Raw genomic sequence first — 144,179 nt, 5'->3', positions numbered from 1 at the left:
CCCTCCCTGCAGGTGCACCAGTTGTAGATTTAGAGAGGGAGCTGACCAAGGGGATCTTCAAATCTCAGTGGAAAAGTGTGACATATCCACCTGAAAGTATATGCCTGCAAACACCACTCTGCTTTCCAGATTGCCCAGACTATGGATAAGCCACACAAAAGCATTTTTTAGGATCAGCTGCTGACTTCAGTTCCACACACTTGTGATGCTACTGTGCAGAGTTTCTGCGGATCAGCTCTCCCAGGGGATTGCTCCGCAGCAGCTCTGAGCAGCCTGGAGCCTGCAACAGAGGGACCATACAGCTCTTCAGCTCTGTCTCCAGCTGATCTAGGCTCTAGTGCCTATCTCAGCCCCATCAATCATTCTACTGCATTTACTGAACCGTCCTGAACTTGTGAGACAAAACACTGTAGAAATCCTGCTTCAGGAAAAGTGCTTCAGCAAGGACTGAGAACTTTCCCACTGATCAGTCTGCAGAGACTGTAAAAGACCCAGCTAGATTTCAGAATCAAAGATGCCAGAGAAGTTATTTTGTAGTTAGTAAATCACATGTTAGCATCTGGTCCCTGACAGCACTTAAATTATCTTCAGGAATGGGTTTATATCTGTGAGGTAGATACTTTCCCCTCTTTTCTTAGGTCAGAAAGGTCCCCTCTTTTCTTGTTCCTTATATTTCCCATGAGCTACTTCCAAGGATACCTTATGGTGGCTGATGAGAAATAGGGATGAATACTCAATTACCACTTTTGCATCCAGCTGAGAATGTTTCACCTCTACACCCTGTCCATTGGCTCTTTGGTGCCACTGCCTCTGATTTCCTTTAGTTATTTAGAGTTATTTAGGTGCAGTTGCATAAATGAAGTTGTTACATCTAAGGAGCTTAGTTCAGTGAGCAACTATTCTCCAGGGGTTCCCCTGCCTCTCTCCTGGTATTGAGAATGCCTCCAACTGCACTGGGGCTGGTCTTTCCAGACTCAGTTGTGATGGTTTCCAGGGCCTGATTGAACCAGCCTTACCAGGATTAGTCCTGCAGCAGGAGATAACTCTTATCATTCAGAGCTTGCTCCTCTGCTCCAACTCTGAACAGGGATTCTGCTCAAGCAGCTACAGTACATCTTCTGTGCAAGTCCTGCAGCTGTGGGAGAATTCCCATTGATACCACAAAAACCAGGAGTTGCACCTGAGTGGTTCAGATAGGTCTTTGCAGGTCATCTCTGGTAACAAGAGATGAAGCAGGACATCAGGATGTGACACCTCAAGTGCACACAAGCACAGAGAAGAGCCCAATATACAGCAGGGAAGGCCTCAGGCAATGTCAGACAGGTTTGGTGCAGTGCCAAGGAGCTCACACACTTCATGTCATGTGAAGGGTTATCCTTCTGTGCCCTGTGCTTTGAAACTGTGGGATTGAAGAACCAATAGAGACAGACAACAAGCTGGTTCTTGTGTTGGCTCCTGTGGCTGGAACCGGTTTGGCTCAGCTACCCTGTGATTCTCCTTAAAGCCCAGATCAGCAGTGATAAATAGTGCAAAAAGGGGAGCTCCTCTGTCTAATGCTCTGAGATCAGCTGGCCCTTACAAGTGGCCACACAACTCTTCAAAAAAAAAGTTCATTTTTGAGTATGTGGAGTAAAGAGAATTTTTAGTCTCAAAGTTATAACACCACAGCCATCTAGGAAATTAATTAGTTTTTTTTGTGTGGTAGGACAAGTGTTGACTTGTTGTCTGCGAAAGCATTTTCTGTTTGCAGGGGTAAAAGAGGAGGTTTGGAGTCAAGTCTGGTGGCTCAGCTTGGATGAACAATTTCCAGGAGTGTATATTGGTTAATGAGGTGGCTCATCAGAGCCTGGAGTGTTTCAACCCTGAGTTATAATGTTAGGGAAAAAACTCTGTAACCTCTAAGTCATTGGTGTGATTCTTCTGTGGTGATAGAGAGCTTTCCTGCTACCCAGAGAAGGATGGCTGAGTCAAAACCAGAGAAATGCCTTCTTGCTTTGCTTGGCAAGAAATCATGTATAAAGTGAACAGTACAAGGTGCTGACCAGCAGCCTGAGTTCTTGATCCTACAGTCCCACACAGAGAGACTGCTCACAGAAGAGCCCTGCTGCCCTCTCCAGTATCCATACTTCTGTGAGAGGGAACCAATTCACCAGTTTAAAAGCACAATTTGCAGCAATTGACCAGTTTAAAAGCACAATTTTCATCACCTCCAATATAAGTTATAACTGCACTGGTGGGACAGCAGCTCTGCCCAGAGTACATGGCAAATTCCAGTGGTGTTGGCAGCATCTCCCAAGTCAGACTGGTGTACACTTGAGTATCCTCAGTGACCTGAAGTTGTGTGTTGGAGTAGCTCATTGTTTATTTTTAAATGGTCTCCTGATACTTGAGTCCATTTCTTGTATCTCTGACTCTCCAGAGGACGGAGGGGGTGATGAGCTTTGGACCACTGAGTTGCTTTAGCAATCCAAATAAAAACAAAGGTTGGGACCTCATTCGTATGAAGCGGATCCAGCTCTAGTTACCATGACACCATGACAATCAACTTGTTTACTGCTTCAAGGTACAGTCTAAACATTCTTGGCATGTCATTTGCATAGCAATATCCAGAATGCTTTGTGTCACTCTACTGTATTAGGGCTCTGCAAATGCATTGAAAGGTTTCTTTACATGTATGCTTAACTAAAGAGAAAGAAAGGAAGAGAAAGGAGAAGGGAGCTTTACTTTTGGTAGCATGTTTCATACAAAGTGTAATCTAAACTGTGTGCAAAATTAAACATAAGAGCTGGACACATGACCCCCATATGTTCTGGGGAAAGGCGGAGGGGGAAATTATTCAGCAGAGGGTGGAAAACAACTGAGACTATCTAGGACTTATTTTGGCAGACTATTTAAGCATGTGCTTAACTTTAAACAGGTGATTGACTGAAATGCAGGAAGGAAAAATAAAAAGACACAGGGAAGTGAGAAAACTTAGATTAGTAGAAGAAAAGGGAATAATGTCAGGGAGCCAGCTCGGCTGTGTGAGCTGGCAGCACTGCAGAAGGGCCAGGGTGTGTGTGTTGGCTGGGAATAGCTGGTGGGTTGGAAGGATGCATGGAGAGCTGTGCCAGGACACCATGCCCAGGGAAGCCTGTGTGGTGGTGAATGGGGCATCCAGGTATCACCTGGCATAAACTGATGTGGCTCCTCTTCTTGCTCACCACTGCTGACAACCTGAGTGCTGGCTTCAACAGTTGTGCAAGCAGGGCTGGGAGTGAAACAGAGCCCCAAAATGTCTCTGAAAGGATGAGGCCTGGGAACAAGACAGAAACTGGGGCAAGAATTGTGATCAATGGTAGTGAAAGGCCAAAAGTATGCAGAGCTGGAGCTGGAATCAGCCAGGGAGATGGGAATCTTACCAGTTAGTGCAGCCAGGAGTACGAGGGGGTAGTGGTGGGGAGGCTGAAAGCCTGGGAGGTGATGCAACAGCAGAACAGGTTTTTGATGTGCTGGAGCAACTTGCATCTGGGTTGTGACAGGGTAAGTCAGCTCTGCAAGGGGCCAGGGTAGGACTCAGAACTGTTTTACTGCAGTCACAGGCATCTAGGTAGAAGCCATGAGGTCCAGCAGGTTTGACAATGGCAATACTCCAGCTGTCTTGTCCTCCCTCTGTGCCCATAGCACATCTAGGCTCGGGACTGGTCATGCTCAAAAGAGCACCTTGATGGCCAGGAGCTAAGGACAGGGGTTTCCCACACCACCAGCTTTCATTTATCTTCCCCCTAGCACAGTGTGGTGTCCTCCCAGTTCAGGCACCAAAGAAAACTCAGAGGTGACACAGTGGCATCAAAGATAAGTATCTCTGTTGGATTCAGTGAATCTCTCAGACTCTGGTCAACTCAGACATCAAAGCTGGTTTTCTCTAGAGCAAAGAATTAATGGAGAGTCATGTTACCATTTCTGTGTCTGCTGTAATGAATGATTTGCAATCCTGTACAGTGTTCCTAGCTGAGACTATGGGGATAGACTCAGGAGGCAGCCCACACCAGATGTGGACAGCTTGCTCAGCAGAATAGCCTTTACAGATCAGGTATCTCCCTGCTGCCTCCAGCAGAACACCAGCAAAGAGACAACTCTGCTCTGAAGGAGCCCTGCCTAGTGTGAAGGTCTGAGTAAGACAGCTCCTAGGAGTGTATTTGTGTCACTCCTCAGGTAGCAGCCTCTGCCTCATTCAGTCCATGTATCTCCTTTGCATCACCTGCCTTGTGGAGGCCTCTTCTTCCCAGAGTTACTGATCCCCATGAACTTCCTCTGGGTTTATATCACCAAGTGCAAAAAGACTGTGATTTTAAAGAAAACTTAACATATGTACATGTGTTTTACCATTCTATGCTTCGTGTTTTACCACATTATGCTGAATCCTTCTGCTTTGCCTTGCACACTACAAGCCACCCAAACACCTGCACATTTTTCACGTCTGTATGGATTATCTAGTATTATTTGGTACTTAGCTGAGGCTTGCTTGAAAAGGGGGTTCTTCAAAAAAAAAAAAAAAAGAAAAGAAAAGAAAAGGTGTAATCCAAGGCACTGTACACTTTTGTAGTCCACCCTGACCAGGATTAGTCAAGTACAGGCAGTTAACCACCCACACGGGATATTTAAATATTTTTAAATAAAACTGAATCCAGATGTATTTGCAGGCACAGCCACCATGTATTCTCTCCAATAATCTGTCTGTATCTGTCTTCTGTGTTCATGCTTTTAGGTGAAAATTGACTTGTGGAGAACCATTTGAGGTGACTGGATGTGTGCCTAGTGCTATTTCAGATGTACCAGGGTACCTGACATCCTCATCAGACTGGCAGAAGGGACCTTTCAGCTGCAGACCCCTCTGGAGCAGTGACTGAAGCCATCCAGACCAGATACTCCCATCCAGGATCTAACATACTGGCACACATCTGTGCTCAAGCATGGGAGCCACTGCCCATCCAGCTGCAAAGTGCATAAAATAATGTATTTGTAGTCTGTGGCTGATGCTAACAGCTTTCATAGTTAGAAACCTGAGGCTGAGGAAAAGAATAGATGCAGGTCTGACAGGAGTTGTTGTCTCCAAGGCACATTTTGGGTTCATGTTAACATCCTATTGATGTGCTTTCTCCAATTTGGTCTATATAGACTGATAGCAAATATGTGACAAAAATGTATTCTTTTCCTGGTGTTCTTTGGTGGGAACAAGCCCAACAGAAAATGCCAAGGAGGAAAGGGCAAGTTGTAGCAGAATAAGAAAGGGGATATAGCAAACTTAGCAATGAAGACTTTTTCCTGGTTATGATAATTGCTGCTTCCTTTTTTAATTAGCTATTTAGTTTGGTTTTATTTATATATGCTGGGTACATATGGGTTATACAAAATAGAGTATATAGAGTAGTTCCAGAGCAATCAGCTGTCCAGCACCAGGCAGCCATTCCTGTAGAGCTACAGCCATATTAAGCATCGGGCCCAGCCATTTGCTGTCATCATCAGTGTCAGTATCCTAGGAGATGTCCTGATCTTGCATAATTACATCCTGATAAATGAGTACTTTGTGCTCATAGCAAAAACACTTTCAAAATTAATGTAATTGAGAGAGAGCTACTGTTGATGTACCTGTCTCCAAATCATTTGGAATATCATGCAAAACTGTTTTATTTAGGATCTTTTTTTAACACCCACCTGTATTTTAAAGTAATCACATTCATAGACCAAATTATATCGTCCTTAGAGAATCAAATTTCAGAGCTGCCCTCAGGAACCTAAGGATTAAAAATTAATCCTTGTTATCCCAGTAAATTAATAGGTAAGGTTCTTTCTAAGTAAACAAGAGTGATAGAAAAACACACAGTTACCCACAGTGTAATGCAATTCCAAAGCAGCAAGTCCATTTACCCCAAACACTATTCCAAACCCATGGGGCCAGCTCAGAGCTGGCATTGTGTAAATACATCAACTGCAGATAAACCAAATTATGGAATTCCTGTGTTAATAATACTGGTTTTGTGGTTAAGAGTAACAACATTTAAAGTACCAATGCATGTTTTCAACTGTAAACCTATTTGATGCAGCCTTTATGTGGAACCAAATGAGGTCAAGAGATAAAAATAAAAATCACAATAATGTAAGACCAAAAAAAGCAAAATTAATATTAAGTAGATGTAAGTACACAGGTAATAATGTTGAAAAGGTTCTTCATTCCAAACCTTTGGTTTTTTCCCAGGTATCCATATCATGTTCACACTTTGTGCCTGTGAAAAGAGAGTGGTTGCGTATGTGATGGGAAGGGGTGTAGGACACCAAAATTCAGCAATGCCAGAGTGTGGAAAAGAGAGCCTAGCATAATCTTTTGTCCTCCTTCCCCTGCCAGGACAGCCACTTTTGCTCTGGGATACAGTCTTTACAGCCTTCATAGCATCCAAAGAGTGTCCTCTCTGCATGCTAGGGCAGAAGTAATTCAATTTTAAGACAGAAATATGATCAAAAAAGTATATGCTAAAAAATATTCAAACCCACTTTGTGCATTTATAAATCTGATTCCCGTTGGAATCAGGTGAGACTGGGCATTTTAGATGCTAAAATGTTTAAGTAACTTTCAGAAACCTGCTGCCAAAATGGCTAGAGATAGAAAGTTGAAAATTGGCATGTTATGACATTCGCTTTAGCAGAGGTGCCCACACTCTTCCCACAGCAAAATGACTTTAATTTGCCCAACCTCAGAGTCCTTGAAAATGACACTCTGAGCATTTGCTGTAATGATTTCTCACTAAATTAGAAAAATGCCCAACTAAGGAGGGATTATCTCTGCATGTGGATGTGGCATAATGACTGTCAAGTGCACTGAGAGCCCCACTGGGCTTTGCAAGGTACACAGGGTCTGCAGCAGAGGCCAGCGTGCATCGGGGAATATTAATACTGTCTTGTTGGGGCCATCCATTGTGACACTCCACTGCTGTTCAGACAAAATTATACTATATGAGGGAATTCTCTTTGCTACTTTACATATATGAGGTACATTTTAGAGCTGAGGATTGTTCCAAATTGTCTGGCTGACAAACTCAGTCCATAAAGGATGCAGTCACATGTGTGCCTACACTCTCTGTAATGTGTGCACTGGCTGGGGCAGCATCACTAAAAAATTCTTCCTTGCAGCCCACATCTGCTGCGCCTGCAGTGAGGATGTGATAGTGACCTTGATTCTGCACACCCATAAAGTTTTCCAGCTGCTCTCACCAGCTCTGGATCCTAAGGATAAAATGTGCTTGTGCACAAGGTAGTGTTTGTCTGCCAGGCATGCTGGTGCCCAGGTTTCACAGTGAGCAAGGAGCAAGCTGTGTGGGCAGTGCCACTGCCTAATCATCCCTGCCACAGAGGTGAGAAACTCTCCCTGTCTGCCTCAAAACAGGGGTGTGAGGAGGCACAGAGCTTGTGCCATGGTGGAGCAGAGACATGGTGGGAAGGTGCTGGCAGACAAGGATGGTGAGAGCTTCAGCAGTGCTACCACAGCACCACTCCAGCAGCAACACTCACACACTCAGTGCTGGTGTTCCTTGCATGTCCCTGCCAGCCAGCTGGCTCAATCCCCTGCTGCTGAACAGCCACGAGAGACACACACACACGCCCCTACGGGTGCCACTGACTTCAGTGCCAGTGCTCTGGAAGAGGATGCCAGACCCCTTGCTAAACCTACATTAGGCTGTTTCTGCCTCTATTTTGCAATGACTTTTCAAAACAAGCCTGATAAACATGAGCAGGATGGGAGGTGAGTGCTGGAAAATCTACAGGGCCCTGCTGTGCAAAATAAGGTCCTCTGAGGGGTCTTTTCTGTTGAAACTGGTCCACTGGGGAAGAACGGGCAGGCAGGGAACATTATGGGGCCAAGCACCAGGCAAGACTGACTGACTCTTGTATCAAGGCCAGATTTTAGTCTCAAACCTGCCAAATTCACCCCCAACAGTCAAGGGAAAAGGAGCCAGGAAGATGCTGCCCATGGGTTGTTGTAACTACAAGCTTGCCCTGCTATCCCATCTCAGCTGGGTAATGTGGGAAGCCAGCAGAGGAGGAAGCCAAGATGGAGAGGTAAGAGGTCTAAGGGTCCCAGGAGTAAGTAGATGAAGGAAGGCCAACAAGGAGCCTGAACATTTTGTCCATTTGCCTCAATCTTGATAATGCAGCTACCCAGTGTCACCAAATCATTGCAGCTTCCAGACAGCGGAACACAAATCAGCCCAGACCAGCAGGGTGAGAGTACTGCCATGTGCCTGTCCTGCACTGTCATGTCTAATCGTTCCCCCCACTTCCCATTATCCTGAGTGTCCTGAGAGGTCCACTCCAGTGTGCCATGGGCTGCAGGGTCACACTTTCCACTCATCTGTGGGGTGGGGCTGCAGGAACCATAGATCTCCCAGACCCACAGGGTGTCGTGGGAAGGATGGAGGGTGACAGGTTTGTTTCATGGACAGGTCTTGATGTTGTCCCGGCAGTGGGACTTTTACCTGCTCTGCCTTTACCCTGATGCCCAGAGATGCCAAACCCACAGCTTCCCACATCGACTTCAGCCTGTGTGTGGAGTAGAATTGACCTTCTCCACAGGGATTTCCCATGAGGGAAAACATCCCCCTGCCTCTGTCCGGTGCATGTTTTGTACATGCTCTGGGATGAAAACTGGGTGTCATCCCGGTACGGGCAGGAACCTACGGTAGCCTAGGGACCCAAGCATATTCCGCGGAAGGCAGGGCACGAATCCCGCTGTGCCAGGCGGTGCAGCTCTGCAGCCTCGCGGGGAGAGTCGAGGCATAGGCTGTGGGTGCAGGGACGGCCGCTGCACCCGCTGAACACGGTCCCCGTGAGCCCGAAGGGAGCGGGAGTCTCTGCACAAGGGGCTTTTCCCTGCACGGCCGGAGCGGCGGCCGGGGCGCCGGGCTCTGGGGGTCCCGCACCCGAGGAGCTTGATGCCAGTCCGGCTTGTGGCAACCCCGGGGCCGCGGGACCTCTCGGCTGCTTCCGACGGGGCTCCCCGCTAGCCGGCGGGACGAGTCTCGGCGCAACGGGAAACAGCGGCAGAGCGCTCCGGGAGCGGGGCTGGCGGGACCCGGCAGCCGTGATGGAGGGAGCCCCGGCAGGGCCGGTCCCGGCCCGGCCCCAACCCCGGAGGGTTAGCGGGAGGCTGGGACAGCCCTTCTTGTCCGGCGGCCGCGGACACCGGGACAGAGGGGCCGAGTCGCGGCGGCAGCCAGGCGTTCATGCGGCCCTACAGCCGCGGGCAGGCTGGCGGCTGAGATGGCAATGGAAGGTGCTCAGCCCAGCCTCTCCCCGGCCCGGTCCTTAGCATCGCGGGGGAGGACCGAAGAGAGCCCCCGGGGTTCTCTCAGAAGGCGGGGGTCCCAAGCACCCCGTACCTTCAGCTCGACACGGAGAAAGGAGGGCTCCCCGTCATGTGCGCTCGCCGGAGCGGGCGGGTCCCGGTGCCGAGCCGCGGCGGAGAGGGTTGGAAAGCGATGGTGCTCCCAGCCGCGGACGCCGAGCGGCTGCTTTCTACGCGGAGAGAAGGAAATAAACCACCAACGAGCTTTTATTGTTATCACAATCATTATTTTCATCGCTATCATCGTTTCTCTGGACATAAATAAATAAATAAATATCTCCCGCGGGGAGGGAGTGGGACGGAACGGTACAAGCACAGTTGTGCGCCCGGCAGCGACGAAGTCAAAACAAAAACCGTTTTGTAAAGCAAACAAAAAAAAAAAAAAAAAAAAAAAAAAAAAAAAAAAAAAGGGGAAAAAAAAAAGGGGGAGAAACATAGTAACCCAAACAGCCTTCAACCCTCCCCGTCCGTTCGCCCGCTTTTGGGCACCGCCGAGTTACGGGAGGGAGCCCGGGACAGCATCCCTCCAGGCGGGCGCAGCGGCCGTGCCGCGCAGCATCCGCGCACTCCGCGCCCGTCTCGGTGCGCGGGGAGGTCTGCGAGGAACTTCCCGGGCCCGGGGCTGCGCCTGCGGGGAGACAAGTGAGAGAGCACTATGGGGGGACGCCTGGGGTCCTAGGGAGGAGTTTATTTACACCAGGGTGCCAGGACACCCGTCCCCGTGGGCCGGGGGTCTAGAAAGGCGAGAAAGTCCTTCGTAAATTACACAAATTATACAAAACAGTATAAAATCCTTCGGCTGCGTGTCAGCACCGGGGCAGGCAGGACTCCCTCCCCTGCTTTCGCCACAGTTCCTGCGGAGCCGGGGTGGGTGTGCGGGTGGTTAGGGGGTGACTGCGAGACCTCTGTCGTCCTTCCCCGAGGAGGACGGAGACATGCGCAAGTCCTCGTCGTCCTCCGAGCACTTAGTGGTGGAAAGGGACGAGCATTTGCAGCTGTGGCCGCCCCCCCCGCCCCGGTGGGAGCTACTTTTGCCTTCTTTCTTGTGCTTGACCCGTCGGTTCTGGAACCAGATCTTCACCTGCTTCTCGGAGAGGTTCAGGTAGGTGGCGATCTCGATTCGCCGCAGTCGGGAGAGGTACATGTTGGAGGCGAACTCCCTCTCCAGCTCCAGGAGCTGCGTGCTGGTGAATGCGGTGCGCATCCGCTTGCTGCTGGGCAGCTGGCTGGACGTGCTGTCTGGGAATGGAGAGGAGCGCACCGTCAGACCGGCCGGACGCTCCGCCGCCCGCCCCGCCGCTCCGGGCACTCGCCCGTCCCCGCTGAGCCCTGCTTGCCGCCCACCCTGCGGGGCCGCAGCCCTTCCTCGTCCCCGGGGGTCCTGAGACCCAGCAAGCGCTGACAGGCTGGAGTCCGAGCCCTCAAGGGTTCCGCGGCCGCCTCTCCCTCCCCGTCCGCACAGCCTGGCTCGGAGGCTCGGCGGGCAGCAGGGGGAATTCCCCAGCGCATCGTCCGCGGCACCGGCGGAGAGAGGCGCCGGCACTCCCGTGCAGCCCCGTGCGCTGGGCAGGCACCCCCCTCGGCAGGGTCCCCCAGGGTCCCCATCGCCTCCCCGCAGTGCCCATCGCTGCCATGCAGGCATGCACCCCCGCTGGCCGCCCCTGCCCGCCTTACCCACGGAGATGCAGTGGAACTGCCGCGGGTCGGGCAGCGGGTAGGCGCCCTGGTAGAGCGCCGGTGCGTGCCCGACGCTGACGGCGGAGACGGAGTGCTGCTGGCGGGCCAGGGGCGAGTGGCAGTACTGGGAGCCGAAGGGAGGGAAGGAAGCCTTGATGAGGGGGATGGCGGGCGGCGGCGGGTGCAGCTGGGAGGCGGTGACACAGAGCGGGCAGACGCAGAGCAGCCCGGCCTTGCGAGCGTGGCAGGCTCCGGCCGGCAGCCCGGGCAGCGGGTGCGAGGGGTGCACGGCGTAAGGGAAGAGCGGCGGCGGAGGACTGCCCTCCCCCTTCTTCTCGCCCGCCTCCCGCAGCACCAGCGAGTCCACCAGGAAGGAGCGCGGCATTGCCCCGCGCAGCCCCGCGCAGCGCCCCGCGCAGCGCCCGCCCGGCGCCGCTGGCCAGCCCGAGTGGTGCTGAACGGCGCCCGCCGCCCGCTTTAAATAGCGCCCGCGCCATGTGATGGCGGCGCCGGGCGCTCAATGGGCTTTCTGTGGCTCTTCTCTTGGCATTCACGCCGCACGCTCCCTCATTATTTCCCTTGTTAACTAAATGAACTGCATAATGTACTCTATTCTTGTCGACCCCACCCACGCCGTAGCAGGCGGCCTCTCCCCTCCTCTCCCTTTGGCGGGGTTATTTTCTCATTCTCTCGCGATTTAATATTCTTTTCTTTCTCTTTATCGCTCTCCTTCGCTTTCAGCCCAGCTTTCAGCCCGCTCCCACTTGTTTATTTTGCCGGCTGCAGCCGCGGTCTCCGCCGGCGCAGCTTCCCTGCCAGCCCCCCGGTGCCTTTCCCACCTGTGGCACCAGGTCTGCCCCCCGGTGCCGACGGCCTCTCTCTCTCCCCTCGCCTCCGGGATGTCTCGTCCCCACTGCCTCGCCCGCCGCCTTCTCCAGCCCCGCGTCTTTGTTCCCAGCCTGGGTCCGGGACCTGCCCCTCATCGCTGTGGCCGCCGTCGGGCGAAGCCCCCGGCCGCAGAGATGCGCCAGCCGGCGCTCCACCGGCGAGGACATCCGCCGTGCCTCTGCGTGGGCGCCCGGGCACAGCTCAGGGGTGCGGAGAGCCACACGCATCCCGGCCGCGCTGCTGCGGGTACACAAAACCCGACACGCAGACCCCGCTCCGTGCCGGCGGCACCCGCGGAGGGCAAAGAGGCGCTCGGCACATTCCGCGTGTCTTTACCCCGTTCCCCGCGCCCGGTCCCAGCGGTGACACCTGCCATCGCTCCGTGGCACCGTGGCACCCACGTGCGGCGGCCCCGAGCCCGGCCAAGCAGCAAACCGCGCCAGCCCGAGCCCGCATCGCCGCGCACAACGCGCCGGGGATGCCCGGGGCTGCGGGGCCACAGGGAACGGCTTGTTTTCCCCGAACGATGAGATTTGACTTAAACACCGCAGCGGTGGCTGGATGCGGCAGCACGGGGACCTGCTGAGCTCACAGCGGTGCCCAAACGGAGCGCGCGTCCCTCGGAGCTCCGGCGCACCGGCGCTGCCCCTGCAGCCGCTCCCGAGCCGCGCTCCTCGGAGCTCCTTGGTTCAGTAGAGGAATAAGGAATGCCAACAAATAGGAAAAAGAAATAATTCGTGGGGATACGTATTCTACCCCGATTTTCTCGTTTAATATACGGGCAATAAAAAGACAAACGCACCCTCCGACCCCTGTCAAAACGTGGGGATGTTGGTCCCTACAGTAACCTCCCCACCTCGAAACCAAACGGACTTTTTGAAAAGGAGGGGAAAAAAAGGGGGAAAGGAAGAAAAAGCCTTGAAAGTGGTGCACTCCGTGTCTCAGGGCTGTGCAGAGGTTGTTTTGCCTGTGGTCACAATTCTTACAGCAATCCACGGGAGTTTTGCCGAGAGATTGTTGATGCCCGAGCCAAAAAATGTACTGATGTGCACAAATGAACGGCGGAAATTACAGAGCGAACAAAAACGAATGTTAATAAAAACTCAGCCCTGCGATGATATAGAGAGGATTCCCAAGTGTCCTTTCCCTGAAAGTGTTAATAGGGTTTGGATTTTTCTTTTTGATTTTTAAGGAAAAGGTATTTTAAAACATTTTCCACCGGACCCGGGTCCCGGGAAGGGGCATTTTTCCCCGCTGAGAAGTTGCTCGCCACCGGGGGTGGTGGATTCAGCCTTATTCCGAGGGATTCCCGCAGCCCAGGGGCTGAACCCCGGGGCTCCGAGCCGCAGGGAGGCAAAGGGTTAACAGCTTCTGAATGCACACCAAGCCCAAAGCTACTGTGAAAGAATATCCAAAAAAATAACCAGTTTTTTTTTCCAGCCGCTGGACCTTATTGAATGTCATTGAAGAAAGTTTTGAATGCCAGATAAAGAGAGGCGAATTAAAGTGTGTGACAGCAGAGGATAAGCAAACACAAAGAGAACTCTGTCACACTTTGGGCAAAATCCGTGGGCTTTTTACCAAGCCTCTTCGCTATGATTGAATTAAGTAATAGGAAAACATTTTCTTTCAGTTTAGAGCCATTAGACAAAAACTTCAAAGCGAATAACACTTTTTAATGTGCAGCTCAACAATGGAATCTGTTTTGTGCTGAAATGTTTAAATGGTTTGTTGTGCAACTGTGGGCTGAAATAACCTAGACTGCAGCAAAATAGCATCCTTCAGGCCGTTTTATGAGCGCTTGAAACTAGCACAGACCTTTAATCCCAGCACTTTAAACTAGCTCCCTTCCCCGTCTTTTTGCGCCCCCCTCTTTTTTGGGGTTTTGTTTTGTTTTTTTAATAGAGGAAATTCTCCTCATATGTTTGCTATCTCGGAACGATGGCCGCGGAACGAAAAGGGCTCCGAGAGAGGGGGAAGGAGATCCGCGGGCTGGGTCGGCGCTGCAGGCGGCTCGGGGGGCGCGGGGGGAGCCCCTCCCGGAGCTGCCGCTGCTCCTGGGGCGGGGGCCGGGCCCGGGGGGTCGTGCCGGGATGGGCTCCTGCCGGGATGGGGTCCTGCCGGGATGGGGTCCTGCCGGGATCGGCTCCTGCAGGGATGGGGTCCTGCAGGGATGGGGTCCTGCCGGGATGGGCTCCTGCCGGGATGGGGTCCTGCCGGGATGGGCTCCTGCCGGGATGGGGTCCTGCAGGGATCGGGTCCTGCAGGGATGGGCTCCTGCCGGGATGGGGTCCTGCAGGGATGGGGTCCTGCCGGGATGGGCTCCTGCCGGGATGGGGTCCTGCCGGGATGGGCTCCTGCCGGGATGGGGTCCTGCAGGGATCGGGTCCTGCAGGGATGGGCTCCTGCCGGGATGGGGTCCTGCAGGGATCGGGTCCTGCAGGGATGGGGTCCTGCAGGGATCGGGTCCTGCCGGGAGGGGGTCCTGCCGGGATCGGGTCCTGCCGGGATGGGGTCCTGCTGGGATCGGGTCCTGCAGGGATGGGGTCCTGCCAGGATGGGCTCCTGCTGGGATGGGGTCCTGCAGGGATGGGGTCCTGCAGTGATGGGGTCCTGCTGGGATGGGGTCCTGCAGGGATGGGGTCCTGCAGGGATGGGGTCCCCGGCGGCAGCGGGAGGTGCCGGCGCTTGGGCTCCGCACGGAGAGAACCGCCGGGGATAGCTGCTCCCCCCGCACTGTCACACCCCCGGGACGGGGACGGGGACAGGGAAGCACCAGGGTGAGCATCAGCTGGGGGACCCTTAGAGAGGGGAACGTCAGGGATCGCTGCGGGGGATGCAGGAGAGAGAGGGCAACAGCGCTGGCACTGCCTGAGCCGTGCTGCCCCCCTGGCCATGGGTGACCTGCGACACGGCTGCCGGCGAGGGCACAGGGTGTCACACCGCCGCTGCTGCCTGGGGCGGCTGTGCCCGTCGGCTGGAAGGAGCTCCCCCTTCGTTTTGAGGGACCGGCCATCGTCACCTTTTGCGGTGAGGCCCTCACTGTCCGCGGTGCTCGCCGCTTCTCTCCCAGGGTAGGAGGTGCCACGCACCATCAGTCCCTAAGGACGGCATGGAGAGGTGCATTAGTTTGGGAGTAGTGGGGATGGGAGGATGAAATCCTGCTGGAATGGGAAGGAATCGCTATTTCCAAGGAGACCACGTCCTTGATAACTGAGCAGGGCTGACGATTTGTGAGTGACTGTAATATTCCCCAGCCTATCCCGAGTAATTATTTTCCAATGTAATTATTTTCCAATTTTCCAATATTTACCAAAATGTAAATCAAAGCCAACACTGAGCCGCAAGGCACGCGCCATGGGAAGGATTGTCCAAGGAATGTGCTTATACACTGGACAAACACACCCAGGAGCAAGCCTGTGAGATACCTGTGAATCCCTTCCATTAACCTGATCACTGAATGATTCTGAGTTTGAGTAACCTGTAACAGTTTTTGGTCTGTTTGGTTTACTTCTGGCCTCCAGTGATCCACAATATCAGGGATTCCAGAAACATAAGCTGGGTTTGTGTTTCATTTCAGTTTTTCCAAAATAAAGGCTAAACCACAGGGGGCTTTGTTGTGTGAGTTCTTCTTTATCTGTTGTCTGTTCAATCAACTCCTCTCAAATTTATAATTGTATAATTTTTGTAGCCTATCAGCAATGGTTTTAAAAGGGGCTTTAAAAAAGGAGAGACTATTTACAAGGACAAACATTGATAGCACAAAGGGGAATGGGTTTAAAATGGAAGTGGAGAGGTTTAGATTATTTGTTAGGAAGAAATTCAGAGGGTAGTGAGACACTGGAACAGGTTGTCCAGAGAAGTTGTGGATGTCCCATCCCTGGAAGTGTTTAAGGCCAGGCTGGACGCCACTCTGAGAACCTGCCCATGGTGAGGAGGTTTAGAATATAGGTGATCTTTAAGGTCCCTTCAACCCCAAGTCATTCCATGTTTCTATGACCCAGCCTTGCCACATTTCTATGTGTTTCAACCAGTTTCATCTGTTTTCCATAACAGTTTATCAAGATAATAGCTTATCTTGCCAGTAAAACCTGTGCCACAGGACCAAATCAAAGCTGCTTGTTTCTGTAACCTTTATTTTCTCTTTCCACAGCAGATACCTAGGGTAGAGATTTGCCATTTAGATCTTCAGTCCCATTGGTTCCTAACAGGATTGGCTTATTAGGAAATCTTGTACTCATCTCCTAAGAAGACAATTTGTGGATTTGACCTTTCACTGAGGAGGCCATTCCAAAGACGTAGCTGGACATAAATAATAACAAAGTAACAAGAAAAGTGGGAACATGGAAAACCAAACAATTTAAAATAACCTTTTGTTTTTATAGTGAGACCACAGTTTAAATTGCTGGTGACCTTGTAGGACAAAAGTACTCAAAGGATGGAGAAGTGCTTGAGTAATGAAGACAAGGAATTGTAAAAGAGGAGCTGGGATGTTCTGCAGATGTTGTTAAAATACAGAATTGTTAGAAATACCATCCTTCAACCTCAGAATCCATCCTATTTCCCAGCCTTTTTTTATTGCCATCTTCTCCTTTCTCCAAACTTCTCACCTTTATGTATTTCAAGTCCTCTACAAACTGAAAGCTTTAGAGGTTGTCAGACTGCTCTTTGAGAACAGCCAAATTCTGTCATCTTGTACGTTAAGAAGCTGTATCCCATCTGTTGTTTATATGAAGCATTTGAACAGCTCCCTGTAGCTCAGGTACTTCTTTTTAATCACATTAACATGGATGGCACCATCAAACCATGCTTATCTGCAGCATGGGTGCCTGAAGTTGTGGGTACACTGCTTCAGTGGTTGTGAGTACACTGGTTTCAGTGGTTGTGGGAACACTGGTTTCAATGCTGGCTTCTTGTCCCCTTCCTGGCAGATTTGGAGGGTCTTGCAGTGGATTTAGTTATTGCTGAATGAGACGTGGTTAGTGCATTCTGTGATGGAAGAGAGAGAATTAAATGTCTGTTAGATTCACTGATAAAGACCTTCCTTCGATTTCCAAGTGAAGTTCTACAGGAAGCCAACAGAAAACAAGCAGGTTTCCCCTATCATTTAAAAGAGGATATCAGAGAGCTGAAGACACTAGAGCCAATAAAGCCACTGAAGAACAAGCTCCCAGGTGGAGTTCCCCAAGACACAGAAGGGCATTTCCTGGATGCTTTTGCAATGCTGCTGCACAGCCATGTGCAGAAATGCATCACCCGTGCTGCCAAAGGAGGAGTATGGAAAATGGGACAAGGTGTCTGCTCTGGATCAGGTGCTGGGAGGTTGCAGCTGCTGAGTGGCAAGGGCTGTTGAGCAAAGAGGGAGGTTTGCTTACCATCCCCAGGGTTTTCTGTGTGCCAATGACATGGTGACAGAGCCTGAAAGCTGCAGAACTGTGTAGCCTGGTTCCTTCTCTGATGCTGACAAATACATGTTCCTCAAGTGTTTATCATGCATGAACATGAAATGATTATCCTAAATGTTTGTTCAACTTGTGTAAAACAGACCTCACCAAGGTATGTTAATTCCTTTAACTTACCAGTCCTGGCAGTAGACTGAGAAAATTAACACTCTACACTGACAAAGTAATTTTCTTATTTTCATTACATTTTGGAGGACTTTAACACCCCTTTTGAACACAGTAGAGTATCCAGAACATATTAGGTTACTTTTGTTTGTGTCTGCATATCTGGACATGAATTGATTAATTATATATCTTTATATTTATATTTACATATATTTATATATAGACATATCAAGTGTGTATGGTGGATGTTTCTAGCCCTACAACCATACTGTGGCAATTGTATGAGAAATAATTTCCTGGAATCAGAGCCATTTGTTAACCTCCTCATATTTGCATGCTAATCTTCTAGTTTACAGCAGAATGTTTTTTACAGACACAAAATAACCAGTGGTTAACAAAAATAGCATCAGGGATATCTAAGCTAGTACATGACAACATATGTGAATCACAAAAAAGGCACTGCCTTTTTTTTTTTTTTATTTCAAATGCAAGTAAAGCCTGTGGTTTCCTTTCTTCTGCTTGTTTGTTTTGGTAAGCATAGTGACCTAACACTTAACAAAGTTTGGATTTGTAGTTGTACAGGCTGTCCTGGATTAGTAACAGACTTGGGAACTTTGCTACTCAAAATGTGAATGCCACAAATCTGACTTCAGGCCCTTTTGCTGTTAGATCTTCATTTCCACATTTGGAGAGTGGTGTCAAAGACTCTCCTGTCCTATGTGCCTGTGTACCCAGTGTGAAGAATCACAGCTGAGCTACTGCTGGGGATGTGCATGAGCAAACAGGCTCAAGTTTTCTCTTGAAAGAGACCAATTTTTATCTTTAGTCCCTCCCACCATGGGCTAAGGTGGTTCCTTCCGCTGTGGTCCAGCAATACTATCCACCACATCATCCCAAGCAGAGCAGTCCTATATTTTGGGAAAATAGCCCAAAGCTGGGTGCTTTGATACGAAAAAGATGATCCCAAAGTATGGGCCTTATGCCAGTGAAGTTCAGTAGGAAGGCAGCATACTCCAAAATACCAGTTGGATTTCTTGGACTTCTGGAATCCCTCAGGCTCATCAGACCCTTGAACTTCAGCTCTGGAAGTTTGTGAGAAATACTTAATTGTGGAAGGATAAATTCATGGCTGGATAAATGCTGATCACAAGCCATTGAAAATATTCTTTCTCCACTACGAGAAACAAAAGAATCTTAGCCAAATTTTGTTCTTTATGTAGTTGTGCTGTGGCACATAAACTCTCCTCAGTGTGCTACCTGCCACTGCACCTCTTACAGACATGCAGGGAATGCACTGTTTTAAGAAGAGGGAGTCCACCTAAGAGCTGGTCATTGTTGGCTCTCTTTGTACTCAGTGGGAAGAAACATGTACCTTCACAGAGGGATTAATTTGACTTGTTGCAGAAACCCTCAGAGTTAAAAAAATACAAATTTCCCATCAGAAATGCTTACCTGGTGCTTTAAGGATCCGAAATGCCTGCCCCAAAAGCATGTGTAAGGGGAGGGTTATGGGTGCTGTGTCTCTGTCCTGCTCTGCCCCAGCTGCTGCCTTCTCTCATGGATGCAGGCTGTGACTCTTTGGAGCGCTGAACTCCCCAGAAGCCACAGAGCAGCACAGCGTGAGCTGTGTGGAGCCCCTCTGCTCCCACTTTTGAATCACTGAATCTGACAATGAATCATTGTTTTTCTGACACCTCTTGCAGCTTGTATAGACGAGGTCAAAGCCTTTTAACTCTACTTCTGTCCCAGAGTATGGAAACTAATTAGAACCCTGTGTGGGTTTGGTGTTCCTGTCCCCAGAGACCAGATTGATCCATTAGATTTTAGGCAGGCATTCTCCTTTACTCTGTATCTTCTAACTTTTCTCTCCAGTTTTTCAACTTCACTCCTTTCTTGGATGCTGTCCTTACTTTTCCTTCTCTTCTTCAGAGTGTCTGTAATTTTTTCCATCACCATCTTCCCATGTTGTCTGTCTTTTCTTCTCTTCAGCCAGATCAGTCTCTCAGTAAATGGAACAAGTCTTCTAATAGCTTTTCATCCACAAGTGCGAGAGAAAAGTTTTGAGTCTGAAGTCTTCCAATTATCTCCTCCAAAAGATAAAACTAGAAGGGTTGATAGAGTGTTCTCCAAATTTTCCACATTGCCCAGATGCAGGGCTAGGAAAACAAACAAACAAACAAACAAAAACAAACCAACAAAACCCCAAACAGATGAGGAGACTCTGCTGTCTTGGTCACAGACACATAAAAAAAGCAGTAGGTTAAGCTTGCCAGAAAGAACAGGCTGGGGGAAAAGGATTGTGGCAATCAGGAAGAGAAGGAGGTAAACTCAGAAATTTCAGTAGATGTCAGGAGACTAATTGTTTTCAGAGGTAAACAAATATTTAGATCCAATCTTCAGTACCAACTGGAAAAGCTCAGCAATTGAACAAATTGTCCATTCTTCTCAAGAGATTTTAATCAAACTTCCCCTTGTTCTCTTTTGACAGATCAGATGTTCTACACCAATAAAAAACAGATTGAGGCGTGCCTGCCATGATTTTCCATCTCACTTGTCCTGTGGACACTTTTATTGCATCAAATCCCTTCCAGCAGTACAACCAACCTCACATCAGGGAAACTTCTTCACCCTTCAGAAGGAAAGTTCTTTTTTATCACTGGTGGTCTCAAAACTACATCTTCCTTTCTGGAGCTGAGGCAGAAAAGGAAGGCTCCTGCTTCTGTATTGCTGCATGCATCAGCAAGGCTTCACTGCTTCTTCATAGAGCAACATGATTTAGATCAATGGTAAAAATCTCCCTTTTGAGGGAGGAGATCTTCAAAGGGAATTACTGCAGTGGTTGTATGAGATAGACAAAAAGAGCACACGAGTTGTACCTGTTTATTCAGGACCTGTCTGTAGCTGAGATGCCCCTTTGAGACAGTGTTTGCAATCCAAGTTAGATGCCAAAAATACTTTGCAGACATGACAAAAAATCCCACATAAAACCTGCCCAGAAATTAAGCTGAACATTCAGTGAAGGGTTCTACTATAGAGTCAAAATCATGACAAATGTTTTCCACTTTCTGAAAACAAAAGAAATAACAATCATGCTAGTAAAACCTTTAAAAAATTATTATCCAAACTACAAATACACACACATAGAAGCAATCCCAAGTCTGAAAATCACCACTGTGGCTTCCATGAAGCCTTCCAGCATGCAGAATTTGATTCAGCTGTTTGTTAGCTCAGGTTATTTGTCAGGGATCAAAACAACACTGTAATGCCCTTCTGAGACCAGCTCATCCTGCAGACCCCTGGTCACTCCAGTGTGAATCATCACAGGTCCTGTCACATCTCTGTCAGAGCTTGGAAATGCTGTGTGAGGGTTAAAGAACACTTTCTTGTATGTTTGGTTCATACTTCACCTAGTTGTATGGGCTTGTTCAACCCAGGCAATGTGAGCAAAGCAGAACAAGTCCAACATTCCTTGTACATGTCCCTTTGGTGGCCCCCTCAGTTATGCTTGGAAGTGAGAAATGGGGAAAGTCATCTCTGCTGCAGCTCCCATGAGACGGGGGGAAGGCAGCCAAGATGTGGAAGTGCACAAGGGGAAGAGCTCTGCTACCTCCAGCTCCAACAAATATTATTTTTACTGTTTAAAATTTTATGGTAAACATGAGGGAATAATCAAGAATTAAATGATAATGTATGAAATGTTATTACAAAAATGCATCTTGACAAACCTCTATTTCCCATTCTGACACCAGGGAGGACAGCCCAGCCACCCTCTCCACATCCCACAAGTGCCAACAGCAGCAGCAGAAGTTGCTGAGCTGTGCTCAGACTTCAGGGGGGCCTTCAAGACTAGATACATTTAATCACATCCTACATGTGATTAAATCCAAGGTAGAGGCTAATGTCAGGCAATACATCTTGATTATTTTTGCGTTTATATTAGCTTTTTATAGGGAGCAACATTCCAATTATTTTGAATAAACACTCTGGCCACCTCCTCATATCATACTCAGGCTTGGTCGACTGAATGGTTTAAGTGCATGTGAGCAGGGTGCCATCTGGAAAAGAACAAAAAGGGTAGCTTTGCCCAAGAGGGACATGAAGTGGGTACAACCTGTTAAATGTGGCCATGAGGACCTGAACCAGCTACTGGGTTCTCAAGAAGCAGCAAAGCAGAGGCACAGTGGATGCACTGGCTCCAAATCCTGTTCAGAAGACAGTCTCTTATCTGAAAACTAACATAGAAGAAGGTGTTGCAGAGACTTCAGGCTACACTCCTGCCCCTGCTGTGCTGCAATGCTGCTGGGGTGGGTGCAGCCCCAGAAGACAAATGTCACCCATCCTTGGGGACAAGCACATTGTCTCCATAGCCACACCTTCCAAATTCACCATGCTGAGCCTGTGGCTGTTTCTAAATTACTGAGTGGATGGAAAGCTGAGCTGCAATGGAAAAACACTACATCTAAAACCTAAGTACTTATTACTAAATACTTATTCTACTCCTAATAACTGTCTACGTTTTGACCACTTTGCTGTAAAGATAACAAGAATCTGGGTCTCTAAACCCATCTTTCTCTGCTAGGACATCACTGAGAGCCATGGATGAGACTTGCACAATGCTCATTTCAGCCCTGGAACAGAGGAAGCCACCATCAGTGTATGGCCTGTCCCCATCTACCTGCACAGTTGTGTTTATCTCCTGGTAGCTCACTTTTATGAAGATCCATGTCCAAAAAAAGAGTGTAAAGCAGAGTACACCTAGCTCACTGCTACATGCTTTGGCTTCTCTGGGAGGACAATTGCCCTGCACAATGCAGCATTTCTGCCAGCACAAGAGGCTGAGCCCCAAAGAGAGAATAATAAGGTGCCGGAGTCGTGTTTGTTAACTCCTCATGCATTAGAGAACTGTGTCCCCAGAAGCAGGAAAGCCCTAAAGAACAAAGGTGTTAGAGCCCAGAAACCAGCACAGCCTCATTTTCACCTTATGCAGTACAATACAGCCACATTACTACATAGACCTGATGATGAAAAAAGTGGTATTTTTAATCTTTGGTAGCTCTAGGAATAGGACAAGTCTCTGAATTTCAGGTTTCACATTGGCTGATATTTTACAGACTTTTTTGTTAGTATCATTAGAATAGAATAAACTTGTGGCAGATAATGATGTAAGTGCAATACAAATTATTAATGCAATTAATAAAAGGATATTTGTCTTTATATGGCAGAAGATGAAAACTAGACACAAACATATTTTTGAACTTCTTTTCTGCATATGTCTCAAAGGTCCCTTTGTCCACTTTCTAGATTGCTCACAGAAATGCCTTTCTCAAGCAGTGACTATTCATGGTTTCACAATGGACATGGAGGTCACTATTGGAATCAAAAAATTAAAACCTCCAAATTTTTCTTTTGCCATTAACTTCTAATATGGGACAAAAAAAGGCTTTATTTCCTTCAATAATAGATAAGGGTCAAAGGCTACACATTAAAATCCCCTCCATTAGGCACAGTCAATTGAATTTTGAAGTTGGGTTTTTTATTCTGGAGTCTTGGTTGGGAGTTAAATATAAGAAGAAGTCACATTTCCTGGAAAAAAAAAAAAAGCCTGAGGACAAAGGGACCTGCTGATGAGTGTTCACACGACTGCAGGCTATGGCAGCACTGCACCCAGGTTCTGAGTCTCAGCTCTGAGGAGGCAGTGATGGATGATGGCCCAGTGTGAAGGCTGAGCAGTGATAAATGAGGCAGCCATGCTGAGCACACTCAGGGTAGCAGGGCAGTTTTACAACACATCATAAAACAACACTGGCTGCTGCTTTGATGGACAAAACTCATGGAGACTGGAGAGGAAATATCAGCTGTCTGTGACAAGCTGGGAAGGTCTGGCTGGCAACCGAATGCAAACAAGAGCACCTTTGATGGTGCCTCTGCTGGGAGAGCCAGAGCAGCCATTCTGCAGGAAAAGACAGCTCATTTTATCTGTGGATTGCCATCCTTAGAGGGGCTGTAGGTCAACATTGCTGAGCAGCACAGGAGACAAAACCACTGAGGTATTTTGAGCCTTGCTCTCAGATACATAGGTATGGTGGGACATTTGGGGCCTTGCTCCTGAGTTTGGAAAGAGACAGATGCCAAAACTTGGTGGTGAAATTTCAGAGGTTAACTGAGTGAGTTCATGATTTCATCAGTCCTTTGAGTGGACTTTCCTCACTGAAGATAGATGCCCTCAGTCCTGGGAGAGAAGAGAATGGCCAGCTGATGAACCTACAGTCGTAGGGGACCCGTCTCTGTGACCTGCAGCTCTGCAAGAGCTCCAGCCAGCCTCATTTCCCTGGGACCCCATCCCAAAACTCTGTCAGCTACCTGTCAGAGCCACACCCTGCCCCTGCGCAGGGACTGATACCACCCTGCAGTTCCATTACCCCAAGGCTGGAACTGCCCTGCACATGCCTGATTCTCCACAGGTGAACACCTGCTGTGGAGAGCACACATGACCCAAGCCATGTCTGTGGACTCTGATGCGTTTGGGGAGGAGAAGCAGCTGGAGAATGGACTGGGCTAGGGTCAGCAGGAGGGGATGGCTGGGAGGAGTGCACTGAGCCAGCAGTTCTGCCTGGGCAGGAGTGGACATGTGGTGGAGATGTGAGAACTGTGGCCTGGCACAGGAGATAGCCCAGGCACCTCAAGGGTCTGGGTCAGGGAATGGGACTGTGAAGAAGCCTGTCACAGAAACGTCATCACTGGCCTGTCAGAATGGCTGACAAGAGGCACAAAATGAGAAAAAATGGGAGGAAAATGGCTGAAGTAGAAACTGTGGTACTAAGGAGATAATGGGATGAGGATGGTCAGATGGGGGCAGGAGACTATTAACATCACATCACAGAATGGAATTTCTGCTCCTTCATTGTGCCTAGGAGTACAGAGATGGCTAAAGATGCCGCAAGCTCTGAGCTTGGCCTCATACCCTGGGCTCTCATGCACATCCTGCAGAGCATTCTCTGTGCAAAGCAAGGCAGAAAGAAGCACTTCAGACCCATGAACTGCTAAATTGCAATTCAGTGCAAATGTTGCCCTGTGGCTGCCAAAGCTGAATGCAGAGGAATAAGAAACTTGGATTCAATCCCAGGCAAGGCATGTTTGGTCTGATGCAAACAAACATGTTTGTATTGATGGGGACCTCAAAACACAGCAGGAAACAAAACCAGTCCCCGAGCACGAGGGGACTCTCATCCCACATGATTCAGACCAAGATGTAAGAAGCGTCAATGGGGCATTTACAGTGGCAGCTTTGTAAGGCAATGGAACCTCCGAGCTACAGCTGTGGGCCACTGCCTGCACCCTGCTCTGCACCCATCCTGCTGCAGGCCTCTGGACCTGCTCCTCTGCTCAACTCTGCACTGCCCCACATCAGGCTGGACGTTTTCCCCCAGAACCCTCAAAGGGGACTTGGCTTTGAGGTTTTCCTTTCTTTTTAACTTGTGTTTGGAGAGGCATTATGGTCTTTTGTTGTATGATGCCTTTTGATCTGTGCTGCTGCAGTGAAGTTTGTACCTACAAACTCCTTTCTTTGTGTTCTGGGGAGTTAGTTCAGTTTTCCTGACAAGACAGTGTCTTTGCAGGTTCAGGATCCTGTTCAGGTTCAGAATAAGGATGGACATCACTTCTGCATCTCATCCCAAAGATAAGCAATGTGGACAGCTCCATATCTCAGGGAATAATGTGGTTTTAATAGTAAACCTCAGCTTGTTTCTGGTGTTTTCTACCCAACAGCAGCCACCTTTTCAAACTCTCCTCTGCAATTTGGACAACATGCAATATGATGTTATATCTGCTTCTTAGCTCAAGCTGAAAACTTCATATAACCCAGAACTGTACAATCAGGACTGAGAAAAAATGGAAATCAAGAGATATATGGCACCATATCTACCAAACACGGTAAATGATAGAGCTCACTGTTTTTTTGCTGCTGTCTCACTTGCTGGGCTGATCTGGCAAACAGTAACCCAGGTGAGGACTTTCTGTCACACTGCAGACTCCCTACACGAAACTATTTTCCCAACTCTGTGTCCCCAAGTCTTTTCCCTACCTGCTCCTTTTCATGTGGTCCCTCCTTTCCGTTACCTTGGACACAAGGTGTGTGTTTGTAGCTACTCTGTTTTTCAGCTGCAGGAATCTCCAACTATCATTCAGCCTCTGAATTAAGCTTACTTTTTTCTCCACTTTCCTGTCTTTACTCTTTACTTTCTCTTCCCTGCTCTGGTCTAAAAAAATTAAAAAATTATATTTGGATTTTGTTACATAAACAAATAAATGACACACAAAAGAAAAAAGCACAACTATCACGACTTTCACCTTTTCAAGTGAAACAGCCCCCAACTCCAATATTCTGCTGGTTGTTGAATCTGGATGGAAACTCCTGAAGACAATTTTCTGTCATATAGACATCAAAACCAAAATGTGTCCAAGGAAGATAACAAGCAAGAAAAATTTTCATTTAGGTCTTCCAGTGTGCTATCCTGTTTTTATTATTCCTTAGTATGGAATAATGGGTATTGTAAAATATTCCATTTTGATAAGGACAAAACATAATGGTTTGACACTTCTATTCATTTTGATGTTACTGTAGCACACATGTTTTATCATTACCTAACTTTTTATTACAATGCTTTCTCTTTATTAAAGTTAGATGAAAAGGTACTGAATTACCAAGGCAAAACCTTTTGGATGAAACTTTCCTAATAAAACACCAAAATGTTTGAACTAATCTACTTCCACCAAGGCCTTGTGCACTGGTGACACACTCACTACAGCTTAAGGTTTCGATTTCAATTTAATGATAATGATTCCTTCTTAAATTTTGTTGAAATGGGATGTGCATTTAAAGCAAACAAGGGTGTTCATGACTAAATGTGTTTAAACTCCTGAATTCAGGCAAGCCTTTGCTGTGTTCTGTCACAGATGAGGCTGAACTGATATGCAGAAAGGAGATGCTTCCAGGATGTTGCAAAGCTGAGACGTGAGTGGCTGAAACACATCATTCTCCCTCTGATCTGCCACATGTTCCTCTTCTTGGCTTTCAAGTAGAAGCCTGTATAGTAAAATCCTTGTTTACATGCCCCTGAGCAAAGAGCCTGCTTGTACAACACATCTGAGGGAGAATACATTTCAGTGTTTTTCATCTATCCTGCAAACATTTACCTGGACCCACAGGAAAGCCAAGCATTGAGGTGTTTGTTGGGTTGGTGTCCACCACATCACATGGAGTGGTGGAATAGTGGCAACAGTTAATTAAGCCAGACTATCAAAGAATAGAATCAAAACTCTGTGGAAAATAATAGAACATTTCTGACTTCAGTAGAATTGTGAGAAAATATCCAAAATGTTATTTTGGTGTTCATAACAGTTTGGAGTTCAGTGGGAAGATATCAGTGTACTCTGAACTTTAAAAAACTAATTTTCCTGCCCATTGTGAAGCATTGTTTATTGCTTCTCAGATCAAGACAGCTTTTGTACACGTCTGATTGTGTAAAGCAAAGTGAATTCATCAGTTGGTGAGATGGAAAGTCTAAGGAGGAGCCATAGGTAAACTGCTGTTGAATTTCTTCTTCATAGGATAATCAGAGACCACCTTTCGATATTCTCTGCTCCATGTGGCTTTGGAGTAGAGATGATGTAGGATTTTCCCTTTTTTTATTTTTTTTACTCACAGCAGTGATGCTTTATTCACTGACTTCACCTTTTAGCCCTGCACAGGTATTAATCATTCGATGAGACACTCACAGATCTGTGACCTCTTCTTCTGACTTCATGCAGAGTGTCGATCTCTAACTGACTCTCCTGCATTTGCTCACCTGTATCTGCCTTGGCACAGAGGAAGCCAAAAAAGCTGGTTACAATAACATAAAAACCCCTATATCGTCTCCTTTCCACAGCAATCATAAAACATCTCATGAGGGACTTGGCAGTTGTCTTGTGAAAATTCTGTTCACTTTTCCTAATTCAGTTACCACAAGCGGAAATGATTAAAACGGTGACTTTCACTCTAGAGGTGTCAGGGCTGGAGCCTCCCTGGCTGCTGTTCCTCCTCTGGGAGCCCTGTAGGAGAGTTTTTAGTTTTACTGTGCATTCCCTGTAGACTCAAACTGTAGGGAGAGCATGAACATTTGGCTAGTCCTTTCCAAAAACCTGTAGTAGCTTCTACTCCTTTCCCTGCCTCCTAGAAACAGTCTATCCACCTTAGTTACAGCCTGGCCCTCAAACTTCACAGCAGAGAAGATGCACTGCCCACCAGAGCTGTCCACCCTGGAGCTTAGCAGCAGTGTGTGGGCTCTGTGGCTGCTGTCCTTCAGCAGGGATGCTAGTCATGGCACTAAAGGGAAAGGTGAAAGGATCACAGCCACCACTATGCTCATTTCCACCAGACTTTGGTTCCACTTTCTTTAGTGTAGGGTCGTGGCAAGACATGAAATACTGGACAGATGGAAGGTGTATTTCTCTCCATTGTCCAGCTGTGACTATCAGAGCACTATAAATTGCTGAAGATGTTGCCTTCATGAATCTTACATTCTTCCCCTTGCTGATGGATGTGAGGATATGTATAATACCCCATTGTCTGCCATCCTACATGATACAGGCACTTGCTCTCTACTGTACTTTGGCTGGTTTGTCTCCTCGTGTGTGAATGCATTATACACACTGCCACCACCAGAATGAGACTTGTCTATACTCTCTACCTTTTTAACTACAGAATTGTTAGAATGTTTGAGGCTCATTTTTTGGGTATTTTTTTATTGGAACTTAAACTTGTGAATCTAGCATTTTTGGAGAAAGCTCAGATTGTTAAGGAATCAGCAGGACACATCACCAAGCTACAATAGGTTCACTTTCATGTGGATGCTGTAGCAGGCAAGCCTTCATGGAAAAACTCTGAATGTGAATTTAGCTAGTTTTGGATAAAGACGCCTTTCAGCGTCAATAAACACCATGAATGCAGCCACGGTAGAGTTACAACTTAATGAGATGAGGGGAAGTGCACAGGGTCAGGCCTCATCTCCCGGCCTCTGTCATGCTAATCAGCTGGGCAGCCTGCAGCTGAAAAACTGCTGGAATTTTTATTTGCATTTCATTTAGTTGGAAGGAAATTGACCCAGATGGTCCACAAAGGCAATAGAAGGCTGGCAAGCAGTCTAGTGCTGCACACTTTTCCGAGGGGCTGCGCTTGTCCGCCCGTCCCTCTTGGAGCCCAAAACATAAAAGATTAAAACAGCGTAAGGGAATTGATTTCATGATTTTTAGATAATTTCCCTAAGATTTCAGAAAAGACCTAAAAAACCTAATTTAATCAGCCAGGAGCTCAATAGTAATTAAAGGGAAGAAAAGCTGAGATAATGAAAGAGGTGGTGGGGATTTTTGCTGTTGCTGGTGGGAACCTTTCTTAATTAGAAAAAGTCTAAAATCTAAATGATGTTAATGACGACAAGCATGAACATTTATTGCAAAGACACTGTATTCTTGGTCAGTTCTGATGATTGATTGCCAAATCTGATAAACTTCCTTAGAAAAAGCTAAAATAATTTGCTACGCATTTGTGCAAGCCGAGTATTTCCATGTGTTTGCTCAAATGAAGAGTATTGGCTATTCCTTTGGCCAAAGCTTAGATATTTGCACAAGTGTTGCTTGATTCTACACCATCTGCTCATGGTTTCACCTATTTTGCCTTGAAACTTAGGTAAAGCTCTGACAAAAATAAGGACACTTCAGATTCCACCTAGTTTTTCACTGAATTTTTAGAGATTACAACATTTCAGAGCAAGTGCAGCAACCTCACGGAGCTGATGGCATATCCACTTAATTGGAAGATTTAAAGCACAACTGTAATCTTAAGGGCAAACCTTCAGAGTGAAATGGTCATGACACCCCAGGAGTGCATGAAGCTGGAAGAATAGGCTGGGGATTCTTTATCTTCTCCCACTGTACCAGTGAAGGTTCTGCCCTTCACCTCCATACTTCCCTGGAAGGGGGGAACTGACCAATCTCCCATTTCTACCAACATTACTCCAGTCCAGGTGAAGCTTCTGTCTTTGTGGATAGTTTGGTAGCCCCAGTCTGCAGCGTGACAGCCCCTCTTGTCTGGATAGTTACTGAATATGAGTAAACAACTCTTCCCAGTGCAAGTCCTGGGGTACACCACCAAGGTGACCCAAACATACCACCTGCTTCCTGCTACAGTGAGACAGACACCTGGCCTTTGTCTTCCAAGGAATCAGTGACTCAGCCATGAGTTGTCTCGAGGATTGCTCCTTCCCGCGGTTAAGACAGTCACACTTGAGCTTTGTTTTTATAAAGCTTACACAAAGAACTTGTCCTCAGTCCTCTATGCAAAGCAGATTGGGATAATTTCTATTTCCAGCACAATTAACAGTCCCAAACTGCTCCTAATGTCCCTGTAAACATTTCAGTAGCTAAGAAACCATGGAAGAATGATAAGAGGTCATTAGCTCCTTTTCTTGACCTGGTAGTGGTCCCTCTAATAACCTAGGGCAATTTATAGGACAAATATTTATAAGGGAGATAAGATTTATGTGGTTCTGAGGGCCAAATAACCAAGATGGAGCACCCTGAAATCATACCTAAGAACCACAAGGCAGCATGCGCAGCTATTGTCCACACTGAAAGAGTTTCAGGCACTGCAAGTCCTTAAATTATCTCTGAAGAGATCAGTACTTTCCATGTGGCTTCCAACACCACATCTTGCCCTCCACTGTAGAAGGGAAGGACTCTGACTTTTGCAAGTGTCTCAGGGACTGAGCACACTGCATAGGAGTAGTGTTGACAAGCAAGTTAACACTTTTACTTGCACACATCCTCCTATCCACTTAGGAGCTGGGAGATAATAGGAGAAAATGTGGAGGCCTGAAGTGTTCAGATGATGCACATTGAACCTTGAAGCTTGAACATGAGAAGCTTCTTCTCCCCAATGAGGGTGGCAGTGGCTTCACCACAGGATGCCCCCCTGGAAGTAGCAGCGGGCTCAGCAAATTGAAAGACTTAGGAAGATCAGGTCAGACATTCAACATCACTTGGACAAACTGACTCACAGATATTGCTGCTTCTGCCTCCTCAGGAGCCTTCTCAGTGCAGAAATCCAACTTTGCAAGTGAGTAGGGAGTCAGTGCTAGAACTGAGTGGGGCAGGAGTTGGTACACAAGCTACATTTTGACTGGTGCCCAAAATCCAGATGTAAACCAAAATTGCCTTCTTTTCATACCGGCAAGGCAGGAGAAAAAAGTCTGAGGTAAAGGCAGAGCTTTTAAATTGTAACTATGTCACTGCTGACCCAGAGCCATCTGCAGCGTGTGTGACATGCTCATCACCGAGCTGCCTGTTCCAGGTTTCAGTGTTGCAGGAAACCATCACCCACTGTCTGGGATTGCTGCGGGTGCACATGGACTGAGCTCACTGCACCACACGTGAGGGCAGCAGCAGGCTGGGCATCAGGAGCCACACTCATGAGCCCTGAAGGATGCCTACAGGGCAGGTGTTGACTGAGCTTGTTCTCTACCCCATCTTGCACATGAAGCTCATGTTGAAGGAGTTTGGATGAGCACAGTAGAAATGGAGCTAAAACATGAAAAAGGAAAAAAAAAATCAAAAACCATGTGTGAAAAACTGCAACTCTTTTAGAAATCATTCATTATGGTTAAAGAGCCTTGCTATCACCATGGCACATGTTTCAGCAGCTATCACTAAAAACAGTTACCAGAACAGAAGCCATTGCTGCTGGAGAAAATGGAAAGATTCATTTCAATTAAGCTAAAATAAAACTAAAAGCTATCAGATAAACTAAACACAGCTCTGGGATCGATGAGTCTAGTTGTCTCTCACTGCAAGACTCTGAACCCTGCTGGTTTCTAAGGATGTTTCAAGACATTTCAGTATCCTTACCACATTTTCCTTAAAGATTGCAAAAGCAAATTTGTTGTTTCTGCTGGAATCCTAAGAAGGTCTCTGGCAAAACAGGGAATGTTTGCTCAAATATCTAGCAAGGAGAGCTGCAGACTGAGCTGGGCTCTGACTAACATTCCCTCCCTGCTCAGCAGAGATTCCTGCTGCACCAGGGCTCAGCCTGGGGCCTGCACGCCTTGTGCAGGCAAAATAGAGAGCCCAGCAAGGACAGTAATAATGGCAGCAAGACCAGAAAGGTGATAGACAAGGAAAGAACTGGAGTTGCTCTATTGTAAGTCTGGGATTATCTGAAAATATTTTTCAAATACATCAGGACCTGCAGCAAATGAGCAGAATGCTCTTGCTGCCCATACAGGACAAGAAATAACCAACTCAGGTGCAGTGTAGGGGTTCCCATGAGACACTTGGAACACTTGCTAGCAGTGTGAGCAGTGAGGGACTGGAGCCGTCCTGGAGAGGTGTGTGCTGTCCAGCAGCTTGTGGAATACTCCATCTGACAGGTAAGGGTGGTCGCGTCTTATGGTGATGGTTTGTACTAGAAGACTCCTTGAAATACCCTCCAGCCTTATTTTTGTAACCTTTCAGAGTGAATCTGCTTTGATGACTCCAGCTCTCTGAATATCTTTGGTTTTATTCTGTAGAGTCACCTCACACCCTATGTAAGGATGTCTGCAAGGATTCATCCCTCTGAAAACAAAATAGTGTCAAGAATAGGTCTCTAGTATGTGGCAACAACTCAGCTAAATGCATTAGGTTTGCACCTTCTGGTCCCAAGTCTGAATTTGATTTTTGTGAGCCAATAGAAAGAGTGTTATAGAATTGATAAAGGGAAATAATCTCAAAAAAACTAAATTATTTTAATGGAAGAAAAATCACGCTAAACAGCTCTGCAGTTACAGTTAAAATTCAACAGAAAGTTAATTCATTAGTAAAGCCACTCAAGCTTGACTAATAGCAGTCTGAGCCAGGAAACCTAGTGATTTAAAGTAAACCCTTAGCTGTGTGCATAACTTGATGCATATGATGCCAGCTGCAGAAATTGTCATTTCAAACCTCGCTCTGGGTTGGCACAATGGGAACAAATAGCTCTCAGCTGCAGGTGAAGCCTACCAGACCTTTCTCCTCAATCTTTGTATAGTGTCAGTTCTTCTTAAAAAACAGCCATTAAATTATCGCCATTGTCTTGGGGGAATGGTGATTGATGCCTCTTCTTTTATGCTAGCTCAGCTTGTCTCTCTGCTCTAAATGGCCTTGTCTTTGCCATGGGTGTTGGTAGCACATCATTAGGGTTTGGTACTGGCTCTCAGCTCGGCAAACAAGGCTGTCAGATGAGGAGGCCGTGCAGGATAACACAACTCTCCTCAGCTCTTCAGTGCAGAAGGCCACAGGCTCCCACCCGATGGGGCTCAGGCAGAGCATTTTGCAGGGAATGTCCTTCCCACTGTGAATGTTTAGGTGACAAGGTAAAATACCAAGGCTTTGTGCTCCCGTGGTATCACTTTGGTGTCATCCCAGCTGTCACCTGGAAGGATGCACACGGCAGAGTGGGAGCTGCAGGAACTCCCATGATAGCAGCAGAGACAAACCCAACCATTTCGGGTGTCTATGTTGGCATGCAAGTGCTGTTGCTCTGTAGTTGTGCTGGAAATGTGAGCTGCTCCCAGGTGTGCTGGTGCCCTGCAGAGGATGGCTGTGCTTGTGCACAGCTGATGCTGCTGGTGAAAGCACAGCCATACACCTGCAGAGGAGAGCTGAACGGAGAGGGGAGAACAAGGAGAAAGAGAAAGCTCTAGAGGTCTGTAAGGACAAAAAGCCTGAAGTGCAAACACTGGTACAAGCCCCCAGCAAGCACAGAGGTACTGGTGGCTGTCCCTGTGACCCTGGATGCTTTGTGCCGTGCTGGATTCCCCAGGAAGCACAACATGGTTCCAGAGGTGACCCTGACATTTCTGTGGGCTGCCATGGTCAAGACCAACCTCCCTGCCACACCCCTGTGCTGGGACTGGGCCTGGGCCTGGGCCTGGGACTGAGCTGGGAGTCTGGCCTGCCAGCACTGCACTTCTGCATGAAGAGTTTTCAGTCTGAGCTATGATTTCAGCTCAAGTAGTTTTGCTGCGTCTTTCTACAAAACAAGAGTAACTGTGGTACACTCACCAGGTGACTTCTGAGAGCAAATTTCTATGGAGGTGTGGGACAATCTCTCTTGACAAGGAGTTTAGGGGGGCAGGGAGGACAAAGGTAGGAGTGTTTGAGGATACTTTCACTGTGGGAAAAAAATCTTTCTTTTAAGACTATAAATCTTGCAATTAAAGAGCCAGGCTTTACACCTCTCTGGTCCCACGTGTAGCATCACCCTTCACTCACTGGTCCTGTTCCCCCTTTTCATCCCTTACTCATTTTGGTTGCAAGTTCTTCAAGGAGCAAAAGTTTTTTGCAACATATCTGAATCAGCATAACATGCCTCTAGTGCTCACTGCAGGTAATCAGAATAAAATGAGCCTTAAATGCTTTATTTTTTCCTTTCTGCTCCTCAAACAACCATAGTTTGAATTAGCTGTAATCTTCACAGTTCATAGGCTTCAGACTTCCAAGTAAAGACAGCAAGTATTAAAATAAAGAGGACACATCAAAATTGTTACTTAAATTGATTAAAAAAAACTTAGTCTATCAGTTGCACATCCTACCTGGGATGTGTGTGAGGCTTGCCCATGTTTCTGTCCTTCAGAGATGTGCAGCCTCAGCTCAGGGGTTGTTACCAGGGCTCATATTTTTAAGCAGCCTGACTCAGGAGGCAGGAGGCAGCCTATGTGTGCTGCAGCCACCGGAGCATCCAGTAGGTGTCACATGGACAAAATCTCTTTCTCTGTGAACCTTGTTTGAGCCAAAGCTACCCACGGGACTAGTGAGACTGGGACTACTACTAGTGAGATTACTGTGGTGTTCAAGACATAAAACAACCTTCTACACAGTGCATAATGTAGTTTCCATTTATCTCAATTTTTATCCTTTTTCATTTTCTTTTTAGGAAGAAGAGAGATTGAAAACATTTCTCTTGTGCATTGGCTATTGGGTGCAGCTCAGGTCTCTGCATCACAAGAAGGATGTGGTAAAGTCAGAAGACAGAAAAAGACAATGAAAATGACTCTGGGGTGAAGTAGCCAATTTATGTGGAGACACTAAAGAGGCTCCTTGGTTTAGAGGGGAGAGGGCTGAGGGGTTATGTACAAAGTTCACCAAACCACAAATGTGATTGGTAAGGCAAACTTGGAACTGCTGTTCAGTCAGTCCCTTAATCCCAGAGAGTGCTCAAGGAAACTTGAGAAGTTCAATTTAAAGCAGAGATCAGTGCATGGCTGGTAGCAAATATCTGGAAATGGTGTCCAGGGAGGCTGCAAAGCTGAGTAGTACCAGCAGGTTCCCAACTGGATTAGACACACCTGGGAACACCAGGCTCTTCATCTGGGATTCAGGATCTGTGCAGGTACCTCCCACTAACATCCCATCACCTCTGGGGCTGGGGGTTCCACAGCAAGTGACAAAAACCCTGTGCTCTCCCTCACAGGAGCTCCTACTGCCCACAACAAAGGAGGAGTAGATGGGTGGGTGAGGGATGACCCTGACCCTGACCAGATGACTCTGCCCTGACCCACTACGGTGTGTATCAAGTTCAGCTTCTGCAGTTTTCTTCCCCAAAGGGTTCTTGCTCTCCCAGAGCCCAAGGAAAGCTCTCTCTGCAAAGGGGACCACCTTGGACTGGCAGGAAAGGGGAGCATGCCATGGCCTAGAAGGTTCTCACATCTCTCAATGTGGTCCTGGAGCTACTTTTATTCTGCTCTGGTGGTCAGAAACTATATTCCTTTAATAGAAACATTGTTTTAGAGTGACCCTGTTTATAGTCAACTCCAAACAGCTTTTTGCAAATGTTTTCCAAAACACAAAATAATCAGTCTTCTTTGGTGGCATTCAACTCCTTCTTCATCTCATTCCTTTCCAGAAATGTGAGGGCAATATGGTTTCTTAGGATATTCATGGACACAGAGTCTGGCAAACATGTTCCTCCATGAAGAGTCACAGTAGGAGGGATCATCTGGTAAATCTTCAAAGCTCCAGGAATTGCCCAATTGGACATGAGAAAATAGTGTCTCTAAGTTACCAGCTATGACCCAGTCACAAAATAAAAAAAAAAAAATTGGAAATGTGCAAAGCAATAGACAAGGAATCTGCAGACAATCCAGAGACTGCCCAGTGCTGAGCAGAACGCTATGGGGGAATAATTAAGGCAAACAAAATCCTTCTACAGATAATTTTGCAACAAGAAAATGTCAAATAAACCAGCTCTGTTCAGGACCCCTGTTCTAAATTTTAGAATTTTGATTTTGTACAAAATCAAAATAATAGAAAATAATGGCTCAAAGGGCTGTTTTACATTTGGTTTGGTGGGTCTTTTCCTTAAGTTTGCAATTGCTTCTTTAGAATGAATACTATGCCCTTGGAAGATTTCTGGGAACTACAGAATTCAATCCAAAGTTATAGAAACCTTCCTTCATACCTCCAATTTTCCAGCTAGCTTTTCTGTAAGATGATGTCCTGCCATTAGCCAACACCAAAGACTTTCGATGTGCTGTGTCTGCTTCTTCCTTTCATCTTTGAGGTGATGAGATACGTAAAATCATAATTCCGTGAACCTAGAAAGAGAAGCAGAGCCTACACTTTTTTACAGACCTATAGCTACAGGAAGGGTATTTAACCTGCTCCTGGACTTGCTTTTGAACCCTTAAACTCATCAGCAGTCCCATATGAGCTGCTGTGTTTACTGAGTTGATTCATTTTACGGACTAGAGCACTGGTTTTGCATCAGGAGCTGGATGCATCCTGCTGGAAGCTCCTCAGAAAGCATTTTAACTTCTTCAAAGCTCCTGAGAGCATTGCTACTCCAAGTGGCCATGAAGACTTCTAGCTGTTCAGAGGGAAAGAGGGAAAATGGTAGGTGTTGGGATGGCCAAACTTTGGCTGAGCAGGAATCCAAACATAGCACAGGCTATCATCTCTCTGCTCTTTCCTTTTGCTCTCTTCCTCCTCTTCCCCCTCTTCTTATACTCAGAAGATATGTCCCTCATCTCCAAAGGCACCAACCCCCTCAGCCTTTAAGGTGAGTGGGGACCCTCTTGGTGAGGAGCTGTTTTCCCCGGTCCATGGGCCTGGTCCCTTGCCTGTGAGAGCCCTGGAAAAGTCAGGTTTCTCCACCAGGTTTTCTTGGTTTACTCCGATTGGATTATGGGGACTCCTGCCCTGTCATCACTGCTCCTCTGTTCTGCTTTGTGTTCATAGGGCTGAGCCTCCAGTCACATAACCCAATACCTCTAGGCAGCTGAATCTCCCTCCCAATGCCAGTCATGAAAACAATTTGTTTCTGGAAAGTTGTGCCACCAAATACTTGGATCTTGCACGATAACTTTTACTGACGTTATAAAACTGCAGATCTTCTTAAGGCAAGTTGTTTTTGAAGATCTGTGTGGCCTGTCATTTGACTAAAGTTCACTCTCATGTTTGCAATTTATTTTTATGTCACTCCACTCTTCCCTTTGTAAATAAACCATGAACCTCTGCCAGGCAAGCAAGGTGACTGGTCCAATCCAGATTCACAATGGCATTCCAGGGGAAATACAGGGATCTTGGCTTCTGCTCCTGACCCCATCCCCTGCCTCTGGACTGCCCCTGCCAGTTTACACTCAGTCTCCCCCTTCTCAAACCCACAACATCAACTGGGTCAGCCACATGCAGAAACATCTCTGGGTCCTTCTTACTAGGGCTGAGTGAACCTCCAGGTTTTTGTTTGATGTCTGAGTCCATGTTGAAGCCTAAACTGAGACATAAACCTATGCTTATTCTCTAAAGGCCTTAGGTTTTATGCTGTGTTTCCAGGCAGACCAAACACTAGGCATAAAATTTGATCTCCAAATGCAGAAGGTTTATTTCCTGTTACAGTAAAAGCTGATCACTTCTTTCTCCCTGATAGTGTGGTTGACCCTGAGCATGTCAAGAGTCTAACGTAAAGCAACAAATCTCATCCCCGCCTGTCTGTGTGCTAAAGAGATTTAAATATTATTTATCTGGCCCTGAACTTTGCTATGCCCTGTTGAACAGATGACTGGGGGCAAGAAAAAAATGGCCAGTGGGACTGTCTGCAAGCTCCAACTTTTTTTGTCCTCATTTAAGAGAGGGAAAGCTCTGATGAATTCCATCAAAGCTCTTGAAAAAACTGGACAAAACTGCCACTGCAGCTATAGCCCACACTTCAAATGGCCGTGAGATGGCCTTTTCTGTACGTTACATAGTTCAAGGAGGCAGTGAAGTGCTCAGTGGAAGATTTTGTATGGGAACTTTAACTTCCCATTCCATTTGACTTTTGGTCTTTAAAATACAGGTCAAATCAATGAATTTAATGAAGGCCGTGGAACACAAAGGCTTTGCCTTGCATTTTGACCTAGATAAAGGAGAGTCAGTCCAGGTCAAAAGGCTTTAGCAGCACTTTAAGTGGTTAGTACACAAATGTGACAGAGTGTTTAGACTCTCGGAGACTTGCAAGACCCAGTGACAAGCCGTTAAAAGTATTTGAAATAGCTGCTAGAATGAACTTTGATAAGGTACCGCTATTGTCTTCCATTGTCTCTTTCTTTTCATACCAAAACACCCCCAAAAGAACAAGAGTCAATGAATGTATAATGCAGTCCCACTTTTACTGGATTTGGGGCTTCTTTTGGCCCTTTGGACTTTTTTTGTGAACGGTTTATGCCATTTTCATTCATTTCCTCACATTAAGCCTTTCTCAGAGGCCAGTGATTAATGTGACTTGTCAGTAAGAGCTTTTAAAGTGCAATGATACTTTCAGAAGCTATAACATGTCAATCGAATCTAAGATTAAGAACAAATTAAGAATAAATTTACTCTCAGTAAACCTTCTTGAGGGATGGAGCTACCCTATGGGAAGATGGTGGTGGCACTTTCCAGCTCTTACCTCTCAGATCCAGACATCTGAGGCACAGCTAGCTCAGAGCAGCAGACCTGTATGTTAAATTCTGGATTCATACCTTTCCCCTTTTTTTTTGTGATTAAACAACTTGGTGAGACCATCAGGCACTTAACACATGTTCACACACTCTATGCCGGCATCTAAGTTAGGTGTTTGAAGTCAGCTTGTTGGTAAAGTTAAGTTTCCATCATCAAAAATAAGTATATTTCAGTGGTGGAAAGTGTACTGACAGAAAGCACTGGATCTGCCAGATCTGCCAGAAAGCAAATCTCCATTTAAATATGTAATTATTCTTCATTAGCAGAAAGCATTTGTCCAAAGAAAACTGGTAAAATGTGTAACAGTTCATTATGCAGAACCAAATTTGTCTAGAAAGACCAAAATCCTAGTTAATTTGTGCAAGGCAGAAAGGTTCAGTTTTGTTTTGCTTTTCAATTTTGTTGTAAAAAGTCTGCTTCTTGAAAGCTTTCCAGGCCAGAGATCAGGTTCCCCCTTTATAATAGGAGCTATTAATGCCTGAAATGGGCCACTCTAAAGAACCACATGTCCGTTTCACATGGTTTGATAGCTCCAAGATTTTGCTCACTGTGCTTTTGGGACTTTTCTCAGTATTCTCTATAGTGAGATTTTTATTGTATTTTACTCTTTTGTCTGGTTTTTGTGTTAGAAATTTTTCCCTTATTCATTGACCAGCAACTTTCTGTCACCCATCTTTGACTTTTCTTCTTACATCTGCATTAAAGCTGTCATTTACTTATGCTTTTTCCCCTCTCTCCATATTTGGCAGCAAAAGCCTTCATCAGCTTTTATCCCTTTTTGTTCACATTATGACATAACCTGCACAAAGTGGCAGAGCTCCCCAATTCTTGTATATAAAATTTGCAACATTTTTTGAGACGGGTCAATGCCCATTTTTGGGATCCTTTTCTTTATCTGAGTACCGTGTTAAAACTTTTTGCAGATGTGAGCTATTCAGGAGCAGCCTGCGGCTGCATGCAGAGATGGGGAAAAGAAGAAAAGGCCTTCCTATTTTGTGATTGCCATAGTAACTCAAACATTGCCAGGGTGTTTGTCGGTTTGGTAGGGCACAGCCAGGGAATTTTATTTCCTGTGCAATCAAGCCCTCTACTGGAGATCATGGCTTGTATGACACAGGGTTACAGAGAGGACAGTGGGCTTGTTAGGCCTGGGATTAAGCATTTCACTTTAAAATAATACCCATTTGTATCCATCTTGTTCAACATAACAACAGCTGCTGGCCTTGGGATGACAGGCTTGCCTTTTTAACCGGAGTCTCGTATGACATTTATGAATGAGACGGACTCCATTCATTTTCACTTTGGATTCACACTGGTTATTTTTGGTTTTTTTGATTCTTCCTTTCTTTAGCCATGTGGTCATAGTCAACATTGTTCCTGCAATTACATTTGTGGTTTATGAGAGGGCAAAATCTAGCCTTATTCAGGGTGTCAAATTGTGACTTTCATCTGGGGGGAAACAGGTAAAAATGAAAGAAGAAAGAAGTGCAGAAAGTATTTTATGTCAGTATAGTGCAAGCTTTCTATTAAACCAATGATACAGATGGAGAAAGAAACCTTCAGGTGTAGATTTTCTTCAGATCTGTACAGGAACCGCAGACTGCAGGCAGAAAAGGTTTCTGTCTCTTTTCCAGGTCCTCTTGTTGCTCCAAGAACTTCCCAAGTGTCCAGACTGTGACAGACACCACTACTCCCTGCATGCTGCGTTTTGCATGCACCCACCCATGCCACTCTTTACACCTATCAGACCATTAAAAAAGCTCTTGCCCTCCTCCCCTCCTCCTCTCCTCCTCTCCTCCCCTCCCTCCCTCCCTCCCCTCTCCTTTTCTCTCTCTCCCCCTCTCCCTCCCTTCCCCATAGTGGGCTTCAAATTTTTTCTTCCTGAATCATAAGAGAGGTTCCAAACTAGGTAGGACCACAAAGTTTCCTTCAGTGCTGGCGACTGAGGGAACAAAGAGGAAAACCACTTTGATGACACCAGAGGGGCTACAGTCTGACTTAGACAGATTAAGCACTTGCTTGAGCTGATGTAAAATGAATAACAAAGAAAAGAGTGTACATTAAGATGATGGAGTGGCTGATCTTCTTAAGCTTCTATTTTCCATGATCTACCTGCTTTCAGATTGAAAAGTTGAAGATTAATATTCAGCTATTCCCCTGAAGCAAACAGGATTGTAGCTCATTGCTACTTCTTTAAATATGCTTAAAAACCTGGATCCAGATCCCTCAGTCCACAGTACCTTAGAAGCCTGACCATGCACATTACCCATTAACTCACAGAAAACCTTCCTCAAGGCTAGCTTTCCTCTGCATCACCCTGCTCCACTTTCTGCACTGAGGTGGCAAAGTTAACATGGAGATTCCTGAAGAGGCTGCCCAACATGTCCAGCCCTGCTGATGTGCTGCCCACCACTGGGGCTGCAGTCCATGGATGGGGCTGCAGTCCATGACCTGCCCTCGGAGTGCCCACGGCCCACAAACCAATACTGTGACCACCTGTAACTAATCACACACAATAAGGCAGAACATCTGGAAATACCATCTCTTGGACTGAGAGCAAGACCCATCTACACTGCAACCCCAATTCTGCCCTGAGATCAGTCCAGTGATCTCAAAAAGGCTGATATGCATATCTTCCTTCCCAGAGGAAGACTTTCTTCATTCGCATAAAGCTGTCCGCATTCTGTGCTCTTGTGGCCTCTATATTTTACCAATAAATCAGATTTCCCATTTCATCTCTCTCTTCCTCCAAGCCTAAAAAACAATCCCACTGAGAGAGCCACCGTTAGTAAAACAAAAATCTTTATGTTAGCATAATTGATGATCATAGTATTCTTTAAATATTTTCCCATTTCCACTACCAGGAATTCTTCCTGTCCCATTACAGCAGGTACAAAATATTAGGGAGTTGGCATGCTTTTATGGTGTCCATTACCTACAACAGTGTAATCAGTCACACTGTTGCCAGTAAGCAGTTGAACCAATAACAAATCATCACAGTGTGATGCTTGGAGATACTCATAACTCCTTGGAGATATTCACAAGTCTTCTGGACATAGTCCTGGTCAACGAGCTTTAGGTCGCCCTGCTTGAGGAGGTGGTTTGGACCAAGTGACCTTCAGAGATACCTTCCAACTTCACCTCCTCTGTGATGCTAGGCTGAATGCTGAGTGTCATAATAATGCTAAAAACTCTTTATGATATTGATGAACTAATGTAAATAGCCTTCAGAAAGGAAAGGTAGCAAAAATAAGCAAAGGATATTGAACTTAAAGGATAAAATAGACTACAAAACAGCTTCACTTCAGACTTGCACCAGCATAAATTCACAGTTATTTGTTGGTTTATGGATTTGCACAGATGTAAAAAAAGGAATCCAGACCAAGTCTGGTAGTTCTGAAATAAGGTGTCTTAAAAGTAAGTTAAGTACAGCAATACTTGTGGAAAACCATCGTTGTGGAAAACTTCACTTGGAAGCCATTTCACACCTTGCTTAGTTACATTATTTGTAGAAGAATTTACCTGCTTTTCCCCCCACAAGATGCTTAATTTATAAACTTTACAAGACCAAGCAACTCAGAATATTGTATCTTTATTCAGCTGTTTCCATCATGGTCAGACCTATAAACACAGCTCTGGTTTAATGGGATCATGGTCGTTCTTGCAAGGGAGTTGTGACTCACTAGGCAGCAACTTTGCCCATCTTACAGCATAGGAATTAGGATGGTAGAGGTACACATTTGCCTTTAGGTTAGAAATATTAAACTTCAGGGAGTGGCGACCTCTGAAATAGAGAGGTTATATGCCTTTTATATGAATTCCCAAATTTACCTACATAAAATACCTACTCAATTCCAGAACTAAATGATAGGAAAAGCTTACTGAAATAGCACAACACATGGTGTAATCTGGTTCTAGGAAGAACACCGATGTGTCTCAGAGCTTGTTTGCAAGGTTTACACATCTTTCTCACTACAGTTGTCACATTAAGATTGTTATATAACAGCTAAAATACACCTCTGAACTGGGAAAATCAGTAGACTGCTATTGTAGCTCAGATATTTTGAACTTAGCAGAGCTTAGAAGCTACTTCCATGTTTTTATCCTTTGCAGAGAGAAGCTTGCTGAGGGATTTAACTGAACCTCAGTACAATTCTTCTCTGTGTTATTGCTTCACCAGGTACTTTAACATGATATAAGCACAATGAAAGCCAAATAAAACCTGCAGCCAACTCCTCCTCAGCAAGGTACACAGTGTACAGCTCCATTGCTGCTGCTGATGGAAAAGCATGCACGGAGCAGATGCCTAATGGCACAGGAGAGAGGAAAAGAGCCTGTGCTAGCTATGGCACGGCTGTAGTTGGCTCTGGCCCTGGAAGGGTTAAATGCTTTGTGGTGAGGTAGGACAAACTTCACTTAAACTCAATTCTGTGGCCAGTCCGATTGTTTTGACACCTGCACTATGTGAGGGATGGCATGGTCTCCTTTGTGGTGCATAATGACACATCTTCATTATTGTTCTAATACTCTGAAAAAAAAAATCCCTAATCTTTCTGTGGTGCCAGTGACTGTAACAATGCCGGGACGTTTTATTTTCCTGCTTGCTCTCTCTTTCCCTCAGCCCGCTATTGTTGCCATAGCCACGATGGTGCAGTACTGCTGGTTCGGGGAAGTTTCTGTACTGTACCGCCCTGAGCTTATTGTTTAAATCTGTATTATTCAACTGTTCTGAAGATTTACATTTTTAATGGCTCATTTATGTAATCCCATAAATAAAGTAGCAGAAAAGCATCCCACACAAATGAGTGAATTGGGGTTTGAAAAAAGCTGCTGAAGCAGGTCACTCAGGGTCTCAGCTGCGGGGCCTTGATTGGTATCAGCGATATAACCACTGTGGCAATGGACTTAAGACCACCCAGTCAGCCCCAAAATGGTGCATTACCAGGGAATAGTGGAATAGTGCTATAGTTCAATCTCCCCTATTTAGCAGGGAGCAGAGTTCTGCTGCAAAAACCATTTCAGCCTCAGCCTCATTTACCTTATAGCTTTGACAGCTGCACCTCTCCCGCCTTAAAGTTTAGATGATTAGCTTTTCCCTCCTTGCAGCTGATGGCGATACGTTTTTTTTTTCTTAGCCAGTATATTCCTGAAGGCTGATAAATTCTCTCTGAAGAGCCTGTGAATTCAAGCACCTGTCTGAAGAATTTGTTTTACAAACTGAGCACTGAGATGGAGATACATTCTAACAATTCTAAGCTTCTGTCCAGGGCTCCCCTTGCTGGCTCCCTCCACACACACAAATCTTTCATGAACTGTAAACCCTCTGAGCAGGGCAAGTCTATTTAATTAGTTGTGCTAATAAAAAGATGGGGAAGATATTTTGTTTCCAGTCAGTTCTCACCCTTGAAAGTTGATTTTTGGTTGTAATCTCATAGAGCAGCCTCGGGGCTGCTGTGCATTTGGGGTGCTCTGCCTTGGGGCATCCGCTGTGGCTCCCGAAGCATCCTGCTCTCCAGGACAGGTACCAGCAGCTGTCTGCATGGCTGGCACCTCGCACCCTTACGCTACTGGGCTGAGTCAGTAGGAGAAAAGAAACCCACCTAATCCCAGATTGTGACCCTGGCACAGCTTTGGGCGCACCAAAGCCCCAGCCCAGAGGGTGCCAGGCTCAGTGTGGGCAGCTTGCCTGGGGCTGCCCCATTTAGGGTGCTACAGCCAGGCAGACGTGAGGCGGCATTCCAGGGGCTGCAGGATGAACTGATGTCACTGAGAGAGGTGGTCCTCAGCACACGTCCTCATCATGGGACAGCCTGGGCTTCAGGGGAGCTCACATCACAGCAAGACTGGGTAGCTGGGGCAGGGGGACAAGCCTGACAAATAGGAGTGGCACTCCTTGTTGCCCCAAGAGCTCTCCTGGGGACCCCAGTTGGCACAACACATGTGGAGAACAGTTTGCTCTCCTATCCCCTCCAGGTGGACACCCCTACATCCGCAGCAGGGAAGCTTGGCAGAGGCACAGACTGAGGCCCTGCCACGGACACACCTACCCCTAGGGCCGGCCATTGCCCACCCCTCAAATGGTACTGACAGGTAACAGTGGGCACCATCCTTCCCCTGGCAGCCAGGCCCCGTTCTCACTGTGCTGCTCCCACACATTCCCTCCTCCAGGAGAGCTGTGGGAGCGCACGGCTGTGAACACAATGCCATCCATCCTCCTGGCTCTTCCCAGGGCATTCAGGACAAGTGCCAGCCCAGGCACGGGCTGGAGGACAGACAAGCACCACACAGAGCTGCAGTGCTGTGACCTTGTGTCCAGCACCCCACCTGCAATACCTGGCCTGCTGAGACACACCACCGTTTCCTTCCACAAGCACAAGCATTCCAAATGCAAAAGAACAAGGTGTTTTCCCTAATTCCACAGCAAAGCAGCTCTTCACAGAGGTGTATGTCTGCAGGAAGCTCTGCCGGCAGATAAACTGCAGCGATCCACAGGCGAGGGGCAGACAGACAATAGCCCTTCCTCAGTTTACCTGCTGGATCTTGTTCTGCCTGGCTGCATGGAGCGGAGTCAAAGGAAGCTGCTCGGAGGCAGGGAGCAGGCAGCAACACAAAGGCAGGGAGAATACCAGCCAGCCCAAAGGAACAGTGGGGAAGCTGGTAATTGGGCCATGTGTGTTTGGCTTTCGCCAGGCTAGCAGGTTTGTTTTTCCCAGGCTGGAGCCTGAAAGAGACACGAAAGTATTAAAGAACTCAACCTAGAAAGGATAAAAAAAAAGGAAAAAATGTTAGCAGCAACGGCTGGAGGTGAATCTCAAGTAACGGGAGTGCGGTGGGGGCTCACCATTCCTTTCCAAGAGCATAGATGCCTGGGAAAATATTTTCAATGGGCAAAGAAAAATGAAGTTTAGATAAAATTCATTCCAGTTGACTTTTATTGCCAGTTTAACTCACTTCTTAGCTGGGAGCTTACTCCTGCTACAGAAAGGTAGAGCTGTGCCTTCCTGGTCCCTTTCTTGTCACAAGAAATTTCCTGCAGAGATCCGGGTCTAAATGAGACCTGTTGATGAGGCAGATGCAGAGGCACCTTCAGATATTCTCCCACAATGGGGCTGATCCTCAGTCCTTTTGCCAGGCAGACATTGCAAGGAGCTGTGCATCTACCTGCAGGTCTGCAGCACTTCTGGCAGGCAGGATGTGTGCAGGAGCTCAGTGCAGCAGAACTTCCCTGATACACACCAGCTGTGGGTTTACTCATTGACACAGCACCAGCCACTTCCCTAGGAGCCTGGGCTTTCTCACAGAGATTTACTTAACTAGACTGACTCAGGGGCTTGCCATGAAGGAGGTCTTTCCAGTAGCCATGCCCCACACAGCATCTTGCTGGCGTCCTCAGGGAGGGAGGTGGAGAGGCAGAACATGGGAAACTTCACCTCCCTCTCCTTGGGGCATCCCCCAACTTAGTAAATGGACACTAGGAGAAAAAGAAAGGGGTAAACTCAAACTTTTCTAGACAAAACATATTCTGTTCTCCAGGGACTTAGCAAGTGCCTCTCTGCATGGAGGGGTTCAGAGAGGTACTGACCATGCAGCACTGCCTGGAGGAGCAATGGCAGGTAGGGAAAACTGCATCTGAATATAATACACAGAATCAAGACAAGGTAACAGCTCATGTAGGGCCTTGGTTTTCCTTCATGTGTTATACTCCTTTCTTAATACTATTATTTTTTGACTTAAAAACCAGTTCATTACCAGCAATTGTCAGTTGTTGCTTGTCTTGATGGATTAGTTGCTTGCTGGCATTTTTCTTTGAGAAATTTTAAATGACAAGCATTAGGCAAACTTTCATCCCTCATGTGGTTCTTCAAGAGACATGAGCAATTCTCTACCAGGAAAAGCTGGAGAATTCAGAAGGCAGAGCCTCAAGCTGAGCAGAGCTATGTGCTCTTTAATATTTACTCTTGATTATTTCCTTTTGACAGTCACTAAAACAAAGTGTATATTAATGCAGACAGGAGTTTCATTCATAGATGGTGAGCTACAACAGGATTATTTGCAAGTGCAAAGATCACTCACATGAATAAAGATTTGGTGGATCAGTGACTCCACTGATAAAATGACTAAAATCCTTCTTCAAACACAATCCAGATATGTTTTCTTGCTACTTATCCAAACAAGTCTGCTTTTGTGCTGTTCCAGCTTAATTAACTGAAAGCACATAATTATTAGTGAGAGCTTCGACAGGACAGGAGAGGAAACATGCTTCTTGGTGATCAACTTGCAGCCACAACAAAAAAGAACCCAAACCAGCTCTGTGCAGGAAAAGCAACCCCCTCCTGCTACATTATTCCATTGATCTACAAACATTTACATCTCCTTTGTTAACTAGTTTTCTGTAGAAATTTCATGATCACTAAGGAACAGTCTTTCAACTGCACCTCAAGAAACTTCTGGTTTAGAGTGATGCAGTCTAAAAAAGAGGCTGTGTTTTTGCCCTTAAGTTGTGCTACACATGAAATCTGTCAAGCTTTTCTTGGACGTTCAAGATTCATTGTAAATAATTCAAATTGGATTTACAAAAGAGAGGAGGCTGTACAATGAATGCAAGAACTGCATGTTACTATCTCTCTGACAGTCAAAACTAACAAAAGCATTTCATGAAGGCTAAATAAAATTTTTTGTCCTCTTTCACATTGTTTTGTGATCTACATTCAGTACCAGATTGACGAAAATGAACATTTGGAGGATTTCTATCTAACATAATAATAAAATCTAAAGAACAAATAGTTCTGGCTATGGCAAGAGAATAGTCTCACCTGAATAAACTTTATCCACATAATGTGCACTGAAACTAAACACAGACAACACTGGTAGGTCACACATTAACAAGAAACACCTGCGAAATATTGCTGCAGCAACACTAAGGTAAGGTGCCTTCTCTTCCCATGGGAATAACTAGGGAAGCTGAGACCAAGAACATACTATTTATTTACATATTTTTTTAAGGACAAGACACTTCTACAAGTAAAAAGTGCACAGCAGTTAGCAACACATTTGGAAAACTCATGTACAACTCCTAATTTTCAGGGTTAAATCCTATCTTTAGGTAGCCTTATAAACATGATGGGGCTGCACAATATGAGCAACTGCAGACAAAATACAAAACTGGCTTTGTGCACCCAAATTCTTATTAAAAAAAAATCAGTGTGCTCCCTTCCAAGTTTACCCATTCTGTGATTCTATAAAGAGTTGCCTTAAGAACAGTTAATGAGCAGTGGAGGATTTTGTTTTTATTAAGTACACTTACAAAAGCATTATAAGATGGAATTAACAAATGCAAGATTAATAATTAGTCTGTATTCTGTAATTCAGAAAAATGTGGAATTGAATTTGAACCTACCACCACCACCAGCGATGAAAAGCTTTCTCCAGTTATCAGTGCAGGTCATGTCAGATCCTTTAGCTGAGCATTTCCAGTGTGCAAGCATTATCAGCAATCCAGACTAATTCTGAGAGCATGCTATAATCAGTTTCCCTACCTGAAAGCCTGGCATAAATTAATATAGCATCAACAACAGCCCTTATCCCAAAGTGGTGTTTGAAGGCCTGAGAGTTGAAATCTCTCAGGACAGCATATACCAGCACAAGCCAGACCAGCAAGAATTCACAAAATTTTTTTCTGTGGAACATCTCCAGGCCAAATTCTGACCAATGGTGAGATGAATGCTCTGCTTCAAAGTCATATCCATTCAGCAGTGTCACTGCAGCAGAACTCAGCCAGTGTTATAGCTGCTGTCCTCCCAAAATGGATTATTAAGGAGTGCACAAGAGTGATTGTACTCAGCAGAGTAAGAACTGCAAACACCATCTGTTTATTTACACTGAAGACAGTCCTTGTATTCTCCAAAGATACTACCTTTTCATTAATCCCACTTAAATAACTGTAAATTTTCTGAAAGGGCCAATTTAGTGCTGTGGGTCTTGCAGGGAAATAGAGGATCTGTGCATAACTCCTCTGGGGAAATGTCCAAGTATCCCACTTCATTGGATATGCTGACCCTGCCAGTGTCCAGCGGGCTCAGCGCCAGCATTTCCACCTTCCCGCTACTCAGAAGAGCAATTCCCAGCTCCCGCAGCAGAATCCAGCGGAGCCGCCCCGCTTTGTCCCTCAGGAGCTCGGGAGAGCCAGCCCGGTGCCGCGGCGAGGCGCGCACTCGCCTATAGGTGGCGCCGTTGCCCCGGCTCACCGCGGACGAGCCGCGGAGCCCCCGTCCCGGGTAAGAAACCATTAATTGCATTAATTCCGCGGGGCACTCTCAATGAACGTTTCCGATTTTATTGTTAACACACTCAAAAACAAACCTATGCTGAAAACAATTATTTCTGAGAAGAGCAAAATACAAAATGTTTGACGTAGAGGTTTGTTAATGTAACACAAACAGAAGTGAGACATAGAAGATGCCAATGGGTATCATTTGTGCTCATGGTCACAAGTTTAAGAACTGTACCACTACAGAATTGTCACATAGGCTTGGAAAGTGAGCATTTGGCAGTTTAAGCATCACCTCTGTATTTCTAGAATTACATATTTACTTGGAAACTTTCTAGCAGTAGACAGGAAAGATGAAAATTTTGTCTTCAGGGTTTGTTTTGAAAGCACCATGACAACAGACTGTTCCAACTACTTCCTTACAGAGGGAAGTGTAAACAGAGACAATTATTGCAGTTGTAGCTTTTTAGGGGTAATGTTTATTGTTATCTATGATAGGTTTGTGAATACATTAACAAGCAAAATCAGTATTTCCCAGCAGTCCCTCTTGGAAAGCAAAACCAACATCACCCAATTTTAATTTGTTCTTTTTATATTAAAGACAGCAATCTCTTATATTCTATACAAAATGCATATGCTTGGCCAGGCACTGACCAGCTTTCTCTTTTTCTAGATTCTAATCCAAATAAGCAAAACTTCTTATTGGTTAGCAGCAAAGAAGTTCTGCAAACTTCACACAATAAATAGAATTCTGCTTGATTTAAATTTATTTCCAAAAGAGTGACATGACTAAATGATTTGTATTAGACAGTGACACATGTATCACACTCCATCACCAAGACCCTAGGCTTAGTCAGAAGGGGAGAGAGGAACAGATAAGGGAATGTCTGTTCTAAAACAACTGAAAGTTTTATGCTGTACTTTGCTTTTCTCTTAAAGGTCCCAAAGAAAAGTTTCTAAAGCTACCTCAAGGTTACTTCTCACACAGGCAACTTGGTTGAAAACTCAAGTTTGAACATCAACTCTTCTTGAAAAACTGAGACACCTCTGTTTTCCTACACTCAATGACATTCCTGACTTGTAACAACACATACTTGTCTCTCTCCTCTCCTCTCCTCATCGCTTGCTCGATCGCTTTTCATGTTTATCCTTGGTGTGCTGGTTCCTGCTTTGGTGCCTTGGAGGAGAGTAGCTGATCCTCCTTCTGGATTGAAAGCTGGGTGTGTACGGGTGAATTCTGCGTTTCTTTGGTTTTTCTTCTTTCCTGCTTTTGCTTGGCTCAGACTCCTTATCATCTTCCTTTTGCTCACGCTCTTGGTCTTGTTCTTTTTGAGATGGCAACGTGTTTTTGATGGTATTAATAAGAAATCTTTTATTTGTACCAGCAAGAGGACATTTCAACCTGTAAAGACATGCAAAAGTCATCAAAAGACAAGGTAAAAACATCCCAAGACAAGTCTGAGATTTTAACTTCAGTGATTTTAAGATAGGTTTGTGATTTTGGCTTTCCTTGCATGCCACTTAGTGTAAACTCTCAGTACAGAAAAATAAGTTCCAAATCATCACCATTCTTTTGTCTTACTCTTTATGGGAAGAAAACTATTTTACTTCAAAATTCACATGATTTTCTCAAGGTAGTGTGTGTAGGGGGAAGCAAAGGATACCAATGTATTTTAAAGTTGATGGTGCCTAACTTAGGTATTCAGAAATCAAACATTTAGTAACATACCCTAAGTCAAATCAGAATGCCTTACAGAGATCATGATCTTTTAAAGTCAGCATTATCTAGTGAACTGCAATATTCAGAAAGTAAGATACACATGCATGAGGAACCCAAATAGCTGTAGCATAAACATATACATGAGACATACCAATTTAAACTTATACTTAGCAACCACCAAAGTGTTTTATTTCTTTTTCTTAAATAATAAAGATACTTATCCAACTACTTTCTGCTTTGTTTTTACTTTCTCCTCTTGCAGCTTAACACTTTTGCACATAATTTATCAGCTAGTTTTAGGAAACAAGTATGGTAAATTTCATTTATTTTGCCGGTATCAACTGTACTCTACTTATTCCCAATTTATCACCTCTTAAATAATGGAACAAGATAAAACAAGCTTAAATACGTTCCTATAGAAAGCAGAAATCACTCTGAAGAGTTTGTTTATAGTTGGACTCACTGTGGTGTTTATCTTCACAGTTTTGAGACAAGTTACAGGATTCCTTTTAAAAAATCAGAGCTGTTAGAGATCACAGCAACTTACTGAATCAATCAGTCATGGAATCCTAACACCACAAAGTTAAGATCATCTACTTGAATATTTTGTGTAAGTGTAGAAATGATACCCTAACTACTCAAAAACCTTTGACGCCTCTAAACCATCAGAACTATCAGAACAACAAGCAAACTACAACAAAGATCACGTATGATCATTTAGCACATTTCATGACTCAACTGGACATGCAATTTACCATGTGGTTTGGTTCAGGTCTACTTACTAAGCATTCCTGATAATTGTTCTTGTGCTAAATCCTTCAAGAGCTTAGGAGAGCAATTTTAGAAGTATACAGCTATGCTGTTTTAATTCCACTAGGTATTTTCTGATACACTTTACTGCATAGAATTTTAAAATTTTCTAAACTTTCTTCATATAAATCGACACTATTTTTCTCAAATCCTGGTTTTAAATAAATAAGATCTTTAATCTAGTATATCTCTTCTGTAAATTAGATAAATAAATGTCAGTAGAACAGGGTTTCTGTTTGAAGCTACACAAATGATGAACATGGTGCTGAACAAGTCATGGCACAGGTTACACTCAAGACATAACAGAAACCAGCCAAAATTAAAGTCCTTTGTATGTCTTATGACTGCATTAAACTATTGTACCTCAGCATTTCCTACCAAGGAGGGCAGCCTTCTCTAGGCTGCATCCAGGCAAAATCCATTTCACATTTGTTCTTCCTCTTGCCTTTTCTTAAGAAATGCACTGATTTAAGCACTAATATATGGTGCTAGAATGAGACAGTCAATTTAACCTAAATAAATCCATCTGGCTGAAGCATTTATTTCTTTTTGACACTAAGAGTGCTGCCTGAGCTATACTAAGAATGAAAATTGATGAGAAATGCTGGACTTGAGAGTCAGCTAAGAGATGTCATTAGTTTACTATCATACTGTGATTAAAGTGAGCCACCAGGCTTTCATGGAGCAGCAGTAAGTCATGGCACTGAAGAAAAGCATTAGTTCTTAGTTTTATTGACTTCAGACTTCAACAAAGCACATGTTGCCTTTAAATCTTCAAGCAAGCAAGATGTATGGTGTGCGCTATATTACACACACAGAGCACAAGTTCACAAATAGCCATGGTATATATGGAACTGTGAAGACTAAAAGTGAACTTTGATATCTTTGAGATCATCTCTAATGGTGAGGAAATTGCCATCTCCAAAGGCCAGGCTTGGGTTTGCTGTAGGGCCTGATCCTGCAGTGCTCAATTCACAAACAGGTTTGCCCTCAGGTGAGTTCTGGAGAGCTGGGAGGCAATCTCAGCCTGGGCATGGCGGAACACAATGCTGCTGTGACCAGCAAACAGTGCCACAGAACTGATTTGAGAAGGTTTGCTTTTAAACAAACCAACCAACCAACCAGCAAAAACCAAACAAGTTAAAAGAACATTAAAGTTCTGAAGTGAAATCTGCCCCAAGCAGGGCTGCAGGCATGTGTGAGGCAAGGACACAAACTGCAGTGCTAGAGCCTTCCTGTCTATCACACTCCAGTTCTGTAGCAGTCTTCACCCATTGTAAGGTTCACTTTCTGCTCCGCATGCTCCAAAAGCTACAGCAAGCTATTCTCTCAGACAGAATCTTGCCTCCCTCCACAAATAAATCTCACACCACTCAAAATCTCTCCACTACATAATAACCAAGACAATGCAACACAATTATATTGCCCTTTAAGAAAAAATTAAATCTCTCATTGTTAATGTCGGTCAAATATTAACCCTATTTTTGACCCTTTAAGTCAATTTCTGTGCAGTAACACAGAATTTCCAACCAGTGCCTGCCATCCCATGCAGCAGTGCAGTTCAGCACAGAAATGTACTATACAAGTTCCTAACAGTAAAAACATGCTGACACCCTTTAAGACACAAGAGCACAATGCCATGTGCCAGTCTTGTCTCTGCTGAGTAACTGGACACGCCAAACAGGATTGGCGCAGTCAGCCTTACCATACAGATTAAACCCCATCTTTTTAAGAAAAAAAGTTCACTACGGATGAACTGACAAGTACATTTCTACCATTTCCAAACTGCCATGGAAAATATAGTATTTCATTAGAAGAGTGACTGAAGAGGGAGGGGAAACAGCTAGAGGTTGTTTTGCCAAACCAAGTAATCTGTGTTGTTACCCTGTTATGGGGGACCTTACAAAAGAGGATGCCTCAGAGGACACGGAAAGTTTTGAAATACGGTCTTGGCAGCCAGGTGCAGCTGGCAGGACTTTGTAGGATCATAGAATCTGGTTTGGAAGGGACCTTAAATATTGTCAACACCTTTCACGAGATCAGGTTGCTCAGAGCTCCATCCAACCTGGCCTTAAACACTTCCAGAGACAAGACAACCAGAGCTTCTCTGGGCAATCTGTTCCAGTGACAGCTTGAGTTAGGATGTTCCCTGATTACAAGATTTAAACATATTTTTTTCAATCTCTATCTGTACCCTGTTTCTCCTCCTCCTCATATTCAAATGAAAGCTGAGGGGAATCTATTGCAGTGTTCCTGCACACAACACCCATTCAAAGACAAGATGCAACACAGCACTTCACAGTTTCAGTAGCATCATCATTTTGTATTCTGCTGTACTTCTAACAGATTTGGTATTGAACAGAAAGCTATCTACAGGAATGAAAGCAATTTTAGGATTGCTTTACAAAAAATAGACTTTAAAATAATGTAATGCTTCCAAATTTTTTTAATTGTAATTTCATCTGCTCTTACAATGCAGAGCTGAACAAACCATCCAAAACTATCATGTTTTCCAGTTCTTACTTTACATAAGCTTTTCAAATAAGATGAGAAGCTACATTCAATTTAGCTTTGGCTCATGTTATCAGCATCTCCAAAGATCAGACCTATACATTGGAAAAAAAGGCATCTAGAACTTTTTTCACACAGTCACTTTTGTTGCATTTTAACTGCCTTTTTTAGTTAAAGCAGAACAACTGCTTAAAATGGGACCTAACTTCACTGCTATAAAGAAAGTCATGAATTACGTACATAGAACCAAGAGAAACACTTCAAAGAAGCTGAATGTTTGGCTTTATTTTAATTAGAAACAATGGAAACTCCCAAATATCCTATTTAATCTATCTCCAATAGCCTCTGATGAAACAAATTTATCTAAGCATTTCAAATATTCTTAGACTATTTGTCCAAAACTCCTCACCCTGGATCCAACTGATCCTTCAAATGTTAGCTTCCAGACAACTGCTCTGCTGTCTTTTCTCATCTCAGAAGTTCCAGCATTACAGCATCATCACTAGGATTCAACCACAGATTCTGCTCTGTTCTGATTAACATCTCCAGGATTAAGACACCTTCAGAAGAGGGTTCTTCCTTACCCTTCTCTCACACATTTCCTTATTTGTGATTAGCTGTACTAATGCTTGAGCCAGACACATTAGCACCAGGATCTACATCATGTGTTATCATAAGGATTCAGGAGACCCCCCCATCTCCCAACAAGAATCACCCCAGCCACAGAGTACGTACAAAAGGAACACTGCAGGAACTAGAAATACTGCACTGCTGAATGAAATCTACAAATAAGAATATCCGGCATTTCTTGGATTCATTCACCACGGACCTACATACTGCCTATCTGAGCAGTTCTGAGAGTATGGAGGCCAGTGAGCTGAGATTCTTAACCAACTAAGAGATCATGCACCCTCCAGCAGTACTGACAGTTGCTCCATGTCCAGAGAGCCTTAAATAATTTCCCTTCCCGAACAAAGTCTTGGCAAATATCACTGCCAACCTCCCTGCTGGTTACTTGTGCCAAACTGGGGCAAGCCTTTCTTCCACAAGCCTCTAAGGTTGCAGCACCTGCCCATGTCATCCACATTAAACTTGTAAGACAATGTGAAACCAGCAACACACTCCCAAACTAGAAGAAATATTAATGATACTGCCCTGTATTTCAAGGCTCAGTCTTTGTATGAGACTGGGCTGCAGGTTGATGGTTTTGTGCATTTTTTCTGTACCTGTCAGCTAAGCTGGTTTGGATACTTGTATTTTAGGCTCCAGCAACCATCATCTATCTCAAATTATGAGACAGCAAAAGGTTAGGTAGGGGGTCTTGGGGAACTTTTTCAAACAGTGTACCTGAGCTATGGAGAACTAGTCACTCTGGACAGTAACAGAGCAATGGCTTGAACCTGAGAGCAGTCCCAAAACAGTGCTGAGAGGCTTGCTGAAGGCTTTGCTGCCATCAATATTCACCAGGAGACACTACTCCTTTGTAATGGTATGCACAATATAGTCACCCCACCCAGAAATGCCACTTCTCCACATACCTCCCTTTGACCAACTTCTGTAAATGCCACTGACTCCAGAAATGTATTTCCCAGTATTCAACAGCTGCTGGAGAGCAACATAAACTGGAATCAGTGAAGTATGAGCAGTAGCAGCCTCTGCTTCTCCTTACCCAAAGACAGATGGCAGAACAAATCTTTTCTTCATAGGTTGAGCTGCTTCAACTTTCCAGTGCCAATGCAGGACTGATGGCCTTACACTAGATGTCTCCAGGGTGTATGCATCTCTTCTCCAGGACTCCTCTGACAAAGGGCTGAGGAATCCCAGAAGTCCTCATGAAACACACCTGTAAGCATTTTGAGTTTGGCAAGGAAGGAAGGTTTTGTGTTTCACCTGTTAGCACTGTGCTTTTAGACAAGCTGGTGATGACCTTGTCTTTGCATCAGTTATGATTTCCTCAATCTGGTCAACTAGTAACACATTTTCATGAGCTAACTGCTCTACTAATTTCATTTGCTCATTTCATTCCCAGAGCTCTGAGCAGAAGTTACTTTCTTCTCAGTAGTTTACACCTTGCAAGGTTACATCTCAGTGCTGGATGTAATCTCTGAAGCCCTTCAGGATCAGTAACACTTGACAGCATTTTGCTGGAGTGTGATATTCAACTGAGCATAGTTAAGTTTTCTTCCAAATATCTTACCCATTATATCTCCCATGTGTTTGTGCAATACCTAGCTGTTGGGCCAGTTCAGAAGCACCAGAACTGCATAACAGGGCACAAAAAAAATATTGAAGAGGTGACAGCAGTGGCAGCTTCTGTTCTGTCTGTTGTGCCTGCAGAACTGGACAGCAAAGACTTACTGCCTTTGGGGGGCTTTATACTTTCCTTTCAGCCACACACTAGCTTATGCCAAACCCTACAGCAGTAGATTTGTCAACAAAAGGGATTACTACCAGTCTCTCTAATGATAGATTCAGTGAGATAAAAATCCCTGAAGATGCAATACGTACAAAGAAATAATCTCTAAGAATATGATCTCCTGAGATGCAGAAGAACTACCTTGAAGAATCACAGAATCACAGAATTTTCAAGACTGGAAGAGACCTATAAGATCATCTAGTCCAGCCGATGTTCTAACTGTTCAGCTAGAAGGTACTACTGAGCATATTCAGAAACAAAGATATTCAGCAAATCACTTCCTAGGCACTGGGTATGGGCCCCTGAGGGACACAGGGCACTGCAGGGATGGATCCTTTGTTTGACCCAGTACGGCTGCTCACTCAGTACCTCTGCAGTGGAAAGCACTTCAACAGACTCAGTTCAGGGTATCACCATGCCAAGCCCTATGTCAAGAGTCTTCTTCTGTCTTGACAGTCCTTTCCTCCTACAACTTTAGCAGAACCCTGACCTAGCCAGACACCATTAACCTGAACCTGCTCTGAACAACAGGTCACCCTTGCCTATCCCATTCCCTGGTAGGCCCTGGGCATCAGGTTTCAGCAAACTGCATTCGGAGCTGATCATCACAGCCAGCTGAACAGGACCGCTATCCTCTTACAAACAAGGAATAAGAAGGAGCCACATTCAGGAGCAGATTCCCATACACTCTCCTGGCAGGTATTCCAGACTGCACAAGTGGCAGCAAAATTGTACAGGGGCACCTGCTGAAATCTTTAGTTTCCGTATCTGGAATCAACTTGCAAATTCAGAGTAACTGGATGCAGACATCACTTCATGGTGCTAACTGTGTGCACTGGGTTACCTGGCCACATGGCTAGGCTGGCAGGGTCAAAGCACGGTGGATCAGTACAGCTACAGCCACTCTGGGGGATTAAACCAATTAAGCTATTTTAACAGAAAAGATATGAACTGCATCCCTAGAAGAAATACTGAGTAAAACATACAAAAAATCCCAAACCTGTTTAAAAACATAAAGGAGTAACTATTTTTTTCAGCAAGACACTATATCAATCTCTTCAGAGCTATTAAAACAAACAGACAACTGAGCTGAGACCTTAATGAACAGGCAGGCTTATTTCTTTGTACTGTTGATGGAGGAACACAAACCTTATCTACAAGTGCATTTAGCGCACTCAACTGGTGCACTACTTGTGTGAATGCTCCTAGATCCAATGGTTCTTAATAAAGTCATATACATTATTTTATGATGAATGACCCTCCTCAGCATGTTATTACTTCTGTAACTATGATTACATGCATTACATTCCGTGTCAATCTAGCTGTAAAATCTGGAATATTACATTGAAGAATTAATGTTGTATTTCATTTAAGATTTAAATACTGTGATTTTTTTCCCAGTTACTATACAAATTAGCCCCCGGGTTTTAGGGTTTTTTAGTATTAAAAAGTAACCCTCTTCCAAAACTGGATTATACTTTTGAGTTCATTGAGTTCATTTTGGCTACAATTTACATATTAATTGTCTAGTAAAGGATAGTTTTATTAATATAAGGCTTTAGCTTTCATAGTCAGGTTATGAATTCTTTTCAATTAAAACAGAATAACCCAGTAACATGCAGCTGGTATGTAAGTACATGCACAAAGACTCATGAGATTCCAACCCAAACTTTGCAATTCCATCTATTATAAGAACATATTCCAAATTTTCCAATTGCTTTGTCTTCAACACGTTCAGACAAGCAATTTCCCACAGACAGAATTTACCTGAACTTCTTTCTTATTTACACTGGAATTCTTGCCCAAATATGTAGATGAGTACAAATTATTTAAACATGAAACACATAAAAAGGTAGAGACTTCTGTCACACATTAAAGACAAGATTTATTTTGGCATCACAATTCATCTCCTCCTGGCACAACTTACCAACCCATAGCTCCCATTGTTTCAGCTCTGGTTCTCCCACGTTTTGCCTCTTTAAGTAATTCTTCCACAGCCTTCCTGAGTAAGAGAAAAAGGAAAAGGTCACCACTTGTGGAACACAAGAACTTCCCACTTTATGCACTTGGGCAAATAAAACAGATAGCTTTATTCACTGTAGTGAATTAAGCAATAAAGAAGCTACCAAAATCACCTTGACTTTTAAGATAATTCAAATTCCTATGCACCAAGATTAAAAGAAACATCCTGAAATATTAAAACCAACTAAAGGTGTTGCAAATACAAAAACTGTAACACTGAATGAAAAACAGGGCTTGGGGCACTTCAAATCCCTTTTAAGCATACTTCTGCCTGTGAGGACAAGCTGGGTCCTATCATACCACAGGCACTCATGGAAAAAGAGTATCTCCCAGGTAAGCCATTCTGCTGGAGGTACCTTCTCCAAAATGGCAAGTTCAGCATCATCAACCTCACCAGCTACTGGTGCCTTCCCAGGTAAGAGAAGCAGCGGGTGTGGGATGGCTGCTTGCAAGAACACCAAAAAAGGGGTGCAAAACACAGGCTGTAGCACTGGAATATGAGAGATGTTGCATACACAGGCCTTAATGAAATTACAGCAATTTTTTTTTTCTCCAGACCTCAGAATTTGCTATCTGAGCATCCTGAGCTAGGTCACAGCGATCATAGTAGGAACACAGGGCTTTTATAGAAGCTTGTCCTGAGCCTTCAAACAGCAATGTCAGACAAAGGTGAGGAAGGAGGGGAAGAAAGTGTCTGACTTTTAATTACCAGTTACCAAACTTGGCGATTCTCTTTTTAAGAAACTTGACTGAAAGATTAAAAGCCTGTCATTATTATTGCACTACAAAATCTGTAACAATTTCTAATTGAAATAAGAAACCAAATAATCTGAGCTACAAAGCACTAATAAAGCCCACACATAGGTATTTTAAACAGCTATGATTCAGTTTTAGGGAAAACATCATAAAAAATTAATATGGTGAGACCAATTCTATTAACTTAGGCAGGAATTACATGCCTTTAAGTATTTGAGACTTTTTTTTGTTCTATCAAAGCTCAGACTGACTTGGCATCCACCTTAGCAGCCTTCTAGTTCCACACCTTCATTATCAACCATTGTTTCCTAATACTCTTCTTTCAACATTGCCCTTATTCACTGCAGCTTTACAAAGCCCTTTCAGCTTGCACAGACAAATGAAATGCAATGCCCATGTCCTCTCTGAAATAATGTTTCCACTCACTGAACTTATATCCTCTACACAAGCAAGCCAAAAGCTACGCAAACAAGTTTTTAAAATTTGCTTTTATAGGCCTCGTGGGACTCCACATTCCTCAGTCTCTTCATTTTTACAGCTTGGTTACAATACAAACAGTTCCATGGCTGCCAGCTTCAATTCTAAAGGCAGCAGCATGAGCAAAGAGAATGCAGCATGTAACTTTCACATCAGAACCATCCAAACACTGGGAGACTGATAGGAGAGAAAATTAGGGACAGGGGCACATTTAAAGAACTCTGTCATCATTCTGACATGTTTTATAGCAAGCACCACTTAAAACCTGCTGTGGTAATTATTTTTGGGCAATCAAGTTGCAGAATTGCAGTAACATGAAGGTACAAACAGTGATATTTTTATCTTCAAGAGTATGTTACAAGACCTATTTCCATTTCTGAGAGATTAGAGTTTTTCCTCTCTCTGTATTCCAAGGTTACAGGCAAAGCTCCCATTGCATATATCTTAATAACCAGCATCGTAAATACATGTGTCCAAATAACAGAATAATTCCTAGTCAGGCAAAATGAAAAGTATTTTCTATTCCTCAGTCAGGGGAAGAGCTTCATAATTATTTTCCAAAAGGTCAAATGGATAGACTGAAAAAATGAATAATTGGGAATAAAGAGGTATGTCTGATAGTTACAGGCAATGAAAGCACCCTGTTATTACAGAGACCACCCATGGTTTGTGATTACAGATGACTGTCAGGAGAAGACAGATGATGCTGGATCTGACAGCCGAGAGGCCAGAGAGCCACAGCTCCATGTGCAGGTCCAACCAGTAGCAAGGCTGAAAACCAGCTCCCAGGAGCAGATGTACACACCAGGCACATACACTGCTGGCCACATCCATCACAGACAGACACACAGTTTGCTCAGACCCACAGCTTCATCCTGCTTCTCTCCAGCTGGATGTGGGAGGCCCCAAATCTTCAGCCCACCTGCACTGCCCGTACAGACCATCACACAGGGCTGACTGGGACACCCTGGGCCCCAGTACCCAACCCCACTTCACTCTTGCCTGTAGAGACACACCAGCACACACACACATCTCACCCCTAACCCTACAGTCTATTCAGCAGCTGGGCAGGACTCCCTGGTGTCCCAACAGCTAGCTCCTCCTGCCTCACGCTCCAGCTCTCTCCCTACTCACCCACTTACCAGCTGTTCCAGCTTGATCTCCACCAACAGCCACACGGTCCCTCACACACCCATACTTGCTCCAGTACGACAGCACAGATAAGCACATGGTCCCCAATCCCATTTCAGGGGCTAACATTTGGTTTACTCACTCTGTGACATGTCTCCAGTTGCCAGCACCCAGGCCTCCAGCCCAGGTCCAAGCCCAGCTGCTGGCATCCAAACCTTCACATGTTCCAGCAGCCAGCACCATGGACATACGGTCCCTCCAACCCACAGTCTGACTGTAGCTGCTAGCACTAGGATGTACACCCTCTCCCCTCAAACAGTCCTTCACCCAAGACAGAGTTAGAAAGGAATTTAACAGGAAGACAGGACAGACTGCGATGATTAGGCACAGGGCATGGCCAGACCAGAGTACCAACCAGCAGCCTATACACACATGACCAGAACTTTTTATTCCCTTGTTCCTTTATTTTCCCACTCTCACTTCTCCCCACATCACTAGAACTTCCTGCTTTCCCTGTCTTTGGTTTCTCCCCTACACATCCCACATCACAAACAAGTGACTGAAGACACTGACAGTGTTATTTAAAATTAAATCTCATGTGCTGGTCCTATCTGCTCACCCTTACTAAGAACACTGATGAAAATGAAAGTCAGGAATAAAACCCAGGGCACAACTACAAGGTGAAGAATGAAAAGAAGCACAATATACCACAAGCTTCCTGACATTTGCTCAAAGACATCCCACATTGGGGATGTGAATGCTCTCATTCTTTGCTGATCTGGTTTTGTACCTATTTAAATATTCTACTTGCCAAGTCTTGTGAGTGCTATTTGCAGCACATTTCTGTGCTGATATTCTCACCAGCCTGAGTAGTGAACGTAGCACTCCATTTCAAACATCAATCTTAGCTTGCAGACCACATTTTTCTTTTTTTTTTTTTTTTTTTTTCACCAGGGGTAAGGAATACTGAATCCTGACACTTGACTTTAATAGTTAAAATCAATAGTAAAAACCATTAATTTTCTCCAAGGCACAAAGCTTGCTTGTTAAAAAGTGTGGCTGGGCTACCCATGCAGCAAAAAGATTATTGATTCTCAACTCAACTACAGGCCTCTTGTTACAGAATTATAGCATTCTTTGTGATTCAGAGCACCATCTCCTTAGGAAACAATCCCAAGTAAATGATGCTCTAAATAAGCTTGGCAGGTATTTCTAATAAAGTATGATATCCAAGGCTGTGAAATATTTGTAGCTACTGAGAGACAGAATGAATTATGGAAGGATATGGACACACAGTATAACAAAGCCACTTCCTCTGTACTTAAAGAGAAATGATGCATCTTCTGTGCTTCAAACACACAGAACCACAATGACAATACTTTAGGAAGCAGAGGGGGAAGAAATATTTCATTTTTTAGATAAGAATGAAAATGGTGACCTCCATAATATCTGAGTGTATATTTAGTTGAAATGTACTAGGAAAGTCACTTACAGGTGCTTGCAGAGGAAACAAACTGAGCAGCTCCTATTAGCTAATTCACAACTTTTCTCACCTCCTTCTTGGCTCATAACTTCAAATACGATTAATCATATGTTAACATAATTTAAAATTTTCTTAAGAATCACATGGAACCTTAAGGCTCAGGGTCTTCACTGATGTACCAGCAAGTTCCCAGGGGAAAATCTCAGTTCATACTTCCATCAAAGGTTATTGGGTAAGATGGAGCAGAAGTAGTAGTAGTTCAGTAGAATGTAGCAAATATTACTGTTTTACACATCTGTGGTATTTACAGCTTTTAGAGTTTTAAAATCCACAGAATGCAACAGTCACACGGGAACTTAAAAGTTAGTATTCAGCTTCTAGGAAAACCTCACTTCATATTAAAGTGAGGCAAACATCAAAAGCAAGATCAAGTGAGAGTCAGACACAGTAAAATTGAAAAATATTATCAGGCAATGTGGCAGTAAGGATAAAATAAAAGAAGCTAGATGAAGGGACTTCTCCCTAGATAGTAACAAAAATATAGGGCGACTGACTTAACAGATCACTTTTTGGAATACTGGGACTCAAAATTCATTTCTGACCTGAAAAGTGCACAAAAATACTACACTTCTTTTTCCCTCATGGTAAATGAAATAAAAACCACATGTATAAAAACCTTAAGTTTTTATTTAAGATCTGTGCATTGCAGGACAAGCCTGAGTTCAGAGACAGACTACTAAAAATATTCCACATAAACCCATTTTTAAATGCTAAAAATCCACCTAAAGTAGTTAACATGGTGGCTACAGAACAGAAATGCTATTATTTGTATGTTAACCCATATTATAAAACTCTTAAAATTTATAAGCCTAAACTACCATTGCTACACTACTCACAGGAGAATATGATCAGTAAGTTATTGAATATGAATCTAAGGCATAATGTTTCTAACCCAAAGGACAAAGAAAGGCCTGTGTTAGGCTGGAAGGGCTCTGTACTGAAGACTGCACAGGGAAGCACTATTTGGAGAGAGTAATGCCAAAGCACACCCTCTAAATGCACAGAGCACAAGCTCAATTCAGGGTGCTACCACCAAGCTGAGCTGGTATGAAAATTTAAGGTGTGAAAAAGTAACTAATGATAGGTGGATCCAGGACAGGAAGAGCTAATTGTCAAGTGCACTGCATTGTGGTTGTAATGTGTTTGGGGCCGACTAAACACCCTTTGAGGTGCACAGTGACACGGACTGGTGACACCAAACAGCTAAACCCTACTTGTGTCACTTTGTTAAGTGACACTGAGCTTATTATCTACCACGGGGCCACAGAACAGGAGTAGCAAATCCCAACTTGGACTGAGCCTTCGAGGAAGGGTAAAGCTTTGAATGTAGCTCCTGGGAAGAAGAGCATCAGTCAGGTGGTGACTGTGGAGGAGTCAGCTACAGCTGGTGAGGTCAGCTATGCCCTGAATGCCCAGAGAACCCCAGGTCCCCAGCATAGCAACAGCAACCAGAAGTCAGCATGGAAGAACAGCGGCATAGTTTCAACTCGTCATGAATGAAAAAGGTTTAAGTTTGGAATGGCAGCAGTACAAATAACATTCATGCATACACAGAAAGAAGCTTTAATTATTAAACTGATGATCTGAGAGCAGAAGTAGCTCAGGAAGAATTAAAAGCCTCTTAGAAAGCATTAAGCTCTCTAGCCCTTCCACTGTCTCAGTACTATTGCTTTTGGCACATTTCAAATACCTGCTAGATTTAAACAGAAAAAAGTTATTTTCAGTAAGCATTCCCAGATATGGTTTCCTAAAAGTTAAAGGAGAGAACCATGAGGAGAACAGTTCAGTATGCCTCTGGTCATCACTTCACTGTAACAGTCGTTTTAAACAGCCATAAGGAAAGTGAACAACCCAGAAATAAGCTAGCAAAAAAAAAAAAAAAAAAAATCCCATCACACAAATAGGACTATTTTGCAAAACATTTGTGACATAAACATCAAAAGTCTATTCCTAAAACAAAAGCAAGAGAGGCCTACTTTGAGTATCCAAATATAGAAATCAATGTTTTATTCCTCAGTGTTTGCTTGGGAGCAACTCAAAACATGCAGCAAGACGAATCCACTGATCCCAGCGAAATGCCAAGCAGAAAACAATTTTATTTTTTGACAAAATAACTGCCAAGCATTTTGTATTTTTTTTGATACAAAAATACAATTCTAACAACTGGTCAACGGGCACATATCCAGCACTGAAAAATGAAATTCCTAACAACATAAGGTGTTCTTGGATTTTTATAATTTATTTTGCCAAGTACACAACAAGATCAAATTGTAATAAGGAGTGAACCACCCAAGACCTTCCAATCTCGATTCTAAGCGACAGCAGCACGCAGCCAAAGTTGTGTGCGGAAGACGCGGCCGAAGCAGCTCCAGGCCGCGCACCGTGACCGCACACGCACAGCAGGGGCTGGCTGGGGACAGCGGGCACAGCCCGGCGGAGCTCGGGCTCGCTCTGCGGCGCGGTCGGGCCGGGAGGAGCCGCCCCCGGCCCCGGCCCTAGCCCGGCGCTGCCCGGGCCTCGCGGCGCGGGAGGCGCTGCCGGGCCTGAGCAGCGCAGCAGCCCCGCAGAGGCCGCTCGCTCTCGGGACCGCTCCCCGCGCTGTCGCTCGTCCCTCACCTCTCCAGCTCCGGGTCCTCCTCCATGGCTGCCCCACTGTCCCCCGCTGCGGCTCCTCAGGGGCAGGCCGGCGCCATCATCCGCTGTCGGCCGGGCGGGGCGGGGCAGCGGGGCGGGCGTAGGGGCCGGCGAGGACCCCGGCGGGAGGAGCCGGGGCGGTGCGAGCTGGGTCCCGCCACACCCCGCGGGGCACCTGCGGTACCGGCTGTCGCGCCCCCGCCAAAAGGAGAGAGGGGGCGGTGGGCTCCCTAGCGGGCAGGGTCCCCTTGCACCTAAACAGGGCGGGGGAAGCAGGCGCGGGGCGGTGACTGAGTGCCGGGAGGGCGGGAGCGCCGCTGGGGCTCTTAGTCACAGAGCCGCCCGGGGTTTGTTCCTCGGGCACGGCCGCAAGGCTCGGGCAGGCGGGGACAGGTCCGCGGGCAGTCCCGGGCGAGCAGCGCCCCACCAGGCCCCTCCTCCGCGCCAGCCCCGCCCGCGCTCCCCACCGCTCCGGGCTCCGCGCAGCCGATCAGGCGAGCGGCGGGGACACCCCGGCCCGGGGCTCCGCCGCGTCCCGCCCCGGCCCCGCTGCCATAGGCTGCGGTTCGCCCGGCCCCGCGCCCGGGGCCGCCGCCGGAGTGGCGGAGCGCCGCTGTCACTTGGGCCGCGCCGCTGCCCGCGGCGGGGGGCGGAGGCGGGAGCGCCGGCCCGGCCCGGCCCGGCGAGACACGTTCTCCAAGTGCTGCTGCCCGGAGTTTGCTTCCCTTAAGGCGGGGCGGGCGCAGCCGGCGCGGCTGAGGAGGAGAGCGCTGCGCGGAGCCGGCGCGGTGAGTAACTTCCCTGCCCCGCGCCGTGCGGGCGGCTCAGCCCCGCTCAGCCTCCCTCGGTGGCAGCGGCGCGGGGTCCCCGCGGGGGCGGCGGCGCCGGGCTGAGCCGCTCTGCGCGGGCAACAAGTACGGGAGCGGGGCCGGGCCCCGGAGTCGCCGTGCGGGGCTGAGGCGGGAGCCTGGGAGCAGCGTCCCCGCCCTGGAGCCCCCGGCTCGGCGGCGCCTGCCCCTGCAGCGCGGCTCTGCGAGGCTGAGCTGTGGGCTCGGCTGCTGGAGACCCACTCGGAAAGCGCCTGGTTCTGGGTCCCCCGATGCACCTATGCTGCTCTCGTGTGGCTTCATTAAAGAAGCTCTTTTCTGGCAAGGAGTCAGATTACTGCGTGCGGGGGAGGCAGAGGAACAGCTGCGAGCGAACCCCTGCTGCAGGAGCGGGTTTCAGGTTGTGTGTTTTACAGCTGCGCCAGAGGAACTCGGGGCTGCCTGCGAAATGCCGCTGGAGCCCGTGTGGTTCGCAGCTATTTCCAAACGTTCCGTCTAGCCCTCGGAGCTCTGAGCCACGCTCCCTGGTTTCTCCCATCGATTGTTAGCTCTTAGCACTGAAATGGGGTTAGAAAACTTTTAGCCTTTTATATTCCTAACAAGGCGTACTTTAAAATTGTCATTGCACTTTCCGGAATCGTACTTGGTCAGCTAACGGAGGAAGCCGTTCCTGGAGCTCTGGTAGGGCTCAATCTGGTAGTCTCTGGTGACTTTTCTTACCGTGTTCATAATGCGTAGTGCTGATTGCTTACTTCTCTAGAAATCTATTAAGTACTTCTGAGCTTCCTTTAATTCCTCTTTTAATTACATGATTTTGGAGTTTGGGTTTTGTTTGTGTGCAGAGTAAAAAATGGCTGTGAAGGATTAGTTTTGGACTACATTTGATAGTCTCTGGAAATAAATTTCCAATCATAAATACTTTTGAACTTCTGTTCAAAATAGGAACTGGTCTGAGCTGCACTCTCATTAAATAAACGCTTTGAATTCCTGATTTTATTTTTTTTTATTCCTTTACCCTCTTCTTCTGGCTTTGTAATGCTTTATTCTAAGCTGCAATCCAGCAGCAAATCAAGGAGGCTTAGGAAGAAACATCAGATGGTTTTGGTTAGTGTCCCTACCACTTGGAAAATAAACATGTTAGTACCATATGCTGCCCTGAGTTTATTAAAACAAATTTCCTCAAAATGGAAACAAGTTATATCAGTGTACTTGCTAGAACTGTAAGACCTAATAGGAGTCCTTTTTAATTACTCTTTTTTTTCTAATTATCACATCACTGAGTAAGAAATCCTCTCCCCTAAACACAGTACAATATAAAATTACTAACTCCAGAGTCAGCAGGCTGCAAAGAACACTATTGTGCCCAAGTAGATTTTTTTTAAATAAAAAAAGGTTGTAATACGTTTTAAAGTACTTGTACTGTTGCAATTCTAAAATCTATGGATATTAAAACTCATAATTTTCCCATGAGTTTGCACTACTGAATTTCTGACTGTACTCACCCTTTGCTTTGCTTGGTGACTTCAGCAAGAGGGAGCCCAGGGCCTTGGACTCGGGTCGGAGATTTGCTAAGGTAGTATCTTTTCCTAACACTGCACCTGAATTTTCTGTTACCAAAACAACAAAAAATGTGACGCTTTAGGGACAAAACTTTGCAAGAGGAATGTAAGCCGGTGATTGGGTGGAAAAGTACTGTTCTCTTGAGACGGGTTAAAAAATAAGCTTACTAAAACCTGTCCTGCCATAAAGGGTGGCTTTGACATTGCAACATTTGGCATTTGTTTGTTGTGCACTCCCACGGAAGCGCTGATTACCTCAGTGAAAGTTTCTTTTTTTGTAAGCCTTTACCCATACTGAGTGGTCTCAATCTTGGTATATGTTTATGGGCCTGCATTACTAAAAAACAGCAGAAGTTTGTTAGCTACTAGTTAAAACTGTATATCTGCAAATATGCCAAAATATCCTCCTCTTCTTTCATCTCCTTTTTTTGTACTTCTAAAAAATGTTAACATATTTGAAAGCAACTGAGAAGAAGTTATACCAACAATATCAAAGTGAAATGTGTAAAAATGTAATGTGTACTAGATAACTAATATAAATTATTGCCTTGCATCAGCAAAATGTTGCTTCCTTAAAGAGCTACTAGACATGGACAGCTGTAACTAATAAGAAAACATCATTCATTTGGTGTTAAAATGCTCCCTGGTGTAAAAGGCACCAGGGGAAGCTGGTTGCTTATTTGACATGCCAGTGGCTTGTCTCTGATATTTGAAAATTCTTTGTTGATTTCGTTGTTAAAAGCATTTTTAATGTGACACTATTGAATTGCATGCTGTTTAATTGCTTTATTAGGTCAGTGGAGTTTGTCCTTTAGAAATTGTAGTGCCTTTTGAAGAAGAAAATGCTTTTAAGTGTTAGTATTAAGTTATATAATTGATAGGTCTAGATTCCTATAGAGCAATAAAAATTAATAATATTGTGGAGTGGATTTTTTTGGTTCTAATTCTGTACATATTTGTGCTTTCATATGCCTAATTTTAAACATCCAGGTATTTCTTTTGTAATGACAGGGTCTGTTCTTAGGCTTAATGATAAGCCTACATGTAAATGTTTTTGAGGTTGAGATTTATGTTAGCAAAATTCACGGGCTGAAGCTGTCATGTGTTTTCACACTGCCTGCTCTGTATCCTGCATGAGATAGTGTAGGTGGCTGATGGGACCGGGCTGCCCCTTGGCATGTGTGGAGATGCCCCCAGCCCTGCTGGTGTGTTACAGGGCACATCAGTGCTGTACCCGAGCTGGCTTCATCTATGCAATGAGCTCTGCAGACTACAGTCCTTTATTTCTGAAGCACTGTGGTGGTACCAGAGATGTCAGTCCCTTATGTTCCCTTAGAGAGTTATTTCAGCTGATGTCAGTTTAGCAAGTAATTTGTGGGCTGGAACAGGAGTGGAATCTCTTGCAGAGTCTCTCCTGCTGAGATCTGTGTTAGGTGGTGAACACAAAAGCCAAAGTGTGCAGCTGTTTGATGTAAAGTCACATAACTTGTGAGCAGACAACATTTCAAATTGTTTTGCATTTTTTCCATTCATATAGTGGGAACTATTTTTGACATAGAAACTTGGGGTAACATAGCTCAGTATTTGCAGTCTCATTTTGCTTCAAGTAAGCAAGTTGATATTGCTTTGGAGTTGTGGCATGTGGTTAAGAATGTCTAGAATTTTCATACTGTCATAACAATAAACCAGATTAAATAGGGTAGGAAAGTAATTATTAGATTATAAATGAGTCAGATCAAAGTTATATGGAAGGTAATTTTATCCAGGAGGAGTTGGTTCACTTTGGGCTGGAGTGATAGATGTTCTATTTTACCTGGCTGTTTTTCTTTTGTTCCACAGAAAGGAATCATTGAGTCATCACCTAATGGCTTGAGTAGAAAGGGACCTTACAGATCATGTAGTTTCAGTCTCCCTAGGAAGGAACACCTGCCACTAGACCGGGTTCCTCAAAGCCTCATTTTGAAGGAGGTGATCTTTGACTATTAACCAGCTTTTTTGGGCTCCTCTTCCCTTGAGGACGTAATCCCATGGTGCTCAACCAAGCAGATCCCTGGAGAGGCCAGTCTGCTTTTCTGGAGCCCAGGGTGCTGAGCCTGCTGTGCTCCCTGCTCACTGCCTTAAGGTCCTCAAATGCCACCATTCCAATGTCACTGCGGCCAAGGCTCCCCACTAGTTTCACATTCTGTACCAGACCCTCTTTGTTGGTGATAACAAGGTTCAGCATAGCACCTCTTCTTGTTGGCGCTTCTGTCATTTGGAAGAGGAAGTGTTTTCATATTTAATTGGAGAGATTTGACACATTTAACCACTTTTCATGGACTATACAAAGTTTTTCAGAAGAACCCTTGTTTGTAGAACAAAATGCAATTTGCTTAAGTAGTATATCCAATATATGAACGAATCCAATTTTAAAATGGTGTAAATGGTAGTAATAAGTAGTTCTAGACAATGAAACAGAAGGAACTATGACTACTCTTCCTTTTTCTAGCAATAGAGCACAATGGAAAGTGGTCCATTTTAAAGGAGAACCCATAAGTGTCTGGGCAAAGGGAGGCACCCAGTAGTTGCAGAAAGACAAACCAGGACCTTTGGGTTGTGTTGCCTGGAGTGGTGTAGTGCTGTCAGATATTATTCTGCACAGTGGGGAAAAATGAGCTACATGGTTCCTGCTTCTGCTTTGTACATTCCTTGCAGTGGGAGTGATTTTGAAGTGCAGTACAGGCTGTGTTCCCCAGCCCCCAAGATGACGCTGCTGCTGCGTGTTCCCATGACCTTCTCCAAAGAGGTTGCACAAGCCCAGTGGAACATGTCGGCACGCCTGTGTTGTATGTTCCCAGGGGCTGGCTCTTTAGAAGACAACTGGGAGAAGGCACAGTTTATTATTGGGTTCAAGTCAGTGTTCTTGAATGCTGACATTTTTATTGACTCTTGCAGCTGTACTCGTTGTGTAGTTTTTTATGTTCTTAACATGTAATTTTTGCTCGAATCTGAGATCTCTGCCACAGACAGCCCTCTCTTACTGCAGTATCATTGTCAAAAACTGTGACCTCAAAAGACCAAAGAATACCTGTGATGGAGGATTTTAAGCTCTTACCTTCCTGTGGCCTCCTTTGTTCTTCAGATTGGTGCTAATCCTTGTTTCAGAGTTCATAGATAGGAGGAAGAAAGCTGATACAGCAGAGGTCTTTTGGCACAACAGAAGAAAATTGAAATTCAACCAAAGCTGATGAAGGCTGACTTGTGTACCAAAATCAGTTTATGGAAAGTGATTTTCTGTGGTTGCTGTCTTGTGCTAGGACAAACTGTTGTGTTCTGCTGCAGGAATGTTATGTTTGCTCTGAAAGGCTTTGAAAGGACCAACCCAGGAGGCTTCTATTGTGATACAAAGCAATGTTGCAGAATCCAGGTGTTGTGATTTTTCTGGACATTGAGTTTTGGTTGGCATTCCCAAACAAGGTCTTAATTTAAAAAAGCAAACAAAAAAAAGCTTGGCTGGTATCAGTGAGCCACCTTTGTTGGTGCATTTTACTTTGTCATGAAGTGAAAGCGCTTTTGTCTACATACCTCGTAGTCCCTACATGAAATGAGCTATGTCATAGTGGCAGTAGAATGGAGCCTGTGGTGGAGGTTTCTGTGGCTGTGGCAATGTCATCCAAATAATTCCTCTAACTGACCAGCAAAATCAAAATGCCAAGAAGAAAGCCAATAACCCCTGCAAGGCTCTTAAACTGACCACATTCTGACTTCAACACAGCTGGTTCTTCCAGTGCCACCAGTAACAGCCTGCAGAGAACAGCACGTTCAAAGTCCATCCTAGGGCCAAGTAGCCTCCATCTAGAGTAAGTCACATTCCAAGGAGCAAGCTGGAGACCTTAAAGTCTGCATGTGCCTCATGGAGAGTGCACTGAATATCTGTGATAGATTAAATACTTAAGTATGCATCTTATTAAGTTGCCTCTACATGTTTGGAGGTTAAAAGTTACAGAAAATACCCAAACCAGCTACCACTATCGCTGTTTCATGCAGAGGAGGATTCTTTATTGTTAATTCCAAGTTCATGCGTTTATTTACCAATGGCCCACCCTTCTTTGTCTTCTTCCCTCTTCTTACTTGATCTATTGCCCTGGCCCATGTCATTTTCTCTTGTGTTGCTTTTTTTTAAATCGAGTTGTTTAACACTTGTTTATAACCAGAATGAATTAACTGTGAGTGAAAGCTGGTCAATGCATCACAAGACCATATAGATTCTGATGTGTTGTGTAAGCATTCTGATCATGTTGGAGAGTTTGCCATGAACCCTGTCCTGATCGAACAGCTCTGAGTACCCTTGGCGCAGTGCATGTGCCCCCCAGGGACTGCCCCAACTCTGAACTGAAGTAACTTGTTTTTTAAATTTCTCGAAAAGCATTTTCAGTCAAGCTTTTTCCAGAGCAGGTTGATGAGGGTTTCCTAATGTCTGGCCTCTTTTTCCTGTTTTTATGTCTTGTTTGTTCTAGAGCAGTTTTCTCTGCCTTTTATTGTTATTGACAGAAGCTAATGAAGGCTCACCCAGTTCCTGCCTTTATGTTAATTAAAAATTAGTACCAGTCAATTCCTGGTCTATTTTTACAATTAGTCCATTGTTAAACTGTCATTTCAGCTTCAAATGAAAATTGAAGGTTTAAAATTCACAGGGTTTACTGCCTAGTATTAAAACAGTATTGAATGCCTTCAGATTTTGGGTTTGCTTTCTAACTATTTTAGTCCCTTTTAGACACTAAAGGTAAGGCTAGACTCATTCAGATTCGATTAGGCTAAAAATACTTGTGGATCTGCCATGCATTTCATGCAAATATCTTAAAACTGTGTATAGGTTAGGTCTGTACATACACGTAAGAAAGCTTCATAAGAATTCAGTGACAGCTCCCAAATGTTTCTTTTTTTGAAATCACCAATAAAAAAGGTATCTTTCTACTTTGTCTGGCAAAGTAACTACTCTTCATTCCTGCTATCAGGGGGTTTGCTCAGCATGTCTGTTCAGCACTGATACTTTTATATTCTGTAGCTGGAAGGGACACAAACTGAATTGGACTTCACCACATGTGCAGCAGCAAATATACCTATCATAGTGTATTTATACAGTGTTGGAATGATCCTGCATAAAAAATCTATAAGGATTTAGTTGTGAGGAGGCCTTTTTTCCCCACTTTGAAATCCATTTTGACTGTAGTTGCTGACTTTCTATTGAATGTGGCTCTACTGCTTTTTTGCAGGGAAAATAACTTTGCGGTGAGGTGAAAGTGAAGGTGATTCAGTGGTGGTAAAAAGGAGAATCAGCAGCACAGCTTGTCTGAGCACTTGACCTGAGCTGTCTTGCCGTGTAAGCAGAAAAAGAGAATCTGTGGGAAAATTAACACTAAAGTGAGTGGTAACACAAGATTTTGGGTTACTGGAGTGTGAAATGAAAACTGTTAACAGTCCTTTCTTCTGCAGTAAGGGCTGTGTGCCATTGACCAGAGAAACGCTGTGGAAGTGTAATGCTTTGCTAACTCATATTTTGAAAAGTTTGGAAAGCTGTGAAGCCAGGAAATGTCCAGAAGTGTTGTGCTGTTACGAAGTTGAAGATACTTGACTAGGAAATTTTGGGTACAGCTTGACTTGCTTCTTTGCCTTCTACAAACAATCACATGTCAGTTTCACAACAGGTGAAGCCTTTAAGTAAGCTTCAAGTTCAGTGAAGGCAATTTATTTCACAGTGATGTCACCATTGTGGTGAGATTTTTATTTTTGCCTCAGATTGTCAAAGAGGAGAGAGTTATGTTTTAGCTGATACTGACTTTGAGGATAAAGAGCATGGTTTGTTCTAAAGTGTTCTTATAGGTGAGTCTGTCCATACCCGAAAACCTGCTAAGCAGGTTAAGTTGATAGGCAGGAGAGAAGAGACTTCACTACAATGCACCCATGTGTGTTAGCAGCAATTGCTATCCTGCATATATAATTTTTCAGGTGATGTATCACATGTAGAGTGCTATTTTGCCATCCCTGTAGCTTGACCGTACAATTGAATCAACAGCAGTGACTCCATAGGGCTCTTTATGGGCATGAGAGTCCTTTTGCTTCTGCTCCCAAGGAAGCCACTGAATTCAGCACAGTTATGATGATAAGGTTACAACAGAGCATCTCTGATGGGCTTTCTTTGCTAAGGCTCCATCTAATCGCTGCTTGTGCAGATCTGATTAACATTCTGCTTGTCATTGAACTTTACGTGCGGGTGTATATATATAAAATGAATTTCTGTATGTGAAGAAGTAAAACAGCATAAAAAGGGAAAAAACAAGGGAAAGAACTGTGCTTTCTCTTTTCTTTCTTTTCAGATATTAGAAATTCTGCCAGATTTAGCTCTAACATTAAGTATTTTTATGGAAGAATGGAAAAGAAATACAAATTATTGATGCATGCAAAGCCATGGACATTAGTGAAAGACATTATAGGAATATGATATAGGATGTTTTTACCAATTGAATTATTGTTCAATTCTGTAGTTTTTACTTTTTAGTTGTGAAGTAAATAGTCTTCTGATGCTGTCAGTAGTTACAGCAGTGAGAAACTTCAATCATGCACTGTTTAAATAGGAGAGCAGTACTGTTAATTGTCAACTGATTATAGAAAATGTCAGGAACAGTTTATGGATTTCTTTGTGGGAATTTTCATATAAATTGCCACACCAAAACTTCAGAACACAGTAAATGGGTGATGGAAAAAGAGTAACCTTTGTAAGATAAAAGGAGTTATTTTCTTAATTTTCCAGCTGATGAGTAAACATGAAAGGAAAGGCACCAAATTGCTTTTGCTATCATGATATATTTTTCTCAGTCTACAGGTTGTTCTGTCCTTTTTTAATATTAAAGTTAGTTTTTTGACATAAAATTATCCTGCTTCTCAAATTTGAAACAAATTGGAAGCAATTAATAAGTGAAATTATCAAGCAGTCATTTAATCAGAGTTAAAACTCTATGTAAATATATCTACGTATTTATCTATGAAATTGCATTTAAGTATAGTGATAACAGTCTTTATTAGAAAAAGTGCTCTGATTTAACACAAATTGACAAGAATTAGGATTTAATAATGAATTAATTACTGTTTCCTGTTTGAGGGGTGACATATTTTCCCCAAAGATTTTGCTTTTAGTACTATCATCTTTTTCCCCAGATGTTCTCGAATACATTCTGCATTGTTTTAAAACAACTCTAATCTTTAATACGATTATCTGTAAATTTCCTTTGTTTACTGAGGGATTTTTTCAGATTATCAAATCATTTTATATACAAATCCTCCTTTCCTTGGTGCATACCGAAACTCTCCGTGGTACACCCAAGGCAATGCCCCAAATGAAACCAACTGACATCAATTATTGATGATTACTCTGCCTGCTGGGAAGTGAAATCAAGTCTCAATTCAGGATTTGTTTCAAACACAGGGTAATGAGAGCAGGTGCTGGGAGACGCTGGAGCGTGTGCATTGATTTGCAGGGTAAGCATAGGCAGGTGACTTGTGAGTACACGGGATTGAGAAGAGAAAATGGTTACAGCCAGAGTTGTCACTGCTTCTGGAGAACTTGGGTGACATATTTTCCTGGTACCAACACACCAAAATGAGAGGAGCTTTTCTTTCTCATCATGGTGGTAATGTTGTGTTACACTGGGGCATGTGATAGCACTTAACAGAAGGGCAGAGCCCCTCTGTCCCTCTTCATCCCACCTAAATATGGCCTGATGTAATTTGCTCTGGCTCCATCAGGCTTCACAAGCTGTAACTGTACTCCCTATTTCTCATGCACCAATAACTGTCTTTCACTGGGGTTTCCTAAGTGTGAAATCAAGTAACTTAGCAGTGGAAGTGTGCTTAAGCATCCTTTATGCCCCTCCCTTTTGTGTCTGTCCTTTGTGTGGGAAGTTGAGTTGCGGGGGAAAAAGATTCAGAACAGAAACCAGCAACTGAGTTACGACAGAGGTTCAGGAGAAGTGAGGGAAAACTGAAAGGCAGTGGATAAGCTATAGCATGGCACTTCTTAGTTTTCTAAATTCCCGCCATGTAATTGTAGGCATAGTTTACATGTAATTTTTGACATAGTCTTTTTAATGCAACAGTTGCTGCAACTACATCATTAGTAAAATCCTTATTGCCTGTGAGGTTTAGAAGGAGCTGGAAATACTGCCTGAGCTACAAGACAGCTTAGAGACAGCTGAAAACTGTATTATCCTTTAGGGGAAAATAAGTCTGCTTGATTTTTTTCTGGAGGACAAATAATGAGTGCGCATTTGGGTCCAGCCAGATTTCCTGCACCACAGCTTCTTTCCAATGCTGGCAGTTCCTTATGGAGCTGCCTGGGTTCCCCGGTAAAGCATTCACTCTTGCATGTTGTTTTGGTAAGCTGTTTTTCAGGCTTTTAGAACAACAGACAAAAGAAGGGAAATACATGTTTTCAAAATGCATTCAAAACCCAGTGTGGAATTTCTTGGGACAGAGCAAGCTGTGCAGAAACATAAGCATTTTTCATGTTTGAGGTTGTCAGAATCTGTTGTTGGAAAAAAGGTCAGATATCAATACAAGAGTCTGATATTTCCCCTTCAGGACTGCCCCTCCATTTTCTGGATTCAGGAGTTCCAACTCCAAATGTTAGGCAGGAGTAAGAAGTAAGCGAAAAAAGATGCATCTTCGAAGGACAAAGCAGTGCAGTGAGAGCTTCCCTTGTTGGCAAAAGCCAGAGTAAGCAGGTGGGGCTGGCAGCGTGCCCTGAAGGTTAATGCAGTCGGTCACCAAGCTGGAGGGGAAGGTGAAGCCCTCACTTCTGCCCAGCTTCTCAAGAAAGGTCCTCTGAGCAGACTTCTGCTGCCTCTCATTTCACCTTGGGTGCTGGGGGAAAGAAATGGTAGCTAGGACCGAGACAGGGCAAGGCTAAAAAAAGCCCACCCAAAAATCAATGTATATAGTATTGATGGCATTTAGAACCATGTTGGTTTCTTTCTTTCTTTCTTTCTTTGGTGAGCTCCAAGCAGCAGCAGCAGGGCCAGCATTTCATTTCTGCAGCTGAGCTGCCCCAGTGGGCTCAGGGGCTGCTGTCTGCCCACCCAGCCAGCCCAGCTGCCTGTTGTGCTGGCTGGGGTTTTATGGTGCCCCCGAGGCTATTCCTGGATGACAAGTCTGTATTAGAGAAATATTTTCTTTAGTGCTAATGCAGGAGCAGTCTAGCTGAGCACAGACAGCGGTATTGTTAATTTTCCAGGCTGTTGCTACCTTACTCTCAGCCGTCCCTAGACATCCTCACCATTTTATGTTTCCTCTCTAATGGCATGAGCCAGGATGTCATAATATTCAAAATCAAATGTACCAGAAAATATAATAAATTAGAGTTGGGCTAGCAAAGTAATTGAAGAATAAACTGAATTTAAACTGAACAGGATTGTGTTATGAACTGATTGCTATTCACAAAATGCACCAGAGGAGTGTGACTTCATGTAGATTTACTATTGATGGCAGCGTTTCCTAGATGGCTATTGGCAATAAAGAAATGAAAATGGTGTGAACTTTTGGGTTAGTACCAGAACATAACAATGCAGTAGAGGAAAAGTACCGTTCTCGTCACACTGCAAAGTGATCCTGGAAGAAAAATTTTCCTGTGTTTTATTTATTTATGTAAGACATTTATGTGTATTTAGAAATCCTTGAGTTTATGAAAAGGGAATACAGGCCTTGGCATGGACATAACTGAATTTTTTCCCCAACTCTTGATGTAATTCTTCTGTAAGAAAATACTTAGAAAGTGTAGCAGTAGAGTGGATCCTCCTCAATTCCAAAATTGAGTTTAAGAACATTTGATGTCCTTAAGGACTTGTAAAATTGTTTGCCCAGACAGTTTTACAGCAGATAGAAAATTCTACTCATAGAAAAATACACAGACTATTTTCTATTTCACTAAACTGGGTAATGTACATACATAAGGCATTTTAAAAATAACCCTTCAGCTGTGATGCTAGTAGAGGCGTAGGGAGATGGCATAAGATCTGGATTTGTGAGCTACAAGTTATCTGAGCTGAGCCCTGTGTTCTTCTGTTCTCTGGAAATGTGAAATGAGATAGAGCTAGTGAAAGGCACCCTGAGGGTTGCTGGTGCAGCCAGAAGCCATGGGAAAGCCAGTGCAAGTGGAAGCAGTCAGCAGCAGGTACGTGCTAAAACATAGCGAGTGCTGTCTGAGCTGCTGGGTTGAGGAATCTGCGTGGGCTGTGCGAGAGCCAGCCCCGTGCTGAGCAGGCCTGTTGATGTTGAGGCAGTCAGACTGCTGGTGTGCAGAGAAACTGAAAAACCATGCTGGACAATACTTTATTTTCTACTTATTCTTGTTTTGAGAACACAAAAGAAATTTTGTAAGGATGAGATTTTTGGGAGCAATGATCCAAGCTCAAGGCAAGACTCGTCTGCTTTCAGAATTATGTGCTGTGGTGGAATACCAGCAAATGGAAGGGCTGTTCAGTGGTGGAAATTGAACGAGCCTTTGGTGGCAGTGGGGACAGATGGGAAAAAGGCAATATTACTGCACCAAAAGAATTAATTTTGTAATAATAAGCAATATGATTTGTTTAATTGAGCTCTTCTAAGTTTAAAGGTTTAAGTTGTGTTTAAATATGAAATGGCATTGTTTATTTTCATTATTCTTGTAAAATTTAAATAATGTTCTCTGCCAGAAATGGTAATGAAATCCATTTGATTTTTAAACTGATACTACAGAATGGTAAAAAAAAAGCAGCTCTTGTGAGTTAAATACTTGAATATATACAGTAAGGTTTAGCATTATTAAACTAATTCAAAATGCTGTTAAATCCCTTGATTTAAATTACTTTACTGTGCCATGACCTGATGGAATTAGAAATTAATCCAGAAGATGCAATTAATAGACTACTTATATCTCTCATGTTATACTTAAAATTAATTCTTTTTCTATGTGTTTTCTATTTTGATCACTTAAGTTATTTCCTTGCATCCATCCCATATCCTGTAGAAGTAGGCTGAGGTATCACCTCAGGAGGGAGGACAGACATCTACTGTTTGTCCTTCTGGGCTGACTGGCGAAATAGGTAGGGCCAGTTTCATAAACAAGCTGCCAACAACCTTGGCTCTCTCTTCAAACTTGTGTAGGAGAGAACTTGGGAGAATGCTGTTATAAAGGAAAAAATAATCTTCCTAACAGTAGGGGGCAAATAGGCAGCATTTAACCCACTTTAAAAGGAGCAGGGAGTACAGGAATTCCTACAGGAAGGTTTTGAGGAAGGTAGCCTTCAAGATCTGGTATTTCTGCTTGCTGCAATGAGAAGTTCTGATATTTTGTGAAAAATTAAGAGTTCTTCTGTGCTAGTGAGGACTCCCTATTAATTTCCATCTGTCCTGCATCCCAGGTGACTTTTGGTGAGTTAACAAAACACTGCTTATCTTTGAGAGCTTTCCCCAGTGGAGCACAACACTTGTAACAAGTGTTGTCTGATTAACGTTTTTTCTAGCTGTGGTCAGCCCCTTTCCTAATGCTTTTTACTTTTGTTAACTTAGCACATGGAGTCTGTGTGCTATGGGTGGGCTCTTACTGCAGTAAGAACACCGGAGAAACTTTGAGTGCAATTGTTAGGGAGAAATATGATAGGTAAATGGAGTTCTTTCAGAGACTTGTGGAGCATAGTTTACTTTCAAAATATGCTGGTGGTATGGAAGAAGGTAATTATTTTTTATGAAGTTCATTTCAGTACTAAACACTAGAAACATCTCAGTTTGAGCAGTCCAGATTGTTTTGGAAGCTGCAGGCAGTTGAACAATGTATTAGAATTTAAGCAGTGTATTTTTATAACATTTAGAAGCAGAAAGTCTAAACCATTTTCAGAGGGTGATTGCATCCTGGAAACATGGACCAGTTATCATGATTAACCATTGGAAAACACTGTTGTGCTCAATCCTGTAGTAATGTGCCCAAAAGTCCTTTGAGGACCAAAAGGAGTAGTAACAAGAACCCAAAGGTGCTGTGCTGGGGTATGGGGCAGTACCTGGGACCTGCCAGTTTCTGATGTGAATGCTTTCAGTTAACATGTGAAAGCTGGAAGGACTTTGAAAAGAAAAAAGTTTAGAAAAAAATATTAGAGGATGCTTTATGGTATTTATTTAAGAACTCTTCTTTCCTCATCTTATTGGTAAGTAAACCATAGTGCATAAATGTAATGGAAACTTTCATAATTTAAAAAAGACGTTTATGTATCTGGTGGCATCACTGATGGGCAGCTAATCCAGTTAGATATGGCTGGTAACAGTTTGCTGTTACCAGGAACAATCAACATGATCATCTAATACTACTATGTAAAGATTTCACTCTTGGATCCAGAATTGCAAAGTGTGTATTTAATGTGTACACATGAACTAATCACTTCAGGTAGTTCCATTGTGCAGTGATGCTGTTTGGATCAACCTTTCACGCTGCAATCTCTGTTGAGGAATGCTTTTTCTGTATTGGATGGGCAGGGAGACAATGTTATGTAAAGTCATTGATGTCATGGCATGGTGGCTGATAAAGCAGACAGGTGGGATGAGAGATCTGAGACTGATGTGCAAGACATCCATCCTTGTGCACCCTCCTGCTGGGGTGGTGTTGGACTGCTCAGGATCCTTGTATGGTGTGTTGTTCAATGCTTTAGGGACAGCCTTTTAAAAATCTGGCAAGTCAGCTTTGCCATGGAGACTTCTATGCCTGAAGAATCTTTTCAGTCTGTTATTTTAAATTATGCATGCCCCAAAGCAAGTATAAGTCGTAAAATCAGAAAATACCAGGGTGGAAGGGACCTCAAGGATCATCTTGTCCAACCTTTCTTGACAAAAGCACAGGCTAGACAAGATGGCGCAGCACCTTCTCCAGATGCATTTTGAAAGTGTCCAGCATTTGGGAATCCATCATTTCCCTGGGGACATTATTCCAAGGGCTGATTGTTATTGTGAAAAACATTCCTTTTTTGTCCAATCAGAATCTTCACAGAGGTAACTTGTACCCATAAGCCCTCATATTTTCCATATGTCTCCTTGTAGAATAGGAGTCTCCAGCTTCTTTCTAGCTACCCTCTAAATACTGGAACATGTTGATAAAGTCTCCCCTAAGCCTTTCCTCAAGGCTGAACAAACCCAGTTCTCTCAGCCTCTCCTCATATGGCAGACTTTGCACTCCTTTGATCATCTTTCCCCTCTCTGGGCCTTCTCCCATTTCTCCACATCTCTTTTGAATGCTTCTAAGTGTGTCCATTAGATAGGGAGATGAACAGCTCATAAATTCAGATGTTGCTCTGTTTCATGTTCAGTCAAATAGACTTTGATGGTTTTAATGTAGCAGCACAAAGGCATTTTGAGTTTTGTGAATGTAAAAAGGAATATTAATTCCAGCTTTATCCCTGAAAAGTTCAATGAAAAAACTAGGGAAGAGCCTTTCACATGTTTCACTGTGTTCTTTTCCTACCTTGGTAGGAGCTGCTTCTCTTTTTCCTTTACAAAGAATGTAGTAGGTGAAAGGAAACTTTCTTCATGTGAAAGAAAAGAACGAAAATGAGAAAATGAGTTTAGAAGATCATCAGCAGAAATATTTCATGGGGTTCACAGAGGGTCTCTTTGTACAAAAATGGGAGAACTACAGATATGAACCAAGTCCCTGAATGAGGCAATAGTTTGTTTGAAATGGCATACCAGTAAAATTCTTTTTTTTTTCCTCTCACCTCTTGTGCATTTCTGAAGAGGACATAGAAAAAGCCCATCAGGAAGTTCATAAAGATTAAAACCTTTATGATTGTCAGCAACTTGGAAAGTATTGGGTAAAGGCAGTAACTAAGTGGGGTATACAGTGACTGTATCGTGGGCAGTATGTTGTTCTGTTGCACCTTACTAAGTTAAAATGTCATGAGTTGAAAATGTGTTTCCTCATATTTATGCACAACATAGACCTGCACAATTGCTCAGCTAAACAAACAGGACATTTTCAATTATAAGGTGCCATTACCTTTGTGTGTTCTTGTCATTTATGAAATCAGTGGGTGGTTAATTAAATTGCTCCTTTGGACTCTCCTGAAGGCTGTGTATTAATTATATTTTAGTGGTAGTGTGCACATTTCTCAACTTTTTAATGAGGGTAGAAGTTGTTTACCTCTTCCTTTGTGAATGCTTTTTTTTTTTTAGGTTGGTGTAATACGGGGTTTTGTGGTAGGTTTTTTTCTTTCTTTCCCATAAATCTCATTATTCAGCTGCTCTTTGCAATCATGTGGCATGCCTTAGTTTAAATGAAATCTTAAAATGTTAAATTTCATGTTGCAAAGCACTACTAAAGCTGCAGTCTTGTGTTAAACTCCACGTGTTGGAGGGAACAGGTTCAACACTCAGGAGAACAGGCTCCCTTCGGCCACTCAGGTCTTTTGAAAGCAGTTCTGGGGCTCACACCCAGAATTCTTGTTCAGCATGTTAGCTGAGCAGGCAGATTTCAGCTTCCTCCTCCTTTCCTCCGTAGAAGGAGCAGCTCTGATGCTTGTGAGTGCAGAGGGAGGCTTGTGGTGGCAGTGCTGGGTTGGGGAGCAGCTGTTGTGTGGCAGGGTAAGGGCTGTGCTTACACCCCCTTCCTTTGCTGTGTGGTGTTTCTCCATGCTGTTCCATACAGCTGAGATCCTCGTGGTAAAAATCGTGCTGTCCTAGCAAATGCCATTTCCAGCTATGACTTGAATCAATGACACGTGTGCTGAAGGAAGCCCATGTAGGTGTAGTGCTGATGTGCTCACAGAGGAACACAGTAGCTGGGATTGGTTTGTGTTGGTTGGTTCTTCAGTTGAAATGGATGTACAAGTAGGTGTAAAAACCCAAAGAAAACGCCGCTAGCCTAGCAGAAGTATCATTGACATTGTCATTTTAATGCTGTTGGAAATGTCTCTAGCAGAGGTCAAAAGTTTTTTTAGTGCTATGCCTTTGAAATACCATCACAGGTTTTATCTCATGGGAAGGAGCAGAATGGGCCTCACTTCTGACTGGACAATTTATTTAACTGGTCTGATGGTCTCACCAGGGGTGATGTCTCATCTAGGCCATGCAGCTCTTCCATGAAGCAGAACGACATAAGTCCTCTTCATTATGCTGTTTATCCAAGCCTGTTTGTTTAAAGCCACACCAAGCCAAGAAGAGGCAGGAAAAACAGATTTGTTGCTTTTTCATAGGGATGATTTACTTTGCAGTGATATTTTCTCAAGTGGAGGATATTATAAAGGCCACCCTGAAGTCTTCTGAAGTATCCACTGAGACCTCAAACTGAACCCTTTGATGCTGGAGGATGCTCTTCTACTGCTCATTTATCATGGTATTTGTAGATTCGGAGGGTTTTTTTCATCTACTTCATGGAACTAAGTGAAGGAAGAGGACAGTCTTTAGGGATGACTGTGGTTATCACATTTAGCTGGTTGTCGACTCTCCTGTGTGTAATTTGTGTAATGTCCAATATAAGGGAAAAATAATACTAAAGTATTCAATTTGTAAGTGGAGTTACTAGACTTTATAAAAGCTGCTGTGGAAGATAGTTGTAGTTTGTGGCTCTGCAAATAAGCATGGTTTTATAGTATTCAAAAAGCCAGAAACTTAGTTAATTTGAAAGAAAACCATAATAATATTTCCCCTCCTTTTTAATCGACAAAAGTAAAGCAATTTCAGGGTGTAAAATGGACTTTCTGTGTTGAGTACACCTCTAGTATTGAGATACTGAATTATATATGGAAATTGAGACTTTGTCAGAAAGTATGTGCAGTTTTGAATACAGTCTCAGTATTCCACTTTAATTTTTTTCTTTAAAAAAGCAAAATTTTCTGAAATAGAGGAGTGAAGAAAGAAGGATGTTACATAATCCACTTGGTTGTTTTTCTTGCAAACATTTTGTTGCTTTACATAATATTTATAGCATATAGAATGACAGGGACTGGAAATGTCCCATGTGTGTTGTAAAGCCACTGTACACACAGAGTTACTGTAAGGATTCCTGCACAAGTCATTCCTCTGTTCTGTGGGGTGTGCTTGCAAAACTGTGAGGTGCTATGGGGACTAGCAAGGTTTCATTATGCATTCACAAGAAATGGCTGGCAACATTTTAGCCTGCAGTTAATTTTAATGTTGAGTTTAGGTTTTGAAAAGGACACGGTGTGAGAGTGCGCCTGCAGATCTTCTACACTGGCTGCTGCTCTGGTTAGTGTTTGCTGAGCCACAGCTGTTGGGGCTTCACTCATATTCATGTGAGGTTAGGTGATTAATTTACTGCTTTAAGGAAATCAAACCCTGAGAGCTGCTTAGTGGCTTTAGGAGGAACTGGTCCTGTTTTAATTACCCATTGGTGAATTAATTTGTGTATACCAGCATGCCGACAGCCTTTTTCCTTGGAGTTCCCTGTTACCATGTGATATCCCCTCCTCCAGGAGATCAACAGTATATTCTTCTTTTCCTGTTGGCAGGTGTTCTGTGTTGCCTCCTCTGGGATGGAAGGCTAAGAAATGTAGACTAAAAGGATGATGAAGGGAAGGGGCTGTCGTGCTCTGTGTTGCAGGTTTTGTAACAGAACCTGGGTTCTGGCTGCCAGGGAATTGTACTGGGGTGTTTCCAAGGCTCTGCTCGGCATTTTAAGGATGCTCCTCTTCAGAGGCTGGGTGCTGAGTCCTTAACTGCAGGTTAGACCCTGTGATGAGAATGACAAACAAGAAATGAGTGGGATGCTTTTGATTTGGCTTGTTTCAAATGCATAGGCTATTCATACACAAAGTGGAAAGTGAGTCTCTTTTAAATTAGCTGGTTTGTGCTTTTTGATTATTTTTTAAAAATTTCTTTTTCCTAGGCTTTTTCCTAAATTATGTGGTTCTCTGGTATGTTTTGGTTTTTGGTTTTGTTTTTTTTTTTTAACAGGCTGGTGCTTTGCAAAATGCTGCGGTCAGGAATCTAGATTTCACTTGACTAAATACAAAGGCTCTTTCTGGTGATTTGTATGTATGTGTGCGAATTTTTTAAGATTAAAAAAAATTATAGCTAGTGCAGTTTTAAAATTTAATTTTAAATACACATTTCATGCATTACGTGAGATAATACAAAGATAAAGAGTATTTTTGTAGTCAGAATGTGAGAAGAAGTGAAATAAAATGAAACATTTATGCAGATACAAGCAGAGGTCTGTGTACCTTCTGCCTGAAATTAAACCAACATCCTCCTTTCTCATGGCTATTTGTATTATTTATAATTGCATGAGATGTGTATCGAGAGGGTCCCTGGGAAATAAGCTCTTAAATGTGAAAGCTCTTTGGTCTCCTAGGATACGTATGTAGTAATAGTTGTGCAGTTATCCATAAGGTTTTCCATTGGGCATCCTGGAAACCCTGTAAACTTCCAGGTAGCCTTTATTAACCTCCTTGCAAAAAAAGGTTGCTCATTTTGCTAGGCACCGTGCAGAGCATGCAAACTTTAAGTAACACAAGTCCTTTGATTAAGACTTTTTTAAAAATTAGGAAGTGATGACATACTTCTGGAAAACAGAATGGCAAACTAAAGATCATTCAGGCATTCGCTCCTTCTATTTTCACTAAATCTGTTTGCCTTCTGGGTTTGTTGATGTCTACGAATTTTGAAAAAACTTCATTTAATGTTTTCAAGTGGAAATGTTTGTCTGAAAGAATAACTCTCATTTTGCTGTTTTTCCAGGATTTGAGGAGGGGAAGTAAGGGAAGAGAAAAATGGGGGAGCAATTAGGGTGTCAGGTCCGGCTGTCAAGCATTGTTTTTTTTAAGTGAAGATTGGAAATTGTTGGAGAGGTTCATTCATTTTGTTGGTGATTTTTCTTGCTCCAAGCATACTGTGTATAAATGTTAAACCTAATTATTTGGGATAAGGTTTTATAGCAACTTCATTGCACACTTTGGCCCCCAGTTTTCCACTAACTAGGAATCTCGAAGCCAAAGCACCCTCTTGGTTGCATTTGAAAGTTTGAAGGGAGTCATGAGGCCAGTGGAAAACAGGGGTCACCAGCCAGCCAGAGCCTCAGCAGATGTGCTGTTCTCCAAATCTCTCATCTAGAAAAAACCCACACCTTTTATTATATATAGGAAAGCTGCAGTGATTTATTTTCATGTACTCAGTGGAAACAAAAAGAGTCTTTGTAAACCCTTTCTGGTTTAGATTCCATTTAGTAATAAGGTTTGGCTAAAGCTAAAGCAACAGAACATACTTTAACAGCAAAGTATCAGTTCAGAATTTAACTTGATATTCAGTTAAACTGGTCTGTGTGGACAAGCACTAAATCTGAGTTCATACATTTCTAGTCCTGAAGTTTACAAAGGGAAATATATGCAAATTACTCCCTTCAGCCAATGTATGGTATATTATTGTAGTAGCTTTCCAGTGTAACTTCTTGGTTCCATGAGCAGTTTTATCTTTTCCATCTTAAAATTCTTCAGCTAGCGTAGCCTTTACACAACTCTGTCATCTCTGTATCTTTTATTTACAGTGTCATGTTGCCTGGGTATTATCTATTATCTTACCCCATATGACTGATATTAAAAGTCAGTGTTGCTTGTAGTTGAGTCTCCTGCTCTTAAAGCAGGTTGTCTCATTGTTGAATGAAACTCTCATCATGTTCTTGCCTGGACTTCTGGTTTTCACATTGCACACAGAAAGGACAGGATAAAGGCTTTTAATTACTGTGTTTGGCCTCCTCTTGGTTCATTAAATTGAAATTACTAGTTTTTTCACTCTGAAAATCAGTGGAAATCAAGGCTGTTCTCTTACTGCAGTGTTAAACAGTTCTTCACTGATGTGTGAAAAGTTTAGTTTCTGACCCAAATGCCTGAGTCTAGGTGGAAACTGGTAACTGTAGAGCAAACTATTGTTTGCTCTACACTAGACCCTGTTACTCTGAGCCACTGCACCACTCTGAGCTTGATGGTAAGTTTTGAGTTACTTCTTAAAAGCTCTGGATTTTACAAACAGGAAGTTTGCAGATTAACTTCCGAGTAACTCATTGAATCCTTGTTGCTGCTGATAGGAACAAAAAAGCTTGGAAGTCTGCTATTTCCAGATACCCAGTTGCATGCTAGGCCTGTTGTGTGAAGATATCCTGGCCTTATGAACACAGCAGCTACTGCACCTGCCTCTGTACGAAAGGTAGGCAGGTGTCTACCGCCCCTCTGGTCCTTGTGTTGCATTTCTGACATCCTACAGTCTTTGTGCACAGTACTGCTCCCTTTTTGAGGAAAAGAAATAAATCCCATGGGAATGTGCATCCTTATCTTGGAGACACTGTAATACTTTGGGATTGGTTGCACAGCTCCCGGTGGAGCGGGAGTGCTCTCTGGGGTGGTTTCTAGCTATTGGACTATGTAGCAATTAAAAAAAAAAACAACTTACAAAGTTTAAAAAAATGTTTCATGTAAGTATCTGGCATAAAACATGTGAACGTGTTTAGTATGAGTTGGGAGTTTAGAAAAAAGTATGGAAATAAAAGGTGGTTTGAATTTTTTATGTTTGTGAACCTAGCCTAACTTGTTGAGAAGTGCTTGGTTTGGGAAAATGAGAATTGTGGTTAGTGAGTGCAAAGAAGATGGATACTCCAGAGGGTGAGTCGTCTGCCTTTTAAAGACCTTTTTCCAAAAGCACTGCTAATGAAGTAATATCCTTCAAAGCAAGACTGGTATTTTAAAAGCTAGCTCTTAAGGGTTGAATACATAGAATAAATGAGGAAGCAAAAATTGTATCATCCCCCACAGATGCAAAATTTCAGCCTGCTGAGAAGAGATTGGACAGGGAGGAGGAGGAGCAGGTTGGCTCCTTCCCGATGTAGCATGTTTTTGTCAGTCTCTCTTGCTGCATCCATTTTGACTGTGGGTAGAGAAAAGTGGTGCCTGAAGTTAGCAATCTGAACTCTTCAGCACACTACTCCTTTACCACTGTCTTCCCAAAACGTGGTGACTTGGAATTCCTTGCTGATGTGAGTAAATGTCTTGTATGTATTGTACAAATTCATTGTTAACTATCTTAAGTGATTTGCATTTTTCTTTCATAATTTCATGTCTTTGGTTTTTTTAACAACTTGGGGTTTGTCTGCCAGATGAGCGTAGCAGTTGGACTCCTGATACCTCTCCCCCCCAGCAAACTTCTGAGCTTTGCCCCTGTTTGCTTGTAGCCTTCTGTGAGGACTTAACTCTCTTTTATTGAGCAATTTTTTTCTAGTTTATTTCTTGATTTATAGTTCTATTAATGTATCTCTTCTCTATAATCTCTGCATATGGCTATCAATTTGATGTTTTACATAGATGCTGCCAGTTACTTGTTTTTAGTGTCATTTTTTTCTTTAGTTTTATTTTTTGCTACTCACTTAGAAGATAATTTTAATTTTTTACCTTTCTTTAGGAATATTACCTTTTCGTAAAGAGAACAAGACTACTGCGGAAAATGGACAGAAATGCTGTAACAGCAGCTCAGCTTTCCCTCTTCCACATTATTCATTCTGCGGAGGGGAGTTAGGAGATTGCTGTTTAACATTTAGCCGCTGTCACTCGTGTGAGAATACATAGCAGGGCCTGCTGGCCTGCTGTGTGTGTGCGCTGCTATGCAGCTTTGCTAAGATTTCTCACTTGAATCTTAAAGAACGGTTTCTCAATAGTGTTACAACTGAGGTAGTTTCTTTCTGAGGGCACTAACAGGAGTCAGAAAATGTGCTAAAGCAGCCAAACTCTGCACCTCAGGCAGGTAAAGAGATGCACCCTAGAAGCTTCCCTATGTAATAGCTAGTGAAATTCTATTTTTTAACGTGTGTGTGTATATATATATATATATATATAACATGCAATCAGCCAAGCTAACAGGGAATGTGAAACAAAAAGCTGGCAAACATGGTTAGGGAGTAGGGAAGTGTTTTTAGAAAAAATGCCTGTTTTTTTCATTCAATAATTGTTGTCTCTACTCTTTCTTGGTGGCTGTGTAATTACAGGGGCTGAAGTGGAGAATATATGATTCCTACAGCAGGACTAAAACAAATGCAGTCTTTGCTTCCGTATTACTTGTGTCTGTCAAATATGTATAACCAGACTGGATTTTACATAGTCAACTCAGTGTCCACTTCCTTTTCTGAATCCTGTCTGGAGGCCTCAGATCAAGCAGTAGTCTACACTGTATGTAAAGACCTGTTTACATACAAAGTATTTAAATGGGCTTTATTTAAGATAATATTTGTATATATTAAGACTACAACTTCTAGATCTAACATGTTCTTATTATGTAAATTTTGCTGATGTGTGGAGCCATTTATTTTCAGTATCTGTACAGAGTACATCTGTTGCAGTATGACAGGTAGCCTAATTGGAAGGTCTCAGTGTAAAGGTTTTAATTTATGAAAAGCATCCTACAAAATAATATGAGGGTATTTTGCACAAGTCATGGTCTGCCTTTTTTATGTCCCCAAAGCTGGGTCAGGCAGCTGGCTCTGAAAAGAATCTTTTTTCACATATCAGAAGGAAAGTTTCTCCTGGAAATTAACTGGAAATCAAGTTATGTACAGCAGCAAAGTGAAATGTCTTCAGCAGACTTAATAGGGAGAGGCACAGCCATCATCCTGAAGTGTTAACAATCAAATTGTCTTTATTGTGGAGTTAATTCAAGTGTTGGCTAGTGCATGGCAACCTAACATAATTCCCAGGCACGAGTAGAGTCTGCTCAGCTAGGGCAGTGAATAAGTCACCTGCTTGCCAGGGGGTGGCCAGTGCCAGCCCAGCTTTCCCTGATCCTGGCTGTACTGGGCTGCAGACCAAGTGGGGCAGTTGTGGTGGGGAGTCGGTCACTCTGCAGGCAATACCCCTGCTCATGGGCAAGTTGTAATTAGGCCTGTGTGTAGGTAGGCTGAGTTCAATACTCTCGACTGTGGGCTCAAGAAGGCTGTTGTTTTCCTCTTTCCTTTGAGAGTTCTGATGTGGTGATACTTGTTTTATTTCATTAGGGAGAAAATAAGCAGTCTCTAGGCAGGGCAGACTGGTTTAAAGGGTTGCCTTAGCTCACCAAGTGGTGTTGCTTAGCTGCTGGGGTTTGGCAGGTCGAGGCTGAAAATTGAAGCTGCAAGCTCCAGACCAAGTCTAGACCATTCTCTGTGCTCTTTCTGCTGAACTTTTAAGTTTCTTTCTCTGGCCATGGGTTGTCATGGGTTCCTTGCAGGCCATGGGCACTCACTCCTGCAGAGGACTCTGCCTCCTTTCCTGTGGGAGGAGGACAGTGTATAGCTTACCATTTATCTGAGCTGTCTCTAAACCATGTCCTCTTGGCTCTGTCTTGCACAGATCTTAGAAATGCTTGTTTTCAAAGAGATCGGAGGTTTTTGTTAGCTTAGGAGGTAGCTTCATTTTATTCACTCTATGTCTAAGCTAAAAAACTGCTTAGTAACAGCATAGTTTACCTTTGAAAATAGCTTTCCCCATCACTCAACTTGTGATTGATGGGGGAAACCAGCTGTAACCAGTTACGCAAGGTGGCATATGCCTGAAGGAAGAGATGGGATGGTGTTTCTCTCTGAAAATAGTTAAGTCCTACAATTTAACTATTCAGAAAGTTCTTTTATCCTTTCCATCCCTCCACCTCCAGCTTCTCTCTGTCATCAAAGCCATTTCATGATTAATCCCAGTGCTGTCTCCCTGAATTTCCTCCGTGCACACCCATAGGGATGGGGGTTGGTTATAAAGAAGTGCGGGAAAAGGGAGCATAGCTCTTGGATTCCTTTATTTCCTTTGAATCGCTACTGATCCTTAAAATTTGAATTAATCAAATCAAATTCTCTCTGTACATATCCAGGAATGAGCTACGTTTAATCTAGTTAAGTGTATTCTGTTCATCCACAAAAGTCCCTGTTTCAGGGCAAAGTGCATAGGGGAGGGCTTTCCAGAAGGTTTAGCATCTTGATGGACAGCTTTCTGCTGCCTTCATCTCTCCCAGCAGAAAGGGTGGCACATATGGCAAGGGCTGGTGGACAGATTGCGCGGCAGAAAATATCCATGGCGGATAAGCAAATGTTTTACTCTTTCTTGCTCTTCTCCTCTGCTCCATCAGTGAGAAGAAAGCCTCACTAATTGTCTCCTTGTCTTTTTGACTGTTGGGGTACTTTTTTCACTTCCAGTGGATATAAAGGCCCACCTGTTAACAGCAGCAGAAATTAAATACTGCTTTCGTTATTCTTTTTGTGCTAGGAAGGAAATTTGTCTTCAGGTTTCCTGACAGGTAAGTCTGTGTTTTTTCACTTCTATTTAATTATGTTTCTTTATATTTACTTTTTCACTGCTGCAAAAATCCAGAAACAAGTTTAGGTACTCGTAAGGTTCTTCTAGGTTTTTTTAATGCACTTAGGCCTAAAACCTGCTCTATTGTTGAGAGTCCTGGGAGCATCCTTAACTCCCCAGGTGCTTGTCCTGTGTGGTCCTAGCATGGGGTGATTTCTGACACAAAGCGGGGTTAGCCCCCAGGAGCAGGCACTTCACTTTCCACTTAACAGAACATTTAGTGTACGTACAGAAAATAGATCTTGCAAACTGTAAAATGAGCTCCTACCTTTTGTCTTACGAAGCATGACGGCAGGGAAAGGCAAATACTTGAGCAACACTTTTATAGGGTGGGTAGCAGTGCCTGCTGAAGAGACGGTGCAAGTTCAAGTTCTTTCATAGTGTTTGTGCTCCCTGCAGACCAGAACATCTGACTAGCCATCCAAACCTGGGTGGCTCTAATCTAGCTTGGCTTGTGTGTCATATTTCTTCCTTTTTCAGTGTTGCTCTTGTTCAGTAGGACTATGCAAAATTTAGTCTGTAGATGTGTAGCTGTATCTTTGTTTGAGATTCATACTCGTCTCCTTTTCTTCTATGCTGAGATGATTTATTGGATATAGCTCTGTATTTTCTGTAAAGAATGGGTATTTCATTGTAGGAACCTCCGTAGAGTCACAGTCCTTATCTTTCCTGCCTCATTGAGACCAATTTGACTAAAGTAAAGCTATTTTAATCTCCTGGTCCCAAAATAGAAGCCGTTCCATTTGTGCCATAGAAGATGGCTGCAGCAGGATTTTTGCCTGTTTGAGCAAAACCTTCTGCCCACTTGTTTTATCTCTGGGCACCGAGTCCTGCTTTCATCCGGTCATCCCCTGATGTCGAGCAGCCCTGGCTTTGAGGTGGTGGTTTTGGGAGGTGGGTGTTATCCGTCATCTCTCCTAAGGATGGTCAGTCTTGTGCTGCCCCTCGGTTTCCCCCTTCCAGACGTGCCTTTGGTAGCTGAGGTCCCCTGGAGCTCTGCAGGTGGCTGTGGGGCAGAGGGGAGCACAGGCAGTGCTCCTGTGGTCCCGCAGCCTGGCAGCATCTCACGCCCCTGTGCAGCAGGGACCCTTAACGCTGTGATGGTAATTAAAGCCCGTAGCCCCCAGTTGCCACGGAAACGCAGCGCTCCACAAATACAAAACACAACTTACGGTCCTGTTAATTTTCCCAAATGCTCCTTATTTGTCAGATTTAACCAGGGTTTCATGTCTCATCCTTGAAAAATGCTGGACTGTGAAAATACCCAGCAAGGGAGTTTGTGTGCACTTTTTTTTTGAGGAATTGCATATAAAAATCCTCACCCCTGGGGCAGGGAAGGACAATCATCACCTGTGACCTCTTGCCTTTGCAGTGATGGTGCCACATCAACATCTGGTGTAAGGATGACTCCTTGCCTGTGAGGGCATTCCTTTGATGGAACAAAAAGACTAACACAGAGGCAAAAAATAATCCCTGGAGAGATGGTTTTACTGCAAGCCCAGCGTTGCCTGCTTGTGGTTCAGTGAAACAAAGTCACCATTCAGGCACAATATTATTTAGTTTGCATATAAAAATTCCAGTCATTCTGCTGAACAACTTAAAAACATGGAAGAGGTTGCTCATCTGCACAAAAAATAGGTGTGTTGGGTAATTGGCATATGGGGCTGCAGCGATAGCAGAAATTGCTGTGCCAGGTCCATCTCTTGTAGATTTTTGACTCGGAGCTGCCAGGTGCCATGTTTTGTCATAACTTTAATTTGTTTGCATTTTCAAAAGAGGAGGAGTCTAACAGGATTATTGCCTCATAAACTTGGACAGGTATTGAATTGGGGTCTGGTGTTTGAAGGCAGTGCAGCCTTTGGATATTGGTATAATTTATGTGGATTTTGTTAAGTCAATACATGTTGCTAGTACTACTTCACTTGTTTTCTATATGGCTTTAATATTAAAGCAGAGATTGTATCTAATGAGCTGGGTCATGCTTATTGGGAGATGGGAAATAGCACTTTTCCCCTATAGTGATGTTTGCTAGCTTTTTATTCTCATTATGTTTTTTTATTAATTTCTTGTGTCTTTTATTCTTTCACTTAAGCTAGGGTCTGCTTTGAGAACCGTTACAAGTCATCAGCCTGATGCTGTAATTCCTGTGAAGAATACTGCACTGGGAACTAAGAACTAATGTTTAATTAATGTTATGATGTGGTTTTAAGCAATGGGTTTAACCACTGTCTAGTTTTTCTTTCCTGGGGCTTATGTCAAACACTCCTGACTGCTCAGAGATCCTGTTCACAGCCATGGCATTTGAATAAAGCAGGGGAATTTGAAAATTATGAGACCCTTCTTAGCTAGCTTAGGCAATCAGGGCCTATTGTCCATGGAGAACAGATTGTGGAAATCCTGTGACATTTTAAAATTAAGCCAGCCTTTCCTGAAATCCAAGATGGATGACTGTGCTGTTGTTCAGAGTTATTGATTAGTGTGTGTTAGATATTACCCTTCAAGGTCAAATCTGCCAGGCCAGGACTGCCTGAATTTAGGGTCACATGAAATCTTCTGAATAGCTGTTACAATTTTTTCCATATGCTCCCTTGCCACACTGGAGAGGAATAATGAAGGGTTATATACTGAGGTGTGCCTGTGATTCCTGAAGCAAAATTTTGGGATCTCATCTCCTCTGAGATGAAGAGAAGAAGCAACCAATACCCAGTGGCCTTTAATCAAAGGGAAAATACAGGTGGACAGTTTTTCACTTGCTGCTGGTTTAGATTACACAGAAGAAATTAATCATTGATTTAGTGGTTAGATAGATCTCAGTGCAAATGCATCCCCCTGGTTAGAGAATTCTGGTTAGAGGTGCAGAACTGAGATTTGCATCACAGCCATTTTGGGATACAGATGGAGAGATACAGCCAGAGACAATAGAGTCCTCCAAAGAAACAGAGGTGTCATTCATCTCAGGGTGTTCTTTTGACATTTGCTTTTGCTTGAGAAAATTGCATAGGCAGTTGTAAACAAAATAAAAAATTGGGATGTATTAAAGGTCATTTTAAAAGAGATTAATTGTTAAGATGGATATTTTGCATAGTTGCTTACTTCTGGGGTATACTTGGGTTTTAGGTAAAATTTTGATCAGTCAGTTAATGGGCTGTAAATCTCTAGGATTTTAATAAGATAATTTAGAAATAGATTGCTTAAATCTCTGAGAGCATTAATTGCAAAATACATGTTTCCATTAACTTCAAACTGGAACTAGTGTTAACTATTTGTGACTTATGTAAAGACAACTACAGCTGAAAGGTTAACTTACTGCTAGTTCCAGTTTGCTTGTGATTTTCTTTTTTTTTTAATACCACCCTTCAGACAGAAGGAATAATATTATGAAATCTGATGTAGGTATAAAGCCTGACATCTAATGCTTTTGTAAAAATGTGTTGAGCTTCTCCAGAGAATGTTCGTTGCATCAATAAATGAGAACAAGAGGAAACCTAAGGATAAGGCTGTCCTTTTCAGTCTAAAATCACTCTTGTGCCAACTCCACTTAAAAAACTAAAATAAAAATTTGCACATAAAATTTGCAGTTGGGTGTCCAGTCTTGCCCAGTTCCCAAGTGGATTGTAATTCAAAACTGAAAGCAGGGCAGCACCTGCACTATTTGACTGTTTTAATGAAGTCCTGGGAAAATTATTTTCTAGGGAATTATATGACTTGAATAACAGGCCTGGCTGGCTCTTTTACCCACTTCATATTTTTTATAATTCTGGTTATTTTTCCTGTTTGCAGCTTTCCTGGGCTGTTATCATCCTGTGGAGCTGGTTATCTGCTGTGATAGGAGACAGAGAAAATAATATAAGGGATGCAGAAAGAGGGTTGAAGTAGGGTATTATAAATGGCAGTGCTCTGGTATTGTGGATTTCAGGGATATAGTGCTTTACATCAGGGAAATTTAGACCTGACCTGTCATCCCAGCTGTTGCTCAGACCACAAACTCTGTGTTTGTGAGCTTTGTAAATAAACTGACATTTTGCACTGGGAACAGATGGTAAACTGTCTTGAGGTCAATAATTAGGCAGCTACAGTATATGATCAATAAAAATCATGGTGATTGTTTCCTCAGTCAGGGAATGGGCTTGCCCCAAGTAGAGCACAGCGATGTGAAAGTAAAGAAATCTTGATTTTTTTTTTTAATTTCTTTTTTTTCAGGTGGTGGTGGTGTCTTTATTTAGGTATTTATTTTTGTTGGTTTAGGGTTTTCTTTGTGGTGGCAGTGAGATTTTTCTTTTCTTCTGAATCTTCATTCTGTAATGCACTATCCCTTTCTTCCACAGCTCTGCTGGCAGAGAGGTGTGGAAGGGTGGTCACATTAGCTGCAGAAGGGGTGGTGGGCGTAGCTTATATGGCATTTATTGATGATTTGAGTTACCAGGGCAGTGGCAGCACTGAGGCAATGTCAGCTGCCCAGGAAGAGCCTGTCTCCGGCCCTCTGCAGCAAAGCACATCCTGGGTTTGTCCCTGCACCAGCAGCATTCAGACCCATTCAGGGGATGGGTCAGCCATAGGAACAGGTGTGTCTGCTCACCTCCTGCAGTGGTGGCAATGGAGTGACTGCCTGTGTCAAGCTCTTGTGATTACAGTAAACAGAGCCTGTCTCTGGGTATACCTTTCCTAAGACAGAAGGCTTGCGATTGTAATTTTTTACATGGCAGTGAATGCCTGGTTGCTCTTCTCTGATTTTACATTTTGTTCAAAATTTAAAGGAACTTGTTAAAATTTTTAACACAAAAAAGGATTAATTTCAACGTCCTGAAAGAGAGGTGCAGATTTGTTTGATCAGAGCCAGTTATAGATGTCAAACTGTCTCATGGGCATATTTACTGTATGGCGCTGACTCGTGCTGTGTCACAGACTGCCATGTGAGTTACATGGACTTCAAGGGATAGAAATTCTAGAAGCCTTCAAGGAGATCAATTTGGGATGGTCACACTCAGGATTCCTGACTGGATCTCCATTACAGTAGTGCACAGAATGATGTTGGGTTTTTTCATAGCCTCAATGATGGTCGTCGACATGCTCATGGTGGGAAGTGGAGGGGCAAGTACCAATATCCACAGGACTCAAGGAAACAGCATGAAGCGGAGACAGGGGATGTTTAGGTTGGATATCAAAAAAGTTTCTCACCCAGAGGATGAATGAGCACTACAGTGGTATCCCCAGGGAAATGATCACAGCATCAAGGCTTACAGAGTTCAAGAATGCTTTGGGCAAATGCTCTCAGGCACATGGTGTGACTCTTGGGGTGTCCTGTGCAGGGCCAGGAGTTGAACTTGATGATCCTGATGGATCCCTTCCAACTCAGAATATTTTGTGATTCTGCATATCAGGACTTGGTTCTTTCTTGGGTTTTTGGTTGGTTGGAGAAGGAGGAAGAGTCTTGGTTGTAGTCAGTAGTAGGTACAGGTCTACACTTTGGGCAGCACACATACAGTGGTTTTTGCTGCCTGTTCTGTGTGTCACTTTGCTGTGCAGGGCCTGTTGGTGTTGCAGGTACCCCCAAGTTCAATACAACTTGTGCTGTGTATTCCTCCCCTGCCTTGACTGACAAAGTAATTTGGTAAAGTCACAATTCAGTGCTGTGTTTTTCTAGAACATTTATCTGGTTTATTTTGCATTACATAAAGACCAGCCATTAGATGGGTCTCATCCCTTCTGCGTTAATCCAGCAGCATGAATGCAGCGAGAGAGAGCTCTGGTCTGAGCACAAGGGCCCCATGCGCTGCTCTCCTTATCTGCTCTCCAATCTTTGAGCTCTTACATAATATATTTAAGACTGTTTTTTGACTAATCTCTTTTGGGGTCTCATTTTGCATTCTTAGTCTCCAGCAACAAAGAGCTGCTATGCTCTTCCCTTGTGAAATCCTTTCCAGAAGGTGCACATTATCTATTACAAGACAGGGCAACGATGAGCATCAATTTCCATGGCAGAATAGAAGCCTGGATTACAAATTACTATTTAATCCTTTTTACGTCAAAGGATATAATAATCCTTGTAAAATGTGCTCTAAGTCTTGTGCTCGGCTGTGTGAGGTTAAGGGGCAAAAATCAAAATAGAGAATCTCGTAAAAAGTAAGACATGAGGAAATGTGTGTGTTCGACATGAACTTTAGAATTTGTTTAGAACTACATTTCAGCAGTCAGAAATAAAGATGATGGGCTGATACCTAGACTGCTGGTTTTCATTTTTCTCTATCTTTTCTACTACTTTGCTAGAAAACAGTCTCTGTCCTGAGTGTTGCTTGCTGAATTGCAGTAAAGAATTTAGGTACAAGATAAGCATTGCTCTAATTTGATTTTTTTATCCCCCCACAAGTAAGAACATTTACCAAAACTAACAAATATGGAAGTACCTTAAGACTGTGAGAAAATCTCTTTTATTTTCTAAATCATCATGGTATGTGCGTCAAGCAGTGTGATTCTGTAAGGGAGAGAAGGGTAAATAAGGTTGGGAGGGATAAGGATTTAGTGTTTGAAATTGCACACTGATGGCTGCACAACTTCCTGCCCAAGCAGCTATTTTAAGAGGGGCAAAGTTTAATAACATAAAAAGTTTAGAAAATAAATCCCATGGTGACAGACCTAGAGTCTTTTCTTGCCACACTCAGTGTGCTATAACTTTGTTAGGTAAAAAGCAAAACAAGTAAGTTGTTTGAAGCCAGTAGTTTCATATGATTAGTATTCCATATTTTTATTATTGGCCTCTGTACTAAATCAGATGGGGCATACTGGATAGAATCTGTCCTTCTTACTGTGTAGCAATCCACAGAGGAAACCTAGAAGTAAGGTTTGCAATATTTGCAATATTACTAATGGAATGAACTGGGCTAAGCTGTTTGCTGTTTTTTTCAGTGCAGTGTATTTAGAACATTACTAATAACCTAATAATCTGTATAGTCAAAATCCAGAAAACAGAGTAGGACCAGATTAAAAATGTTATCTCATACTAAAGAACACAATTATTTGATCATATGACCATCATTCCACAATAGGGTATTTTTTTGCCAAATGCTAATTGCATGCTTCCAGTGTGACAATGCATAATGTGGTGTCCTTGCTGTCATAAAATGGTCATCTTGCAGGTGAAGACACTGCACTGCACCAGCTCTTATGAAGCCATAAAATGTTTTGTGTTGTAAAAGGATTCGTATTTGTAGATTTTTCGTTGTTGTTCTTTTCTTTGACAAACTTACAGAAAACAGAAATATTCCCCTGATCTATCTTGTTGTTGTATTTTGGGAAATCCAGAATCAAATGTTTTGAAGAGAACTTCCATATTTCCTGCAAAATGAATAATTTCTATTTCTTTATTTGTTGCAGAAAATTACTGAAGAGCATATATAAGTAACCCTGGAAGAAGTTGTTGCTCTGTGAGCTTTACATGAGCATCCCCATCCTATGAGAAGGAAGAGGAGAAGGATCTGTCAGCCTTCTTAGCTGTAAAATGGGGACTGCAGGTGACGACATGGCTGCAGTGGAGCAGAATGCCTCTTTGAACCCTCTGTGCTTTGAGTGTGGCCAGCAGCACTGGACAAGGGAGAACCATCTCTACAACTACCAGAACGAAGTGGATGATGATTTGGTGTGCCACATTTGCCTTCAGCCCTTGTTGCAGCCATTGGACACTCCCTGTGGACACACCTTCTGCTACAAGTGCCTAAGGAACTTTCTGCAGGAGAAGGATTTCTGCCCACTGGATCGAAAAAGACTCCATTTTAAACTCTGTAAAAAATCCAGCATCCTTGTTCATAAACTGTTAGACAAGCTTTCTGTTTTGTGCCCCTTCTCTTCTGTGTGTCAGGAAGTGATGCAGCGATGTGACCTCGCGGCACATCTTAAAAACAGGTGAGCGCTGCAGGTGCTTGTGTTGCACTTTCCCTACACGCTTCTTTGTGGCCAGTTTGTGTAGCAGTAGAAATTGTGGGCAGGAGAGGGGGAGAGAGTTGTTGGTGGCTTTTAAATTCACAGCAGAAGACCCTAGAAAATGGATCAGTCAGTCTGTAGCTGTGCACAGCAATGCACTGGATTACCCCTTTTTCGTGCACCACTCCAGAAAATAGTGAAGACTGCTTGGTGGTAGTCATGGGGACAATGACGTGGATCATTAGAGGTCTGAAGAAAATTATCTATCAAAAAAATAAAATACTGTGGCAGTTGTTTACAGTAGAGGGAAAAAGGCTGAGGGAGTGGGAAAATTAGAAATGTGCAAACTGTCTTCAGTAGGAACAAAGGAGATTGAGTTCAGATTTTAGGGGAAAAAGCTTTATAACAGTCTGGCACCGGCATAGCTTGGTTAGGGAGCAGGTGTCCATTCCCCATTTTTAGAAGTGTTTATGAACACATTAAACAAACTTTCATCAGGAGCAGTAACATCAGAATTGATTCTGCTTTGAGGTAGGCAGATGGACATGGTATCTCTCAGGATTGATAGACCTTCTCTGCCTGCCCTCAGTCCAGTCCAGGGACACTGGTGACCACCCAGACAGGTTCATTTGAGAGGTGCATGGACCTGCTCCATGGATTTGTTTCCAAGTCTTGGTCTTTGTACCTTTGGAGACTCTTGCGGACCATCTTTGCATGGAGAGTGGTGTTGCAGAGGAGATTGGGAGAGTGTGTGTGGTGCAGGTGTGCCTGCAGGCAAGTGCTCTGCCAAGAAGGGGAAAAGGGCAGAGACCCCTGCCTTGGCAACTATTTGTTCACACTCATATTTCCAGTGTGCCCTCTTCCTTTTTCCACACATCCTGAAGGCTTCTGGGGATTCAGAGGCTGGGAGGACTGTGGGCGTGCAGAGCATGCCGCACCCCTGTGGACTGTGGTGAGTGTGGAGCTGCCTGGCTGGTTTTGGTTGTGGTAGTATGGTGTCCATGTCAGGGAGGCACAGGGGCTAATTAGGAGCCTTTCTCTCTAGGTTTTTATCATCTTCTTTTTTGTAAATTCTCCCTATAGCTTCCATGTTAGTTTAAGCACTTGCTTGTGGTGAGTAGTTTCTGATCTATACGATGACTTGAGGGTGTTGAGGAGGCCTAACTGTTTTATGATTGTTTTATTAAAAGGCAAAATTTAACTGATTCTATTTTAATAAAAGGCAAAATGCTATCAAGACTACTGCTAAATATCTAATTCATCTTCTGCTTTCCCACTGTCATATCCCTCACCTTTTCAGTCCTTTTTCCTTAGCTGACATAGTTTTGAATGATATTAGAGCTGTTTAGAACGGGGTCATACAATTTATTTGTACATAGAACACTATGTATGTACTTTTTAAGTACACATAAAAAATCCATTTACTTCATGCACAAGGTTATTATGGAATTCAAGTGAGCTGAGTCACAAGCTTTTTCTGTTTGTCGGCTGGAAAAAGCTTTCAGTTGCAGAAGGCTGCTCATTTTCAATTCCTTCTGTTCTCTTGGTTATCTTGGCTGATACGCATTTTGAATATATGGTGATTTACAGTTTTCAATTAAGTTTATTTGCAAACATCTGAACCACCTATAAATTACCATTGCTGGCATAAATGATGGCAGCAACTGCATAGTTCGAATTTAATTCTATATGGATTAATGAATCCAGTAAACTTCTACTACTGATCATTACATTTAGGAAAGAAATACAAAATTCAGTATTGTTTTAATTGTCAGCTTTGATTAATATAAACCAGTCACAAAAAGCCTTTACATGAGATGGTTTGCGTTTCTGAAGAAAGCAGTATGGTTGGTTAATTTTCACTGTCTAAAAACCTTCACACTAGGGTTTTCCAGTGGTTTTTTATTAGCTTCATTTGAGCATAAAAGCTGGAAGAAAATGTCATTGTATTCACCAGGTGCCTCAGAGTGTAAGGAGAATTACTGTAATATGCTCCCATAATGAGATGAGAGGCATGAGACACAAACCTGATTACTTCACAGTCACTAATTGCACTCCATGATACCTCATTGCACAAAAAAAATATTCTTGATTTCTCAAACTCTTGAGTTTCATTACATTCCTTGCAAACTTGGTTTTTAAAGTTAAACACAGTGCATATAATATGATTTAAAGGGAAGAACCATATGAGTCATGTACTGTTTTTCAGTCACTTGGTATAGAAAATTTGCTAGTGTTTGGTAAAATAAGTGTCAGTTTCATTCCCTGGAGTTGTTTAAGGAAAGACTGGATGTGGCACTCAATGCCATGGTCTAGTTGACATGGTGATGTTTTGTCATGGATTAGACTCTATGGTCCCAAAAGTTTCTTCCAACCTAGTTAATACTATGTTTCTGTGATTTCTAAATATGAAAGGTATATTTATGAGAAGAAAATCTGACAAAAAGTTAATGAGATTTTCTGTGTATGATTTTAATTGAGTTAATTCTTCTGGGTTATTCAGAAGTGAAAGAAGTCTATTGTATTATAATGAGAGGGTTGAGTATTGTATTTATTGCTTTTTAGTTGGGCTTTAGCTGTTGCCTCCAGTATTTCCCTATGGTAGCTTAAGGTACCAATTTGGATGAAGACATTTTTCCAACTGGGTAACATTGCAGATAATTTTATGTCAAATTAAGTTTGACCTTTATATGGGATTGCATTTTTTTGGAATTGAAGAAACAATTGAGCTATTCACTGGGTGTCGCTCAGCATGCTTAATATATGGATTTAGAGTAACAAAATCCATGGGAAGACAAGTTGTAAATATACAGAGCTTCATCATTCAAAATCCCGGTTATTTTGGTGTTTATGACAGTGCTGGTGAGCCCTGTTCTTCCCACGCTCTCCCATGTTAGCTGCAGGCACTGTCTGTGCCTGGCACTTCAGAGCACCAGAAGTGAAGGGGATCTATGGGATTTAACCCTCTTTTGAATAAGTGGATAGGCAACAAATTCATAGTCTTTACATGCCATATGGACTCTAGCCATTGCTGGAAAGGCAAACAATCTCTCTCTGGTTGTCCTGTGCTCTGAAGCCGCTTGACTCCTTGTAAGCTTCTCACATTGTTGGCTGGGAGAGAGAATTATGCAACAAAACCACTCTTATTTTGGCTTAGTCTTCTCTGATTCCCAAACATAGATAACTCCTGGTGCCTCATTTTCCCCGCTTTTTTTTTTCTTTTTTTTTTTTCTTTTTTCCTGTCAAAAAAGAAACTAAGACCCAGACACTTAACTTTCCAAAGCCACACTGGGTTTTACTTCGAATTGCAGCTGTAAATCTTACCAGAATTACTGCTTAAGGTCACTTTGCTGGCAAAGTTTTATGAGCAATAGCAAAGGCACTTGGATTGCTTCTTTGCTTAAATACAGCTCCTGCTTGGGAAATGATTTAGTGCAGCTGGTTTGAAGTTATTTAGTGTGTTTGCTTTTATCAAACCTCTAGACTGGGCAGAAGCTGATGGCATAGGTTACAATGAATTCTTTCTTTTCAGTAGTCAGTGAGCAAATGTGTTTTTCAAGCTCCTACTGTTATTTCTCAGAAATACCCTGTAAACTACATCTTAATTTTGTATGAAAGCTCTTTTCATCAGCAGAGAGGGATTGCTGCTATGTTCCAAGAAGTCAGCTTTTAAATGAGAAATCCAGCAGACTTGGCTGTAAAAAAACCACAACAAAAACCCACCACACAAAAAGATCCATTTTTCTTCTCTCTCTGATATGAATTAAGAAAAATTGAAGGTAAAAGCTATACTTTGTTACCGTCCAGAACTGAGCAGAAGCTGGTACTGAGGAGGGTAGAGGAAGAAGCTGAATATAAGCAGAAGCTGATTTCACATTGCTAGAATAACTGCCCTTCAATCTTCCCATTAAGTAACGTCACTCTGTTGCTTCAGCTGGGTAGTTGTACTATCACAGAATAGTTTGAGTTTGAATCTTGCTCTTGAGCACCTTGATTCATTAAAGAAATTAAAGAATTTCTAAAAATTCTTAAAATAGTCCTCCCTTTGTTTTTGCTCCTAGACAAGATGTTCTGGCTTTATAGGTAGGTATGAAATACCATTTCTCTAAGTTTGAATTCAGCCCTTATTTATGCAATTTGTTTTATGAGATGTTTTTATGAGTAAAGGAATCCTATCTTTAAAGCTTGTTTCGATCACGAGATGCCCATCTTTGTCCATAACATGTTACAAGATTTAGTCCAAAATGCTCTTTATCCCACATATTTGGTGTTAGTGAAAGTGTGCACCTCTGGAGATTTATTGGCACTTAAATGTTACAACTGCTGTATGGTTTTGCTGTTTGTGAATAATACATTCTTACTGCAAACAAATATCTTTTTATGTTGCAAGTGGAAAGAAAAAATCTCCGTATAGATGTGCTTGAGTACCAATACAAGGCTTTGCTGCTTGGTAGGTGGCAAGCTGTGTTTAAAGACCTAGGAGCTGGCATCCCATGAATTAATGTCTCCACTAGACTGCTACTTTCCTGGCAATGCAGTTGCACTGTACTAGACTGAAATTCAGAGTCTATTACAATTACTGGTTAATTGGGGGGGAAGTCTGTGGGGTTTTGCCCTTTTTTGCCTCATACAGTGCTGCACAAAAGGGATTCCACTGAACTGAGTAGGTGTGCCGTTTAGATTTCTTGGTACTAGGTTTTGAAATTATAATTAAACATCATTGGCCAAAATAAACCTCAAATCTATTTGTATTTTGTGTGATGACTTTCATCAGCTGCCAGGTAATGATGGGAGAATGTGCTGTGTGAGGGAGGGTGGAGGAGGACCTGGCACTGGTTTAGGAGGCTTTGATAGAAATAGGACACTTCCAGGGATGAGTTTTGTGCTGTCCTGGTTTGACACAGCTTAAAAAAGCCCAAAACTCTTAAGGTGTGCTTTGCCACCTCGTGCAGGTCCTTTGGGCTTCTCAGGCCTTGTGAGATGGCTGAGTCAGAGTCAGCAACAGTGCAGTGGTTTGTAGGAGATACCTAAGGAAGTGTCTGGCTCACACAAGTAGTCCAGTAAGGCTGGACTCTGCTGTCAGGCTCAGAGGGATTGAAGCATGGTTCTGTGGCAGTGTTGGTTTTCAGCTGTTCATTTACCTCTTTGCTGAGAAATCACCACTTCTGTAGCACAGCAGTTCAGGGACAGCAAGGACACACAGCTTGGGGTGGTTTTGTCCTAAATTCTGGAGAATCACTGTGGGAGAGCATGTCTGTCAGAGCTCCCAGCAGACAAAAGGTTTTCTCTGCAAGAGCATTTACCCCTTGCTGTGTTGCTGCAGAAGTGGGTGATGTTGGAGATTGTTCCTTTTTTTTCCCTGTTGCCCGCGTTAAGATTTGAGGAACCATGAAGCTAACCCATCAAGTTAAATTATATTAGAAATACTGAGGGAAGTGATAGCATCTTTCCTTTTCTTGATCTCTTGGGGCCATTGTTTTGAGGTTTGCATTGTGAAATGATCAATGATAGAAATTTCCTGCTGATTTTCACATGTAATTGTGTGTCTCTGGCCACCAGACAGATATATTGGCTGATCTGTCCCACTATACCAGTGATTTTCTGTAGTAAATACTGTCTGGGCAAAGCCAAGAAATAGGGTTATGTTCCATCTTTAAAATAAGAGAAACGTTTTCACAAAGCAAAACCTTTCAAAAAATTTTCATCTTTGGTGCTTACACTTTCTTAACTTTGAAGAAGAAAATGACCAGCAGTTGCTTTGGGAAAAGCCCCAAGGAATTATTTCTAAAATGCATCATGTCATAATATGAACTGTCTCTAATGTATGTTTTTGTGCATATTTCAGGGCATATTTGGGTTACCTTTTTCTACTCTTCTAAACATGGAGAACGCAAAGGGGGACATGAGACAAGGGGAGAACACATGGTGAACTCCTCTGGGGAAGCCTTATAGCCTTTAGATACCTTTCAGTATCTAAAAGGGATATAAGAGCTGGAGAGGGATTTTTTGTAAGGGCATGTAGTGATAGGCTAAGGGAAATAGCTTTAAACAGAAAAAGGATAGATTTAGGTTAAATAATAGGATGAAATTCTGTACCATAAAGGTGGTGAGGCACTGGAAGAAGTTTCCTGGAAAAGCTGTGGATGCCCCATCACTAAAGGTGTTTAAGGCCAGGCAGGATGGCGCCCTGAGCAACCTGGTCTAGTAGAAGGTGTTCCCTGCCCATGGCATGGGGTTTAAATTACACGATCTCTAAGATCCCTTCCAACCACAGCCACTCTATCATTCTATGTATATAATTAAAAAAAAAATATATTTTCATATATATATAGATATGTATATCTAATGTTATGTATGTATAACATGGCTGGGGGGTCACAAAAGCTTTATCAATGTTATTTGGATCTTGGTTATTTGAAAACTTAAAAATCCGTGCTGAAGCAGTCTTAACAATATAATTACCAAATTACTTTTACAGAATGTCAGAATAGAATTGTGATTCTCAAAACATTCTGCTTTAATAAATTAGGATGTCATTAGGCTTCTACTGTCTTTTATTCTGTTAACACATTTCTTCTCTTGCAAGAATAAATAAATTCTTCTTTGGTTATAGCAATCTGCAAGGTTCCCAAATGCTGAATCGTTCCAAGAATGTGGTTCCTTTTTTTCTGACACTGCTACAGTATCAGTAGCAGTATGAGCATTTTTGGGTGGTCAGTGGCTTCAGAAGCAGGAACTTTAAGGACGTCAAATTCTATAAGATGTGATTTATTAGACACTGGCAAAACTGTCCCTGAGACAGATGTAAGATTGGTGTCCACGTCTAATTATGTGCACATAAATGCAAGATGATTTGATAAATGAAGGCTTTCCATAAATTTGCAACATTGCAGCCCTTTTTTGCAATGAACTATTGTAGGCTTTTAAACATAAGCAAAAAAAAAATTGCATTAAGAGTAATGGAAACTTAAAAAACTGAGTTTGTAGTGAAAAGCATCAAATACTGTTGCATAAGGGAAACAAAAATTGCACCTCCTATGTCAGAAGTCAGAAAGAAAAAACAGGAGACAGGATGGAGATGAGAACACCTTCTATTGGCCCAAGAGACAAGTGATGAACAGAGCTGTTTTGCTAAACCTCTCATACAGACTCCTAGAGAAGCAGAATTTTATTTTGGTATTATAACAGTTAGATTGCAATTTAGGGAAAATTTTCATCTCTTTCCTCCTTTGAATAAGCCCAGGAAACTATGATGCTTACTTCTTTTGGCTTACTAAGGGGAAAGAAGATGGTTTCAGTAGGTCTCCAGTTATGTCTTGGAACAGGACTTCTTATGTACATTTTTTTTGACCATCTTTCCAGCAAGTTATTTTCCAGAAACTAAAATGTACATAATCCACCTTCTAGTGGAAGTTGTCCCTGTCCATGGCAGAGGGCTTGGAACTAGATGATCTTTAAGGCCCTTTCCAACACAAACCATTGTGTGATAACAAAATAAGTCCACATTCAGAAGGTGTTACAGCACATTGAGTTCATGGCCAAAAAACTACCTAGTAGAAGTTTTGTGAAGAAAGCAGTATTTGGGTTTTGTCCACTAAAACATATTTTGGCCTTAATATTCAGTGTGTTTAATATTTTTTTAATGCTGTGTTTAAAGCTATGGCTTTGAAGAAGACTGATTTAACTCAAGAAAATGCTTGGGCATTTTGTGCTACAAACAGGGCTGCAGGCTTGAAGCATAATATCAGTGTTGTCTTTACAGGTGTCCTGGGGCTTCTCATCGGAGACTTGCTCTGGAGAGAAGGAAAACGAGCAAGGTGCAAGCAGAAGCAGAGGGTGAGAGTGGTGTGGGTGGGCAGGAGCAGCCCAGCAGTTTGTCTCCGGACGCTGATCAGGGAATAGTGCCAGCCGAGCCAAGCTTTACCTCGCCCGCCCTGCCCGCCTGGACAGACGAGCCCGGCATCGACAATCTGCCTTTTGAGGAGAACACAGCAGCAGACAGTATGTCATCACTTATCCTCCCAAGTCTCTTTTATCAGATGTGGAAACATTTGTGGTGTCAGAGCTTGAATGTGCATCTTCATCTTTGGCTCTTTTCTTTTGCAATTTCTGGAGAAATATTAGTGTATTTTGATTATGTGCAAGTTTACAACTGGGATAAAGTCACAGGAAGAAAAGAAATATCTCCGAGTGTGTGCCAGCTACTGTGGTGCTGTATCATCATTTATTATGTCAGGGTGCAGTAGTTCATGTTAATCTGCTAGTGGGACTGGCCTCACAAGTGAGATGGAAGGAGTGTAGTTTCTGTAAGACTACAAAAGTTGTTTTCTAAGATGAGATTTGTTTTTCCCCCCAACTGGATCAGCAGCCTTCTCACACACAGAGTGCTTTCGTACTTTAGCAAAAAGGCAGCTGAGTTACTCCTGCATTTGTCTGCACTGAATGAGCTGTAACACCTTTAGCATCTGGGATTTTATAGAGGAAGTGCTCAGCCTTACCACTGAGAAAGGTGGTCCTGTCCCCTTTCTTCTCCTCTATATTTGCCATCCTTTAGCATTCTCCTTTTTCCTCTTTAGTTGTTTCCATGTTTGCTTCAGAAATGGGCTCCTTCAGTTGACCCATAACTCAATAGCAGCTCCTCATGCAATTGCAAGACAAAGAGGTTATGGGCTAACCCTTAAAATATATTTTTATTGTCGCCCCCATTTTTTAAGATTTTCTAAGCCTTCTGATGTTGACGTTCTTGTAACAAACTTTCTCACACACTTTCTGTAAATAACTCACTGTTTTGCATTCTTTTATGGAGGAGGAGAAATTTGATGGACTGTTGATTTGTCCAGTGTCATTGGAGAAATGGCACTGTCACCCTCCAATCCACTGTCAGTTTTTGAAAACTATAAATGCTGGAGTCAGAAAATAAACTTCCCCTTTTTCTTCACCTGGAGAGCAGCGGTGTGCGCTTGTGTTCTTTCGTGTCCTGTAGTGATGCATTTTTATCATCATCACCAAAAGCAAAGCCCCAGGTGACCCAATGCAGGACATGAAGTTGATTATAAAGGATGGGATCCAAAGGGTTGAGAATATCCTATTCCAATCCAAATGACCCCATTTCAGGAAGCATGGATGCTACTAAGTCACTAGCTGCTTTCTAACAAGCTAGGGGTTTCAACAAGTAGTGGAACTGATCCATTTGCACTGGTTTAGTTTTTTTGTTAAACCGCTGCTTTGTGGAAGTGAATGAAATAGAAAAGATATTGTCTTTACTGCTGCTTTGTGGCCGGTCTACATTATATTTTGATGATTTATTTTATTGGAAGTGAATGAAATAGAAAAGATATTAATTGTCTTTCTTTTTAAAAATAATTGGCAGCAAATCAACAGCCACCTACCTTGCCTGAAGGAGAGATCACTACTATTGAAATTCATCGGTCCAATCCTTATATTGAATTGGGAATTAGCATAGTGGGTGGCAATGAAACACCTTTGATCAACATTGTCATTCAAGAGGTTTATCGAGATGGGATCATTGCCAGAGATGGAAGACTTCTTGCTGGAGACCAAATACTTCAAGTATGGAACCTAATTACCTATTCTGTCTGCTTGCTTTCTGTTCACTCCTTGCAGAATTGTTGTTAAAATGAGATGGAAGATTTTCCTTGTCAGACTATGTTATGTCAATGTTAGCTTTGCAATTATCAGTTGGAAAGCAAATTAATATTCAGAGCAGAGCGTGTTGTTCTAGCACTTTTGGCTGTCATGCTTTATGTTGTTTGTCGGACCAGTCCCTGGAATTATCTTCCCTCTCTGGCATCTGTTGTCAACATTTAAAATACAAGTTTATTTTTCTGTTTTTAAATGTTGTGGGACTTGGTCCTTATTTCAGCTTTACTCATGCATTCCAAAGGAGCCCAAGGTTATTTCTGGCTAGCAAGTTGGCATAACTTGTCCTGTGTAAGAAGCAATTTGTGGATTGTAAGGCTGCCTTCATCTAAACTGTTATTTTAACGTTGTCTTCCAAAAGCTGAGGCAGTTGACCAGCATCTTTCACTATGTATAAAAGACTCAGTGTTAGACTTTAATGGAAGGATTTAAAGCAAGATGCTCTAAGCGTTTAAAGAAAAAAATGAACAAAATGTAAGTTGGTTTTGATTGTGTATTTTTGTTTTGGTTTTAAGTAATTAACCACCGACAATAGAAAAAAATCAAGTTCTATTAATTTTAAAGTTTTAGTTTTTATATTAGGGGAAGGGGTTTTTCATACAACACTAAAGTAACTGAGTGCTACATAAACAGAACAGTCACCCAGCTTCTATTTTTAATCCTTCCACCTGAAACAAATATATTATCATCAATTCAAAGTTACTTCAGTAGAAATGTTTGCTTTTGATCTGGCAGCCTAAGATCAACCCAAATGTAATTGTAAGCCTTCTTCATTTCACTGTTTTGAAATCAAGCTGATAGAAGTAGCTTAAACAGTAGTTACCCTTGGAATAAAATTAGTTTGCACTTCAGAAAATAAAGTCCCTTTTGAGAAATGTGCCTTTTTCAGCTCTTGGAGTGTAAGCATAGTGGCTGGCCAAGAAAACAACCCAAGAGCTTTCCAAGATGTTTCCTTTTCAACAAGTAATTGCAGACACTGATTGAATGCTGCCTCATTTATTTTTATTCTGAGGGCTCTACTTGTTTGGCAGAATAGGGAGCTTGAGTTCCAATGAAGCTTTGGAAATTCCTGCTGTTTGGGCAGGTGTCAGTTACAGTTTCCGAAGCCATAAATGGCAGTGAATTGACTGTAAATAGGAATTTGCTAGCTGCAGTGAGTCTTCCCCTATCAACAGCCTGGCAGTGGGGCTGTCAGATGCTAAGTGGGTGTCCATGAGAGTCCTTCTCTCATGCCAAGGGAGAGATGCAGAGGGTAAAACCTAAATTTTGAGGGGAGATAGAATATCTTTATTTGAATTTGCCTGTGCAGGTGCTGAGCTGTTGTATTAAAATGATCAGGTCTAATCTCTGCCATCTGTAATTAGGTGCACTTAGATGCAGCTCAGCATGTACACTTTGGTGGGATATTTCTGAAAATGTTTTCCAGGGCTTTTATGAGCTGTAAAGGTCTAAAAGAAAGAGCCAGAAAGGGCTGTGAGATGAAACTCAGCATTTTCTTGCCTAGTCAAACAAGAAGTATTACCCTTTTAAGAGCTGTGGGAACAGCATTTAGTAACAGCTACATAAAAGCTTGTGTTGTCTGCAAGGTGCAGATAGGTGCCTAACAATTTCAAAGTGCTCTACAAATTGTCTTTTTTGTGCTGGACTGTGACTGTAATTCATGTGAAGCATGTCCTAATGAGAATCTCTTTCCCCAAGAAGTGCCAAGGCTGTTTTGTTCTGAAATTTTAAACTGCCTTATAGAGAGAGGAATTACATTTTATTGCATATATTCTTCTGTGCCCTTTGAGTGCTCACATATTTTATGTATTTACTTTAGCTAGCTACAGTTAAACATAAAAATAGATTTAATTTAAGGGCTCTGATGGATGGGCCCTAGTGGTTTTTGCAGGAGGCAGCTCTAAGTGTTATTTCTTCTAGTTATGCTTGTTTTCCCTCTGCCCAAGGTTACAGGCTGTCTCAGGGCAGTAGCAGAGCAGGACACCACCATGGTTCTGTCTGAGCTCGTGGTGCTGTCAGCAGTAGTGGCTTTGGGCTGGAGGTGTCTCAGGGAGGGTGCAGTCCTCCTTCACCCTTAGAAACTACCACAGCCAAGTGGCTCAGCACAGGCTTCTGGGAGCCCCTCAGCTCAGATGTGTGATGTAAATGTGGCAGCTGCTGTACATAGATTGCTTTGTATATTTTTATAATTTTAATATTACTGTTAGATGGTGAGAAGGTGCATGTTTGGTTTTACTTACTTAGGTTGCAATGGGGACTATTAAAAGGCTTAGGTAAGGCATGTCAATCAGTATAGACCGTTTGGTGATAGCTTCTTTCTGGGGCAGGAGTTCCTCCACAAAAGGCTAAGGATGAAATTCTAATGTTAACTTTGATTCCTTTCTTACAAAAGAAGACAAACACAGCTTTCGTGCTGAATTTTTGTCATACTCCTCTTATCTACCAAATCTCATTGTACTGTCAGTTCTTATTTTTACAGTGCAAGAAATGACTGAAGATTACTGATCTCTGTATGAGTGGGCTGTATAACAAACACTGTTCTTTATTTTAGATAAAGTTTAATCTGTTTTTCATTTACAACTGAATTTTGGGTGATACAGGTTATAAGTCTGAAGCTCTGGCCTACTTGAAAAATCTAAGTTCATGCTAAGACTTGAGAATTAGTCCAACTACATTTTTTTGCTGTGTTAATGAACCAAATTCATTATTCTTGACTTCAGTTTTTTAAAAATGTTTTTTCACATTATGGAAGTAATGCATATTGTAAGACACGGGCTTCCTGCAGAGATTTGGATCCATTCTTTTTATAGCTATTATTTTGCAGTTTTAAGTGATGCTGGGCTTGAAATTGAAAGCACATGCCATGTTCTTGTCCGGGAAAACAAACAATGTAAAGAAGACAAGTGTAGGAGACAAGGAGAGCAAAAACCTTGGCCTGTGATGGCAGAGGGCATTCACTACTGGGGACATGTCACCTTTTTGAGTGAAGGCCTAAAATACTGCTAGGGGAAGCTTAAATTGAGTATTAGGAAAAATCTCTTCACAAAAGGATTATTAAGCACCGGAGCAGGCTGTCCAGGGAAGTGGTGGAGTCACCATCCCTGGAGATGTTTAAAAGGCATGTAGATGTAGAACTTGGAGACGTGGTTTAGTGGTGGAGTTGGCAGTGCTGGATTAAGACTTGGGCTTGATGATGTTGAGGATCTTTTCCAACCTAAAAAGAAGTTTGTAGATTGAACATCCAGTGTGAGTTTGCTGGAAAGAATGGAAGATAAGAGAGGAAGCCTAGTAAAGTCAGACATGTAGGTTGCTCCAAGGCTGGTTTTGCAGTGAGCAAATTGACTTTGGGAAGGACTTAACTAAACATGCGAAAACGTCCTTGTGACTTCTTTTGCTGTGGTTGGCAGGTGAACAGCTTCGACATCAGCAACGTGTCCCACAACCACGCGCGGGCCGTGCTGTCGCAGCCATGCTCGGTGCTGCAGCTGACGGTGCTGCGGGAGCGGCGGTTCGGCAGCCGCGCGCACGGCCATGCTGACGCGCCGGGCTCCGCGCGCGAGGACAGCTTCCAGGTGACCCTGCACAAGCGCGACTCCAGCGAGCAGCTCGGCATCAAGCTGGTGCGCAGGACGGACGAGCCGGGGGTGTTCATCCTCGACCTCCTGGAAGGGGGCTTGGCCGCCCAGGACGGCCGGCTCTGCAGCAACGACCGCGTGCTGGCCATTAACGGGCACGACCTGAAGCACGGCACGCCCGAGCTCGCTGCTCAGGTCATACAGGTAATTCGCTTTCCCTGCCTGAGCCCCTGGCTTGGCTTTATTTCTAGAGTCTGTTCCCAGGCAGAACAGCTTGTGAGAGGCCTAAAAGCCTGTGTCAATGTAATTTACAGTGATTTATGTTTTGAAAATAAGAGTGAAGAACAGCACCTGCTTTGGCACCTACCAGATGAACTTCACTTCCTCAGAAGTGAAAAATGCATTAGTCTTCCCTGGAATGCAGCCTGAAGGTTAGAAGACAGCTTGTGTAGCAAGGAGAATAGCCTATTGTAGCATACTGCTTAGCAGGGGAGAAGAAAAAAAAGAGGATTATTATTATTCTGTTTATGTATGTATTGTATTTTAATCTCTCAGTAAGCTCTATAGAAGTGGGCTTTGTTTTTTATTGCTTTTCCTGTGCATGGAATTGAGTTAAAACAAGAAAGTAATTTGTCAGATGTTAGAGTCAACAGGTAGCAGCTGGGAAGTCAAATAGAGGTTTTCCATGAGTTCTGCATAGTGCAAATAATTTTCTGAGTGTTCAGAAAAGGATTATTTCCAATGTCTGGTTATGTCCTGGACACAAATACTACCCAAAGCTCGTTGCAGTGTGACATATGACCCATCTGTGTCGCCACAGGAAAACCTTCACTCCATGCCTTTCTCCCAGTCTGTAAGGAAACAGATGCAGCACTTTGCTATTTCCTGCTGATGGGAGGTTGGTAAAAATACCTTTGTTTTTAGGAAAGTTGGAATATACCAGTAGTATATTCCTGCAGTCTAGTGCAGTCACCATTGCTTAAAGTACCACAGAGGCAACTCTGATACAAAGGAGTAGTAAATACTTGTTTCAGGAATAATTTCAAGTTTTTTCCTTGCAGTGAAATTAAAATAACAATGATCTTGGAAATTGTATTTTCAGTTCCCCAACTTCTGTATACAGTGATTGGAATTTAGCACTACATAACTTTTACCTTTTGAGGTGTGGCTTTGCTGCAATAAAAAGAGCTGATGTTTTATTAACATCTAATAAATTCCCCAAAATCCAGAATACTATGGTTATGCTCATGGATAACATCTTTCTTGCAGTTGTCTTGGGGAAGTACCAGAGGTGTTCAGAGCTTTTGATCAAAAGCTGCAGATCTTGGAGCTATCACATAGGCATTTCATCCATTTATTGCTATGTGTTACTGGAGTTCACAGAGGCTGCAAATGGAATGGGATGAATTTTAATGTTTGGAGCTTTCTAACACAGAGTGAGAAATGGTCCTTTGGACAAAGGATTTTTAGCTGATGTAAAGACAACATCAGAGGTGAAGGAGGAATGTTAATTTCCCCTCCATTTTGGAGGGAATTGCAATATGAAGCAAGTAAAGTAGTGTGCAGTCTAAAAAGGAACTGGAAAACAAGGTCTGCTGTTGTCTTGTTTCACATGCTGTCATATGTTTTCCTCCCTTTCTAATAATCAGTATCCTCTCAAACTTGATGACATTTGATGATGTAATGTATTCAACAGGCAAGCGGGGAGAGAGTCAACTTGATCATCTCTAGACCCCTGAAGTCACAGACAGTCAGCATTATCCGAGACACTGGGACTCACAACAGCAGCTCACACCAGCACCAGTCCCAGCAGCTGTTTCACAGCAGACCTAACTCACATAAGGTTGGTTCTTCTCCTTCTGAAAGGAAAAAATACTGCTTTACTCATGTGCTGATGTGGGTAGCAAGGCAAAGCTAGAAAAAAGGGTTATATTATTTTTTTATTGTATTAATAAAAAAATGATGATAACTTCCAAGTTCTCAAGTCCTGCATCATGTGTGGTGTAGGAACAAAAGATACACAACAGGTTTTCAGTATGTTTTTGGATTTGCTGACTACAGTGAAAGAAGCAAGTTCCATGAGTTCATACAGCTGTAGTTGTTAGACCTTGTCTAAGCCAGTGGCTGGTACTCCTGCATGGGAAGGGCTGTCATTCAATACTGTTGTACTTTCTGTTGCTCTGTGCTGGCTGCAGCCAGGAAAGATGTGAGGTGCCCACCATCTAGCTTATAAAGAGCATGTTGGAGGGATGTGTCATCTCCTTCATGAGTCACCAGTCCTGGCTGCAAGGCTGCTGAGTCTCAAGCAGGGAGAGAAAGGCAAAATGAAGAGACTTTCATGAAGCTAGTACTATTTGGAAGACATGCTAAAATAGAGCCTGTGCTCGAGATGTCCTTGTAATTAGAAAAATGCAACTTCTCACTCTGAAGAAGTTGACTTTGTGAAATAATGGTGATACTGACCATGTCAACAAATCCACCTTTCCACCAGTCCACTGTATTTGCTTTACTATTTAGCATCATATACTTCTGTTGGGATAACTAACATGCGTTGATAGGATTTTCTTTTAAAAGTGGGGATCATTTCAGAAGAGAACAAATGAGGCTTCAGGAAGGTTGTTTCCCTCCTGAGGGATAAAGGTGAGGCTCCTGAATACCATGGCTACAGCACTGGGCTATACCCACGCAGTGATTAGTTTGTTGATATCAGAGCTTGAGGCAAGTTTGCATGTGCCAGCATGAGCTCTGCTCTTACCACAGTTGATCCAAAGTTGGATGAGTGGATTTCCCTCACAAATCAATGCCATTTGTGGGCTCTTTTAAAACTGGAAGTCCCATGTAACAGCAAGTGAATGTTTCTGGTATTTTGTATCATTTATCTTTCTCTCATTAACCTGCAGTTGGCTTTGAAGCCTTGTGGCTTTAAATATGTTTGTATGATTGTGTGGCAGCAGCCAGTCCTGAAGCCAGAGAAATGAACTGTCTTTATAAGCTGTGATGTGTTTACATATAGCTGCTTCCATGATTAATGTGTATGTGAGGAGCAGAGCCAGTCAGGAGCACATGGCATTGGAGGTCAAAGAAGACAATGTTGTCATTTTCCAAGAGAAGGCAGGAGAGTATATACATATATGCATTTTGAAGAATATCCCAGGTTATTTCTTTCATTATTTTGGATTCCTTGCAAGTATTCTGTCAATTTAAGATGCTACTACAGGTGTATGTGCAGTAGTTTGAATCTTTTACTTAATAACCTGAGGGAAAGGCTTTGGCAAATAAAATTTACTTTGATTTAGATTTAGATCTTTTTTTATTGATCAGAACTGAATACAGGCTGAACTTCATCATTCAGTTATTGGAAAATTTAATATAGGATCTCTTCCTGTTTCAAGCTTGAGTCTTCATTATAATCATTAGGGAGGCTGCCCAAGGTACCCATTACAAGCCATTAGTATCAATTGGCCTTAGTTTGTGCTCTGGGGGTTCTACATACCAGCTGCAAAAGAGAACATGATGCATAAGGGCTTTAAAGAGTCTCTTACTGTCATCATGAAAACATGTTTTCATTTCTTAAGAGCTTCTTTGTAGTTCTGGGGCATATTCTACTGACAAATGAAGTAATGCTGATGTTCACCAAGACTTTAAAAGATGTTTATCTGGTTTGTCTCCAGACTTTTGACCATATGGTTTTGTAGTGCAGCCCTAAAATTTAGCTTCTTCCAGTGTAGGATATAAATAAAAACTAGAGTGGGATTTCAAGATAGGCCTTTATAAGCTTTCTATCTGTGTTTAAGTATCTACATCCAGGGGTTTTTGTTAGTGAATTGGGGTCTTTTTTGGAGGAATCGGGGATTTGACCCAGAAGAAATCCAGCCAAAGCTGGTTTCTGGTACTTTGTCATTTTAAACTGTTCCATTAACGTGCCAAAGTGTGGCTTTGGTGTGTTATTTAGTTGATTTGTTCTGGTTTTCAGTTTTTGTTTGCTTGTTTTTTCTTCCTTAGTTTTAACAATGTTATTTTTCCTTATTGAACAGGATCTCTCCCAGTGTGTTACATGCCAAGAAAAGCACATTACTGTGAAAAAAGAGCCACATGAATCTCTGGGAATGACAGTGGCAGGAGGCAGAGGCAGCAAAAGTGGCGAACTGCCCATCTTTGTGACAAGTGTGCAGCCTCACGGGTGCTTGGCAAGAGACGGCAGGATTAAACGAGGTGGGGTTTGCCTTCCCTGGTGGCAGGGCTGCTTCTGGTTGCTTTTTGATCACTGTGTTCTCTGGAATCAGGTGGTGTCAAAAAATCTTGTCACGGATGTAGGAAAATGCTTATGGATGCTTTTCTTCATGATTTAATAATGGAAATACAGTATTTCATGTTGCACTTTCACCTTTTATGGGAAGGGGATGTTTACAGCATGATAGCAGGGGAAGTGGATAAGATCAGGAAATGTATGGTTAAATTCTTTAAAGCTGATGGTATTCCCCTGAGCTGAGGGTCTGCTGTGATGCAGACACATCCTGTTTTCATGTGTGATTTAGTGGGTTGTACCACATCTCTGTCCAAGGAATCTCTGCTCCCTGGTGTAATACCTGAACAGCAGAGAAGCTCTGCTGACAGGCTACAGCTCACCCACATAAAATTTGCCCCAAAAGAAGCTTCATCAGTGTTAATCCTGGTTCCCAAAAGCTTTCTTGTCCTCTGGGACATCATGAGTTTGCTGGTCTTTGAGGGTGCTGCAACACCTGTCCTTGTTCCCTGGCTTTGTAAAAGAGAATAAGGTGGCAGAAATTAGGCTCAGCGTAGATGAAGGCAGTCCTGCATAATGGATAGCAAAGCATTTGATGATTAAAATGTATTATGTCATATGTGAATCAGAGACTGCCTTTGGGATCTCTGTGATTCACAGTTCACAGAATTACAGAATGTTTCGAGAAAGAAATTTAGGGAAAAACTTCACAGATTGTACATTTAAAAGAACAGTGTGGGAGCATCTTTCTATGTTTCTGAGAAAGGGAGATTTACACCCACACACCAGCAGGTATGCTTTCTTTTTCTGTACTACTATGAAAAACACACTTGATAGAACAATCGCTATTGTTCTTTCATTGTGTAACGTTAAAGTGGCCGCAGAAGCTACTGGGAGGAAAAGCCTTTCAAAAACTGAGTCTCATACCAAATGTGACCCAGGCGTTTGCACTTTTGCTCTGTTTTTTGTGGCTTTCATTGGTGAGACGTTGTTTGAAAAAGGAGTCTGCCACTGGATAGTTAATAACGTTCTTGTTTATATCCTGGGGCTTTTTAAAAAACATAAAACTGAAATTGTGGAAATCTTTTTCTGGCTTTGATATTTTCCAGATTAGCTTTGTAGAGATGCTTCTTTTCTGTCTTTGGATTAACTGAGTTTTGTACCAAACTTTCCAGTAGTTTTTGAATTCAATTTTCTTCTTCCAAGTGACAAGTTATTAAAACCAGATGAATTAAAGCACTCTGTGGAACCTCACCTGTCTCCAATAATTGGTTACTTTGAGGTGCCTGCATTGTTCCTGCCATCATTCTTCCTTCACTTTTAAAGTTAGGGTGAGCCCAAGATCCTCATCTGGAAACAGTTGTGTCATGGCATCTGCAGCAGCAGTTGCAGCCAAGCTGATGAGGTGCTTAAGTAATTTCTATTTCAGATTCTCAGGGCATTATACATAGGAGTCACAGTATTTGGTGTGTATGTGGAAATAAATTACACTGATCCAATTTGATAGAAGCTCAATACATTAAAGTTTCAAACTGACAATATAAAGGCTTCAGAGCTCCTAGTCTGTTAGTTCAGACTGTCTCAGGTCCAAAGACTGTAGTATGGAGTGAGACCCTGGCCTGGGAGGTGTGTGGGTGGGCAGGACTGTCAGACTGATGTGCTCTCCCTCGTGGCTTTGCACAGGTGATGTGCTGCTGAACATCAACGGGATTGATCTCACCAACCTGAGTCACAGCGAGGCCGTGGCCATGCTGAAGGCTAGTGCTGCCTCTTCAGTAGTTGCCCTGAAAGCCCTGGAAGTCCAGATTGTGGAGGAACAGCCCCAGGCTGATGAGGAACAATTGAGTACCATCAGTGAAAATGAATACGATGCCAGCTGGTCACCATCCTGGGTCATGTGGCTGGGACTTCCAAGGTACGGAATTAATTGGTTAAGTACTTATTTAGGTGCTTCGAGCTAAGTCCTGCAAGAGACATAAAGAAGCAGAGACCTGCATAGTTGCAGCACATCTGCCCTTATTTCTACCTGGCCATCTCAGCTGTATTCAGTTGGCAGTGTGCTTAGAAAGTGGGCTGTGAACAGGAGCAATGTTTCCTTAGCAAACTCGAAGATGAATAGACTGGTTTTGTCCCTTCACAAATCGTAGTAACTACCCATGTGGAGTCTTCTGTTCAGACAGAATTAATATTTTTTTATTGTTTTATTGTACTGTGACTTTCTGTAGAATATCTAAAATCAGAGAAATTACTAATAAAACCACCAAGTATATATCCATCTGTCTCTTTGCTAATCTGCTACCTAAGTTCATGAGGCCAAATACTTAACTTCAGAATATTGCATCAGATTTTGGCCATTCTGACAGACTCTTGACATGTCCTCTGCCAAGACTGTAGCTGTGTAACTATAGGCTCACAGTGGTTTTTTTTTTTTTTTCAAGAGTCCACTACCATCTCTGCCAAACACAAAAACTCTTAGAGATTTGCAGCAAGCTTCCTCCCCTTAGCTACTCTGCAATCTGATGGACATCACTTCATTTGTACTCCTCACTCTCTCAAAGCTGCAGCTGTAATCTCATTCTGGCATCATTGTTATCAAGAAGAATTCCTTCTGCAGCTAATAGAGTTGTTAACTTTAGTCAGGGCATGCAGGTTAATTCCTTTCCCTCTGATGGATTTACCAGATCTGTACTTCAAGTGTAAAATCACAACACGAACCTGACTGAGAGCAGAATGCAGCTGAAGATAACAGAGCCATGCATTGGCCCTACAGAGGTTTCACTTTTTCTGAGTTTAACTGTCAATTAATTTATCTTCTAATTAAGTATTAATGAGTAATCTTAATAAATGGCTCTCAGTTTTGGTAAATATACTTCCTTTTCATGCTTTAGCAGCAGTTTATTTCCTACCTAGTGGTTTATTTCTTTCATGCTACAGATGCCATTTGTGCTCCTAACATTATGCTATGCATTGTGCTTTAAAGCAGTGCCAAACAACCGTAAGGAACTTGGTATCTTCTTACTGAAAAGTTAATTTCTATGTCTGTTTATTTTTTAAGTTACAGTCATTGCCAACTTTACTGGTGAGAATTAATTTTCACTAGGGCTGATAACATATAGTTAGTGAAGTGTGATCTGAATTATTTACATTCTTTGTAATAAAATGGTTAGTCATTTATATTTTCATTACTGGTGATGAATCAGTACAGAGGTAATGAAGATTGTGCATGGGTTTTTAATTTTTACTTAAAGTAGTAAAAGCTTAAATTGGCTAGGGGTGGAAGACAGATGCTCTGCATTTTTGACTTGCAGACTGAACACATCAGGTATTGATTTTCCACCCACATTGTTGCCACCTGTGGAATCCAAAAATGCAGTTCTGTTACTGTCAGTTTGAAGAGTTAACTAAGTGTTTAAGTAATTATTCTAACACTGCATTACTTCTTTTAAAGCACTTTTCTGTCTCAAGATTATGGGATTTTTTGGTAATTGGTATGAATATTGCAAAATGACTTTGGGAACAGAGGTCTAATCACCTCCCTTCCCTTCTCTGCCGCACTCAGCTCAGTGGTAATGGTGAGATAGCAGCTGTTGTGCCTACTGTGGAACCATACATGGCTTTTTCTCTTGTTGTCCTGTGCTTCCATTCGGCAGCTGCCTGCACAGCTGCCATGACGTGGTGCTGCGGCGGAGCAACCTGGGCAGCTGGGGCTTCAGCATCGTCGGGGGCTACGAGGAGAACCACACCAACCAGCCCTTCTTCATTAAAACCATTGTTCTGGGAACTCCTGCCTACTTCGACGGGAGATTAAAGTAAGCCAAAGTAGCAATGGGAGAAGTAATAAAAATAGTAATAAAAGCAACAATAAGGAACCACTTTTAAATAGTTACGTGCAACTAATTGCTTAAGGAGATGCATCTTGGGCTGCTGGACCATGCAGCTCTGTAGTGCATTTCCCTCCCTGATGAGTGGGATGCAGGGAGGTAACAGGGTGTCTCTGTTGGGGAAGGGGCACCTCAGAGGAGATGGCACCTCCTGTGATCTTCCTCAGTTGTGCTGCTGATGTCACCTGCTGTCTCCCTGTTGAACTCCACATTAGGCCAAGAGAATGTGCACTGTAAATGTGCAGAACTAGCTAGTTTTTGTCTTCCTATAAAACAGCTAAAAGTTAGAGCTTCACTTCTGCAAAGTGGGCAAAACTGCTTTATGCTTTCACATAGCCTTCTGAAGCCACTGGAAACTGATACTGAAGATGGGTGCTGCTGCTTTAATAGAAGGGCAAGAAAGTACATGATAAAGACTTCTGAAAAGATTAAGGACCCAAGTCCCCATGGCATTACCCAGTCATTAGCTGGCAGGAAAGTCACTGATAAATGAAGCGAGTTCAGCAGAAGCCCCTGAGATGGTGGAGCTGGAGCACTTGCCCCACAAGGAGAAGGCTTCAGGGGCAGCCAGCAGCCCTTTCCAGTACTTACCTGCACATTGTCAAGGAGACAGGGCCCAATGGTGCAGGGTGAGAGGATGAGTGACAACAGGCACAAATTGAACTAAAGAGCTTGAGGTTGGTTATGAGAAGAAACTATTTCCCCATGACGATGGTCAGGCAATGGCATAAGTTGCATGGTCTCTGCCCTAGGAGGTTTCTGTGACTACTGGGTAAAGCCCTGGGAGTCCTGGTCACAGCTTACAGCTGACCTTGCTTGCAGTAGAAGGTTGGGCTGTAGAGCTCCTGAGGTCCCTTCTGACCTTAAAGATTGTATGATTTTGCTTACACATTACATTTGGATGCAGGTCCCAGGTTTGGTATCCAGATATACATCTTAGCCTCATGTACGATTAGTTCAGAACTAGGACGTAAAATTCCCATTAAGGGTTGTTCTCTTGTTCATAAACTTGATTTTTTGTGAAGGTGGTAGTCAAGAATATACAACTTGAAGTTTCATGGCATGATTTTTACATGCAGATATTCTTACAAAGTGTCTTAAGAAAAGAATGTACTTATGCCTAGAGCCTTGACAGTAATTGATTTTTCAGTTCAGTGACTAAATAAATAAATGAAAAAATAACTTGGCTGAACATAAAATTACTTTTTTTTTAAACTGTGGAACAGTTTGGATTAAATTAAAGATCTCGGTTCAACTCAAATTATTTCAGATTAGAGACTTAATAACTAGAAGTCTTTACACAAGTGGAAGTTCAAGCATCATTCCTAAGAAGAGTGGAAGAATCATTATGGTCACATTTACCCCCTTGTAACCTATGGAAAATACGCTCTTGTGTGATAATGTGACGTAGTGCTCTCTTTTCAAATGTCTGTTTTACTCAAAATATGGACTTAAAAACGGGCCATCTGCCCCTTCGAACCTGCACCTGGAGTTATTGTGGGACAGGTCTCTTCTAAAGCTGTTCCATTTTGTTTAAATTATCTAAATGTTAGGCTGGAGAGGAAGGGAATAAATAACTTCACAGTTCAATAGTTTAGACAGTTTTCTGCTTACATGATCTGTCTGGTGTGATTTTATAGAAGGCAAAATGGCTTCCTTGGAAAGGCTGTGGGAGTGAGATGTCATGCAGTGAACTGTAGCACCTTGGGTTTGGGTGATGGGGTTCCTTGGTTCAGGAGAGAAGGACTTTTGAGTGCACATTTGACTGGTGTTGGTAACTCTGCTCCCTCTTCCTCTGCTCTGCCCTAGGGAAAGCTCAGGAGAGCTTCTTTCTGCCACCCATATTGGTGCCTTCAATACTTTAGAGGATCAGTTTCAGGAAAAGTCCTGTTTGATCTCCAAGTCACATTTGACTACTTTGGGGAATGTCACACACTCAAGTTGCAAAGCAGAGGTGTCTAGAGAAGGAACGTGCTCAAAACAGAAAGAAATTAGGTGGATTTTTGAAGTTTCTCTTGAGGTTTTAAAAACCAGAACTTAACCCTTTGAGGTCATTTTTTTCAGGGCCAGCAAATGGCACCCTCACAAATTCTGTTACCCAATCCAAAATGCAGAGATGCTGCAATTGAACCATCTGCTGAGGGACATTTCAAGCCAAATGGTTATATTTGACAAAATCATAAGCCACTGAAAACAAGGTTCTTAGTTGGAATGTGGTTGGTTGGTAACCATAATATCTTTACTTACACCTCCTACAGTAAAGGCATGTTTGGTGTAAATGTGTTATAATCCACACAAACAAACAGAAGTGCTTCTGTCATGCACATGGTATCTCATTTCTCTTGACTCCATTAGGTCTTCCCAAATGTCTCTTCTCATGTTTCTATACAGGTCAGTTCTTAAATGCAGAAGCATATTGGTATTAGAATGGAAATAGAGTGATTTGGGAATTTCCCAGATGAGTTTCAGATTAATCCTTGAGCAGTTGGAAGTTGGAAGGGACCTTTAAAAAGTTATCTTGTCCAACCCTCCTGGAATGGGCAGGGGCATCATTCAGTAGTAGGACAGACTTCAAATTGAACTGCTTTGGGAACTTTAGTGACACTTCCAGCCTGAATCAAAGGAGCAAAGTACCTACCTCCTACCACCCCAGCAGTGCAGTGCTGTTTGTTGGTGTGTGCTAATTACTGCAGAGCAGGTCTCATAATGTGTTCTTCTTTCTTCTTGTGTTTTTTAGGTGTGGTGATATGATTGTTGCTGTAAACGGACTATCCACGGTTGGAATGAGTCATTCTGCACTCGTTCCCATGCTGAAGGAGCAGAGGAACAAAGTGACTTTAACAGTGATTTGCTGGCCTGGAAGCCTCATATAGAGTTGTGAATCAATTTGGTTCAAGCAGCATCTTTTTCTAGATAGCTGGCACAAAAATCTCCTCTTTTTCCCCCCTATTGATACAGCTGGTTAAAAGCAGGGCCAAAACTGCTGTATGTTCCTTTTTTACAGGCCTCTCAGACTTACTCTACCTGTTCTGCCATCCTGAAATAGCTATTCCTGTTTGCTATGTCTATTGCTGACACAAATGCAGATATATTCGAGCTCACAGAGAAACCCCCACTGCACCATGGCTGTCACTGAGCTTTTCCCATCAGGGTTGTAGGGTCTGCAGAAGGACTTAGCTGTTCTTTGGGTTTCTCTGCAAAGTCCTCAAGTTGTGTTGTGATATATAAATGTAACATTCATGTGCCCTCTCTTCCTGGCAAAGAGAACATGTGTCAGTACCAGAATGACACATCTGTCTGCTGCTGTGAACCAAAGCCTGTTTCCAAAGGTTACATCTCTTCATTTTGTAAACCTTTCTGGTTTGATCCCCCATATTTTGGACTGCTTCAAGTATTCCATCTTACTCATCACAAATCAGTTGGTCCCCCAAATTTTTCTTACTAGGCATCAATGTTCATAGAAAAGTAGGAAAAAAGCCTGATATTACTAGAATTTTTATAAAGTGCAATAATTGGACTTTTTGTTAGGAAACTTTAATATATTACAGAGTTTGTACCCTACACAAGAAATACGGAAGTGATTCCCGTTGCAGTGCTGGCAAGGATTCGTGTGCCCAAGGTCTCCTTTGAGTGAATGGCTTGCAGTGCTTTACAAATGAATGTTTTGCTATGTCAGAGAATTTTGATGAACATTTTTATGAGGATCATTTTTACCGTTTCTATTGTAGTTGTCAGCTCTCTTTATTCAAGTGTGGAAACAATACTTTGACTAGTACTTTCTAAATGAGAGAATTATTTCCAGGGAAAAAAGCAAGCTATTAAGAAACCATATGTTATGGTTTACAGGTGAGCAGGCTGGAAGGAAAGCTCTTTGATTTCAAGTCCAACTGCAAAGTAAGCTGCAAAGTTCACTCTTACTGTCACCTCTTTACAAATGTGCAAATGCCTTGATATCAATTGCTGAAAAGAGCTCTTTTGCATTTCAGGATTTTTTTTTCCCTTTAGAGAGCACCTGCTATTAAGTTTTCAGTAATACTGTTTGTCTTGGATTGTATTTAATATTTTTACAAACCAACCTGTAACTTCTAGACTTTGCCTTTCCATGATATTTGCAGGCTAAGCACCCACTTGTTTTAGAAAAGAGGGGTGGAGCACAGAAAGAAATGTGCTGACCTGGAGCTAACCCTGTGTGTTGTCAGTGTTCTCAATATTTGAAAAGAGCTTCGTTTATAAACCAGGTTCCCAGCCTGAACTGATTTAATGAATGACCTCTGTATTGTATTATTAATTACCAGAGAATGTATTTGAGAGTCACAGCATATTTCAATTGTGAAGCATGAACTTTATTTTCAAACTCAGCTGGTGTAATATCGGGGCATATTATTGCATGTCATCAATTCCAGTAGCTTTGTTTTCAAAAGAAATAAAGTTACTCTTTGGCAAAAACAAAAAAAAAAAAAAAAAAAAAAAGAAAAGGAAAAAAAAGAAAAAAAAAAGCTAAGAATCTCATATGGTTTTATTCCTCTATGTAATGTATACTATTGGTTTAATTTCATAATATTAAAATACAAAATAATGTCCTGTCCAGTATATTACTGTAGTGAGAATCCTTGTTTCTGAAGCAAACACCAAATTTATTTGATACTCTTGACTAATCAGTCAGAAAAAAACAGTTTTCTCCCATCCCCAGATGGTGTTTAACTGTATGCTTTGCCCTTATGCAGACTTTTTTGTGAAGTACATCTTAGTGTGTAGGCTTTAGGGAAGTTTTTGACATATGTACTAGATTTAGTGGTTTTTATTTTAAAAATTACACTTTTCATTCAAAATCCTGAAAAAAAAATTTTTAGAATTTTTTTTTCCTTTTATATGTTAAATGTAGCAAAAGCATGGGTTAGCTTAAACTGTGCAGTTTTGTTTCTGTGTGCTGTAGCTTTTGATCAGAATATCTAAGCGATAAAACTTCAGAATAAATTCACTTCTTGAATCCTCTTTCCCCTTTCTCTTGTAGCAGCATAGTTTGGTTTGGTTTTCTGTGCCTTCTGTTTTAAATTATTTCAATTTTTTTTTCCAAATATTGCTATCTAATTGTATGGTATTAATGAAGGATGAATGAAAATAAAAGTTCATTCTACACATTGTAATAACTCAGAAGTGTTGTCTCACTCTTTGCAAAAGATACGGGGAGCTCAGTGCAGACTTGTTTAAAGATAATTTTTTCTCTCCTGTGATTTATCATAAATTACAGTTGGTGAATGTACCATAAAGGCCTGAGGGTATGCTCACCCTGCCAGGGTGACATACCAGCTGTTTAACCATTAATCCCAGCACTGAGAAGTGTTTCTGAAGTGGAGGTAAGGTCTGTGCTTTATGGTACTTTGCCACAAGTAGCGTTTCCTCTTTCCCCCTCCAAGGCAGCTGGTACTGATCAGCTGGAGGGTGTTTTCACAGCACAGACTTGATGCAAGGAGACAGTCTTGCTGGAAACATCAGTTCTACAGCTGAAACTTGAGCCTCCTGGTTCTCAATTCCCATCTCCGTCTCCTGCAGGCAAGGATGCTCTATCCTTAGATGTCTGCAATGGTAGACTGAGTCTAAAAACAATTTCTCAGTGATTTGCAGTAAAGATGCCCAGACTCTGTATTGCTGCTCCTTGCAGTAGTTATGAAGAGTTGAGTTCCTTTAAAAGAGAGCCGTGCCTGTGCACAGAAAGGCAGAAGAAACCTGCCACATCTGCCAGTAGATTATGAGGTCTGGTGTTGCTTGTAAGGTAGGAGCCAGACCATCAGAGTTTTGGTTTTACAGACAGATAATTGAGTTCATTGCTGCAGGGGGAGGTGCACAGCGCTTGTGTAAGGTGGTGGACTTGGTCATCTGTGTGCTGGCACTTCATGGAAGGAACGCCTTTTCCAAACAACCCTGGGGATCCCCAGCTAAGAATGTGAAAGAGCTTATTCTGCATCACAGCATGCCAATAAAGTGAAATGTAGAAAGCTTGTTTGCCATGCTGAACTTTTTCCTTACAGTCATGAACAACTGAGGGGAAAATCAATGCCACAGTGCCACAGAAAGATGCAAAATATATAGTAAGAATATATTTTAAAATTCTGTAATAGATCTGGGGTGGATATGATGAAAATCTGAGCTTGGTTCTCAGAATGTGACCCAGACAACATCAGAAGCAAGGCAAATTCTTTAAAAAAAAAAAAAAACTTACTTCTGAGGCAATTTTAATGGCTCATAAACATGCAGTAACAAACTAAGGTGGGAAATCCTGATGACTTAAAAGGTATGTGCATGCCAGGCAGGACAAGGGAAAAGGTGGTGTAATGCCAAGGAAGGTCAGTGAACATCCTCATCCCAGCTGTCTCAGGCAGCTTCTAGGTGAGCTTAGGTACCTAAAAAGAGGTTCTTTGCAGACACATAGAGAAAGGAGAGACCTTGCCACACCTGAAATAAATTGTCTTGCTAGTGAAGAACAATTCTTAAATTACATGTTGCTCAGAGGATGAGAAGGTTTTAGACTTTATACTTCTGGGACAATTCAAATAACATTATATGAATAAGAAATCTTACTCAACTAAATGTTGATGTTGCCCTTCTGTTTGTTGCCTTACCTCACATGGCTGAGTCTCCTGAATAGCAGCAGAGTATGGATGCAACACCCATGTCAGTGATGCATTGCAGCTGACAGTGGTGATGAAATCCCTTCTGTAGAGTCACACAGGAAACTCAGAAATCAAATCAGTTCAAGAGTGGTTACAGACAGCCTGCTCAGTGTCAGCTGTGGCATCCACGGGGCCTGGAGCTGATTAGGAGAAGGAATATGGTTGGGTTTGGGGGTTGTTTGTGTTGTTGAGCTATGCTGGTAAAGGCTGGCTGGGGGAGTCTCTGGGTTGTAAGCACAGCCAAACAAACAGCATGCTCCTCACTGGGGAAAGCCAAGTTTGTGTGCAGAAGGAGGGAGGAGGGCCAAGCGCTCCCATCACAAGCTGGGGAGGAATTGGGCATGAAATAGAAGGGCAGAGCCTGCTCTGTGACTCTAAAGGGCAAATACCACATCTAGGAGGGGCTGCCCCTCTTTGTTCTCCTTCACAAGTAGTAGCCTTGACTTCCAGACCTTTCCTACCCTGGCTTAGCCACAGCAACCAGGTGTAGAGACCCTGTAGAGACCGTGGCTGATGTTCAGAGAGGAGAGGGAATAGCTTTGAGGCCACTTTGCATCCCACAGCAGCCTGCTGTGGTGGCGAATACCAGCTTCACCTCCATGGGAGCTGGTGGTCCTGTGGTGACCTGGGGGTTTTGGGGGGCCTTGGAGGGAGGTGCTCTGCAGAACAACCACCCCCCACTTCTAAGGTGCAGGGGTTCATACAAACACATCAGGAGCACTCTCTAATTTAGCTATGCTTGCTAACCCTATGGATCCACAGCACACAGAATAACCTCTGCTGGGCAGTGGGCTTGTCTGCCAAATCTCTTTTTACCCCAAAGCATAGTACATGGTGATGCAAAACCACCAGGCAGCAACACCAAAAATGCCTTTTTTCTGCCCATCAGGCAGCTATTGAGCCTTAGGGCAAGCCTGGGCTTCTGGTTCCACAGCCCTTTCTCAGTGAACAGCTCCACTAAAGCCAAACAAGCTGGGTTTGCAGTTTGGACACAGCTTTGTAGGGCAAGGAATTAAGTACACAATTAAGGAATCAATTTGGTATTTTGTATGATCTGGAACAAACCAAAGTGCTGGTTGCTTTGCTCCCAGGTTTTGCTATAAAGTGATTGTGGAAAGCTACAGAAGAGAAGCCTTTTAATCAGATTAGAATAGATAAAGAGTATAACCCCTTGGTTATACAATTGAGCTTTCTAATCATATTAAACTTTAATTCCGGCATCAGTGCCATATTGGAACAACAATAGCAAAAAGCTGTAAGCATAAAATATTACAGATCCTTAAACATATTACAAAATGTCATCCACTAAAGTTAAAAAATGCTATCGTGTTTAGGGAAATGTGCCAGCTGAAAAAAAAAACCAACACCCGCGAGGCTGAAGTCCTGTGTACATGTGCAGATTAAATGCAGCACAGCAGAGGCAAGGCTTGACCTTTTTGTTTCTTACATTTCTATTAATTAAATTGCTTCCCAAGCAGCTACTTCTGTTGTGGCTATTACCCACCTTAGCCCTCATCTACCAAGGTTCTAAGTACACTTAACTCTTTTTGCAATCAGTTAAAGTGTCCCCTGTTGCAGGATGCAGCAAGAGGTGGCTCCTCTTTACTGGCAAAACCCCTGGAAAGAAACATCTTCAGCTCTCTTGCCCCTCCACTGCTGCAGCCAGTGCTCAGCATTCAGCAGTGCTTAAAGCCAGAGAGGACTGAAGCCAAGAGCCAAAGGAAAGGGATGTTAATGCATTTCAAATGCCTGATTTAAGTGGGTTGATTTTCTGGCATCTCTGTGTTCATACAGATCTAAATTTCCTCTGTGAGTCAGGTTTGTGAGTACAAAGGACCTGCTTGGAGTCATGGTCTTGCACTGAACCCCTGCCCGTGGCTGTGAGTCCTGCCAGGACACCTCCGGGCCGCAGCCGCCTTGAGGAGTCCTAGCAGATGATTGTGGCTGTGCCTCCTTGAGCAAAACAGCCAAGGAAAATTGAAGGTTTTCCTTTCTTCTTCCCTCCAGCTGGAGTTGCCTCTTCCCCTAGACGTGCCAGAGGTGCTGTGCGGTTTGCTTTGATTGAGCAGAGTCAGGGTGCCAAAGACCTCAAATTTCAACCAGGCGGTCCCTTCTGGCTGTGTGTGAGTGTGGCTGGCAGGCCTGGCAGCTTGGCACGGGGTGGTGGCTGAGAGGGCAGCCAGGACAGGCCAGGAGCCACTGCAGCCCTCATGCCATCCTGTGGAGCTGGTCAGGGATCCGGGGTTAGCTCTCCAGACGCAGCAGGTTTTCTCCTGTTTTCACCCCAGGGTGAAAACCACACCAACCCATCTGTGGTTTTCACCTTGGTGTGAAATTTCATTCTGCTGAATATTTTGCACCTCACAGAGTCTTTCTCATCCTTAAACCAAATAGCATTTAGCTTCAGATATTTCTTCCCAAACTTTCCACCATTTTTTCTGGCCCTTTTGCGTATTTCCTGACCACTGTCCCCCTGCAGCCCCTACAACTGCTGCTTCCCTTCAACATCCCCTGGCTGATTCTCTACAACTGCCTCAAGTGCTGTTTTTTCCAAGGCATCTTCCAGCCCACTAGTGCCTCCTCCAGGCTCCCAGGGTATTCCTGCCCCATCGCCTGGCACCTAGCACACAGGGAGGTGTAAAGGCTGCTCTGAGCTGGGGGTTCAGGGTGGCACCAGGACAACTGCTGGATTTTCTGTTTCCCATCTGGGGCAAGACTGGTTCTTGGAGCTGGTTCTACCACAGCTGGTTCTTGGAGAGGTCCCCCACCTCTGGAGCCCACCCCAGCACCCCACACACCAATGGTCCCAGGCTGGCAAGCAGGGCCCACTCTCTAACGGCCTGGGAAATTTGGCTCTTTGTGTTTCTTTGTCATTGGTGCCCTGGTAATTATGCACCTTATGAAGATATCTGATGTAATCATACCCTTCTAAAAATGCCTCGGATTAAAAGCTTTTCCTGGGTCTTTAGGTGATGGGCCTGCAATTACAGCAAATGAACTGCATTTTAGTGTTCCATTGAAATTAATAACAGTGGTTCTTCAGTTGACTCTGTGAGTAGTTAATGGAACAAACGGGACGCTCCACTACAATGAGGGTTTTAAAGCTATTTGAGAGCGATTCTGTGTTTCAAATAGGAAAATAATTCTCACGATGCAAAATCACTTTGTGTTTGCATCTTTGAGAAATAATGGCTCTGTGTAGCTTTGAGATGCAACTATTTATCAATAATTGTTTCAATGTGCTCTTCCATCCTTTGCTGCACTGGAAAAGAATGACCTGCAGAGAACTCTGGAAAAAGAAAAACAAGTCAAGGAATTAATGATGCAGAAAGGAGCTCTAGCCTGGGCTGAGCTCCGTGAGGGGGTTTTGCCATAAACCTTGAAAAACAGATTTGTGTGAGTTCGTGCAAGGCAGAACAACAAATATTCTGAGACTTGCTGAGTTTCAGTTACTCCATCTCCAACTCGGCTCAGTTAAACTCAGCCTCTGAGAGCTGGCAAGTTTTGGAGTGCTGTGGTGGGTTGCAGCCCATAGCAGGGAGGGAGGAGCCAGCCCCTCTCCTACATCCCAGTTAACCTGCCCCATGGCAAAATAGCTCACACATTTCTGCTGCATCAGCTTCCTTTCATAGAATCTTGCCGACAGAGCCGAGGTGTGCTTAGTGCATCCTTCTCCAGGGGAGTGGAAAAGCAAGTGATCCCTCTGTCCCCAGTGCCTTTTTCATGTGAATGGGTGGAGGATGGACCAGGGTCCAGCTCTGCACCTTTCACAATGAAACCAATCCCACTGCTCCTCTGCCCTGGGGATACAGGAGTTCCAGAGCGGGTTCAGACATTCTTCCCATGGATCAGATGTATTGCAGAGCCACCCCATCTTTACAGACACTATTTCAGTGTCCCCAGGTTTATCTCCCATCCACTGAACACCTTTGCACCGTGATCCTGCAGCAGAAAAGGCACTGAGTGGCACTGAGTTCCCTGGGATTGACACCAGGGCTGGTTCCCTGATCCTGGTTCCTTTGGCAAGGCAAGAAGAATCCAGAGCATTCCCCCTCCTGCCCAAGCAGTCCTTCCCTTGGGCTGTCCTCCCAGGGTGCAGGCTTGGTCCTTGCTCCCACATGCTGTGTCCTGCCAGGAGCTGCTCATCTGTCAGTAGTGCCCGTTTTACTGCTTTTCCCTGGGTGATGGCATCACCTATGTAAGTTTTACTACCTTCCCTGACATCAAAAATAGTTCTGTTTTCAGGGCAAGTGTCTCAGCTGTCCAAAGCAACCTGAACTGCAATCTAAAGAAACTCTGTTTTGCATGGAGTTATGGAGTTCCTTGAATGAAACATTCACCTTCTTTTTTCCCTTTCTCCTAAAGTTTCTGCCAGAAATACAATAATTTACCTGCCTCCTCAGGAAGGGTGAGAGGCACCAATTTCCAGCAACAACCCAAAATCTCTGGCCTGGGCCCAGAACCACTTGTAACAGCAGTTCTTGCACAATAACAGGTTTTGGCAATGTTTTGCTTTCCCAGCCAGGCTGGATGTGATCAAGAATGAGGATGTGTAACCAACATAAACCTCAGGACATGACACTGTAGGTAGTTTTCTAGCATGTTTATAAATAATACATTTTCATGGCGTATATGTTACTTATTGCCCATATATTACAATTACCCATATAACTAACTAACACTACCTGTATGGTGTAGGCTACATGTGATATAAGATAATTACCTAGAGGTTTGCAGCTTGTGGGTGGCCTGGTGGGCAAGACTGAGCTTTGCTCGTTTGTTCTCCTTCCAGACCTGCAGCTCCTCAAGGCGCAGCTCTGCTTCCTTACACAGCTGTAAATCAGCCTAAGCTAGGTTTAAAAAAAACACCCACAGACTGCTTTCTTTTTTCTTCCTTCTCTCCTAATTCACCTTTCCCTCACTGTTTGTACAGCCTACTTTTCTGGAGGACCAAGATCTATCTGGGAAGGTCTGACCCCAGCACCCTGGAGCAGAGCTGCTGCTGTGAGCACAGCCAGGACAGGTGGGGCAACCCCAGCACAGGCTTTGAAGGCATCCAGCAGCAATGCTTCTGTCTACACTTATTTGATTTTATATCTGTGCCTCATTATTTTTGTTGGCAAGGAAGGCACAGGGAGGTTTTTCATCAGGAGTGGAGTCAATCAAGAAGCACCACAGAAACATCTTTTGGCAGCTACTGCTGCTGCAATCCCATCTTCCATGAGGCAGAGGAAATCTTGCCTAATCTAATGAAGTCTGACGTGTTTGCTTTTAGAAAATCCTTCCTTTATTGCTGTGATTGGTTAATTCTGTTAGCAAATACATCAACTACACCCCCATCTTCGCGTGTGTGTCACAGTCTCGTGTGCCACACAACCACGCTGCACCTGGGTTATCAACAGGAGATTTCTGTGCTGACTGTGCCTTAATTCGGCACAAGAAGCCACAGCTCCTCAGCTACTGCTGGTGGTCATGGCTGGGGCACTCAAATGCCTGCTCTTGGAGATATAATTACACATAAAACTCACTCCCTAAACAAACTCCTCTGTGCAGAGCTCCACAGCAAATCAACCTTTACACACATGTGCTAAAGTGCTGGAAGAGGAGGTTTAATGCTGCCAGTCCCCTGCTCAGAGCCACTCTGGTGACAGCCCCACAGCCACAGCCCTGCCCAGTGCTGGTGGCCTTGTTGTGGCCATGGGCTGCCCCAGGCTGGCAGGGCCTTCCTGGGCACCAGCCTCAGCTCCTTCTCAGGGACTCCAGGTAGTCAGGGTGAGCGAGAGGTGAGGCTCAGGCTCATCCTTTGGCTGTTGTTTTCCAAATGGGAGGCAGATGGGCATCTTCCTTGGATTAGGGAAAATGCCTTGTCAGCCCTACCCTTCAGATGGTGCATTGCTTTCCCTCTGTCTCCCATTTCCAGGAGATGCTCACCTGGGCTAAGGGTGTTTGATTACCAATCCTAAGGGTTCTGATGCTGGAAATGGGAAACCTATCTACTTTATCTCAGGGTGGAAGGCCGAGCACAGAGATGCATCTTTGTGATGCAAATTTCCCCTTTGTTTGGCGTTATTTTTCATTGTGGAACAGATAAAAGCTAAGCAGGGAGCAAGGAGCAAACCTGGCATGTTGTGACAGGCACTTGCAAACAACAACAAAATGTGCCAATTCCAGCTTCAGCCAGGTGTGTCTTGACTGTCACTTGCTGAGTCTTTGGGAGATTTGAGTAGCAGATATTCTAATTATAAATTCTCAGCCAAGTCAATACATTTCTCAGTACAGAAGCGTGACAGACCAAAAAAAAAGGATTTTCTTAAAATTCAGCAACATCTGCAAAATTTAAAAATAAGCACATCTTCAAAATAAAGTAAATTAAAACTCATATATATAAACCAGGAAGAGCAGTATACACATACAGGGAGACTCCAGGTAAACTTCAGCCCAGACCTGGAAAGATACATAAGCCTTGGAAGCCTGGAAAAACTTGTCATTGTGTAATTGTGCTGTACTCCCATACCTAGAAGTAAAACAGAGCTGTGCAATCTTTGGGCTACCCAGGACCTTCATGATGGGGAAGAATTGCAGCAGAGGAATCCACCCACGGTCTGGGAGTGAGGCACAAGGACAGGGATGCTTTGCCCAGGCACAGGAAGGTCTCATGTTGATACCTAATGTTCATACCAGGGAGCTTGGGCTCCCTTTCTCCTTCATGAAGGGAAAGTGGCACTTTGAGGTGCTGTTCGTCCCAGCCCAGTGCAGCTGTCTAAACCAAATGAGATGACTCACAGTGTGGGCACAGCTTCTCTTCCCCCCTCTCCTGAAGGGGAGTGAGGATGGGCAGAGCAGCTTTTGCACAACAGTGTCCAAAGCTCAGTGAGAGGGATCCTGCCATAGACAGCAGGGATTTTCCAGTTTAGTCAGATGAAAAGCCCCTGAGAGGGGCTGCTTTGAGAGCAGCCAGGAAAGCCTGCCCTCTGACTGATGAGGGGCCTAGCTGAGCCCTAAACCCTGATGAGCAGGGCCACCATCACACTGTCACAACCAGGCAGCCCTGCTGGGATGTGGGCTTAGAGGGCAGGCACTTACATCAGCCAGGAGCAATGTGATTTAAAACACAAAAATAATGCATTGGTTTGACTATCATGCTAATTCATGTCTTCTCAGAGCCACCTATTGCCTGCTGTACCTAAACTGAAGAAATGCCAACTCCCACCTTGAAGATATTCAGAAGCTGGCTGGACATGGCCCTAGAGAACTGGCTTGAGGTGCTGCACTAAATTACCTCCAGAGGTCCTTTCCCACCCCAAACCATCTGTGATCCTATGAAATAAAATAATTTCATTATTAAAAATAACACAGAAATTAGGATTGTTCTCAATCAAGCTTTTCATGAAAGACAACTGAGGTTTTCAAAAGTACTTCCATCACTCAGGAGCACTTTGTGTTTGAGATTTCATGAAAATACACTTCCATGGAAGCCTGCCAAGATCCATAGCTCACTGAGCCCTTTCCAGCAGAAAGGATCATCCTCCTCCCACCTGGCTGGACAGGGAGGCAGCACCAGGGCATCATCCTCTCCCTGCCCTCCCTGCCTGCCCCTGCTCCTGCCCAGGATGGGGCTGTGGTACCAGGTGTCCCTGCAGGGCACCCCGGGGCAGCCAGCCCCACATCTCACTCCTCCTGGTCGGATTTCACACACACCACAGACACCCCGTGAGATGTGCATGGCAAAACCTCCTCCCTTCCTCTCCTTCCATGGCTCTGCACCTGCAGGGAAAGGGGACACTGATGTTGTTTACAGACAAAGGTAAAAAAGAAAGAAAAGGAGCAGGAGGAAAAATAATTCTTCCCTGATGGAAAGCTCTTCTGTTTGTTCAGATCATTACCGTATCAGCAAACCCACATAAAAGTACCGTTAATTTTAATACTTTCCCAAGACTAATTAGGTTTAAATTGGGTAGAAAATATTGTGCAAATAACGAGCCATGCGTAAAATCCTCGGCGAAGTTTAATCAGGAGGAGTAGAAAACAGGGAAAATAGTTTTTATTAATGCATTTACACCATCTTAGAATTTCCCTGAATTGTGTTTTACCTTGGCTATAAAAATGAAAACATTTAAATTTCTTTAAAATTACATTTGACTTAATTACAGCCAATCCCTAATACCAGCAAACAACCCATTTTGCCTACTTTTCAGCATAAATAGCCACCAGCCTCATCATTTCATAAAGAGTTGTTTTCCTACATGATGTTCTCTATGTGCAGAATGTTAATAGCTACTATAGCTGAATATGAATAGGCTTTGTAGCTCCACTTGAAATATAGAAAAATGGCCCAGACATTAAAAAAGATAAAAGGGAAAAGGGCAGTAATGAATTTAGAGGAAAATGAACATTAATGGTACTAGCATTACCTCATGTTCCACATAACAAATTATTGGAAATCTGTCAAGCACACCAAATTATCTACTCATCTGCTGTTGTGGGGCCCTTTGGAGCCATCCAAAACCAGCAAAAGCAAGACAATTTAAGCTAATTTTACTATTTATAACAATAGAACAGACCATTAAGATAAATTAATGTCATTATCAAGTTTCTATGAAAATGACAAATACCACTATTTCAAGCAGCTTTAGAAGCTGTTGACTATAATGAAATCTGCTGTACAGGTACTAAAAAGAAACACTCCAAGTAATTATTTTCTAGTAGCTTGTTTGTTTCCTTCACATTCATTTACTTTCACCACAATTAGTTCTGTACACAATATATGGTAACTAAACAGTCAACACTACGCAGCATTAGGACTAATTAGACAATTATGATGCAGTTTTCAGCCTTTTAGGTCCTAAAGAGAGCCAGGAGTAAACATTTTAGAGGCAAAAATAGCGGCACCGCATCGATTTGTGGGTTTGGAGTTTGAAGGAATACAAAGCAATGCGAGAAATAAAGCCGGGTAAAATGCTTTGCACAAACCAGCCTGAAGTGAGATGGTTATTAAATGATCTGATTGCTGAGGCTCCCAGCACGAGGCCGGACACGGCCAACAGGAGCAGCCTGTTGGGGTGAGGATGCCGGAGCAGGCTGGCTCTGGCTGGGCTGTGGAGCTTGGGGTGAGAGCAGGGCCAGGTCAGTGCTGGCAGCTCACCAGCAGCAGCGGGACACCAGCCGTGGACAGAGGGTGATAAAAATGCACATCCTGGGAAGATTTACATGTGTTCTTTCAAAGCTTCCTCAATGTGGTAACTCCAGGTGCTTCACACGTCCCGCCCCATCCCTTCAAACCTCCGGCACCACTGTGCTGGACAGAGTCCTGCAAAAAAAAATTGTAAAAAAATGTAAAAAAAATGTATTTTCTTACTGCCAGTCCTGACTGTCTGCTTCAGAGGAGAAAGAAAGCAGAAGCGCATGGTGCCTCCTCCTCTACCACTCAGGATTTCCTGGACAAGGCTAGGAAGGATCCATATGTAGTGCAAACACAGCACAGATGCCACTTGGTACAGGAACAGATCCCAGCCAAAGTATCCATATTCAGCTGGATATTATTATCAGTATTAACCAAGTGCACTGGAGGTAGCCATGGAGGGCTAGGTGGAGGCATCATGCTTTCCCTGGCCAGCCTTGAGTCTTTTACCCCACCTCACAGAGGGCAAAAACAGGATGAGGAAGCTTAGCATCCCTCTTTGAACTCCTTTTCACTTTCCCCATTTCTGTACCTGCCAAGCTTTTATCTGCTCTGTGTGCGCCACTTCATGCCAACGACATAATGAAATCATTTGCATATTTGCACATAATTTCCAGGGAGCCATCTCCAACTTTGAAGCCCCTGTACAGCTGGGTTGTGGGGCCAGAGTGAGTTGCAGGGATTGCTTCCCTGGTGTGAGGCCTGGGCAACAAAGCTCTGCCTTCATCCCTGCCTGGGGACAAGCAAGTTGGGCCAGGAGCTCTGCCCTGATCCCTGCCTCCTTCTTGCCCCAAACACAGCGAGAGGCTGGGCTGGGGCTCCCCAGACTGCTGTGGTGCAAGCCGCAGTCCCTGCTGCAAGGGTAACGCTCCACAGGGCAGGCCACACGTGGGCCAAGCTGTGCCCGAGAACTCCCAAGAGCCTGAGGACAGGGTTCCCTGCTCCCAGGCCACAATGCCATCTCCAGCCCAGGAATTGGTGAGGAAGGCACCAAAACCAGCTCTTCTGCTGACAAGAAGACCCCTCCATTCTCCTTTTCCTCCTGGCTGTTCCCTGTCCTGCATCTGGCAACGCCACCACGACTCTGAGATATCTTAGTTCGGGTGCTTATCAGTTCTGTGCTAATGATAATGAAAGGTAATTAGTCTATAAAAGCATTATCACAACATTCATTGTTATTGATGACATTTTATTAGTACTATCAGTCAGGGATTTTATGAAGCAGAGGTTTTATTTTTCCTTAATTGGACGTTTATGAGAGAACATCAAATCTGACAGTCCATTTAGGAATTTATTACAGAATAGAGAGACTCCAGCTGAAAGTTTTGCTCTGGATTTAACAGAAGCTGTGTCTATCTGCAAATTTGACTCAATGTCCCTGTGATGGACTATGCATCCATCAATTTAGGGAAGGCTGAACCATCCACCCTGCTTCTGAAGGCTGGAGATGCTTGGGCTGTGCGGGCATGCAAGAGCAAAGGTCTTGGGAGTTCCCGCAACAGGATATTTTCTAATGCTTTTTTGCACAGCAACTGCCTACACGAGTACTTTAAAAAGTGCTGAAAACCTTCCTAAAGCTCTCCCAGGAGCAGCTGGAGCCCAGCAGCCATCACACAGCAGGGGCTCAGCGAGCTCAGTCGCTCAGAAGGATGCCTGAGCCCCTGGGACCTTCATTTTGGTTTCTGTCTTGCCACGGTCTTTGGCCCTTGTCCTTTGCCTGCATTTTTCATTACCTGGACAGATACTTGCATTGCTCCACCTCAGAAAGAAGCTAAAAGAATTAAAATTCGGCACCTGAAAGGGGTGGTAAGCTGGCTGCTGGTCCCTCCTGCAGGAGCTGTCAGCAGCAGCAGCACCAGGACACTCAGCAGGGTGCGATGGCTTCGACAGGACACAGCAGGGGCTGGCAGTCCCTCTGGAGCAGCGCCTTTCCAAGGGGCTCAGGAGCAGCTGCAGGGCACAGGACAGCCAAGCCGGACTCCTCAGTCTGCCAAGCCCTGCAAAGAAAAGGCTTTTGAAGCCTGGAACTAGATGCAGAGCAGTAGGGAAGGGGGCAGGACAGCAAGACTGTGTCCAAGCAGGGATGAGGAATTTGGGGAAAAACAAGAAAACATGTCCCCTGTGTGCCTAAATGGTCTCTGCATACCCAGAGGAGCTGAAAAGGGTATTTTAACTGTGCACACTGATCATTGTATCCACTTCTCACCTCTGCAATTCTGGAAGGTGCTCAATATTTAAGAAGTTACAGTAAAAAACAAAACAAAACAAACTAAACATTTCAAGACTTGGAGAAAACACCACTGTGAAAAACATGAAGGGCTTGTAAAGGATAGTGAGAGCTGACCCTGCTACAATTTGTATGAACTTTTGTTCAGGAAGAAAATAGCAGTGGCGAAGGAACAGACAGAGAGGAGAAAGCCATAGCAAAAACAGAGGAATGAAGGTGCAGCCACACAAATTCAGCCTGGAAGAGGAGCTCAAGCCTCCACCAGCCAGGATGCTTAACCATTAATAACTCTGAGTGCCAAAGGCAATGGCTCTTGCCAGCTCAGGTCTGGATGCCTGTACCCCCACACCATCACCGGGCTGCAGACAGAGGTGAGCAAGCACAGTGTGACAGCCTGTGATAGACAGGCACCCTGCCCAAGGGATTTGAGGTTCCTGTCTGCCCTTAAACACTGCGGGGTTGTGAGAAGCATCTGCAGGGTGAGGAGCTGGAGCTCACCTGAGCACTCACTGAAAATACACACTAGAAAGGGCTGTGATGGAAATACCACACAGTTTGCCGATTTTTCCAGAATTTCAGCTCTGTAAATCAAATACCCCCTGGGAAGTTTCTGAGAAAGCAGGATTTTCTTTTGTGTGTGGTCCCCCGCAAGCAGAGAATTGTGGTGGAGGCAGGAAGGGAGAGATTAATAACCACAGGAGCCAGTTCCGCGCTTAAATACCAGCTCCCCTTGTTCGGCTGCAAGCAGATGGAGCCCCACAGACACCCACACTCCTCGCCAAAGGCGGCGGAGGTCAGCGCGGCTCTGGCAGGCGGGGATGCTGCGCCTGCCGTCGGTGCAGAGCTGCATCCCCAGCCAGGGAGCGTCAGATGCCCGACAGGGACCAGCCCCAGTCTCGCACCTCAGCTGCGCTGCCGGGCGCCTGGGGCTGCTCCCTCCTCACCCAGGCTGCTCTGCACTCTCTTTGTGCAATAAAAATTAACACTTCTTCCGCAGCCACAGACCCAAGCAGGGGAATGAATATTCTCCTCCGATCCTTCATCCTGCCTCTTGCCAAAACTGCTTTTATATGTGTGTGTTAAAGAAAGGGACACAGACAGACGATGGAAAAAGCTGCAGGAGCACTGGTGAGGATACAGAAAAAGACAAAACAGAGCTTTTCCCAATTTCTCCATGCTTTAGAAGGAGATGCAGGACATCATGGCTGGCTTTTCCCTCCTGCCTCTGCTTTTTGCTTGTGCAAATCCAGAAAGTCCCAGTTCACTTGGAAAGTCCCTCTGCCATGACATAAAGTACAGAAAATTATCAGCAGATTTCCTGTCCATCAAACTGAGACTTTGCAACAGATCCAGCCTGAATAACCCAGAAAACCATGTGGTCACTGGTTTATGTTGTTCTGGACTTCTCTGAGTTTGCGTTCAAGCTTTCCCTCTACACCCCAGAAGCACAGCCTGGATAGAGACAAAGAAATCTCCTCCTCCCTCTACCACAAGTATTTTTTTCTTTCCCCCTGCTTATAGCTGATGCAAGCATGCCAAGATCAAGGGAATGAGATGGTGTCAAAGTCTGCAGGCAGCCTGGCACAAGCCACTCCAAGGCATGGGCTAGCACGGTAATTTAAGCAGCAGTGAAGTAGAATTCAAAGTCATCAATGTGCACCTTACTGAAAATGGAAGTTTGTGAGCACAGAGGCAATACAGGAGTGTACTCGCAAACCAAAGAGCATCAAATTTGTCCTATAGCATAGTCACATCAGGTGAGTTTCATCAGAACTCTCCATTTTAAGAAGCAGATGGATTTCAAGGACTTTTCCATTCAAAGAGAGCAGGCAGCAGGAACCTCGTGCAGAGCTGACAACCAGCTCAGCGCGGTGCTCAGCAACCTGCAGACATGATGCTAATAGCTGCTTATTACATCTTGCTCCAGGCTGGATGCAAACACTCAGCCTCTTTTGCAGGAAAATGATCCATAGTACAGGCTGTACTAAAGGAAAAGCTGTAGTCTCCTTAATTGTCTCTGAGCATCTCTCCGTCTTCCAGGAGAAATTAACCACCATTCTGTTCTGAAGATGGACAAAAGTGTGTTCCCTTCCATAAAACCAACAAAAGATTACAACTACTGAACTCAGTTTCTCCCCAGATGAATGGATCACCTGGCAGTAATTGGTGTACCTGCACTGATGGAGCTTTTAATTCCTGCTCCCTCCAGATCAGGCTCCTGAGAAGGCTGCAGAGCTGGGTCTGGAGGCTGCAGCCCACATTTGCTGCCCCTGTGAGCAGGAGACCTCGGAGAGGCTTTGCCATGGAGTGTATTTCAGGCCCAGTGGATGACAGTGGATTGCCCTTTCCCTCACACCCTCTGCATGCAGGCAGTGCCAGGCTGTCCAAGCCTCCCTCTGGTGTCCTGCTACCATCAGGAGCTTTGACGGCCATGGGATGTCCCAGCACTTCACCCACATTCGATGCCACTGAACTCTGCTGCCCTCACAGCTGGAAATGCTCTCAGAAGGATCCACCTGGGTGTTCTTGGCCTGAGAGGGATTTGGGGGACAACACAGCCTGTTGTGATTTATAGCCTGTTTGGAACAAACTACTTTAAACTGAAAAATTATATGGTCCAAGAGGGTTTTGGAGCAGTGTTGGGCGACATGGGGATTATTTGACTTGCTTCAGCAAGGTAAGGACAGGAACTGGCACAAGAGTTGTCTAGAGAAGGATTTTTCTGATGTGCCTTCCTGTGGGGAGATGAGCAGCTCCTGCCATGCCTGAGGGGACCCTGCCCTGCCTGCTTCAGGAGGGACCTGCCATCCCTACCCCTGCAGGGCTCTGCTGGCACACAGGCTACAGACACCTTGGCAAGACACAGGGCTCAGGAGCACCCACAGGTGTCAATTCCACAGCTTATCCATGTGTGTGCCTGAGCTCATGGGCAGGGCTGGAGCACTGACCTGTTCTGCCCACAGCGAGGGGGGATTCTGGTGTCTCCATGTGAGACATGGTAGGGCCTTGGAAACATGGGGAGCACAGAGTATGATTCCTGGGCTGTACACAATTTCAAGTGTATTTGTATTGTGTACATTTCTAATTGCCACTAACAAGACAATCAACCCATATTTCTTCCCAAATCCATATTCAGCGTTTGCTTTGCTCCTGGTCTGCCCACCAATTGTGCCAGCAGAGTCATTTGTGCAACACAGGGTGAGCAGGAGCACTGTACTTACCTGGATGACAAATAACCCACCTTTTTGCAAAGTCATTTTTCAGCTGTTTGGCTCAGCAGTCGTGAAGCTGCTTGTGCCAGTGGAGCACAGGTGGTAGCGTGGTGGGTGGGCACGAAAGGGCAGGGAAAGGAGACCAGAGCAGCGGCTGATGAGAACTGTCTCCACATGAGGCTGCAGCTTTGTGGCAAGCAGCAGTGCATCTCTGCCCCCTCATTCCTGCAGCACATGCCTTTGCCCACCTGGAACCCTGATACATCATGGATCTGCAGCAACCATTCTGCAGCCACACTGTGAATTGAGTTGGTGCTTTTGGCCTCGCCTCTAAAAAAAACTCTGCAAAATATTTATTTTTAAACAGGATCAGCTTTTTAGTCACGATTCCCAGCACAGACGTAGGTTTCCCACTCAATTCAATGGGTGGTGTGACATAGCCTGGGCTGGAACAAGGGAAATGCAATTTACAGCAGCTGCTGAGACTGCTTCATAGAGTAACACCATTGAGCACTCCAAGTCAGGACCAAAGTGGGATGTGTGGGTCCACAAAAGACTTCACAACAATAATCACAACATTCTTCAACACCCCCACACCCCTTTAAGCTTAGCAAGCGCAATCTGCTGAATGGCTAATGATGTAAGGTTTCTAAAAGGAGTCTGTGTTTCTTTTAAGATTGGTGTGATAAAAACAAAGGAAGCAGGAGATGTACATTGTCACACTTCATGATGGGGACTGAAGAGATAAACATGGAATATAAATTATTTTGTAATATTGTGGTCCCTGAACTTTATCTCAAAATCAAGTCCTATAAATAATAAAGCTTAATAAATAAATTAATATAATAAATGAGGTTTAACAAATAAATCTTACCAGCTCCAAGTTGGACCTGCTGTTGACCAGGGCTGAGCCCATCAGACACGGCAGTAACGCCTCTGTGATAACCCATCTGAGAAGGAAAATGTTATTTTGCAGAAGCAATTGCAGCCAGAGAAGAGAGGAGTAAAAATGTGTGAGAGAAATAGCTCTGCTGACACCAAGGTCAGTGAAGACAGAGGGAGAGGAGGTGCTCCAGGTGCCAGCACTGAGATTCCCCTGCAGCCTGTGGTGCAGACCATGGTGAGGCAGCTGTGCCCTTGTGTCCATGGAGAATCAGGGAAGAGCTGATGCTCCTTCCCCAGTGAGCCTATCTGCTCACACTGCTGTGCCCTTTCAGTCAAGAAATAAATCCTCTTCTCCCCCACCAGGTGTGCCAGGGTGACGAACTGCACCCTGGAGCCTCAGTCCCAGCTGGGCAGCTCGCCGCACTCTCAGACAGAGCATTTTGCACAGCACCTTTGCCACTGGCCTGAAGGACACAAGTCATGACTAAATCATGAAATGGCAGCTTGAATTAAACATCAATTCACTTTCTTAGAGCCCATTAATAGCCAGCCATCTCCAATTGCAATACTTTGTGGTAATAAATGACAATTAATATCAGATTTGACTGGGAGAAAGATAATTTTCTATCTAAAATGAGGGACAGGAAATGAATTATTATGCAGGTGATGCTCAAAGATATGATTTGGGTTGCTCATAGGACCATCACAGGCAAGGCCAGTGCTATCTTTGGTCAGGACAGTTATGGGAGATCTTGAGAAATGAAACATTCAGAGTTGCTACTGCTGTGGATGGAGCCTATGGACTTTGCACTGACTGCTGAAAAGTAATTTAAAACGTGGATCTTAGGGCTTTCTTCAGCCAGAGTCTGAAACTCTGCAAGGACTGAGATTTTCTGGCTTCCTGAACACCCTGTCTCCATGGAGCATCTTTACATCCAAAGAGCTGCCTTAGATATTTCAATCCCCTTTTGCTTTCATCTTACCTCAGGTACAACAAGGCCAGAAGGAACTTTGCTCCACCCACCTTCATAAGTAGTGTTCCCTCTGGGCACAAGGAGCTTTGTGCTGTTACCTTTTATTTTTTCTTTCTTTTCTCCAAAAAGCTCCCACTCAGGTCACTCATGAAGAATCTTACAGAAGTGGGGCTGTCACAAAAGACCCTCCTATGAGGATTAATGACTAATCTGAAGTGGTTAAAAGATGTGAAACAAAAGGTGAAAAAGATGAGACAGTTTTTCACAGTGAAGGAGATAACCACTGGGGAGCCGTGCTGGCCAAGATTTTCATAAGTGATTTGGACAAGGGGTGAACAGTGAGGTGACAAAGTTTGCTGATGTTGCAAAATTGCCCGGGAGTAACAATGACAACTGGGTATGAAGAGCTGCAGATGGATTTTATGCTGTGCAGTGACTTTGAGGACAAAACAGGAGATGAAATCCAACACTGAAAAACGCCAAGTAATGTGCATGAGGGAAAACAATCCCAACTATGGATGCTCAGTGATGGGCTCTAAATTAGGTATTATCACCAGGGAAAAGATCTTTGAACAGCTCTCTGAAATAACAGCTCATTACTCAGTGGTGGTCAAGAAGGTAAATATGATATCAGGAGTTATCAGGAAGCAAAGAGACAGCAAAACAGAGAACACCATTATGCTCAGTATGGATGTAGTCAGACCCTGGATATTCTATCAAGTCTGTCTCACTACCCTAAAAGCATGTGCTAGAGCTCAGAAATGATGAGATAAGGATATGAAAGCTATGGAATTACTTTTATGGGAAGTGACTACAAATATGAGAACACTGAAATGTACAAAAAAAAAAAAGAAAACTGATATTGATAAAACTATTAATAAAACTATTAATAACATTGAGAAAACAGAATGGCTATTTGCTGCTTCTCAAAAAGCAGGTTTTGAAAGAAACAGAAAAATACTTAAATTTGGCAATTGCCATAAGATATGAGATACATAAAGGCACAGATGAATTGTAAAAGGGAGAAAATACAAATAGCATACAAATAAATCGAACTCTATTAAAAAAATAAAATGGCAATGCAATTTTTAGCTCAAGATAATAGAAGTACACATATCCATAAACGGGAATGGATATGTAAGTACAAACATGTATATGAATGCACCAACTATTCCAAAGCCAAAAGGGTACAGCAAGGAA

At 43.5% G+C, this 144,179-nt stretch overlaps 3 protein-coding genes across 3 annotated transcripts; 1 reads left to right on the top strand and 2 right to left on the bottom strand.

Moving 5' to 3' along the window:
* Positions 1–10,259: 10,259 nt before the first annotated feature.
* Positions 10,260–11,438, bottom strand: GSX1 (GS homeobox 1). The gene is made up of 2 exons (XM_058800382.1): positions 11,051–11,438; positions 10,260–10,615 (listed from the first exon to the last, which is right to left on the bottom strand). Exons 1-2 carry the CDS (start codon positions 11,436–11,438, stop codon positions 10,260–10,262), a joined length of 744 nt encoding a protein of 247 aa, XP_058656365.1.
* Positions 11,439–47,672: 36,234 nt separating this feature from the next.
* POLR1D (RNA polymerase I and III subunit D) lies at positions 47,673–64,960 on the bottom strand. Its single transcript, XM_058825259.1, has 3 exons — positions 64,808–64,960; positions 58,190–58,264; positions 47,673–50,207 (listed from the first exon to the last, which is right to left on the bottom strand). The coding sequence occupies exons 1-3, from the start codon at positions 64,831–64,833 to the stop codon at positions 49,922–49,924; spliced, it is 387 nt and encodes a 128-aa protein (XP_058681242.1). The 5' UTR covers positions 64,834–64,960; the 3' UTR covers positions 47,673–49,921.
* A 459-nt stretch (positions 64,961–65,419) lies between these two features.
* On the top strand, positions 65,420–124,936 carry LNX2 (ligand of numb-protein X 2). Its single transcript, XM_058824874.1, has 10 exons — positions 65,420–65,613; positions 97,934–98,458; positions 106,239–106,477; positions 107,847–108,046; positions 111,544–111,915; positions 113,408–113,554; positions 115,746–115,923; positions 117,638–117,869; positions 119,605–119,763; positions 122,573–124,936. The coding sequence occupies exons 2-10, from the start codon at positions 98,058–98,060 to the stop codon at positions 122,706–122,708; spliced, it is 2,064 nt and encodes a 687-aa protein (XP_058680857.1). The 5' UTR covers positions 65,420–65,613; positions 97,934–98,057; the 3' UTR covers positions 122,709–124,936.
* The last annotated feature ends 19,243 nt before the right edge of the window (positions 124,937–144,179 follow it).

Source organism: Ammospiza caudacuta, chromosome 2 (genome assembly GCF_027887145.1).
Source record: "Ammospiza caudacuta isolate bAmmCau1 chromosome 2, bAmmCau1.pri, whole genome shotgun sequence".
Taxonomy (NCBI): domain Eukaryota; kingdom Metazoa; phylum Chordata; class Aves; order Passeriformes; family Passerellidae; genus Ammospiza; species Ammospiza caudacuta.
This window is presented reverse-complemented; position numbering and strand designations above follow the sequence as displayed.

Excerpts from the sequence above, each read along its gene's own strand:
- GSX1 (XM_058800382.1), bottom strand. The coding sequence starts at position 11,438 with ATGCCGCGCTCCTTCCTGGTGGACTCGCTGGTGCTGCGGGAGGCGGGC. Across the intron at positions 10,616-11,050 it reads GTTCCACTGCATCTCCGTGG|ACAGCACGTCCAGCCAGCTG; the intron begins GTAAGGCGGGCA and ends CTCCATTCCCAG.
- POLR1D (XM_058825259.1), bottom strand. The coding sequence starts at position 64,833 with ATGGAGGAGGACCCGGAGCTGGAGAG. Across the intron at positions 58,265-64,807 it reads GAGGACCCGGAGCTGGAGAG|GAAGGCTGTGGAAGAATTAC; the intron begins GTGAGGGACGAG and ends TCTCTTACTCAG. Across the intron at positions 50,208-58,189 it reads ACAATGGGAGCTATGGGTTG|GTTGAAATGTCCTCTTGCTG; the intron begins GTAAGTTGTGCC and ends ATGTCTTTACAG.
- LNX2 (XM_058824874.1), top strand. The coding sequence starts at position 98,058 with ATGGGGACTGCAGGTGACGACATGGCTGCAGTGGAGCAGAATGCCTCT. Across the intron at positions 117,870-119,604 it reads ATGTGGCTGGGACTTCCAAG|CTGCCTGCACAGCTGCCATG; the intron begins GTACGGAATTAA and ends TCCATTCGGCAG. Across the intron at positions 119,764-122,572 it reads TACTTCGACGGGAGATTAAA|GTGTGGTGATATGATTGTTG; the intron begins GTAAGCCAAAGT and ends TGTGTTTTTTAG.